The following is a 144,179-nucleotide window of genomic DNA, read 5'->3' as shown; positions in this document are numbered from 1 at the left end:
GCTGACACATGAGAACACACACACACACACACACACACACACACACACACACACAACACTCAGATGACAAGGTACATTCCGAAAATGCCTCTCTCGATTTTGGACATACACTATCCACACAAAAAGCCACAACCTTAAAATAGGTCTTAAAAATGTTTTATGTTTCAATAACTTCTGAATAAAAGGTAGTTTAAAAACATTGAGATTTGCAAAGGAGGAGTCAGATGGGAGAGTGACGGGCTCAATCAGATGGTGACGTAACAGACAAACATTCTGCAGGATCGAGTGCATCCGCACCACATAGAAACTAAGATACTCACCTTAAAATGTAACATGCATTTGCATCCTTCCTGTATCAGTTTCGTGTGTGCATACAAACGCCTTACCTGCACCACCTCCTCCCCCTGCAGAGCTTCGATTTGTTTAGGCCGTCTTTGCCGTTCGGTGTTGCCATGGCCCAGCTTCCCATAATCCCCATCGCCCCAGCTGAACACCTCTCCGGTCTCCGTCAAGGCCAGTGAGTGACCGTCTGAGCCATAGGACGTCACCAGCTGTGTTACCACATACCCTGAAGGAGATCAGATGAAAACATCCCCCATATTAGAATCACCTTTACGCAATAGAACCGCAATATTAGAAGAAACAGAATAAGGATCCAACCAACAGTCTAAATCTTAACAATGCAGTAAAATAACAATTGAATAATTCTAAAACAACGGTTGGCTATTATGCTTTGGTCAAAGCTGTTTCAAAAAGAGCAATGCCCAGCTATCCAGTTGACTACCGTCAAATCTCATTAGTCAGCTGTGTTGGCAGAGTGTATGAAGGGATCCTAACAGATGCCCTTCTGGAGGAGAACATTTCCAAAATTGCCCCACCCAACATGGTTTTATGGCTAATAGATAAACTGTGGGTCCGGGTTGCCCCACATCAGTGGAGGAATCCAATTGACATTGATTGGACCAATTTAGCCCAATGGGCGGCCTTATATAAGGTGTGCCTCACTGTCTTGTGAGGGGAGACACAGATTGAACATGCTGGGAGAAGGCTGCAGCAAGGTACTTGTGTGATTCGTGACCACAGATTTGTACTTGTCAATTTTTGGCTTTAGTTTTGTTCAGTTGGTAAATGTCTGTTTTGGGGTGGATGTCGCATCCCCCCGTGTAAATAAATGGCTGTTATTTAAGAAAGCCACCGTCTCCTGCGCCGTGTGTGTTTCTCATCTGCCACCCCATTCCAACCAAGCACACATCCCACATCATTGGCTGGCCGTCTTCTCAAGCTAAGCGTTCTGGCAGCTGGGATTTGGGAAAGTTCCCATTTTGGAATGTTCCACAGTTAGGTAACGTTAAGTAGGCTAGCTAGCCCACCTGCGCTAATGAGTACAACGTAAGTAAATAATGAAGTGACTTTATTTGTGCGGAGAGCAAGTACATTTTTTATCTTTCACCACAAATGTTGCCATGTTGAGAGACGTCAAACCTACTTCTCAGAGCCCTCAAAGATCTCCCACTTCACTTCCCTATAGTTTGACAAGCGTTCAGGTGTATTCTCCCACTCAGAACTCCAACTATTTCTTGAATAAAGTATACGCTCCGTAAGACGAGGCCAAGGATCCTTTACCTCAGTGCTGCTGAAAGAGCGGCTCTTCCATGTGACGTTCTAAAACAAATAGACCTGACCTTCATTCGTCCAATCATTGAGTATGCCAGCACAGTTTGCTGTGGGCTGCCAGAAGTACTCTCTGAGGAGCTGGAGAGGGTACAAAACCCACGCGGCAGGATCATTGGCATTCCGTCTCCTCCTCTTCATCTCTGAGTGAAAGGCGTGAGGAGGAGGAGGAACACTCTGTGACATACTCAAGGATAGTTCATCCGCCCTGCATGGCTTCCTGCTTGCAGCCTCAACACTCACTTAAGTCACAGGGAATATGTAGTGCCCACCAGCAGAACAAAAAGACATTAAGTCTCTTTTATTCCTTGTGCTCTTAAATGGGTTCCTTAATGACTGATTTATTTTAGGGTTTATGTTCTTTATTTCATGTTTCTGATTATGATGGTGATTACTGTATGACGCATTTCACTGTGAAAAAAACACTGTGATTTTGATGCTGCTGTACCCTGCCTCGTTTAACTTCTAAATGAATCTGAGTCTAATTGTTGGGCCTTTAACAAGGGAATGGAGCTGAGCCTCTGCTGATTTGAGAGGACATGAGGAGCAAGACTGCTGGGCTGGGCTGGATCCTACCTTGCAAGGCTGATATTATGGTGGGGGTGTACAGGTCATCAGAGTTGCCCTGCCCAAGTCTTCCATAGCTGCCTTCGCCAATGGCCAGCACCGTGCCATTAGCCTGCACCAGGAACGTGCAGTTCTGCCCGCACACCACCTGCCAGACACACACACACACACACACACACACACACACACACACACACAATTACATCCATCCATCCAACTTCATCAAGCTGCAGCTTAACAACAACATTGATTATTTGACTGTGCGGAGTAGTTTATTGACTCAGCTGTTGGCATTATGAACTGTTTACAGTAGGAGTATTGAGTAGTGTACCTGCTGGGTCTGGCAGAGGGAGGGTGCCAGGGTCGGCACAGACAGATTGGTGCCAGCATCTGCCAACTGCCCATGGCGACCATTACCCCACAGATATACCTCGCTTTTACCACCCTGTTGCCAGTCCTGAAGAAGTACAAACAAACACAAATACGAGTGCACACACAGACACACACACAGACACACACACAGACACACACACACACAATCAAACACACGTGATTCAAGTATTCTTAGTGTTCACCTTTGAAACTTAAATACAGGTGTTGACAATTAAAAAAAAACATAAAAGATAGACAAACTAACGCACATCGCAGCATTTTTTAGTGCTACAGCAGGCTAATTTCTCAAAACTGTTCAGTACATTTGACAGAAACACCTCTTAGTCTTTCCTATTCCTGCAGGACTATCTACCGCCTGCTTCCCCGAGATTACGGCGCTCTGGAGCCACTCTCCGAGGGTGCAGCGTGGGAGTCATTAATAAAAGTGAACAATGCCAACGATGGCCTTCTAAGTCATGGCATGAGGTTCCCAGAGCCTCAGCTGACAGTGATGCATGATGGGAGATGGAGTGATAGGGCCAGTCTGCGCTTACCTCTGGACGAGTTGTGGCCCACGACATGAGCTGCTCATCCATCATGAAGCTCCACTTGCCGTTGTCCTGCAATAAAGGGCAACATCTTTATTTAACACGGCTGTTCCAATTCAGACAGATTCACAATTCACAACCCTGTATCTGGGTCTCGTCGTGGGGACGGGGCACGGGAGTGGTTTCAGGTGGCCTTCATTTGGTTTCCTCATTGCTGATATGAAACTGGACCATCTCTATCAGCCATCAACCACGTAAAGCGTCCGGATGAACTCACGAGGGCTTTGGAGACCTCAGTGACCGCCGTCTGCTGGAACTCGGGCACACTGAAGGACTCTGGGAAACCGTTGCCACGGGCGAAGGCCTCGGCACTTTTGACGGTGGTGGAGTAGGTGGCGAGCCAGGTCCACTCCAGCGGGCAGCCGTCTGACTCGGTACCGGCGTGGTGGGGGGGCCGGGGCAGCAGGCACAGCAGCTGGTCCAGCACCAGGCCCACCGTCAGTGAAGACAGGCTCTGCAGGAAGGGGCTGTGAACCAGCTGATCGCCCGCCATCACATGAGACTGGGGAGAAACAGACAGAACACACACACACACACACACACACACTCCCAAATTAGATGAATGTGATCGATTACAGAGGCACTGAGTGTTGTGCATGCACAACACATGGCCTGGTAATGAGCTTGTAAGGTGAAGATCTTCGAGCGGCTGGATTAAAAACAGCTTTCGGAGCACTTTGGCTTCTTTCCCAGAACAGCGAAAAAACAGAGCACAAGCAGGAAGGAAAGGAAAAAAAGAAGAAAAAAAAGAAAAGAAAAAACTTCGATAGCTTTTTAGGCCCTGCCTGAAGATCTAGCTTTGGCACTCACCCTCTCATAGTTGAACTGCTCCTGAAGGAGGATGGGCAGACGCTCCAGGAGCACGGCCATGCAGGGAGCGCGGTTCAGACCCAGAATGCCCTGGGCACGCAGCACGGAGCGACACGACGCCAGCACCTGGTTCTGGGAGATCCAGTCAGGCGTGCAGCGGATCAGCAGAACATCCTGAATGGTGGGAAAACAGCAGGTTGTTTTTGGAGACCCTTCATGATAAGACACGAAGACACACGGAAGGAAGATATCATGACATTCTGGATCATCACCAAAGCTAAGCTCACATACCTTTGATCTCCCAGAGCAGGCGGTCACCCCCACATTAGGAATCCAGGTGGTACAGACCACGGAGCCCAGGCCAGTGACAACAGTCTGAAGGACTGAACCATCCTGAACAGAGGTAAGAACAATACATCAGACAAAAGCAAAAGACTGTAGAGAATATCTAGTTAACTTCTAATGCAAATATAACAAAGGTAAGATTTCATAAAAGAGAAAATGTAATGATTTAAGTGCAGGAGAGTCCACCCACTGACCCTAAGGGACCAGATGTTGAGGAGACCACCAATGCCCCCTGACACCAGGGCCATGCCGCTGGGGCAGAAGGACAGCGTCTTCACGGCCGTGATGTGGCCACTCAGCCTAAACACACACTTGGCACTGCCACGCTGAAACACAGAATGGTGAAATTTAGGTTTGTCTACTCACACATTGTTTACACAAAGCACAATCCCTAGCCTTGGCTGGCTGGCTGTCTTATTTACATTCATAAGGGAATTTGGTTTAGTAAGCAGTTCTGGAGTTCTAGAATATGAGCCAAGTAGCTCTTTCCTTGTGCAATTGAATGAATATAGCTTCAAACAGGGTGGAAAAACACATCTTATTTATGGCACAATGAGCAAATGACCTTGACACTTCCGCTCTTCTCCTGGCTGGAGGACGAGCTGAGGAAACTGGGCAGTGATACAATGGCGCCACCCTGTGGCAGAGTCCACACATACAGGAGACCATTTTGGCATCCACTGTAGGAAAAAAAATGGATAAATATAAACCTCACAATGTCTGAGACAGGAAAACAACAGCGCTGCCTCAAATGTCACGTCCTGTCAAACACCATGTTCTGTATAAATAAACACACACACACACACACACTCACTCACAGACAACTACTAATCTCGTATTAATATCCCAGTTGAAAACTAATAATAATTTAAGTCCTTTTAAGGGGCATGGAGAGTCAATCTCCTGAGATCAGAGTAAGCCTATCCTGCTCCCTCTCTTCTCCTGAGCCTGGGCAAGACTGGCTCAGGCTGTCCGGTGAGTGCGGGCACACTTACACTGCCATCATGAGGCGTGGTTCCGGCCCCTTGCCGGGCAATGGGCACCACTCGGCCGCGTTGACGGAGCCGGTGTGGAAGAGGGAGTGCAGCGTGCTCCAGCCTCCGCCCACACGACCCCAGATCTTCACCATCTCGGAGCGGCCCACGGACAGCAGCAGGTGACCCGTGGGGTCCCACTTCAGCATGGTGATGCCCTCCTGGGTGGAGAAGGAAGTGGAGGGAGGAGAGATGAGAGGTGTGTGTGTGTGTGTGTGTGTGTGTGTGTGTGTGTGTGTGTGTGTGTGTGTGTGTGTGTGTGTGTGTGTGTGTGTGTGTGTGTGTGTGTGTGTGTGTGTGTGTGTGTGTGGGACTGGAGGGCAGTAAATGACTCAACAGTCAACAGTGTTTTTCACTCAGTGATGCTGTCCTGCAGGGGTGAAAGACATTCAGAGTCTGAAGTGTGTGTGTGTGTGTGTGTGTGTGTGTGTGTGTGTGTGTGTGTGTGTGTGTGTTTGCCTGTGTTCTGCATGTCAGTGTCCACTTCGCTCAAGGTGAGGTGAAAATGTGCCTCTGGCCACAAAAGGTGAGAAAAAAAAAAGAACAAGTTGTTCTGTTCTACTCGACGTGGGTGTGTTTGCACAGAGTAGAGGGTGGGGTAGAGAGACACACACTGAGTGAAAGAGAGAGTGAGCGAGTGAGTGTGAGAAAAAGGGGGTTTGTGTGTGTGTGTGTGTGTTTGTGTGTGTGTGTGAAAAAGTGTGAGAGGAAAGAGAGAGAGAGAGAGAGAGAGAGAGAGAGAGAGAGAGAGAGAGAGAGAAAAGAGCTCCACACTCACAGGGAAAGCTGTGAGCAGTACAGGCTGTTCCGTCTCATAGCCCTGAGCTGTGGCCAGGAGGATTTTTCCATCAGGGTATCCGACAGCGAAAGGCTTATCTACACTGTGCCAGGCAATACACTGAGGACCTGCAAAAGAGACAGGGAGGCAAAAAAAAGAGAGAGAACGAGAGAGAGAACGAGAGAGAGAGAGAGAGAGAGAGGGAGAGAGAGAGACAAAGATCAGCATGTTCAGGTAACCACACATGAAGACAGTGAGTTGTGGGCCACAGCCGCTGGTCCGTGTGTGTGTGTGTGTGTGTGTGTGTGTGTGTGCAGAACTCACTCTCCTTCCTCTGGCAGCGCGGCAGCTCAGTGCTCTCCACCTGCAGGCCATCGGAGACCTCCAGCCAGCAGAGGGAGCCATCCAGCCGGCCCACCAGCAGAGACTCAGTGGCACTGCAGGGACTGGCACCGCCCTGGCTGGGGAAAGGTGTGGAGGTCTGCACCCAGGTCAGAGCGGTCACCCAGGAGCTCTGGGCCTCCACCACACCAGCCTGGGCTCCTGAGAACAGACACAGACCACAGTCAAACAATAGAAAGAATTCAAGCATCATAGATGCCATTTCTCAGTGGAATACAACAACTGAGGGGAAAAAAAGAATATCTGACAAATAAAAAAAAAATGAATGTCAAATTTCTTTCTAAATCAAAATTTCTGAAACCATCTTGCTATTTGTCATCATAGAAAATCAACATGTAATACTACTGCAACTACACCGGGCCTGCCAATACACAAACCTTAGTGATGTCTATATATCAGTCTGTATGTCTATACATCAGTCTGTGTATGTGGAATGTATGGCTGTGGGACAGAAGGCTGAATGTGTGTAGGATTGAGACCCAGCAGTGCATCACAGTGACAGAGAGGCGTAGGCAGACCCACCGTTGACCGTCCATATGCTGATCTGTTTGCTCTGGAAGGCAGCCAACAGCGTCCCCCCTGCACTCCAGAACACAGGGGAGAGAAGGTGGGCTCCCAGGGACGAATCGGAGCTGTGTGCGTCCTCACTGGGGAAACACACACACACACACACACACACACACCACACACACTTTAAATTCCACTATAATTCCACTAACATGGCAAGTAGATGACATACATCACATCTCACACAGTAGTCCAAGTGGGTTCCACTGAACTATGAATCTGAGTTTGCATTCTTACCCAGGGGTGCAGGTGTGTGTACACTGCAGCTCAGCGGAGTTCTGCGTCACGTCCCAGACGCGCACCGTCCCGTCCTGACCACTGGTGGCTAGAAGGCTCTGAGCATTACTCCAACAGCAGCTTGTCACCTAACAGAAACCAGACATTTCACTGTGATTATCATTCGGTTTGATTTTTTCATATCCATTTGAAGGACAGATTAAAATGATGAAATGAACCACATCTCTCACAGGTTCATACTTCTTTTCTGTCTGTGGTTTTAACTTTGCTTCCACATCCCTGTGTCATTACAATGACTTCCACATCCCTGTGTCATTACAATGACTTCCACATCCCTGTGTCATTACAATGACTTCCACATCCCTGTATCATTACAATGACTTATACATCCCTGTATCATTACAATGACTTCCACATCCCTGTGTCATTACAATGACTTATACATCCCTGTATCATTACAATGACTTCCACATCCCTGTGTCATTACAATGACTTATACATCCCTGTATCATTACAATGACTTCCACATCCCTGTGTCATTACAATGACTTATACATCTCTGTATCATTACAATGACTTCCACTTCCCTGTATCAATACAATGACTACTCATGTGGCTGGTGAGTGAAGTGTGCATGCATGTTTCCTGACCCTGTTCTGATGACCTTCCAGCTTGCGGAGCGGACACTTGCGCAGGTCCCCTGCCATGTCGCTGTAGGTCTGCGGGCGGATGGGGTTGTCCCTCTCGGAGGTGGCCAGGGCCTGGACCAGCTGCTGAGCTGCCCACTGCCGGTGCTTGCTGGTCAGCCGGGCGGAGAGGGCGCAGGCGGCCAGAGCGTTGGCCAGCTCCAGCGGACCCACTCGCATCCCCACCGGAGCCGGAGAGACCGAAGCCGCTGGGCTGGTCACATCTACAGGGAGAAGCACAGAGCTCAGCTCACAAGCGCCGCTACCAAGGAGGTTTTAAACGTGGTTTCACAACAACAGTTTAGTACAGCACGTGTGTGTGTATGTGTGTGTGTCTGTGTGTGTGTGTGTGTGTGTGTGTGGGGATGGATGAGTGTGTAGTGTGGGCTTGGGCACCTTTGGCATCAGCGTCACTGCGCTCAGCGGTGTATCTGTAGCGGATGCCCTTCTCCGTCAGCAAGGACACCAGGCTCTGGGTGACCAGGAAGTTGGGGGGGGTGAGGTCTTTGGGCTCGCGGGGGGCGCCCTTCAGAGCGAGGGTGAGACGGCCCCTCTGCTGCGGGTCGCTGATGGCACTGATGTTCATACCAGTAGCAGCCGCCATCAGATCCTGGTGGAGAGAGAGAGAGAAAGAAAAAGAGAGAGAGAAAGAGAGAGAGAGATTTGATAAAGGACCTCAGCGAGATTACAATACTGCACTTGTAGTCCCCATCCCACACAGATAAGACGATGTTCATACAGATATCTAGGGATAACAGGTCTGGGTATGATGTCCACTGAGTCATATAGACCAGGCAGATTAAGATAAGAGGGAAGATGGGAGCATACATGTACAGAGGAGATAAAAGAGGCAGGCAGGGTTCTGCAGAGATAGATAGCGGAGAGATGGAGCGATAGCAGGATGGATGAAGAGTGGGTACCTGAGTGCAGATGTCCACCAGCTCCCGGTAGGCCACGGCGCTGTGGGACACCAGGCTCCCGATGGCCGAGCTGAGGAAGGACAGGAAGGCGGAGCCGGAGCGATCAGCCACAGGACCCCGCCCCGACCCCTGGGGCCCCGCCCCCATGTGGACACGCCCTGCCGCCGCCAGACACATCAGGCGCACCAAGATCCGAATGTCGGCCAATCCCAGAGCCTCCAGCCCGCAAGACTGACTACTGCAAGCACGAGAGGCGCAGGACAGAGAGAGGACAGAGTGAGCTCACACTAATGACTCTCTAAAAGAATAGAGTGACAAAAGTACTGTAGGTGTTGGTATACTGTGGGTGAGGTATATGTGTTGGTATACTGTGGGTGAGGTATATGTGTTGGTATACTGTGGGTGAGGTATATGTGTTGGTATACTGTGGGTGAGGTATACGTGTTGGTATACTGTGGGTGAGGTATATGTGAAGGTATACTGTGGGTGAGGTATATGTGTTGGTATACTGTGGGTGAGGTATATGTGAAGGTATACTGTGGGTGAGGTATACGTGTTGGTATACTGTGGGTGAGGTATATGTGAAGGTATACTGTGGGTGAGGTATATGTGTTGGTATACTGTGGGTGAGGTATATGTGAAGGTATACTGTGGGTGAGGTATATGTGAAGGTATACTGTGGGTGAGGTATATGTGTTGGTATACTGAGGGTGAGGTATGGTAAGGTGTCTGACCTGGCGGTGCTCTGGGACAGGGTCCTCATGACCATGCTGTAGGCCAGCAGGATCTGTGCAGTGGAGGTGACCCTCCTCAGGGCCTGCAGCCTCTCCTGGGCGTCCCTCAGCGAGGCCGCCTGCTCCCCCAGGCTCAGAGGAGCTGTGGAGCCCTTCTGTTCACTGCTGGCCGCCCCTGCCAAACACACACATACACACACACCATACAGCATGACTGCACGCCCTCAACTTCCCACCCGGCAAAAGATTATTTATTTAAATGAAGACCAACTGAGCACTGCTGGTATGCAACATGTTAGTCATCTGGTAACCCTGTCAATGGATGTAATCTTCCGTCTCTAACCCCCTTGCCCCCATGCCTAACTTTAGTCTACCCTGTTCACATAACTTTAGTCTAACCTGTTCACATAACCTTAGTCTAACCTTAGTCTACCCTGTTCACATAACCTTAGTCTAACCTTAGTCTACCCTGTTGACATAACCTTAGTCTACCCTGTTCACATAACCTTTGGTAAGTAACCTGTTGACATCACTTCCCTGTGGACTGCTCTGAGGGTGGGTCTAGACTCTAGTCTAGAGGACTGTCTGTACCTCTGTACATCAGGGCTGACTCTCCGCTGAGGGCGCTGTTAGTGATGGCCCCCAGTGGGTCGGCCTCAGTGAAGGGGATGGGGTCAGGCACCAGCTTCTTCTCGCTCAGGCCCAGCGGACGCAAGAGCAGACCAAAGTCCTCCTGGCCGGTCAGCCGGTCCGAGTCGGCAGCCTCCTGGTGGCCCAGCTCCCACTCATCTGGACCCACAAACACAACTCTCTGATGAGGAAGGGCACACGGCTAAAGCAATCTACCAAAGGTGACAGACAAGTAGTAGTACATACCATCAGATGTACTATCCAATCGACCAATCAAATCTGACGCCAGCCCTTTCCTGTGCCAAACAATGAAAAAACAGACGACAATTGAACCAAGTAAATCTTTACAGTAAAGTCATTTACTTACATTTTTTACTTTAAAGTTTACTTACTTTAAAGTACATTAAAGTCATTCTACAGTATTCCTTTTCCCTATGATCACATATTTTAAGGTTATTTGCTTAGTGTGTCATCATACCACAGGACACTCACCTGTCCTGTTTGGAGTTGAGATCGCCCAGGTTGGCAGCCAGGTACTTCTCTCGGCAGGAGCTGCACAGCAGGTAGTAAGGGCTACCTGAGCCGCACTCGCCCCCAAACCAGCCGTCCACGTAGGCGCCGTTGCTGCGGTAACCACAGCGACCAGCACTCTGGCCACATCCTGGGTGGTGGCGCTTCATATGGTTGTTGAAATGCAGGGTGAGCGTGCTGCACAGCTCACACTCCACCATCTCATGAGGCTCTGGGTGCTCTTCTCCACCCTGTGCACGCACACACACACACACACACACTTAGTTTCCACTCTGTCTTCATGTAAAATAGCCATTTACCATGTTGTAATGATTATCAGAGGCACATAGCAGGCCTAAAGTAATGGAGATGTATAGACCTGCTGTACCTCCACCATCCACAAGGTGTCCCTCTCGGAGCTGATGAACTCTGGACTCAGCAGCTCCTCGTAGGGCTCCTCCTGGTAGGAGTCGTCCATGTAGCCCAGCTCCGACTCCTCCTCAGCGGCAAATGGGTGTGTCTCTGCACGCTCGGGCCACTCGGCCACGCCCACATCCTGCCTATACAGCGCCGGCAGCGGATTGGGCGATGGGGAATCTGATGGACAGTGAGACAGAATTTATGAGGCACGCAGCTAAGATTGCTACGACATCTCTCATATTGCAAGATGCAAAGTACAAACAAACAAACACATCAATGTCGTCATGAATGTTCTTGACTACCTGCTCTCCTGAAGGAGGTTCTTTGGCCGAGGCTGGACCTCTGGCGTCGGGCCGGTGGGGGCCTGTTGCGGGTTAGGTGCACATCCAAAAAGTTCTCCCTCTCCACCAGGTCAAGGCCAGCCAGAAGACTGCACACACACACACACAATGATGCGAACAGAGTTTTACATTTGTGATCACACAGATTAAGACACAGAATTGTTTAATTCCACTTTTTATGCATGGTGTACATTTGTGTGTGTGTTTGTGCGTGCATGCCAATGAGTTTGTGTGTTGGGAGAGACAGTGTAAATGCGTGAGTGGTCACCTCTCGCTGGGCTCCCTGCTCTCCTGCAGGTTGAGTGGGGCTGAAGACTCGGGACACTGCACCGTCTCCGGTCCCTCGGGGGACGGCGTGTCCACTGCACCCGCGGCAGATGAACTCTCCCCTGCCTGCGGCTCGTCGGCCAGAGGGTGCTCCAGCATCCAGCTCGCCAGGACCTCGATGGTGCGCGAGTCCACTTCGCCCGTCACGCCTGTGGGATACACCAAAGTGGAGTCAAAGTCAGAGATATCACACACAGACAAACACACACACACAGAAACACCCAAAGTGCTCACTGCCACTGTAAATACTGTGAGCATGTACGAGCCTCTCACTCAATGCAGGGATTCTCTCTACTGCTCATGGAGACCCCAAGCATCACACATTTGAGTAGTTTCCACTAAACACTTACAACCAATTCGAACCCAGCAAGGAGATTAGAATTGTCCAATCAGGACTGTCCAGGTTTTGTATACACTTCTGACTAGAAACCCCTTGTACATCTGATGACCTCAGACAGGTCTATGGAAGACAACTGAAATGTGCTTTGCTTAAGGACCCTAAATTAAATGGTATGAAGATATGAAGGGGTCATCTGGCCAGAAAGCAGTGGGAGATGAGCATTGGAAGATTAGTGTGGCTGAATGGCCATTAGAAAGAGCTCTCCCCCAACACAAGCCACCCAACTGACACAGAAGATGTCCGCGTGTGACGGTGTGACAGAGTGACAGGATGAGCTGGAGTGAGAGGAGGGGGACGTGAGGTGGCGTGGCACAAGCGGTGATGGGTGGCAGGCAGGGCAGAGCGAAGACACAACACTCCTCTCCACATCAGTCACAGTGATGGACTACACACAACCATGGCCTCATGACGACTGACTAACAAACTCAGGCTGTTACTCCACTGTTTGGTCTAAGGACATCTGCATGTTTTAAAAGAATGATTTCTCTAATGGACACTCTCTGGGACAGTTCTCCACGCGTGCTGCTTAAGATGGGGTGGGGTGGGGGGGGAGGGGAGACACTAAAAGGAAGCTGGAAACTATCAGGGAGCTGAGTGGACAGAAGAGCGGGAACTGGCTGGAGTACCTGCCGCCTCCATGGCCTTGTAGATATGCCTCATGGAGAAGCCCATTTCTAGCAAGCGAACGGGGACAAACATTTGAGGACGCTCTGGAGTGGCAAGGGAGAACAGACAGATCAATCATTACCAGAACAGAAACAAGTTGATGAAAACAACAGATGAGCGATCTCTACAGATTTAAAAACCTAACTACTGTTCACTGATGATGAATATGGCACTAATGCTAATGACTAATGCTATCTACGCAAGATATTTATGCTATTGCTATGAAATGCTACCGATGCTACTATATACAAAATAGCAATACATTATTCAGGTTACTCCTGAAAGAGCTCCAAAATACTGTGCCAGTCTATTTTCTTGTCAGACATGGTGCACACGGCACAGGTGGAATAAAGGCAAATTAAACAGGACAACAGAAAGGGTTTGCATGGTGCTGTAAAAGAGATGTGAGCGTGAGTGCTAACTGCGACCTCATGCAACTAAAGCAATTCCACCTCAAAACAACCCAAACACAAGACACAAACAACACCGCAGAAACATCAAAAACACATTCCCATCACGACAGCCGATCACAAGGCCTGGGAGATCCATTAAGCATTGCACCCAAAAAGGCAGCCTTTGTTCCCATGCTGAAGCCAGCTACCTCCTTTAGAGGTCAGGACCTTCTCCAGTACAGCTTGTTATGGGGCCTTTTATTTCTCCACTCCTCTCTCCCTCTCCCTCTTTTTCTCTCCTCTCTCTCGTGTGTCTTACCCATGGGCGTGCGGGTCTGTCCGCAGGGCTCTAGGAAGCTGGTCTGCTGCTCGGTGAAGCCCTCGCAGGAAGCAGAGCTGGCCAGGCTGAGGCCGGGGGGCAGCGTGGGGTTATGGACCAGCCCTGCCAGCGTGGGGAAGCGAGCTAGCACCATCCGCCTGCAATAAGCCAATGCACACACATACACACAGTGCTAGGCTCGTGCTCACCAGTGAGAGAGAGAGAGAGAGAGAGAAGGACAGAAACCTTATGAACCTACAGGAGGCCATACTTAACCTGGGCGAATTAAGAACATAAAAACCTAACCTTTTCACAGCATTTAATGTGGGTATGTCTAATGGCGTATGAGAAAGATACACTTTCATCCACTATGAAATGCTCCCCATAAGCTACGGTTATATTTGGTTCACAAATAACAATTTTAGGCTTGAAATAAAAGTCATATATTGTCACAAGCGTTGGACAGTGGCTATACCATACATAACGCCATACTTCCAGGAGTGAATGAAGGAGGCGTTTAAAGAAGGGAAAGAAGAGAGGGGGAGACACTGGAGCCTGTCATCGTGTGTCAGGTGTGGAATGATGCTGTATCTGCGGGTCTGCCCCTTCCCTGATGCCAGCAGGTAGCCAGGCAGGCAGGCAAAACAGCCCAAGCTGTCGCGTTAGTTTCCACGCACACACACAAACATACACACACCTAACTCATTCACTCACCTGGCTTCTCACTCACAGTCTGAGTCTCGGCGGTTTCGCCTACTGATACGGATCTGGAGCAAGAACATCCCGGGGACGTCAGAGATGTATGCATGTATGAATGTGCGTGAGTGAGTGCGTGAGTGAGGGAGTCTGGGTAAGTTGTGGCTGACTGACTACTTATTTGGAAAGGCCCAATATCTAAGACCTAATACTAAATATTGAGAAAATCAAATATGCAATGCAAATGATATAAAAAGAGAGTGCAGAGTGTATGTAAAATGCCAGCACTGCTCACTATGAAGCCTGTAAAGGTTAGATGAACACACAGAACTGAGACGGAGGCTTTTTGGCTGGCACTCACTGCAGCAAGTTGATGGGCAGGAAAGGGTTAAAGTTCTCCAGGCCATCCGCCTGCAATGCGGTCAACAGGGAGTTGGCCAAGTCGTTGGTGGAGGAGGAAGCTGATTGGCCGAAGGCGGCCGTGCCGTCGGAGCCGTTGCTGTAGAGTGACACTGAGCTGGAGGATTTGGACACGGGCTGCGAGGCAGAATGCAGCGCCACATCTAAACAACAGGAAAACATCCCGAGGTCAGGGACACAGACCATTTACATACTTAAGAGCATCCTACTAACTTCAGTCCACTACCCTATTCAATGAAAGGATGCATACTACAGAGAAGATTGTGACCATTAATTATGCACCACTGCCATAAAAAAGAGGTTCAACAACAACAAAAACACAAGGCCACTGGGCAATGCATTACCCCTCCACCTCTCTCCCCCCACCCCATACCTCTATGGTCTTTACTGCTGCCATCCTGATGCAGCCTGTTGAGGACGCCCTTGTAGATCATGACCTGCGCCCTCTCCAGGTCAGCCAGGGCCACTGGGTGCTTGATGGGGCACGGCCGCACGGCCCACTTCACCATGCTCCGCACCACAAACTGGAGGACGGAGCGCAGCTCAGGCCCTTCCTCCGCAGGCCCGGGGCTCTGGGGGGGCTCGGCTCCGGACGAAGGCCCCGCGGATGAAGATGTGTCGGGCCGCGGCGGCACCAGGAGCTGGTCGGCCAGCCTGCCGCTGCCGAGGATGACCGCAAGCGATTTGAGGGCACCCAGGAGGAGGTAGGAGAGGCGCACGGCACGGAGCTCCAAGGTGAAGAGGTCGGGGCGAGCCAGCTGGTGAGACGGGACGGGGACTAGGGCGCTGGATTCCACCTCCGTTCCTGGAGGTTTGGGGGTTTTCGGGGAGGCCTTCGGCTCTGGAGGCTCGTCCTGCGGTTTGGCTCCTTCCTCCCCCGCCGTCTCCTCTCCTTCCCTGGGGGCGGGAGGGGCCGGGTGGGTCTCCTCCTCGTCCTGCATGACGCGGCCAATGTCCTCGTCCAGGCGGCGCTCCAGGTCGCTGCGCTGCACAGCAGGCTCCAGTTCGGCACGGCCCCTGCGCGGGGCCCCGGGCCCCTCGGGCTCCTCCAGCAGGCCGGTGAGCAGCAGCAGGTCCAGCAGCACGGCCGGGCGCAGGCCGCGGAGCAGGGACACGTCCAGCTGCGGCACATCACACGGCTCCAGGGATGAGAGCGGCGTGTCGCTGGGTGACCAAGAATTCAGGGAGCTTTTGGTTAGTGCCATCAGAGAGGTGTGATACATGGAGATAGAGATAAGGGTGGAGGAAAAAAACGAAACGAAAGAATGGAGTTTAAAAAGAAATGGGAGAAAAGAGAACACAAGAACAGAGATGAAAAGAATGATTGAGAAAAGTGAAACAAATGGACAAGACAGAAATTAACAGGGGTAAAGGGACGACAGACATGCAAAAAAGGAAAGGAAGCTTCAGACCAGGTCTAACTATCAGAGATGACAAAGGATTGCACTCATGGAAATTATGACAGACTAGAGTCTGAGCCCTAGAAAGTCACAACACATTACTACAGTGAGTACTGCATGTTAAAACATTTATAATAATAATCTAACATATTAGATGGTTAAATGGTTAAAATCTGTGTGTGTCTGTGTTTGTGTGAGTGTCTGGTACCTGACAGTGAGATCAGCCTCCTCCCATTGGAGCTTGGCCAGGGGGCTGCCCTCCTTGAGCACCCCCAGCAGTGTGGCCCTGCGTCCGCTGGGTTTGTGCAGGCAGACCCCTCCGGCCCTCAGCCCGCTGTCCACCCCGCCGATCAGAGCCAGCACCGGCCACACCTCAGTGCACAGGGCGTTCAGCTGGGCCTCAGTGAGCCCCGCAGGGCCCGTCACCATCTCTACCACCCGGCCCGTGGACCCTCCACTCTCTGGGGCACCCCGCTCTTGGTCGGAACCCTCCTCTGGGCCCTTGGGGCTGTGGCCTGTGCCAGGACAGAGGACAGTCAGAGTTCATTCATTCATTCATTCATTCATTCAATCAATCAACCATTCATTCATTCTACACAATCACCAAACAACTTTACAATGAAATGCATTGTTTAAAAACAGGACTTGGACTAATTGCCATAATGCTCTTCAAAATAGAAAAAATACAACCAGGTGTGAAAATGATTCATTTTGTTTTAACATACCAAAAGCTCCACCACTAGAAAGCTTTGAGCAGCCAATTAAAATACCACTGACATATGGGTCTGTATTCTTTGATTCCCTACCCTCCAGCGACTGGATGAATATAAGATCATATGTTGTATAGTGAGCGTTACTGACCTTGTCTGTGGGAGCCACCATCTCTGAGCAGTGGGGCGATGAGCTCCAGGCGAGCCTGCATGTGCTGGTTGATGTGGGTGGTCCAGCCCTCGCACTGGTGCAGGCGTCTCAGCAGCTGGACGGTGGCCTCCAGGAGCACCGTAGCCCGGGGGCTGCACAGGGGCTCTCCAGCCAGCAGGTCACTGGGCATGCCCCGCATCTGCAGGTCACACAGCGACACCTGGGGGAGCCAACGGGCTGGTCAATAACACTCTGCTGTGTTCTTAGAAGGAATACTGCTGTCAGTGACACAGACTGAAGGCACTGACACAGTCATATGAACATCTATGGAACACGTGGAACATAAAATTATATATAAACTATAAAATAATGACTGCTTTAAAGTGTGATTGTCAGTGGTTGGTCAGAATGACGGACCTTCTCTCCAGGGTTGCTGCTGTAGAACAGGACACAAGGGTAGAGCTCGGTGGCATCCACTCCCTCAAAGGCCAACTTGGGCTCCTGCATGGCAAACAGAAATTCCATTTAAAAACCAAATACTGCAACATTGACAATTGAAAAATGCATGTTTCCCCTATGAGGAGTGAGCGTTAAATCAACCCAAATCACACAGCGTAAGGTGGAAGTAACTATGCCAAGGCCAGGCCGTGGAGTGACCTTGTTGTTCTTGGCAAAGGAGATGGTGCGGGCCTCCATGTCCAGGATGCAGGTGATGGTGTCCCCCTGGGTGAAGGAGGGCAGGGCGCGGCCCAGCTCCCCGCCGTGGTACAGACTGCCACTGTAGGCGCGGTACAGCCACATGTCGGTGGTGGTGCGGTGGTTGTAGTCACGGATGGGCCAGCGGGACACCCCTATGCAGGTGCCCTCGTTGCCCTTGTTCTCTTTGGTGATGTAGAACTGCAGGGGGGAGAAGCAGACGGCACACCTGGGATGGAATACAGTGCTTCACATGGACTACCACAGGAGAAGAATACTGTTCCTGTACTTTTCTTTTTTTGTGCTTCTTAACTGAAAACATTCTCATGGATGAGCAGCATGTTGAGACGCAGACGCCTTGCATAACTTCAGCCGTTTGACATTTGAAAGTCCCTAAGGCACTGAACCTCAATCATGTCATCCCACCCCTCTAGTTATCGGAGACCCAAATGTGTACAAGCTGGGATACAATTGATTTCAAATCTCTCCAGCCGGGCGTGCCCTGTGTGCAGGTACCTTCCAGATGAAGCAGCCGGAGGTGATGGCGGTGGTGGCCAGGCCGTAGCCCTTCCCCCCGGCTCCGTGTGCCAGGACGTTCCCACTCTCCAGGGAGCAGCAAGTCAGCTTGTGCGGGTCAAACGAGAAATCTCCAATAGGAATGCACTCATCCTCACTCATGCTTTCCTACAGGGAAGAAACACACACAAACACCATCATCATCATCATCATCAGTGTTTACTCTTCCACTGAGGCTCCAGCTCAGTCATGAGGAGTGATGGCATGAGGACTGACTGTTACTTACCCTTTTGCAGCCCTCAGGGAGAGATTCTAGAGTCTTCCTTCCTGCCAGAGGCTCTTCCCACATGAAGGTGGACAAAAGTCCAAATAGTTGGTCGACAATCTGAAAGTGGATAGGAGATCTTTGGGATTTCTGCACACTTATGACCGGTTCATCCTCACACTGATAATATTTTTGAAAAATTACAGAGGGAAAAGTTAACGAAACAAATGCAAATGCCCTCATTTCTGCCTGTTTATCCAGATGTAGGCATCACCTGTTTGACATGAACGGGCTCAGAGCAGGCGGGTAACAATGCTTCCAGAATGTGGAAGGCCAGCAGCTTTGTTCGCAGGTTCCGGAAACAGGGATTCCCTGAAAACACACCACACACACACACCATAGAGTTTGCATTTCAATCACATGCATTAAGAGATGACAGTCAGGTGCTCTTCTCTGACATTCTAGCATACAGATACCTTAACAGAACTGGTTTATGAATGGACTGGCATTTAGGCCACAATGAAGCATGCTATGATGATGTTGCCGATAGAAGTTACTGGGTTACCTGCAGTGCACTTGTAAGATATGATTGTCATAAGCGGGTCAATCCACTTGATGAATGTGGAGACTCTTTTGGTAACCCGTAGCGACAGGATGCGTCTCAGGAAGACCAGGAAGTCTGCAAGCTGGGACTCCACCACTCTGCTGCTCCGCACCGCCTCCACCTCTGCAGCACATTAATACATGCACACACAATTGGCATCATGGAAATCACACAAACATCAGACACACACACACACACACACACCAATCAGACACAATCTGAAACACACACACACAAGCATGAAGGAAGCCCAATATGCACACACTTTCACTCACAGAACTTCTACATCAGCTAAAAGTGTAGTTCAACTTCCGATGTCATACTGAAGACCAAACCAGCTCTTCTAATCTAATGCGACTGAAAAGGGCTTTACGCGTGATGCCTCATGCTCTACCACCCGAGGCTAAACCTGCTCTTCAGAAGTGATTTGGGGCTCAGTGTCTTCCTAATAATGGCTTCTGACATCCAGCCAGCGAACGTCTGTCCCCGCAGGCCACACCAGCAGTATCAGAACAGAGGCCTCAAGGAGCTCGTTGTGTGCTTGTATTTCCCGACTTACTTTCTAGTCTGTGCTTGGTGCTGCTGGCGTGGGGCTCAGTGTGCTCCACCACACTGGTCTCTAGCGCCTCCTGCTGCCTGACGCTGAGCAGGAGCCCCTGCAGCTGCTCACACATCACGTCCATCAGGGCCTGGGACACCTCCAGAGGAAGGGCTTCCTCATAGGAACTACATCCAAATGCACACGCCCACAAACACACAAACAGAAGATGTGAAAAGGTTGTTGTTATTTGACAGGCCACATGAAATTTCCACATAATTTCACACTTCCTGGCAACGTTAACACTGCCACATAGTTCCTCTGCGGTCACATTTTCAAACACAACTCCGAACAGAGCAGGACCCCCTAGTCTGCCCTCTGCCAGGCTGTGTGGCTGTGCCCCTCACCTGGCAGCGATGGCGAGTATCTGCAGCAGGCGGGCGCTGGCCAGCTTGACTGCTCCGCTGAGCAGCATGTGGCCGGAGACTGAGGCGGCCAGCCACCGCTGGTTCATGAGCACGCAGGTGCTGTCCGTCAGGCAGGACAGGATCTCTAGCAGCCCGCTGCGGATCATCACCACCAGGTCTACCGGCTGGTAGTGGAAGTTCAGTGCAAACACCGTGGCCAGCAGGAGGTGCTGGTATGCGCCTGAGAAACACCAGAGGTCAAAGCCATCATTTACATTTACATTTACATTTAGTCATTTAGCAGACGCTTTTATCCAAAGCGACTTACAAGTATGTATACACATTTTTCACTGATGGCACACTGCACATCAGGAGCAATTAGGGGTTCAGTGTCTTGCTCAAGGACGCTTCGACAGGGAATTGAACTAACAACCTTCTGATTACTAAACGACTTCTCTACCTCATGTACCACTGTCGCCATCAATCATATGGAACTGAAATGCTCTAGATTACTTTTGTTTTGAGATAGCTAAGGTGATAATGAGTCTACTGCACACTGCTACTAGCAGATGTTAACAGACTGCCTGCATGCTCACCTGTCTGCTCCTTCTCTAGCGCCACCTTCTGGCGAAGGACACGCACCAGCTGCTGGTAGAGGGTGTGAGCAGCAGCTTGCAGCTCCCTCTGAGTGGTCATCTGAGCCGACTGGGTCCCAGACTGCACACACACACACACACACACACACACACACACACACACACACACACACACGTGTGAGGAAGTAAGGTGTGTGTGAACAGACAGCTTACACAGTCACACTCCATACACCAGGGGGCACTGGTTTACATCTTATTTGTTTGAAAGGTATATAGGCCACAGGTGTGAGGGTTAGGTTGGCGGGTAGTTTGGAGCGGTTACAGGGACCTGTGGTGGACAGGTGCCTTCGTTGGATTATTGCGGACCCCAGTTTGGATTTGTGGTTCAGTCCCCTTTTTCCTTGGATTTTCATGATTGATGCATTTGTTAAGCAGTCAACAAACCAAACAGACATATAGACATACATCCAAGAACACAGATAAAGGGGAATCAATGATTGCTAATTCAAACACAGATGGATCAGCATAGTGTTGTTCTTACAGTGTAGTGCTGCAGTTTCTCTGGGGGGCTGGAGAGGCTGCCTGAGGTGGGGGTCCCCAGACCGAAGCAGCCTGACAGGAATTGCAGCTGTACCGACTGCAGGAGGCCAGGGAAGCGTGGGGGCGCTGTGGAGCCACTGCTCTTATCCTCCATCTCGTGTAGGAATGTTGAGATCTGGCAGAGGGCCTCCAGCCTCACCTGTCAAACCATGAGCACAGCATTAGCGTTTGCAATATGTCAGAGCAAAAAGAGAAACCACACGAGCTTCATAAAGCACATATATCTGCATGTCCTCAATACAGATCAAATGGAAATAATAATCAGTCAACTCACAGAGCTCTTGACCTGCCCTAACGTGGAGGAGCGCTGGGTCTTACCTCTGCCCTCTGCTGCTGCTGGGACATGGCCAGGGTGATGGCCTTGGGGTCGGCCTGGAGCCCGGCGTCCCTCTCCACCAGGGCGGAGGTGCGCAGCAGGCTGCCACACAGGAAGTGGAAGACTTGGCCCAGGATGGGCGAGCCCGGGCCGGCCGGGCACATGGTGGTGCTGGGGCTGATGCATTGGCGCAGGCGCTCCCACGCATCTTTCATGATGCCCAAAGAGCACAGGGGCAGCCCTGCAACACAGGGGGTGGCACAGCAGGGCACAGAGGGCACAGTCAGATAACAGCCCAAACACGGCTCGCCCTCTCCACCCATGCCACATCTACGTGTCTGAGTTTGCAGTGCAGTTTTACTCTGATCTATTAAAAAAACCACAACTCCATATCAACCTCCATAAAACGGCCTTTACATAATGCACTTACCCATTTTGTTCTTGAAGGACCTTGTGGACGCTTTTGATTGATCTGTGGTCTAAACCAAGTAATAAAGAAGCATTAGCAATTAGCACGTAACATTAAAGACATTAACCATAAACAAAGCTCTTCTGGAGTACTCTGAGAACACACCTCTCCTTGTCTCTTGGACTCAGAGGAGAACCTGAACTCTGACATCGGGCTGAGGAAGGGTTGGGCTTCCATAGACGAAGACAATCTCCTGCAAGAGCAGGAAAACAAGTCAAAATCATTTCAGCAGTTTGATGAGAATGGAGAACAAATGACCAACAAACCCTGTACAACCACCTTCACTCTCTCTCCCACACACACACACACACACACACACACACACACACACACACACACACACACACACACACACACACACACACACACACACACCTTGATGTTTCGCTCTCAGCCTGAAGGTCGGTGGGCTCGGCCGGCTCCTGCCATGCAGCTCGGACCCCCAGCAGCAAGAAGACGCAGCGGGACACCAGCAGGTGGCAGGCTGCCGGGAAGGACAGGGCGTGGTCGGGAGTGCGTCCACGCTCCCACTGCTTGGCCGGCGGCTCGCGCTCGGGGGTGCCGGGGCTCTCGGTGCTGCTGGGCAGCGTGCTGGTGCCCGACGACTCGTACACCGTCTCATTCTGCTGCAGCTGCATGGCCTCCCGTGTGGCCAGGAAACACTGCAGCACCTCTGCAGGTGGAAGAGGACAGATGATGCACGCTGTTCTTGGACGAGCACAGCGGATAGGGATGGAGTGTGGAAGAGAGGAAAACAAACTGTGTGTGTGTGTTTGTGTGTGTGTGTGTGAGAGAGAGAGAGTTCTTGCATGCATGTTCTTGCATGCACATGCAGTCATCACAGAGACAGCAGAGGTGTCCTGTATTTTGCCTGCATGGTGTGGCCTTCTCTGAGGCATGGCAGAGGAACAGGTGTGCGTTTACCAGGCAGGTACATACTGCTGATGCTGGGCGTCTCCTCCTCGGGCAGCTCCTGGTCCTGGTTGTGCTCGGAGGAGGTCCCCTGCGCCCCGGGCTCACGCTCCCGCCTGCCCTGCTCCCCTGAGGGCCCCGGCTCCTGCCTGTCCTCGCTGGGGCTCTGGGAACTTAGCGAGCTCTGTGGGGTGGGTAGCACATTAGGATGGGAAGGGACGGGATACGGTCCATCCTCAGTACTTACTTACTAACTAGTTCTTAACTCGCACAGTAGTTACATTCCTGCACTTTTTATTTCTTATGTAAAGTAGTATTTATTGTTACACTAGGTCTCTATTGCTTGTAGTTTGATTGTTCTCTTCTTTGTACGTCACTTTGGATAAAAGCGTCTGCTAAATAACTAAATGTAAGTAATGAATAAACTTGGGCTTAAAGCTGAGTTTACTGTGTGTGTGTGTGTAGCACTAGTTCATTTCACTGTGTTTTTCTTTTTAGCAAATCCATTGACCTACAGTCAGTCAGTTATAGCCTGGTGGTGTCCTAAGCTTGATATCCTCGTGCTCCTTTAGAGAGTTCATGTCACTGGGTGCTGACGTGTCCCCTCTCCCCCTCACCTGTTTGTTGGTAGCTGTGGCTGGAGGGTTGCCTGTGTTCGCTATGCTCTCTTTGAGGGACAGCAGGGTGTTGCGGATCTTGTAGACCATCTCATAGATCTCGATGAGCATCTCACATGGCTCATATCTTACACAGGAAAAGAGCAGACATTTGGTTACGATGGCTGGGGGATTCAATTGGAGCTCCTTCTGTTGTTATTCCCCAGCTACATAGACACACACACACACACACACACACACACACACAGGGACACTCATGCGCTCACACACAGGCTAGGGGCTGTTTATTCAGCTCCATAAATCCTATCTCAATATTCAGTGGGCACTAAAGCTCCCAAATGAGTCATTATGAGTGAGTCATCCATCAAACATGCAGAGCATTACTGTTCCAATAGAATCGTCAATCTCGCAGTGTGTGTGGGTTTGTGTGTGTGCGTGTTTGTGCGTGTGTGTGTGTAAGTCTGAGTTAATGAGAGTGTAATACAGGGGAGTGGGGTAAATGATTTGGAATGCTGTCACTCACTTGTCCTGCCAGTAGGCCTCGTCCTGCAGGCCAGTGTGTTTGAGCAGGACAGCCAGACTACAGCGGCAGGCGGTCTCCAGCAGGGAGTCTCCGGGAGTAGCCCCGCAGTCCCAGTCTGCAACAGGGAAAACAAACAGCCGTGTCTTTCCCCGAGGCACCACACACACACACACACACCAGGTCAACCCTCCCCCACCCCCCCGCACCTCATCTCTCATGTGAACACCTGTTCTTCCTCACCTCGACTGATGGCATACTCCTTCATCTTCCTCCAGAGGCTGCTGGCTGGCTCTCGGCTGGAGCCCAGGCCCAGTTCCACCAGCATGGAGCCCTCCTCGCTCAAGCCCAGGTCTGCCAGCCTGGCGTCGGGGCAGCCCAGCAGGACGGACTCAGTCAGCCAGCCGGTGGCAAAATCTAAAACACCATGCAGCAGGTCATCACATTGTCCAGAAACGACCATGCAAAAAGCATTATGCTGACGAATTGGTCTTGTAGCGCTGCTATTCAAAACACTAAACTCTGCAAAGTTCCAAACCATAAGACCCATTTAAAAAGACAGCTCTGTCAAATGTGGAAAAATGCACTCATCTACAGTGCATGTAGTGCAGCATGCAGGGCAGACTTTGAGACAAATATTCACACCCTATAATATTCAGGAGATCAGACCCTCTCAGACAATATGCTTCATAACGTCTTGTGCAGGCCCTGGTTATTTCTGAAATAGACTACTGCAATACAATTGTAACGGGCCTGCCTGCATGTGTGTAGTGAGACCAGTGCAGATGATTCAGAGTGCAGCAGCGCATTTGGTCTGTGATCAGCCAAAGAGGACACACATGTAACTCCTCTGGTCTCTGATCAGCCAAAGAGGACACATGTAACTCCTCTGGTCTCTGATCAGCCAAAGAGGACACATGGAACTCCTCTGCTAGTCACCCTTCACTGGCTCCGTGTAGCAGCCAGAATTCAAATGAAATATCTCACTCTCGCCTACAGGACAGCCACTGGGTGGGCAAACAGCCAAATGCTGTGATTCAGCTCTCTTTCCCCTCTCCACCACCTCGCTCGTCAGTTGAGCCTCTCTTATTTTGACTTTCTCTCAGCAGCAGTCTGTTCCAGCAACAGCGTCGGTTCATTCAAAAAGCGTTTTAAAACTCACCTTTTTTCTTTAATTAGTTAATTTGCTTGAGGCAAACTTTGTAAATATAGTCATAGTTTTTGTAGTTGGTATGATTATTTGTATTATGTTTATTGTTATCATCATCATGCTTAATATCATGCTTAACATCATGCATTTTCCCATTGTTGTTTTGACTACTTTGTACCTAATGTTTTTGTAAATGTCTTTGGACACTCTAACTGGCATCTTGCTAACTGTGGGCTCCACTGTCCAGTGTGAGTGTACACAGGGCCAACTCTACCTAGCTGCTCAAAGTCCATCTCCAGGCCGTTCCTCAGCAGCGGGTTACACAGCCACAGCTCCGCTGTCTTCTCCTGGATGGAGGGGGGCGGGCCCTGCAGCATGCCCCCCAGACACCGACCAATGGCCAGTGCCACCGCCCTCTCCAGGTCCAGCAGCCACATCCAATCCTCTGGCTCAGCCCCTGTGGCTAACTCCGCCCCCTCGGTTACCTCTGAAATCAGGAAAGCACTCATGAGTGTGTGGCTTCAGCGGTGTGACTCATCTAAACACAACTGCTTTCTTAAATACCTTTCCTACATAAACAGCTGCAAAGTTTAGTCTAGGAGAAAACAGTTGCCCTTTTAAAACGGAGACAAGAAAATCAGAAAATCAAACAAAACAGACAATGTTAGAGGTTATGAGATACAGACCCACGTGGTCCCTGTTTTTCCTGTTTGCCTGGCAAATCAGTCTTAACTGACAACAAGTCTGATGCCAAATCCAGGAGGCTGTAACCCACCTTCTAGGTGAAAGGTCGCCCTTTCCAAAACCCCAATGAACCCACACTATTTTTCTAAATAAAACATTAAGCAATCCCTAAACAGACCGACCACTGCCACCTTCTGAGCCTGTGATTAACCTATTCCTACCCCATCTCACAAAAGCAGGGTGGAAAACAGTGCTGCATTTGTGATTCTGTGCATGTTGTGTGTATGTTCTGTGTATGTTGTGTGTACACATATGCATCCTGAGAATACCAAATATACAGGTGTGTATGTGTGGGTTTTCTATGTGTTTTTCTAAGCTCAGAGTGTTTGTATAGGCTTGTTTCCTGTTGTTTTCTTGGCACTGTGTGTGTGTGTGTGTGTGTGTGTGTGTGTGTGTGTGTGTGTGTGTGTGCGTGCGTGCGTGCGTGCGTGCGTGCGTGCGTGCGTGTTGGTGTGTGTGTGTGTGTGTGTTGGTGTGTGTGTGTGTGCACACTCTCACCAGGAGAGGAACCCTCCAGCTCCAGGTCCTCCAGCATGCCCGTGGCGGGCAGGAAGCAGTTGAGCTCGTTGAGATGTTCCAGCAGGGAGAGCAGGTGGGGCAGCAGCGGGCGCACCACCCCCAGCGGGAGCAGCAGCAGCGAGTACATCACCTGACACAGCAAGCTGCCCGCCACCGAGCCACACAGCACCGCTGCACAGGGACACACACAGGGGGAGAGGAAGACACACACAGGAGGAGAGGAAGAGAGGAAGACACAGGAACACACACAGGAGGAGAGGAAGAGAGGAAGACACAGGGACACACACAGGAGGAGAGGAAGACACAGGGACACACACAGGAGGAGAGGCAAGACACAGAGACACACACAGGGACACACACAGGAGGAGAGGAAGACACAGTACAAGTGTGTTAGATACGGCACACAAACACGTGAGCGACCATGATCCTAACACTGAGCCATGTTACTGCTAATGACGTGGCAGGAGACAGTGTGTGTGAGAGTGGTGAACCTACTGTGCAGTTTCTGGATGACGTGTCTATCCAGTGAGCTCTCCTCCAGCAGGATGGTGGACCTCCTGAAGGTCTCAGCTGCGTACGGCAGCAGGAGACACAGATGCTTGTGGAGCAGCGTCACGCTGCTGTCGTCCTGAGGCCAGATGAGAACAGACATGTTAGACAGCACCAGTCTCTCCCCAAAGCCCTGCTGATTGCCTTACGGCCTGTACTTGATACGCTCAGTCCAAACATGAACCGAACGGTCCGTGGAACCAGGGGAGAAATCATGTATTGGGTGGTGGTGGTGGTGGTGAAGGGTTGGAGATGTAGCAGTTGAAAAGTGGTAGTCAGATGTTATATTGTGGTATGCTATAGATTAGTAGGGATATCTGTGGATAATACAGTGTGTGTGTACAGGTTAAGTATGCTATAGATTAGTAATGATATCTGTGGATAATACAGTGTGTGTGTACAGGTTAAGTATGCTATAGATGTAATGATATCTGTGGATAAAACAGTGTGTGTATGTACAGGTTAAGACACAGCTCTGGTACTATGGTAGAGTTGAGAGTTGAGGTTTAGGATTAGAATGTTGTTGGCTCAGTGCCATGCCTCTGTGTAGCTGTAGATGCCACAGAAACAGGCTGGTGTTGAAGCTCAGTGTTTGCTGGTGTAGCTGGCTGCACGAGTGCCAGAGTGGCCAAGTACCTCTGTGTTGGTGTGTAGATAAGGCAGTGGATCAGTCTAGACTAGTAATGTTAATGTTAATGTTAATGTAAGTACCTCTGTGTTGGTGTGTAGATAAGGCAGTGGATCAGTCTAGACTAGTAATGTTAATGTTAATGTAAGTACCTCTGTGTTGGTGTGTAGATAAGGCAGTGGATCAGTCTAGACTAGTAATGTTAATGTAAGTACCTCTGTGTTGGTGTGTATATGAAGCAGTGGGCCAGTCTAGACTAGTAATGTTAATGTTAATGTTAATGTAAGTACCTCTGTGTTGGTGTATATGAAGCAGTGGGCCAGCAGGTGTTTGTGCAGCGCAGACAGGAGGTGGTGGAAGTGAGACGGGGGCTCCGTCTGCCTCTTGGCCTGGCTGGCCCGCTGCTTATCACTGTTCTTCTCCAGCTCCCCAAAGGCACGCTCCTGTGAGACGACGACAACACAGCAAACACACTGAACACCTTTAACAGCTCAACACTTAACCAGCACCAGCTAATGAGGAGAGTCAACTAGACATCACAGAATCGTCAATGAAAAGAATGCCTCTTCCTTTGAACATCCTCCCTATTACAAAGAGTAGGATGGAACACGGAATAGAAAGTAACTTAATGGATGGGGCATTACTGACACATTTTGTTTGATATTCAAATCACGCCTTTGTGCGCTTACTACTATCCATAACAATAAGACGTCCCACGTGCAGTAGGAACACATCCATTGTAGTGTTTCTAATTCTATGGTCCAACCTCATGCATTAGTCACCAACATGCTTTTCACATCAAGGATGAGTTTGTCTTATGGTACTTTACAAAGCCCAAAGAATCATAAATCACCCCTATCAAACATGTGTAATGTTGGCACAAAGAGGACTCTTTCTAAACGGGAAGAACCTTTAAGTCTCAAGAACAATCTGCCAATGACAGGCCAGTGAGAGAAAATAGATAGATAGATGGATAGATAGATGGATACTTTATTAATCCCGAGGGAAATTTAGGAATGAGAAGGCTGAAGCGAGTGACAGGGAACACGGAGGAAGGATGTAAAATGACAACGTAGCTCAATCAAAAACTGTTTCATAGACTTTCTATTCAGCTGACATAAAGCATTAACGCTGACACTAGCAAGAAAACAGATTCTCTCACACACACACACACACACACACACACACACACACACACACTCACCGTGTAGAATCCAATGCTGAGCAGTAGGGTCTTGAGCAAAACCTCCGCCAGGTGCAGCTGGTCTGGGGAGTTGGCACTGGGCGGGAGCTGGTCTGGGGAGAGGGGCGGGGGCAGGCCGGTGTTCAGCTCCCCAGGAGAGCTGTAGCCCAGCAGGGAGGCCACGTGGGACTGCTCCTGCAGGCTGTTCAGCACCATGTCCAGCTGCAGACGCTGCAGACGAGGAGGAGAACACAGAGCGCCTTCAAAGCCTGAACACACACCGTAACAACGTGCGGCTACAGTCAGAAGAATCAATACGAGACATCAGCTTGATCTGCCTTCCTGCTTGTGTGTGAGTCTTCCAGCTATTAGAGTTCTGACAATGGAATGAGACACAGTCTGTGTGTGTGTGTGTGTGTGTGTGTGTGTGTGTGTGTGTGTGTGTGTGTGTGTGTGTGTGTGTGTGTGTGTACAAATGTGTTTATTAGAAAGGTTGGAGAGAGAGAGAGAATGTGTAGGTGTGCTTAGCTTCCATCCATGTGTGTTAGTGTGTGTGTCTAATGTGTGTGTACCTGGCCTTTAGAGAGGCTCTCCCAGCTCTCTGGGCCCTGAGGTAGGAGTGAGTGGAGGAGTTCTGTTCTCTCCCTGAGGGGGGGCAGCAGCAGAGACGCTCCAATGGAGAGTGTGTTCATCACTGCCTGCAGGGGGGAAAGAGGCGGGAAGAGAGAAAGGATTTGAGAGATCAGATTCTTACCAGCCAGGCGAGACGAGATGTCCAAAAAAAAGTAGTGGCTTTAGCTTTTTTTAATGCAAATATAACCCACATCATCGGATTCACAGCTGATTCAACACTATAGAGGCCATTTTAGAATGTTTTTTTTTTCTCTGCTTACCACTTAAATCATTAGACAGATCACTACCACTTAAATCATAAGACAGATCACTACCACTTAATTCTGCAGTGCTCTCTCACACATCTTTTATCCTTTATCAATGCTCCTCATGCCCACCTGTTGTATTGAGTCTGGGACACTAGAATCAATGAGCCTGAAGAGGAGGTTCCTCAGGGGCCTACCCTGGGCCCCCAGCACTGTGGCCCCTGTGCCGCCTGCGTGGGCCAGGGACAGATGGATGGACAGCAGCTTCATGCACAGCAACACAAACTGATGATGCTCCCTAGGAGAGACAAGAGAAGACCATGAAAAGGTGACCGAGAGAGGAGCACAGAGCTGACCTTCACACAAGTCTCCATATGTTCTGTTCTCCACTCCCCTGTGTGTGTGCATGTGTGTGTGTGCGTGTGCGTGTGCGTGTGCATGTGTGTACATGAACACACGAGTGGACTGCTGCCAGCACAGTGAGTGACATCATCGGACTGGGCACTGAGTCAAGGTGAACACTCAGTGTACATGCCATGACAGGATCCCTTTACGTGCCACACTGTCGCTCTGCTGCAGGGACCATGGTGCAGTGTCCTTCCACTGTCTGCCACACCCAATGGGAAAACTAATACTAAACTAATACACAATCTTTCTGAAGACATTAAGCCAATATTGGTCGGCCATATTAGCAAAATTGTCTGCACAGAACGAACCATATTTAAATTCCCCCAGGCTTCACTTTTGACTGAGCAGAAGGTGTCCATTGTTTTTACACTCAGTGGGAACAGCTAACTGGAGCGCATTACAACACTGCGTTGTCCTTGGGATGTTAATACGGACAGCTGTATGTCCTCTCTGTAGCAGCGCATCCAAGGTGGTTGCAGTAACGTGACACACCTGACTGACTGGAGTGTATACGTGCACATCTACCTTTCATAAAGCCTTAAACAGCGCATCTCTTCTGCTGGTGTGGTGTGGTGTGGTGTGGTGTGTCCTGTACCTCTTAGAGGGGAAGGGGGCTGGGGGCGTGTGGTGTGGTGTGGTGTGGTGTGGTGTGGTATGGTGAGTCCTGTACCTCTTAGAGGGGAAGGGGGCTAGTGTGGTGTGGTGTGGTGTGGTGTGGTGAGTCCTGTACCTCTTAGAGGGGAAGGGGGCTGGGGGAGTGTGGTGTGGTGTGGTGTGGTGTGGTGTGTCCTGTACCTCTTAGAGGGGAAGGGGGCTGGGGGAGTGTGGTGTGGTGTGGTGTGGTGTGGTGTGGTGTGGTGTGGTGTGTCCTGTACCTCTTAGAGGGGAAGGGGGCTGGGGGAGTGTGGTGTGGTGTGGTGTGGTGTGGTGAGTCCTGTACCTCTTAGAGGGGAAGGGGGCTGGGGGAGTGTGGTGTGGTGTGGTGTGGTGTGGTGTGGTGTGTCCTGTACCTCTTAGAGGGGAAGGGGGCTGGGGGAGTGTCCCCACCGATGCCATCACAGTAGCGCTCCAGGAAGGTGCGCAGGTAGGTGAACGTGCTCTCTTCAAGATCCACACAGAACGGCCTGTGCCAAGCCACCAACTGCCTGCAAGTGCCAGGGTGCACCCAAGACACACACACACACACACACACACACACACACACACACACACGATGAGTCAGGGCTTTTAGGTTAAAAGTAGCAGCCATAAACAGGACAGAACAAACTGCCATTTCATTAGCGGAGCAAACAAGGAATTTCAAGACTACCTTCTGCATAATAAAAGGTGAACACAAATCCGTTTCTCTTGATCACAAGGGGGACAGTTTAAGGAGAGGCATGGTTTGGGTCTTATATTTAACTATTTCCCAGATTTTATCACAGAGAAAGATTCACTTTTTTTCAACAGCCCTGTTTTAATTTGAGAATTAAAAAATAATATATGAAATTTTGTAAGTTATGATCATGTCTTGACACCATGCAAGACATAACCTGTGAGAAAGCTTAGTATATTGCCCAGCAAGAAGCCTGGCCACTGCAAGACCAAAATGAGGACAGGACAAGCGTCACATCATTGATCATTTTGTCACACCCCCCAATGACCTAGTCTCTAGCCTAAAATAAGAACATGGAAAAATAAAGGTGTGTTGGTCAAATAAAGATTTGGTGAATTTATTTCAAATCCCACGACATTTTGATATAGTACAATTTAAAACATTAATGTTGATTATTACCATTTTTAAGGTTTTTGTAGGTACCCATTTTCCCCTTTAAATTCATGTTGATGGTATATGGTCATGTGAAGGAGAGATAAACACACTTGGTATTTCCACCAGCCACCAGACTATTCACTATTAGGCCCTGCAGTCTGGGTTGGACACCCCATGAAAATACAACAGCAGCTTTTACAGCATGTTGCCAAATATATCGTAGAAATACGTCAATCACCAAGCTAACTATCTTTTATTAGCGCCAGCTGTGCTGTTGGTGTTTGCAAGGCAAGTCTATTGCAAGGCCTTTAGTTAGTTCCCTCACTAGTTTTTGACAAATACTCCATAATGCCTCTTTAAGAAAATCATTGCAATTAACAAGAGTAGGCTTATCTCCAACATACTGTATCTCTACGATCCCCACTGATAAGCTGGGGAATGGGTCACGATAAGATGAGAGAAGGGTAATGATGGCCCATTCTGCTGTGTAACTAGAGAGTAAGGGTAAAGATAGCCCATTCTGCTGTGTAACTAGAGAGTAAGGGTAATGATAGCCCATTCTGCTGTGTAACGAGAGAAGGGTAATGATAGCCCATTCTGCTGTGTAACGAGAGAGTAAGTGTAATGGCTTCCCATCCTTCTGAGGTTCTTACCTGTCGGTAGGAACTGCAGTCCAAGCAAGGCTGTGGGAGGTGCCTGCAGTGATCTGCTGGATGGCCACTCCCTCTAGGCCAATCACTTTCTTCGGTTTGGTGACGGGCGTAGAGGTGTGGCCCTGCCCACACTGCCCCATGGCATTGTTTCCCCAGGCATACACCTCGTTTTCTGGAGAACAACAGAACCCCCGTCACAATCAGACTACAATGACAATAGAGAATAAGACAAGGCAAATCTAGCTAACAAATACTGCCAAGTTAACTGAACGCATCACTACCGCAGAGAGCATAACTGAAGCGGTAATCCTAAGTAATGCAGCTTTACTCCAGCAGACAAGAGCACCATTAAAGCACACAGGGGAACATCACCATACAGCACGGCCAAAGTGGCTCTCTCCACTTCCACAGTCAGAGTGGTGGAGGAGGAGGAGAAGGAGGAGGAGGAGGAGGAGGAGGAGGAGGGCCACACAGAGCTGTGTGTGTGTGTCTCTCACTCACCATGAGACAGGGCCAGACAGTGGCTATCCCCACAGGAGATATCGATGATCTTGGTGATGCTCAGCTCCTCAATCAAGCGTGGCCTAAGTGATGTGGTCTCGGATGAGCCACAGCCAAGACAGGAGCCACAGCCCCAGGCAAACACCTGCCGCACACAAACACAAATTGGACATTTGGACGTGTGTACTCCAATGTTTGCACAATGGGAACCTGAGTAATGTGAGAACATACTACATATTCTAAGAAAGTCAATGCGTGCTGCTCTGCGACTGTAAATCATTGACAGTCAATCATTTCCAACAGTAGACAAGAGGGTTAGTGTGTGTGTGTGTGTGTGTGTGTGTGTGTCCGTATGTACATGTATGTCAGTGTGACAGTGAGAGTGTTTCTGTACCTGGCCAGCGGAGGTCAAAGCGAGAGAGGACTGGCTGCCTGCACACACTTTCCTGATAATATATCCATGCAGAGCCTCAATGACCTTGGGCCGATACACCCGATTAGTATCTCCATGACCTAGTTTACCTAGAAGGGGGAAAAAAAGAAACCTCATACTCACAGAGCAGTCTTGCCCAATTATAAAATGTTTTAGATATGATGTATAGTTACAATATACCCAATATAATATAATAGCTTTCACCCTCAGTAAGTAAGTTAGTCATGTTGGAATCCATTTAGGGTTTGTTTTCACAAATGGAAAACTATCACTGCTAAAGTTACTTAGCTAATGGTGTGGAAATACAGTCTGTTGATTTCATTAAACTGATGAAACATGGCACCTAATCACCACAGCGGACTGGCCACCTGAGTGCCACACAAACTGACAGGGACGCCAGAGGCGACGGATTCTCCTGTGCCAAGTGGAATGTGGTTAAACCGAGCTGAGTGGCGGATTGGAACGGAAATGGAGCGTACCGTTGTCTCCTCCTCCGAAGGACCATACGATGCGTCCGTCCTGAGCCACTGCGATGGTGTGGGAGCTCCCGCACGCCGCCTGCCCCACCCCGCTGATGTCCTTCACCAGAGTGGGCACGTTACGGCTGTGGCTGTCACTGTGACCTACAGACAGGGCACACACCAGCTCAGTTACACCGCACCACACCACCTGTGGAATGCCAGTCTTAAAGGACAGTGCTTCCACTGACAGAAGGGAACTGGAAATCCTTTACATTTCATCAATCCAACCCTCTGTAATTACATTCTCTATCCTTTGTGGCAGTAAAGCACTTGACTGATTGAAAAGCGGAGATCAGTGTATACCTAGTCGGCCAAAGTCTCCTTCTCCCCACGTGTAGAGTTCCCCATCATTGGTCACGGCTGCACTGTGCCTGTACCCCGCAGACACACACACGACAACCTGCCAGCACACACATCACACAAAGCAACAAAGAGCAGTCAATAATAGCATTAGCATTGATAATTATCACTGGTGTTAAGGTAACACTTGTAAGTAGCAAGTTAGTAGTTAAGAACAATGTACCTTATTGTTTGCGCTTATGTGTGTGAAAATATCTAAATATCTAAAATATGGTGCGTTCATAAGCAACTGGGAAGTGGGAAAGTTCCAACCTCCGAGTGGGAGAATAATCCTGAACGCATGTTGAACTAGGGAGGTTTTTGAGAGCTCAGAAAAGTAGATCTGACGTCACTCAACACGGCAACATTTGTGGTGAAAGATAAAAAGGTACTTGCTCCACCCACAAGTCAATCACTACATTGTTAACTTCAGGTCATACTCATTAGCGCAGATGATTGTGATGTTAAAGGATACTCCGCCGTTTACTTTTGTAAATCTGTCTTCATCATGGCTAGTTTTTGTGTTAATAACGTCCTGTTAGCCTTTCTAGCTAGCTAATTACCTTGTTGTCATGTGAACGTTCTCAACAAGGAAGTGGGACATTCCCAAATGGGAACTTTCCCAATTCCCAGCCGCCCGAACGCAAATAGACAAAGAAATGAACACTTCAGTGGTCCCTGGGAGTGAGGGGACAAACAGCTCCATCTGTGAAACACACAGCTGGCAGATGGCTCACCCACCCACCCACCCACCCAACTAACCCTCCGGCAGGCCTGGGGACCCACCTTTCCCTGCAGTGGTCCCTGGATGATTTTGGGGTACTTCTGGGTGGCACTGTTCCCGTGGCCCAGCTTCCCGTAATCTCCGTCGCCCCAGCTGAAGACCTCGCCCTCGCCCGTGACCGCCAACGTGTGCCCGTCTGAGCCCTTGGAGGACGACACCTTGCGCATGCTACGCGGCGGGTCCAGCACCAGCTTCTTGGGCATGGACTGGTTGTTGGAGTCACCGAGGCCCAGGCGGCCATAGCTGCCCTTCCCACAGGCCTTCACTGAGCCGTCAGCCGACACAGAGAAAGTGCAGTACTGCCCCGCCTCGATCTAATCACAGAGCGCACACACACACACACACACACACACACACACGACATGTTTAGCACGGACACAGTGAGACAACAGCACACAGAGGTGCATAAAAAGAACCACACAAAAGTACAGGAAGAAAGCACAGTCCCATTTTCATAAACAGATAGCCACACAAAGTACACAGACATAGAATGAGCTCTCCCACACAGACCATTAGCGGTCCAGTCTCACACAGGAAATGACATTAGACCGAACAGAGCCGATTCGTCTCCATTAGGCCACATGTAATATCATTTATCAATAACATCCCTTATCTGTGCTTTCCTCCTCCATAACTGCATTTCAGAGGCCTAATCAAAGAGCTGCCTCAGGCTCTCAGCCACTGTCTCCAAGAGTACCAGACCAGGGCTAACTGGATTGTTACTTAGAGCATATTGGCAGCCGTGCCGTAAACAGAGGGTTCTGGCCGTGCCGTAAACAGAGGGTCCTGGCCTCACCATTTGGGCGTCGCTGAAGCCTTGTGCCAGCTTAGGCTGCAGGATCTTCTCCAGAGTGCCCTCAGCCAGCTGGTGGCTGCTGTTGCTGCCCCACACGTACACCCTGACAGCGTCGCCCTCCGTGCCCGCGCTGCCCGTGCCCGTGCTGCAGGAGCAGAGGCAGTTGGAGGCCAGGTTGCAGATCTGGTGGACAGAAGGCTCATAAGTCACGGAGGAATCATACAGTTCATACAATCATACAGCCACAGTGAGGAACCAAACCACACCAGTGATTCACACAGAACAACATTAGAATGTATGGACTGCTTTACGGGTCAAAGGTTAAACCCAAACTAATATCGTAACATAATCTAAAAATCATGGGATGTAGTCTGGGACCAGATTTCATTCCAGTCCAGGAGAGAGCTACAGGATGGTGATCATGGGAGCACAGGAAACACAGCCAGAGAGATTAGGATTCAGATTTATGAGCGCCGGATGAAGGCATACAGTCAGAGTATTAGCCCTGTAGGCCTGAAGCTGCCTGCCAATGCTGAGCGCACAAGACTGACACTTCACTGACCGCAGTCTGACAGGCCTCTCTGTGGAGGGCCCCAGTTGGGCTTGGTCACGACACGGTGTCAGTAGAGTAGAGAGAGAGAGTGCCTGTGGGAGCCTTAGTCATGGTTTATCTCACACACACACACACACACACACACACACAAACACAAACCTCTTCAAAGAGGCACAGGGCCACGTGGGAGAGACTGCAGAGGCCGTCCGCATCCTTCTTCAGTACCTGAGTGTTGACCGAGTCGCCTCGGAAACCCTGAGGGGGAGAGCAGAACACAATGGAGCCGTCACACACCTCCGCATGGCAAGGGTTCAGAAACCAGGGGTTACGTCATCAAAGGACAGGTCACCATCCTGTAGTTAACCTCACACCATTAGTGACCCTTGTGCATTTTTCTTGTGTACAGAAGAAGAAACAAATAAAGAGTTCTCCATTAGAGTGTCAGTGACCAGAAGGCTTTAGCCCATTCCCTTTCAGTGCAGAACACAAGCTACTCTGACATTCTGCAGTATAGAAACCTAAAATGGTGCTCTATTGGGAGAAGAAGTTTTAGGGGATCTAAGTGAAAATCAGAAAAACACGACAAACATGATTCTATCTCAAATTAGAGTAATTTAAATAGAGTTAAGCCTTCCCCCTCTAGGTGTGTGTGTATGTATGTATGTATGTATGTATGTGTGTGTATGTATGTATGTATGTGTATAGCATTGTTCTACAATTTAGAGATTTTCATATTCTGAAATAAGCTGTCACTGTATATGAGCAGGCAACACAAAAGCTCTAAGTGCATTTGAGCACAAAGGCGATATATAATGTTGCCTGTTACATTGCGCACAAGAGGTGGCGATCAATAGCGGTGGAGTCCTTCACAGCCTCATCCATAAAAGTATCCTGGTGGAAGGTTTCCCACTGATTAAGAGCAGGATAAATCAGACAGACACACAGTGCCAGCGCAGCGCAGAGTGGCCAGGCAGATGGCCAAGACATCAGTCAGACCAAAGGCAAAATTTGATTTAGTGAAAGGAGAAATGTTTATGCTTGCTGGCTCCTTGCACACACACACCTACACGCTCACACACACACACACACACACACACACACACACACAGGCAGACACAATACACGCACACACAGCAGGCAGACTAACAGACACACACACACACACACACACACACAGACATGCGCACACAGGCAAGCGGACACAGGCACGCGCACACAGACACGCGCACGGTTTTCTGAGGAGTCTGTAATAATCCAAGCACATAGAGTGACTGCTATAAGATGCTGAGAGCTGAGTGCCTTCTTTAATGTGTGGTGGGCAGCTTGGCCGAAGTGCTTTTCCATGCAGTACTATAGCTCTCACATTTCCCGTCATTCAGCGAGACTCAAAAGGTCAGCCTTGTACTGCATCTGCTTCATCCAAAGATGTTCATTCTACAAAACACACTACACCCACATTCTACAAACACACTACACCCTCATTCTACAAACACACTACACCCTCATTCTACAAACACACTACACCCTCATTCTACAAACACACTACACCCTCATTCTACAAACACACTACACCCTCATTCTACAAACATACTACACCCTCATTCTACAAACACACTACACCCTCATTCTACAAACACACTACACCCTCATTCTACAAACACACTACACCCTCATTCTACAAACACACTACACCCTCATTCTACAAACACACTACACCCTCATTCTACAAACACACTACACCCTCATACCACACCCTCATTCTACAAACACACTACACCCTCATTCTACAAACACACTACACCCTCATTCTACAAACACACTACACCCTCATTCTACAAACATACTACACCCTCATTCTACAAACACACTACACCCTCATTCTACAAACACACTACACCCACATTCTACAAACACACTACACCCTCATTCTACAAACACACTACACCCTCATTCTACAAACATACTACACCCTCATTCTACAAACACACTACACCCTCATTCTACAAACATACTACACCCTCATACTACACCCTCATTCTACAAACACACTACACCCTCATTCTACAAACACACTACACCCTCATACTACACCCTCATTCTACAAACACACTACACCCTCATTCTACAAACACACTACACACTCATTCTACAAACACACTACACCCTCATACTACACCCTCATTCTACAAACACACTACACCCTCATTCTACAAACATACTACACCCTCATTCTACAAACACACTACACCCTCATTCTACAAACATACTACACCCTCATACTACACCCTCATTCTACAAACACACTACACCCTCATTCTACAAACACACTACACCCTCATACTACACCCTCATTCTACAAACACACTACACCCTCATTCTACAAACACACTACACCCTCATTCTACAAACACACTACACCCTCATTCTACAAACACACTACACCCTCATTCTACACCCTCATTCTACACCCTCATTCTACAAACATACTACACCCTCATTCTACAAACACACTACACCCTCATTCTACAAACATACTACACCCTCATTCTACACCCTCATTCTACAAACACACTACACCCTCATTCTACAAACATACTACACCCTCATTCTACAAACACACTACAACCTCATTCTACAAACACACTACACCCTCATTCTACAAACACACTACACCCTCATTCTACAAACACACTACACCCACATTCTACAAACATACTACACCCTCATTCTACAAACACACTACACCCTCATTCTACACCCTCATACCACACCCTCATTCTACACCCTCATACTACACCCTCATTCTACAAACACACTACACCCTCATTTTACACCCTCATTCTACACCCTCATTCTACAAACACACTACACCCTCATTCTACAAACATACTACACCCTCATTCTACAAACATACTACACCCTCATTCTACAAACATACTACACCCTCATTCTACAAACACACTACACCCTCATTCTACAAACACACTACACCCTCATTGTACAAACATACTACACCCTCATTCTACAAACATACTACACCCTCATTCTACAAACACACTACAAACATTCTACACCCTCATTCTACACCCTCATTCTACAAACACACTACACCCTCATTCTACAAACATACTACACCCTCATTCTACAAACACACTACACCCTCATTCTACACCCTCATTCTACAAACACACTACACCCTCATTCTACAAACATACTACACCCTCATTCTACACCCTCATTCTACAAACACACTACACCCTCATTCTACAAACATACTACACCCTCATTCTACACCCTCATTCTACAAACACACTACACCCTCATTCCATTCCTGCTGGAGAACTATATGGCACCTTTTCGTATCTGTTCCCCATAGCCCTTAGGCCATCAGGGTAAGACACAGTAGTGAGATACATAACTTATGACTAATAAACAATGATTTCAAAGTTATTATTTATGAAGTTATTATATTGCAGTATCTTTATGGTTACTATATTGTTTACTTCAGTGGCTGCACTGACAGACAAGGGATTTTGTGTGGGCTGTAGTTTGTGTGTGTGAGTCACACGGGGAGAAAGTCATCTAACGCTACTCTACACACCCTTCAAAATCAATGGACAGATGGAGGAAGGACACAACTTACCGAGTACTGCCTCATCTGAAGCAGGGTCTGATGGATAAGATCGTACCCAATGCCCCCTCCCTCGCCGGAGGAAGAGGAGGATGAGGCGGCCAGAGCCACCTCCACCCACTCCAGCAGGAAGCGCAGGGAGCCCCTCTGCAGCGCCAGCCCCAGCAGCAGCTCCAGCGCCAGCCTCTTGCCAACGCGGTCGGCCCCGGAACCGCTCACGGCCGTGCGCTTCAGGAAGTCGCCCACCTGCGCCAGGCAGTGCAGCCCCACGCTGGGGATCTTATTCTCGTTGGCCAGCGAGAGCGGGGGCAGGGAGGCCAGCACAGAGGAGGCGGTGGCCAACACGTCGTTGCAGAGTTCCGCGCCCGAGCTCACACCCGTGCCCGTGCCCGCCCCTGTGACCTCTTGACCCCGCTGCCAGTTCTGCTGCAGCAGCGCGAACAGCAGGCTCAGCCCCGTCCGCACGCCCATCTCGATCAGCACGTCCGTGCCCGACCTGGCCCGGGGCCCCGGCATCCACGGCTCCGCGGCCGGCTCCAGCGCCCCGCTGTCGGCCCCGCTCTGGGCCGGCTGCGGCAGGGGAGCGGGGCGGAAGCGCTCGTGGTACTTGCTGTGGAGGGCGTAGTAGATGCGCTGGAGCACCACCAGCCTGTGGTGCAGCGCCAGGGCGAAGGGCGTGCAGGCGAGCGAGCGGCGAGCAAGGCAGCGCTGCGCCAGCAGCAGGGCGGACAGGTACTCCTCGCGCTCCTCGGCCGCGCTGCTCTCGTGCTGGAAGTCCGGCAGGCGTGGCCCCATCAGGTCCTGCACGGGCTGGGCCAGCGCCACCACCTCCTTACTCTGCAGGAGCTTGGCATAGAGCGCACCCGCCCCGCACCGCGTGGCAGTCTGCACGCTGTCCTCCGCCGCCCAGGCGCTGTTCAGGTGCTCCTGCCACTTCAACATCACATGGGTCTGGCACGGCACCATGACTGTGCATTATCCACGGACACTGTGGCCCACAGCTGCGGGGGCAGAAGGGAAAGTTATTAAGCGCCAGAGTCATCTAACAGGCTCATTCATATCAAGACATATTAAGGCTAATTAATAGCAATAATCAAGCATTTTTTGACTGGAATTAGGCCTAATTTTACATCCAGTCACCCATTGCAAAAAAACAACATGTCTATATTAGAACGCTAAAATGAAGATCAATACAAGTTATATTTGCTTTAAATAAACAAATAACAGGAGCCTATACATTCATTCCTGTAGCCCAGAGTCCATTGTGACTGAATGCGAGACTGGCAGGGAGGAAGCTTTCTCATCTCCAGCCAGTCAAAGCAGTGAAAACAGCATACGGAGCAAGTGGTTGGAGGCCATTCTGCCCAGGGTGTCTCTCATTAATATGAGAAAAGAGCGGCGCATTAGAACCATATTGTCATCGTCCTGGGTGGAGAACAAATTAGGTCACTGGGTTCCACTGATACAGGCACTGTGGCAGGCTAATCAGCAGCGCTAACTCAATCTAATCTTGCACAGTATGTGTCGGAGTGATTAAAGCTGCTGTGTTGAGTGCATAACAAGTTCAAACTCTGACTCTACAAGACCTCCGTGTTGAAGTATTCTCATTAGGTATAGTGTTGAAGTCTCTCATATTAGCATTCTTTCAGATATACCACGCATTCCATAAACCACCAGAGAGCATGACACCGCATGCTGCCTATATCTAACAGTAGGTGTGACTGATCAGTTTATGAAGTCAGTTTATGAACAGGTCTGACTGATCAGTTTATGAAGTCAGTTGATAAACAGGTCTGACTGATGTTATGATATCAGCCAGAGGCTCACCTAACGGACATGTGTTCAAAGGGAATGTGACCTAGCAGTAATCGTGAATACATTCTAGGACAGTGTCACATGTACACCAAACAGCTGGTGCACTGTCCAAATATGTCACTCCTCGTACTACAGCCTCAACCCAGCTGTAATACATGCCCTCCCTCGCATTCCCAAAGTTCTGCTTAAATATAATTAGGTCAATTCTTGCAACTGCTGAGACAGACGGCCCAAATGCAACTGGTTCCAGAACATCATTTGTTCTCGATCAAAGTGTGTAAAATATTCAGTGATTACTTTTAAGGTAAGCATACAGAGGTGCAATTCAAACATACTACACTGACGGGAAAACAAAATGCAGACCAGCCAGTCTACACATTCTTTTTCCTGCACCCAAAAGCAATGCAATGCAAATGTAAACAAGCTCTTAACATGCTGACCTGTACTTGGTGAGGATGGTAATGTTAAGTATGATCTAAACACTATGGATTGTATTTGGGCAGAAAGAGGAATATCCCTACGCAAACAGTGCATCAAACTGTCTACTTTATCACCTGTGTAACTGAGGCCATGGAAAGAGACAGACAGACCCCAAAATCAGAACAAAATGTCACTGTGGTCTTTCCACTGTCCCCCTTGTGCCAACCCCACTGCCACAGTGAGGAGGCAGTGGTGTGGGCATCAGCCATGACCCAGCACAACAGATCTCTCCTCCTGGCTCAAAGGTATGTGAAGCGGTTTCTCAGACCCCTGTGACAGCCAAGAACTCAGCACTGGCCCCAAGCACTTATACAGTTTACTATGTTAAAAAAAGAAAATAACAGGAAGCTTTTTTTAAAGTCTGTGGTAAAACTCTAGGCGATGGGGTACTTTACATTGTAACTGAAAACAACATCTTGTGAAAATGTTTAATGAGAACATCTAGCCAAGACCAGAAAATATAATGACTAATTTAGAGAAGAACAGTGCAGATATAAAGATTATATTCAAGCAGTGTTTACTGTATCAGGCTTGTCGGTTAAGCTTATTATTTACTATGGGAGTGCAAATGTAGGTGAAGCTAAGGTTACATGTTACTAATAATACATCCAAATGCTAAGAAGACCCTATAAAGATGAACAGTAACTTTACACCATGATGTTTTGAAGAACTGATATCACCCTGGCCCTGAATATCAGCCTACATTAGCCTAAACCTAGTTTGATACCAAACAGCAAATTCTACTGTAGCAGTATGGTCACAACCTTCTCTCTGAAACTACAAACAAAAACTTTCAATATAAAACAAATTGGGGCACCAAATCAGTGAAGGGAAGGCACTTAAACAATGACTTGCAGAGTTTTAGCAAGGAGTTCTTAGTTCACATGTTACCATCACTGACTGAGGCATACAACATTTGCTTGGCAAACATTCAGACCACAAGGCCCACTCTGAAGAGACTTGCATGAAGAGGGCTGAAACCTTTGCAACATAATCTTTTCGGTTTGCTTTGCCTTGATACATTGCAGATTGTACATGGATTGTACATTATAGATTGCACAATGATATATATTATACTAAACTCCAAAATACTGCATGTCAGCCTGCACACGAAAGCCAACGCCTCTTGGGTTTAAAGGTCGTGCATCTTCAGCTACCTGATATCATATCCACACCTCCTGCATAAAAATGTGTAACCATCCAGTTACCTGATTAACCAATGTCCCTCGAACCTGAATGAAGCACACCAGAGCACAGTTTAAAAACACGTAGCTAGTAAACGATAGCCTGACAGAGCATTCAACATGTTCTAAATGTAAAGTCGTTCCCAGTTCGTCTAACATCATTGTGTGGGTTTTCTCTATTCGTAAATGATATTGTTATATTCTCTGCACATTTAATGAAAAGCGCAAAAGGTAGTGCATACCTCCATAACGTTACAATGTTGCACTAGAATTCCGTAATAGGTTGATGTTACAGTATTTTAAAGAGTGCTACATCGCTAAGTAGCTAGTGCAAGCTACAATGCTGCTAATGCTTTAGTAGTTAGCTATCTAGCTGGCTAACTGCAAATTTACCTTATGTTAACGACCAAAGGATGAAAAACTGTGTATTAGCATGTATCGGTAAGATACACTCGATGAAGGGTTTGGTTTGTTTACTAGCAGCAACAACCTACCTAGTTAGTTAATTTACCATCAGCCTAGCTGCATAGCTAGCGTAGCAGGCTAACTAGCTGTTTTTGACATTAACACAGTTCGCTGGCTGGCTTCCCTTCTAGTTAGCTAGCTTATCAGAAAACACCCAAGAGTGACAGCACTGAATTTATGATGTTTTGAACATCTGACAGTGTTTACTTAACACGTGAGTTATTCCAGCATCTCCCGGAACAGCCACAGTCACAATCGCTTTAAAAACAATACAAAAGAGAGGGCCAATCTTACCTCTCTTCCCTGCGTCTGTCATTCACACCCAGTCTGACACTGCTTTCTTTAGCTAGCAAGCAGGCTAGCCATAAAGCTATGCTACAGGCTACCAAACCACTGCCCTCTGCAAGTAAGATTTTGGTGCACAAACAGGGGCGAAAGGATTTTTAAACTGTCATTCCTAAGAAACAGGATAACTACGACTGCAATATTTGCAATCAATATTTTTAAACCCAAATCTCCTCTTGTCTTCCCACAAAAAGCCGGTGAAGTGTTGCTAATATCAGAATCGAAATAACTCCGATAGCTAGCTAGCAGTAGGCAACGGGACTGTTGCCATGAAAAACAGATATGGAATCATGGAATGTGCGGAAAGCGCAGCCCATTAGGTAGGCTACTATGCGTTCAGACGCCCGAACAGACGTCACCACGCTTATAGCACCCATTTAACTCTTGCAGAAGAGGTCAATACTTTTGATGTGTTGTTGCAATCATTTGGAAAACTTGATTCTCACATCGTCTGTGATTTAAAATGTAATAATCCGACCCCTTTCATTCAGATTAGTCCAGCTACCTTAAACTGAGCCCTCACTCATTACAGTCTGATGCCTGTTAGGATACTAATTCATAATTCATTATTGGATTGTGTGCTCTAGTTAGATTTGGAAATATATCTCATCATGAACATCATATTTTTAAGCACACAGGAACAGCGTAGGCCTAGCTACAAGACAATATGGAGCCCTTCAATTCCCAAAACATAGGATGGGATTCGATAAGATATGGTGGACTATTAGTAGGCCAATAGTGGTAATATTAGTGGACCCAGATTGTAACAGCACTTAAGACCTCTAAAAGCCCAGGGAAAACCTGGGCCTCAAAAACTTGATTAAGTACTAGTTTGTAAGTTTAATAAAACATCACTGAACCCATATTGCATGTATCCATCTCTGTGATGAAAGAGCTCTTATTTCACCCATCATATTTGTTTCCACGATTGATAGGCTAAACCTCTAAATAATGAAAACATAATAAAGAAAAGAAATATAGTGACAATAATTATCACCATGAAAAAGTCATGTTTATTGTTTTATGTCTTAGTTGTTTTAGTATGTTTTAATTAATTCAAGTAGGGTAATTAACAAAACATTCCACCCAAAATAGTTTGGACCATTACCAAACAACAGCTAACCTGGTAACCTAATAACATTTCAGAAGTGAATGGTTCTTTACAGCTCAGTGCCCCACAGTATGAGCAGACGCAGTGAACATAGGCTTGCTAGGTGATGACATTCTCGCTCTTCTACTAAAGATCCAACCGCTCAAACCATACATCAGTATGAGATTTTCACACAGGCAAACATCACACAGGACAACATCCATCAAAGACCATATCGTCACATTTTTATGAGAAGTCTGTTAGGTGGACTAGACAGCCTTTGAGATAGGCTCCGTTTTAATGCACACAGTGCCCCCTATCGACAAGAACTGCTCAATTGAACACTCCAAAGAAGAGACTTTGCATTAGTGAATCCCTATCACTAAATCAACTACATTAGTGGACAATTTTGTCCGTTTACTTCAGCGCAATGCTGGAGTCCAGCGTAGGCTAAATGTCTGTCCAGGATATAGCCTGATACACACGATACTTACCCTCTCTCAGACCCCTAGTGTTATTGGAAGTGGTAAGAGACGATACGGGTATATTTACAACAACGCAACAAATGTGTCTTGACACAAAGGTCAAGTAAGGAGCCAGGAACCTGGGGTCAAGGGGCCCCGTTGAGATCGTCCACACAAACAACCCTAAACATAACTGATGACATCATTTTGCACGAATTTCAATTCCTGGATGGCAGTTGCGCGCTAATCCCACTTCCATGCCGGATTTCTAAAACAAGGGGGGCAGGCTGGCAAATAGACAACAACACCGGATTGAGGAAATTGACAAGGGCATACCATGTGCAAAACAAACTTGTTTAAAGCTGACAACCATGCGACACGACGTGTTAATTTCGAACATTCAAGTGACCGTCGCCTGCCTCGCGTATAGGTTATACCTCCCTTGTCAGTTTAACCTCCACTGTCATATAACTGCGGTAATATTGCTGTCGGATTAGTCATGCATATGTTCCTCGTTGCTGTCTTTCTTACGGTACAGCTGCAAGAGACTGAATCATGGGGCACCGCAGCCAAATACGCAGTGAATTGCCCAGAGCGCTGCAATGTGGACCTGTGCGGCTCGACGCAGAGGTGCAGACGGACGGTCCTTGATGATTGCGGTTGCTGTCAAGTCTGCACAGCGGGGAGGGGGGAACACTGTTACCGCACCGTGTCTGGGATGCACGGGGTGAAGTGTGGACCCGGGCTCTTCTGTGACTTCTACAAAGACGAAGATGATTATGGTGATGAGTATGGCATTTGCAAAGGTAAGCTCTTTAGGCTATCGAAGCACCTGCACTGCACCAGTCCATTTGTAAATGATGGTGTGACGGAGTTCAGACGTCTCAATTTCAATACATTATCACAACCAACAATCCTACCACTGGTGTTTTGAAATATCATCATGAAAGTTGTTTCTTATTATTATTAGAGATGATTGATCGGTTGCCGAGAGGATATAAATGACCCTCAAAAACCGATTAAAGTGATCACCTGTAGGCTTCCACCCTATAACAGCCTGTAGATCAGGGTGCACAATCAATTTAGTTTCAGATTGAATACTTTAAACGATTTTATGGATTCAAACAGACATTTTTTATTATTATTATATTTTATATATGATTCTATTATTTCTCATGTTCAATCGTTTTCCCATCTTAATTGATACATCAGGTTGTTTTCCCACAAAAGAAGTGGGCTGTAGTTCTGATACTGGCTAATATACTAACATGTTTGAGTTTGCGTAATCTTAAAATGCAATTACAATTAAATGTGTTTTATTGTTTGAAATGTGTTGCTATTTTCTGAATTAGATTACAATGGCGTGTGTCTCTCTTTATATTTTTCTTGAAGCACTGAACAGTTCTCACCTTCTCTTTCTCAGACTGCCTGTATGGCACATATGGAGTTGAGTGCAGACAAACCTGCAACTGTAAGGCTGGAGGAATTTGTGACAGAGAGACTGGAGCTTGTCTCACTTTCATATTCTTTTCAAAGATGACCAACAAGATTAGGGAACATGGGACCACTGGTGAGTGTCTTTTGTCATAAATTGAATTAATTCAGTGACATCAGATTATTTATCTCAACAAAGCTACAAATCAGACATAATTTGTGGTAGACATGAAAATGCTGAAGACAATATTAAAATACTTTACCATACTTGCTAGATGGATATATACATATACATATATATATATATAGTTAGAGACATATTCACCTTAACAATAGGCTTCTTGAGTGTAAGTATACAAATGGACTTTCAGAATTTTTAGTGTCTCCAGATGTAATGTAAATTAAAGGGAAGGTTGTAAGAGAATAACGGTACGGTAATTGCCATTGCATTTATCTTCTTCTTTAGGTGATGAGATGGGTTCTGGAGACAGTGGGGAACATCTCAAAGACAGGTCCACATCCCCCAAATGGAATCCTCGCTGACAGACTTATTCATAGTTTGTTCAGCCGCAATGTAGCATATTAATAACTTAAAGCAACACTATGTAACAATTCTACCTTAAAATAACAGCTTGAAATAATTTGTGCCGCTACAATTACTTTAAATATGGAGAATGGCCTCTCCGCCATTGCCATCGGGGGTCTGTAGGGAAATTACTGCAGTCTGTAAGATTTCTGGAGCCGCCCAGTCCTTTTTGTCTGCGCATGCACGACTAGGATCGGGTACCGATTTCGATTCAGAGCTAGCCATCTTTCTGCTGGATTAGTAAGTAGTTTATTTGCTGTCCTTGATGTTTGACTGTGTTAGCAAAGTTATTGACTCGCTAGTTTGTCATAAGCGACGAAAGCAAATTTCAACAGGTTTCGCCGCTAGGGGGAGCCGCAAGCCAAAAACTACATAGTGCTGCTTTAAATGACCAATTAATGATATATTTTATTATGTCTAAAATGAATAAATCAGAGGTGTGATTATTCAGAGTTTTATACAATATTTTCAAAAGCAATGGTGAAGTGCTGATTTTATACCAAACATGCAATATATTCTCTTTCTCTTACCTCTTTTTGTCTTTCATCCTATCTATGTCTCTTCCTCTCACAATCATACTCTCAAAACACACACACACACACACACACACACACACACACACACACTTACATACAAGGTCTCAAAGGTTTGATTTGCCAGACCAAAAACAATATTCTGAATGTAGCAATGTAACCATACACAATTTGGTGATGGTTGAATTAAATGTTTGAAGTATGGGGGTACAGTTCCATGCTGTTTTGCCTCTACTTGCCACAGAGAAGTTCATGGACATACGGTGCAAATACGGTGTCCCATCTTTGCCCTATAAAGTATTATCTAATCTAATCATTGGTATAGATTAGATGTAGATCTAGATATATAATCATAATGGAATTGTGAGTATTAATCCTTAAATCCAGAATTATTATGTGACCTCAAGAACACTCAAATGTGTGATCTTTAAATGGTCAGAAATACATCCTTCATGTCTTGTATTTGTTATTGTCTGTTGTTGTTGCATTACACATTTCATAACTGGATATTTAAAAAATGTAAACTTAAATTCAAAAGTTGATTAACATCACAGATGTTGAAGAATAAAATACTTCTGTATTATTGAATGTAATAAATGTCTGTTTATTTGGATGTCTGGGTGGTGGTGGTGTTGGTGTGCATGTGTGTGTGTGTGTATGTGTATGTGTGTGAGAGAGAGTTTACGTGTGTGGGTGTTTGGGTTGGTGGGAAATTGGGGAGGTGGGCGTCTAAGCTTTTTCCAGCCCAGTGTCCCTTCCAGTAACCCGTTTGGTCCCAGAACAGGCATACCTTCATTGAGACTCCTCTGAAAATACCCCTCAGTATTAAAAATAGCTGTTTTGGCCCTCACCTCTCTGAGCTGTGTGGACTCGCTTGTTTTCCAGCATCCAGCTTGTTTATTTCCTGTCTTTCCTGACACCTGTGAAAATGGCCTCTCTTCCTGTTGTTGTTGTGTCTGCCCTGGGGACAGGATTCCGAACACGCTGGAATTTGTCAAGTGACACACGTCATCATAGGACCGTCTCGACAGACGCAGACGTCGGAGTTTCCGCCTGCCTTGATCTGAAATTCTTTCCTGACACACGGTTTAAAAAAAACATACACACAAACATGTTTTATTGACATGATAGGCGTAGTGGTTTCTCACATGCATTCCTTTGGTTAGGAGCTGTATTTATTTAAAAACCTGTGACGGACAGTCACTTTAGAATACATGTAAAATTAGGCATTGCTCACTTTTTCTAAATCCTGTTTAGACGTTTTCCTGAAATGAAGGCCTTCATTTTTAGATGACTCATGGTTTGTATGATAGAAATGTCCACAACACACTTTCCTGCTGAATTTATTTCAGCCAACTTTTCCTTTACAGACTAAACAGCTTGACTACACACTTGTTTTAAAAACAGGTCCCATCACAGTCCCATTACACCTTAAAACTCGAGATCGAGCAGAACTCACACGAAATACCTGGTAAAACAGTTTTTTCTCACATTTGTCCATAATTATCTTTATGCATTTCCCGATACCCAGCAGTGACGAATTATTGCAAACTTTTCTACTGGTTAAGAAAGCGTTGCAACACAATGCAAGAACTGCAAGCAGCAGTTATGTGCCTGATAACCTTGACCTGGTCAAGTCAAATATCTACTGCAACCCTACCAAGGGGAGTGTATGTAAGTGGGTGTGGAGGGGGCTCAGTGTGATTTGATGAACTTGCCTGGGGAAGGTGTTGAAATTGCTCTGCTTCTCAGGCACGCAGGTTCTGGCAGTTCCCTTGAGAACCAAAGAGCAGGGACTTCTCCAGCCAGACAAAGGGACCACTGAATAACAGGAAAATACTGGTGAGAAATATTCTTTATCTGACTCCCCCAAGCACGTCAGCATCGCAAGACTAACACAAAGGTGCGGCGCAGTAAATAGCCATTATAGTGCAGGACACCGTTGCCCCTATTTACAGTAAGCAAAGCCTCTACAAGTTGTTTATTAGAGGGAGCTGGCGTGCTAGATGAATATCAACACAACATGACCTTTCTAGGAAACTGAACGATGTCTGAGAGAGTAACCCCCACCCCCACCCCACAACTAAAATAACAATGAGTCGGATATCTAAATGTGGGATTAAAGAACCTGTGAAAGAGAGTGAACTGATTAGGGGTTTGGAATGTTATGGCACTTGAGAGTTGTCTGGAACCATCCAATAACTCTGACAAGCTTGAGAAGCCATAATTACACATTCCTGCATTCAGCGAGCACACAGGGCCAGTGCTGACGGCTTACTAGTGTACTAGTGACAGGTTCATAGACTTCTAGGAACGCACCGCAGACACCAATGAAGAAATGGAAATACTTAGCCCAGGTCTTACCCTTGTGACCTGGAGAACTAGAGCCCACAATTTGATTTTTGTGTAGTGAAAACACAATACAAAGGTAACAGGAGTGTGTCAGCAGAAATAATGAAGTATCTTACACAAGAAATATAATAGTGTAGAAAAGAAATGCATGTTTTTTTTGCATTTTTCTGCCATTGGTTGAGAATATATTGAAATAACTGTACTTTTCCTTCTCGAGTCCTCTAATCTTCATTTAATTGAGCTGATATGAATGTAAATTATATTGTTAGTCCAGAGGATAATGTAGCTACAATGAGCTCTCCATTAATGCACTGATTGCTGTGAGTGTATGAAAACAAATCACCTTTCGTCACTTGTGTTTGATTTATTTAATGTTTCATTTTCTTCAAAGACAAAGCAAGTTTCCACTGTTATTTTTTTAATTTTTCCCCATGGCGTTTCTGGCACCACAGACCTGTATTAAACCCAAATGTTATCCTTACAAACCCCACCCTCCCCTGACACAGATCCTGTTATCTCAGAAAATATGATAGTCATTTCTAGTCTTTTCATGTGCACGTCATATAATGTATGAAACATTTAAATCACCTCAAAAGTTCAGTGCTTTCTGCTGGAGAACATCTCCAAACCACACTAAGGAAAGGTTCCAACACTTCAAATTGACCAGATCTGGAAAACCATCAACATTACACAAATATACCTTGACTTGTTCATTAAATGGGCTACACAAAACAATGTTTTCCTTTTTGAGAGACACTGAGTTACAGTCTCAGTCTGTTTTAGTAACTTTTCTACACACCACAGAAGGCAAAAATATGTTTTGGAAAATGTCTTATAGTTGCACTGTTCATGCTTTGGAAAGAAACAGAGTAAATTGAGAACCCTTTTTAAATACCTTGCATCATAAGTGTGTCTCTTATAGGTTTTGTCAATCTGTCATCAGGCTAGTCTTTTTTGTGATCATTTACAGACTACAAAGAAGTTTGGGGAGAAAAGTGATTCCACAATTCCCTGTGTTCCACATGTCACATGACTCGGATTTGTCAGACCGCACAAAGATGAGTCTGAGAACTTGGTATTCCATGTTTGTGGTTGTTAACCCACAGGAAGCACAACACAAACATGAGTGCATACTTGACGAGGGGAATATAAACTTAGCATGCTAAGACTGAGCATTTTCACTTTTCACTTTAATTGAAAACAACAGTATACAATAATAAACTGTACTGTTTTGTACAAAAGGTAAAAGCAGATATTATGCTCTTCATTGTCAAACCCCTTGAGTAAAACAAACAAGGTGTTTCTTAATTTGCTACATGCTTTCATGAAAATGTGCATGTACATTTAGTGCATTAAGCAATTCAGCATTCAACATTTCTTCCGTCTTAAGTTTATTCAAATCAAATAGAGGAACTGTGATGAGACCTGAATGTAATGCAAATTATTGCATGCAAATGTTCATATTTTGCTTTTGTTAAAGGAGAACATTTTCAAAATTATCTTTTCGCTTTTACTCATGACATATGAATACTGTTTATATGTATTATTTTTATTTGACGACACAATCCAGATTAAATATGATCGGTTCAACTGTGACACTAGCAGTTACATAATTTGTGTTAAAATACTCAGGCGTCCTTGCTGCTTTATCAATACTGTACCACTTGATGGCAGTAGAGTACCCAGAGTTTAATCTTGCAGCAGTAAAGTAAGAACATCTACTGACTTTTCGCACGTGCGAAAATTATGTGAAAAGATCCAAAATGCACAGGTATCATTCTCTTTACATAATTAGTTGTACTAACATCAGCACATTTGAAATTAAATTGAGCCTAATAAGTTATATTCGTTATATTTAGTGCTTATAGCCAACAGGTGTCGTAGAGGTAGGTGTGAAGACAACTAAGGAATATTTTCTTTGAAATGCTCTTGTGGCAATTTGCCTGGGTCACGTGTGGCCTTGGTGATTGTTTCAGTGACGCTCGATACATTTTCAACACAATGCATTCTTTTAATGACAATGTCTGTGGACCTTACAACAGATATCTCCTTAAAGATGCATCATGAAGTTTTGGTCTAAAACTAGCGAGGTACCTACCTAAAAGGCATGCAAAAACATTGCAGAAACCGCCAACAGCAGCCCATTTGGCACTGTTTAAAGCTTGCTAACTAGCTTCTTTTGGTGATATTGTTGGCGATGTCCTACTGTGAAGGCTTTTCTTACTTATGGTCTTGACTGCAAGTGGTAACGACAACTGAGTGTATCCTTCCCACAACCATATCCAGCCTAAAGTAATTTGAAGAAGATACCACAAGTAGCTGCTCTTAAAACACTCCAGGAAGTGGCAAATTGTTGCACAGTGTTGCTTTAAAGTTTAAACGTTTCGTGTAGGCCTAGCTTACAGCTGGGCGTGCTGTTATGGCTGAATTGCAGTGGTGTAGCTGAAGTCATACAAACAACAGGTTCGAGGCCATGCTATGTAATTAGCAGTGCTTACACGACGCATAATCTATTGAGTCAGAGTCTACATAATAGTTTGGAACTAAAATGCAGAGTCATGCTTGCTCACTGCCGTGTTTTGAGGTTGTGTGTAGTAATGAGGGTACAACGATGTCGTTTAAACTCAGACACCCTGCAGGCTAACGTTTGACTTACAGCTTTCATTTGCTCCCCAGCCCAGCGTGCTTCAAAGGCTGCCAGCTCGAATATCATCCGGTTCTCTTCACAACCACCACAAGTAAGCTTCCAGAACCTGCTGCGTAGCCCCTGCCAGAAAGAGCACTGATGTTGTGTACTGTGTTAAAACACAGCAGATTGAGGTTGCACCAAGAGCTGGTGGAGAGCCAGGTGCTCGAGGTAATGGTCTGACCGACGACTTACGGTAACCCGTCTCGAAAGTTATCAGTCTCAAGGTCATAGGCTAAGTTTCAGGGGGTGCGCAGCTTCAATAAATGAAAAAAGGAGATTCTAACTGTTAATATGATATAACCTGCAGTGTGTAAGTGTGTGCAGTACCTCAAAATGCTCTTCTCTCTTTTGTATTCTCTCTTATTCTTATTTGAAAATGTGCATGTTGTGCATATACACACACTTTACATTTTGTACATGCAGTGTTGAAATGTGTTCATATAATGACTGTATGGCTGGAATAGAAATGAGAATAACTGAGGATTGTACATGGTGAACAGGCTATGTACATTATGGACAATCAAATAAATTGACTAATAAGTGATCATCTGAACGTGTGAGGTCATTGACAGTGCCAGACTTTACTGGAAGATCATCAAAGATTGACCTTAAGCATACATCTAATGAATTAATAAAATAGTTAATCATTAGACCACCTATTACCAAAACTCTGTTATTTCACCCAAAACTAATCCATTGGTGTGTTACTTTATTAGCATGTGATCAAATAGAAAATCATACAATCTTACTTGGAATCATCCCAAGTCATATTGCTAATAACTATGATGACATTGAACGTGGCCAAATCTGACAGTGATCGATTGATATCCCTCCACTGCTGAGATCTAGCATGAGTGGTGGCTTACCAAAGAGCAGCTTGTAAACATTGCTGAGGCGTTGACCCTATGACAGCACCTTTCACCAGGACCAGAGAGTGTGCAAACTCCTGCCTCTGGCTACAGTATCCGTGGTGATGTCTGTCATCTGATATAGCTTGGATCTGACTCACACTGTGCTTTCAGAGCAGACCGATGCGTAGCTGTTGGAGAGGGAAAGAGACGTGTCTCAACCGGTCAGGAGCGAGATACGCAGCATACAGCTTGCAGTTCACAGGAGCAGTAGAGGGACATTGGTCGGAAATACATAGGTGAGTCACTGCAGTGCTGAATTGGTGAACCTGTAAATAGCATTTCCTTGAATGTCACAGATGATGTCTAATATGATGGCCAGGGCAAAGCTGAGGGTGCTTAGTCATGCCTAAAAAGGCAGTGTTTTTCACAGATATCAGTTGATGTGCATGCTGTTTATTTGTGAAGTGTCTTGAGAAGGATGTGTTTTGTTTGGGCATCACTGAAAATCATTACATATCAGTTGTAATGTCTCACTGCAAAATTTCTCTCTGTTCTAAATACTGTATTTACATCTATCGAATGTTGTGAAACTTTGAGTTATGCATATCCAACTTGTACATAATTTGGCTTAATTTACAGTTCTCCATTATTCTAAAATTCTTCAGATTTTTTTAAAGGGTAACTTGTGTCTGAACAAGTCATTCCTTGCTTGTTTGCATCCAAACATATGATAGGGCAAAGTCTTAGACTATTTCACATCCGGATCTAAGTCAGCTCAGTGGTATGTGTCAACAGTGGAATCTCACCAAATAAGCAGATTCTTTCTCTCTCCTCCTCACTTTTGTAAACACATCCTCCTGAGGCCCTTTGGATCTCCCTTTTCATCAGTCAGGGACAGCCCACCCTTTGTACTGCACATGGATCTTCAGAGGTCTCCTCGAGCGGACGATTTGTGATTTCTGTACAATACATATGCACTCAACCGACCATCAGAGAGCACTCGTGTGCTCATCTTTAAAGTACTCCAGCCCCATACTGTTGTCATCTGTTATCTGGCATTTATAATCCGCGATGACCCCTGGTGACCGACGTTCTGTGACTCTGGGGTCTCAGCCTGTGGGATATGGATGTCATGGGAACCTAAAGGATGAGACTGTTATGTCCTGGGGTCTCCAGTGAGGGTCCTGCCCCCACACATTCTTGTAGGGGTGGCTGTGGAGTTTATTTGCTCTAGGATGGCTCCCTCTGTTGCCTTAATGACATCATGTGTCACTGAGGTTGCATGTGTTTTGTCCCTGGAATGAATACAGTGAGGTCACGTGGTGGACACCCATGGAAAAATGCATTTCCAGGGCAAACAGTATTTTTTTTTAGTATTTTGAGGAATGATGGATGTCTGTTGAGCTTCGAATATCTGTGAAGAGATGAAATCATGGTACAGGGGACTAATCTACTGGAAATAATGATTATCAGCAGCCAGCCATCAGTGAGTTATGGTCATTATGATATCCTATAGCCAGATGCACCCCCACTGAGAGCATATGGTTATGGATAATACACAGTACAAATCACGCCTGGCCCACCACAGTGACTTATCCATTTGGGATGGATGAACTGAACAGAACTTTCTAGAATCCTCTGCCTTCAAAGCAAGTGCTGGTTCAAACATTTTCAGAGTTTTGAGTCATTGAAGATTGCATTAGGTAGGTAAAGCTAAAGAATGAGTGCTGATTTCTTGCAAACACATGGATTGTGTGTCCTAATTGGAAGGAAGACTGCAGGTGATGGGGAGGAGCTGGGGTTTGAGCAGGCCCTAAGCCCAACACTGTCGTGGCAGAGGAAACCAGAGTTGGAATAGTTTGAGTAAGACTAGATCAGGAGGCGGGTTAAAACTCCCAGACCTTTTACCAAACTTGTACTGAGACCTCAGTTAATTTGTTATCAGATAGTCATTCAGAGGGAAGTATACTAGAAAGATGGAGGGCTTTTGTCACCTCTCAGTGAGGCCCACACTGATCAGTTGTTATTTTCTGTTCGAAGTAAATACCTCTGTTTGTTTTCACACCATTCAGCTGGAGACAGTTTTAGATATAATAGAACCAAGATTTTGTGGATGCACAACCTCTGTCGAAACACCAGCGAAATCTGCAGCTGCGCAGTATTTTGAGTTCCTGTTTGTGTGTCCTTTACGGGAACAGGATGCAGTGTAGCTCCAGCAAAGAGGAGAAACCATTAAAGCCTTCTGCAGAGGGTGGAAAAAGCCTCGGGTGTCCTTGTGGATTGGCGGATCACAAGGGCAGTAATGGGTGCTTTTTGAAAAAGAATAGGAGGGCTTGCCTTCATTCTCAGAGTACAAAACTATATTGGGAAAGGCCAGTGCTTTTATACATCAACTGACTATTATGAATAGAAGCAGCAAACCATATGCTTTATATATATTTAACTGCCGTTCACAAGGATGTTCTTGCAACCTCCTCCTCCTGGACTTGTCAACCCCCTTCTCTCTCTCTCTCTCTCTCTCTCTCTCTCTCCTTTGCAAAAACATTGTTGATGGGTTTAAACCTCAGACTTCCTCATTTTGGTTCAGATATGGGCAGCATGAAGTTTATTTAATGGTGCTTATTGATGCAAGTGTTTTACAAACAAAGAGAATAGAAAGCTAACTGCACAACTGCACACTCTAACAAAGGTCAAGCTAGAAAAAACATTAAAACAATTATACAAATATAACAGCAGAATATAATTATATGCGGTGTGGAATAATAATGCAATTGCAAATTTCCCATAAGACTCATCAGACCATAGTCTTTGTACTCTATTCCTTTGTATTGCATACTCAATCGTAGTAGCTACCTTGCCCTGATCATGGCTTCATCCAGTCAGATGTGTGACCTGAGAGTCTCCTTGAGGACTGTGGGAACCTTGTGGTCAACAGCTGTGGCACGCTGGGTAGCGTGTGCACATCATCAACATGGAGGCCCATTGTAACCATGGTGATTCATTATACCTGAGTGTCTCGGCATCTCTCCTCTGTCTGCCGTTAGCTGGGATGTAATGGAGTGGAAAGCGACCATATGGACACAGTGTGTAATGATGACCTTTGCCAGAAAAATATGTAAATATTTACAAAGCTTCAAATTGTTTTAGTTTCTGCGGATTATATTTCTGAACAATTAGTTTACTTAGAATATTGCAATTAACAATGACGCAGGGAAAATAACATACTAATTATACTCAAACAAAAATAAGGAAAGGTCATTAGTGAATACTGCAAATAGTGCTGGGCTCAGAAAGTTGTCCATCATCCAGCAAGCTAGAAATATCTAGGAGTTACAGCAGTAGGAGATGCAAATCCACCTCTCATGTCTGAGGAGAAGTTTAAACTTTTAATCAACAACTTTAACTGTGGTAGTGTTGGGAAGTTTATCGAGACAATGTTTTTTTGGATAACTACAGGTGTACAGATTTTATAAGCCTACTTTTATCCAAAAGAGGATATTCTTGTGAATGAAGTAAGGTGGCTCATCCTTAACCCTGTGGTATCACCGATGTCATTGATGACCCAATGTAACAGGTAAATAGAACTCTATTGTGTATTATGGTATCCTTGAAAACAAAGACAAACATCATACTGTTGGTTGATTCCCATGACCAACAGCAAGGTAGTCTTGAAAATATTTTGGAGTTATTAGTTTGTGTGAAATTGACTGTATGGATTTGTTTATGTCAGTGCTCATCCTGAGAGTGCTTCACGTGTGACAAGACACCAGCAGTCAGTGCCAAAGACAATATCAGAATCAGAATCAGAATGGGATTTATTGCCAAGTAGGTTTACACCTACTTGGATTTTTTTCTGGTGTGAAGGTGCATACAGTAAAGATAAAAACATACAAACACAATAAGTACTACACATAACATAAAAACACAAATAAGTACTACACATAAGAAAAGTACTACACATAAGAAACATGTCTGCTTTGAAATATGTCATCCTTTATCCACATTTCTACACTTGGTGGTGACACTCTGGTATATCCAATTAAACTGTATTTAAAGTGACTCCATATAGGCTATAAGCTCTCAGACCGACGTGCCACAGTGGCCATGCATTCACAGATTGAATATCACTCCATAGCCATTGGGTATCCAACTTGGCAGATGTACTATAGTTGTGCTATGACAAATCGTATGGGGGTAAGATCATTCTTACCCCAGTGTGTTTTTCTATTGCTGTGTTATTGCGTACTGTGGATATACATCAAGTTCTAGCCAGGAATGTTATCTATGGTTGAGAAGATAATGAGTTTCAGGAATACCAAGGCTCTGGAATGCAGTGGCGTGGCAGATGGTCAACCATACATAGTTGTGACATGTGTGTGCATGTGTGTTTGACACGTACAGGTCTCTCTCCTCACATTTCTGTCCATTTTTAGTTTTGAGTATGAATATAAGTGTGATGTGAGTGTCAGGGGCTTGTGCCCACACAACATAATGTGACCAAATGAATAAATCCATAAATAAATGACATTCATGACGTTTTCATGCACAGGCTTCATCTTGTTCCCTCAGACGGCATCGCGACCCATAAGTTCACACTCTAACTCCACACTAAACACGAGTCTCCCAGTGGCATTGCAGCTGGCCCTGACTTTGGCTAGACACCGTGCAAGTTGTAGCCCAGACATGCAGAGGAGTGGACAGGTAACCATTAAGTGTTCTCTTTGACAGAGAGATTATACAGATCAAGATTATGGATAAGTCGGGTAATAAACGAAATATATGATAAGCACCCATTAGTTGACAGCAAAGTATGCATCTGTCAACGTTCAAAGTAGGCTACGTGTGGATGGGCTATGTAACTACTATATTAGTAACATTGCATTTTATCTCACTAAATAGGTTAGTCTGTATCAGGAATAAGAATTCAATACATTGTTAATAGTAAGCATATGTGATAGCTAGTTAGGTAGCTGGTGTGTGTGTGTGTATTTTATATAAAAAAATGGTGGTCACCCGCCCGAAAAGGTTGCGTGATGTGTGTGTGAGAGAGAGATCCAGCATTCTCCACTTGAGCACTTTGATGCCCCCCTGTAAGTACAGGCTGGCCAGCGCTATAAATCTATGCAGTGGACGCCCCAGTTTCCCCTGTCCCTCATACAGTGTGTGTTCAGCTGGTGCAGTGGCTGGGCGGGGGACACACGGCCCCTCCCCTGTTTGTGCAGGCAGGCTCCCCATCAGTCACCTCTGGACAGACAGACAGACAGAGGGCCCAGGCTGAGATCCAGGACAGCACACTGTCAATCACGTGGAACTCTTTCCCCTCTCTGTTGTGCTGGACGACCATCCCAAAGTCATGGGTTCCATTTCAGGGGGAAAAAAAATATGATTCCACCTCATAAGCCTCTTTGATGCTTTCATCTTACTGACTCTTACCGGTGACTGAATCACTGTGAGGTGTCAGCGTACACGTTTACGCATGGATGACAGTAGAAGTCGGTTGTACGTGTGAGTGAGTGAATTAACTGTAATGAAAGAAAAACAGCTTGTGAAAGCAAGCATGGGCAGGTGAGATGGTGCACAGAAAACATGCGGTGATGATGTGGTATGTGTGTGGAAGAACGCTCTTCCTCATGAGCAATAAGCATCACAGTGGAATGTATGTGTGCATGTCTCTGTGTGTGTGAGTGGGTGTGAACATGCACGTGTGTGTGTGTGTGTGTGTGTGTGTGTGTGTGTGTGTGTGTGTGTGTGTGTGTGTGTGTGTGTGTGTGTGTGTGTGTGTGTGTGTGTGTGTGTGTGTGTGTGTGTGTGTGTGTGTGTGTGTGATTGACAGGTATGTGAGGCCAACAGTAGGGGCCCTGGCAGGACATTGAGAGTGTTACAGGAGAGAGCTTAGCCTCACACCAGTGGCACGGGCTCCCTCAAGGGACGACACAGACAGGGTGGACCTGCTGCTGCACCCAGCACAGAGGCAGACAGACAGGAATAGAGACGGAAGCCCTGGTCTGGGACTAAGTGAATGAGAAATTAATTTAGGAAAAAAGTGTGTGTGTGTGTGTGTTAGTTGGTAGTTGCTGGTAGGAAGGCCAGATTTGTGTTTGAGTGACTTTGCAGAAGCTGATCTGATCTGTGTATTTACATACACACACACACACACCCATCTTCCCTATCTGATTTCTAACTTCCCATACTTGTGTGGGAACATACTGTTGGCTGGTATACGTGTGTGTGTGTGTGGGTGTGGGTGTGAGTGTGTGGGTGTGAGTGTGTGTGCACGTGTGTGTGTGTGTGCGTGTGCGTGTGTGTGGGTGTGTGTGTGCGAGGGCTGCCCCGTGAGCCCCTGGTGGCTTTGCTCGGCTGATTGCGGCTGCCGTCCCTCGAGAGACTCACTGAATGCAGATGGCCTGAGCAGTCAGGGGAAAAGTTTATGACAGCCCTCGTTCTCTCCCTCCTCCCCCTTCTCTCTCTCTCTCTCCCTCTCTCGCTCGCACTCTCCCTTCTCAGTCTCTACACTCAGCCACATGGAGGTGACTACAGCTCTGACGCTCCTTCTCTCCTGCTTGGACAGTGGCGTTCTCCGAGTAGCGTACCAGTGGATTTAATGTGTTTTCTGTTAAAGGGGAGAGAGAGAAAAGGGCAGTGAAACCGTCTCTGGTGAATTGCAGGTTTTCAGAGGTACGTACTTCTTCGAGAGCGGTCTCTGTGCTTTTGTTTACATGCCACTGTAAACTCCTGTACTTGACTTGTGCGTATGAAAGCCTACGGGGTTTGTACATCCAGGAACACCTGTGTTTAGTGTACGGTTCAGCGGCTGTTTTTCTGAAGGAGTATATGTGTTGCTGAAGGAGTTTAAGTTTGTGACACTACATACAGTGAGAGTGGGGAATGTGTCTAAGTGTGTATATGTGGCTGGTGTGTGTATCTAGGGTTGTGTGTGTATCTGTGGTTGTGTGTTAGTGTGTCTCTGTCTGTGTATGTGTGTAATATTTAGAGGTCATACCTCTTCACTGGACAGGTCCTCTCATCCCTGTTCACTCATTATCAGAACTGCAGAGAGGGTCGGAAGCTATCAGTGTGTGTATTTTTGAGTGTGTCTGTGTGTACATGTGTGTATATGTTGTGTGCACTGTGACAGAGATGAGCTGTCTGCTGCTGCTTTCTCTCCTATCACGTCTATGTATAAACCTTCTTCATCAGGATAGCACTGCTGTCTGTGTGTGTGTGTGTGTGTGTGTGTGTGTGTGTGTGTGTGTGGTGATGGGGGTCTAACGGTCAGATTTTCATTCGTCAGATGTTTCTGAGTCAGGGACTATTTATGTGTGTGTGTCATTTCCCCTCCGCACAGCCACCCCATGCCTGCTCAAACCATACGCTGCTTTTGAGCTGGTTTCACTTCTCTGCCTCACCAGTGCCAATTACCAAGCTGGTGCAGCAAGAAGCTAACTATTTTCAGTCAGAAAAACACTGCTGAGGGAATTTTTAGAAATGGGAAGTGGTGAAGAAGTTTCTCTTTAGAGCAGTTTGAGTGGGATTTAGTGTCATCTTGTCTGAGATGTCACCAGCATGAAGTTGCTGACTGCATTTGAAGAAGTTCTGTGACGGACTTTGACTAACGACTCCTATTGGTTGTCTAACTGATGATCAGATAAATGTTTGATGAGACAGAAGGGCATGAGAGAGGGAAGAGAGCAAAGGAGCTAAAAGAAAGGAGAGGTTTTCAACAGTGTGGCTTGTGTTAGACTTCCATTTCAAGGACACCAAAGGGTTTCGTACTTTCAAAGAAGCAAACATAAAAACACAGACACATTGACACACACACACACACACACACACACACACACACACACACACACACACACACACACACACACACACACACTCACACAAAAACTTAAATAGTTTGTGGTCTCGTGCTTGTATGCCATTCACAGATGAGCGGAATTCATCTGGTGCTGAATGCTGGCATATCAGGTGTCTTGGCTGTGTGGAATGTGTGTTGGTGTGTGTGTGTGTGTGTGTGTAACATCAGAGGGAGTAGTGATGTCTCTGTCCCTGTCCCATTGAGCTCTCCTGAACGCATGAAATCTCTCTCCGTCCCTGCAGTAGACACAAAGGGGGGCCAGAGACAGGGTAGGGCACTAAACATTGCCCTGGCATTAAGATGGCCAGAACCACATCAACCATTTGGGTAGTGGGCACTTGGTATGTCTTCACCATAGGAACAGGGAGACTGAAAGAGAAAGACTTGAAATAGGCATAATGAAAGAGAGTAACAAAGAGAGAGATATATATATAGAGAGAGAGAGAGAGAGAGAGAGAGAGAGAAACAAACAAAGAGAGAGAGAGACCCTAGATGGCAGACATTACTGTCTGAGTGAGAGAGCAAGAAAGCTGGGCAGAGGTGTGAGAGAAAGGCGAAGATTGAGAGCTCTGGAGCCAAAGAGGGAGGAAGAAGCGAGGGAATGACAGATAATGAACGTAAATAACTGACTGGGAGAGAAAAGGAGAAAAAGAAAGCGAGGGAGAGGGAGAGTGGAGGGAGGCTGTGGAAGTCTATGTGAAGAATGTCTGCAGAGCCACGGCTCCGCTGCAGTACCCTGAGATCAGGTTGCTGTCAGCTGTCGTGGGCGGCCAGGTCCGGCTTTGTGATATCTGTTCATCCAAAAGAGAGAGAGAGAGAGAGGGAGCGAGGGAGGGTAGAGGAGGAGGGAGAGGTGGGATATATGAATACATACTGTGTGTATGGAGAGCATGGTTGTAATTGTGTTGGTGAGATGTGGCAGCAGTTTTATGGCGTGGTCTGAGTGTGACATAAAAGACTGGAGAGCTCTAAGATGAGGCCGTATGACCAGACAGAGGACAACTTCATCAAGGTTAAAGAATTACATTATGAAACACAAGATTTATTTTTTCAGGGTTTTCCAGATTTATCTGACTTGTTTATACTTGAGTATCTACAGTGAGATGAGAGAGGGAGGTTCACACAAATATTATTTGTGTGTGTGTGTATGTGTGCATTTGTATGTGTGTTAATGTGCAGTCTCTTCGTGGATAGTGTGTTATTGTGTTGTGTGGCACTTCTCCTGAACTCCAGCGAGTCAATGTTCTGTATTGACTTCAGTGCACCCAGTAAAGCAGCCCTGTCAGAAGCAGTTATCTTGAGGATGCTTGGTGTTTTGTCTTGAAGACCAATGGCTCTCATGACTGTGTCTGAGACATATGCAGGCGCCATGTCTTCCAAGGTCTTACAAAAAAGCATGACTGGACAGCAAGTGCTCACGTTGAACAAAACAACCGAGTACTCATTTCCTTAAACAATGTGTCTTCTCGCACGCAGTGACACAATCATGTCTTTGCAGACTGACATAGACAGCTCCTCTTTTTCCTTGTTTCTTTCTGGGATGTCTTAGGAGATGACTGGAGCTCTTCTCTGACTGCTAGTGGCTAATCATTCCATGTCTTTGTCACACATGAGACTAAGACCACGGCCTGCTCGGTCGCCGTGGTTATTTACAAGAATCTAACATGGAGCAGACTAATACGGGGAGACTAAAGTGCATTTAACCTGCAGATCGTTTGCTTGTGTCATGTTTTAATGGACCCATGGAAACTCTGAGAAAAGATTGAAAGGCTGCTTAAGAGAGTAGAAACTGGAAAACTGGAAGGATTCAGTGTGTTTTGGTTGTTGCACTCGTCGAGGAGGAGGGGTTCTCTCATAACTCTCTGCCTTTCAGACAAAATATTGAAGAATCGCTCAGCAGTGTGAAGCCGCAGTGCCATGCCCTGAACCCTTCCCAGGTAGTGACATCATTCTCAGGGATGTGATTACCAGCGTCCACCTCACACTTCTTTGGAACTGGCGTGCTCTCCAGTGCTGGACGTCAGGGTTCGACCTCCTCATGACCCCTCTCCACTCTGTACACACGAGAGCACCTCACACCCCCACGCCACCCAGGCAGAGGCCCACCACCTTCCTTCCACTATCTCCAGACAGGGTTCCACAGTGACTGTGCTATCCCACAGCAGGGCTATATTTGTTTCTTGAGTCTACCATGTGTCCACTAGTGCAGCACCCCCCCCCCCCCCCCCAACCGAATGCACCAGAGTATATTTAAACAATTTACTGCATCACAGGGAAGTGAAAAGCACGATTCACACTGCGTCTTGTCTTTTCCCTGAGAGCTTTTCAGAAGCACTGTCATTTCTTTTTTTGTTTGAAGTTTCAGATCCAATAACTCATTCTCTGAAATGCTTTCTTTCTCTCAGACAGAGACACTATGATGAAGACAGGTAATGTAATATAGGTCTGTAAGATACTTCATTCAGAGTGGCGCTCATCAGTACACAACTCCGTTTCCAAAGGCCCCTCTGGCTCGGGACTGTCAAGGTGATTGATCTTACCTTGCTGCTAACTGCCGTGTTTGAACAGATCAGACCATTCAGAAGGAATTCCACTTTCTTCTTTCCTTTGAGTGTGTGTGTGTGTGTGTGTGTGTGTTTTGTGTCCTCTCCAAACTGTGTCAGGGCTAAGAACACAGTGCTCATGGGTCACCAGAAATGTAGAAATTCACCACAACCAGAAATCCCATTTTTATTGAGCCATGGCAGTTGTCAGACTGAATCCCATCACGTGTCCCCTTGGTCTCCCCGTAGAGGCTCCTGAGCAGTGGGCAGGCCCATGAAATAGAAGGGACACTGTTTCAATGCCATGACTACAGCTCTTACAAACCAAGGGAAAACCATCTGGCCTTCACACTGTCTTATTAGGAGAAACTAATATACTGTTGAAAGCAATTCAAGCTTTTCAATTTTCCCCACCCGTTTATGCCTTTGAAACAGCGTTTTTTGTCAGGTGTTTGTCAGTCTCTCGGGTCATATTGGAGGAATTCTGACAACTCTTGAAACATACTGGAGGCCATGTTTATGAACAGGGTATGTAGTGTTTGTCCTGTTACCTTGTTTGAGGTTTGGGTTTGCCAGTCGAAAATCCAAGACTCTTTTCTTTTTCATCTTTTCATTATTTCAGTGGGTAGATTTGACTCTCTGCTCTCTGCGCAATCATTCTGGTTTCATGCTCTAATATTAGCTGAACTTGAAAAGTGAGACATATGGTTGACTATTAATTAATTGCTCATTAAGACTGGTATGTGACTGCAAGGTGTTCATGTCCTATGGCAGTGAAATATGTTGAAATCATTACCAGTCCACCAGTCCAACAACTCCATTGTTTTGCATAGAGATTTACTATTTCTTTTGTCTCCTCTTGTCATCCCTTTTTCCATGGAGCAAATCATTTTTCCTTTGGAGGCTTGCCCTTTTTCATCTGTTGTGTTAAGTGTGTTATGGATGGCCCAAGCATGCTAACAGACACCAGTAGATCCTAGGATGTGGCTATTGTGTCTTTAGGTTGAACGTTGTCTGAGGAACATATGGTCTTGTCACTGACTGTTGACTGATCTATCTTCCATTTGTTTTGAAATAGGCTTGTTCAAACTCTTAAATGGTTCGAATGCTTTCATTAAGATCATAGCAAATGTGAAATGTTCTTCACACGTTAGAGAACACTGTCTCATGATCAGATAATCAGAGGCGTGGGATTAATGGCTCTGGCTCAAATTGCTTTCATGATGAATTTGAAAGCCGTCATGGTGTGTTTACCTTTATAGTCATGGCAATTAGATGTGATGTATGCTATGGTTAGATGTGGAAAACATTGGCTACTTTCAAACGCTCAGACACATTCAAATTTCTGAGTTAATTGGGGCAATTTTGTCATTGATGTTGTAATATGAAATTCCATAGAACAGTAAAAGTACACAGTGCATATAATGTACATAGTTCTTCACAGTATTGTGCATCTTATGTAGCTTAAATAGCTGATGGAGTTTGTATCTTATGTGTCTGAGACCGCTGGGATGGTGGAACATTAGCTGTTAGCTCAAGGTGCATTTCCTTGGGAAAAGGCAGATGTGCGCCGAGGCAGCAGTCAGCCGTTGCACAGTGTAACCTATGCCATTGCACACAGTAACCTATGCCATTGCACACTGTAACCTATGCCATTGCACACAGTAACCTCACACTGTAACCTATGCCATTGCACAGTCTAACCTATGCCATTGCACAGTCTAACCTATGCCATTGCACACAGTAACTTATGCCGTTGCACAGTCTAACCTATGCCATTGCACAGTCTAACCTATGCCATTGCACACTGTAACCTATGCCATTGCACACTGTAACCTATGCCATTGCACACTGTAACCTATGCCATTGCACACAGTAACCTATGCCGTTGCACACTGTAACCTATGCCATTGCACAGTGTAACCCATGCCATTGCACACAGTAACCTATGCCATTGCACACAGTAACCTCACACTGTAACCTATGCCATTGCACACAGTAACCTATGCCGTTGCACACTGTAACCTATGCAGTTGCGTGGAAGCTAATGCTTCGCCCTATGAAAGAAAGGTTTGACTCTCCTTCCACCTATTGAATGAGCAATAAATATCGTCTCACAAGGCGCAGGGCAGCGATCCTCTAACACAAATGACCCACTGACATTCTTGCACACATAAAGAGACAACACACACTCTGCTATTAAATTATCAATCAGTCAATGTTCAGAATGAGTTGATGGTCTCGATTCATTGTGTTCAATGCACCTTGTCGAGATCTAGGAAAATCTCGACTAATTGCTTCCTCTGAAGTCTTTGCCTTCTCTCCACAGCAAGATATGGCAGTTTACCCTCTTTTCATCAGTGGTTCCTTGGTGGTGGAATGTCTTATCTAGTGCTGTCCGATCAAGTGACAGCCATGGCACATTCAAAGAGTAACACAGAGTGTTTAAAGACTCACCTCTTTAGAACTAATCTGTCATTCTAACGTATTTGTAACAAGCCCTACAACTTTTATATTATTATTATTATTATTATTATTATTGTTGATTTTACTATGATCTGATATACAATATTGTTTGCATAATGCTTTGGTTGCTGTTCATGTTGTTGTTGTTTATTTTGTTGTTGTTTTCCCCCAACTGATATTACTTAAATAATACATGCATTTTAAGAAAGGCTTGAGGGCTATCTGTTGGTGTATTCTTGTAGATTTTTGTTAAACATAAGATATGTGTGTATTCTGTAGATAAATGAAAATGACAGCAATATTATGACAGGGAAACAGTGTGCCAGTTGAATGGAGTTGACATGTGAGCTGATTAACATTACTGTAATGAATAGCTTTCCAAATTCAAAACTTATTTGGACTTAAAACCAGCTCCTTTTGCTCTCTTGAAGTTAATAAATGGACCTCTATACTCTTACACTGCAGTACATCTGTTATATATTGGGCTTCCTGGGTTCCAGTAGGCCCACCTATGGTCATTGTCGCTGGGCTTTGTCGATAGTGATTTAATTCACAGTTCCTCTGATATTGTTATCTGATCGTTACAGCTTCAGTGATGCCATTCAGTGCATGAAACACACGACACATGAAGCATAGTTTACTTGCATAAACTGACCTTTTGAAATGGTGTCATACATGACTGATTAAAAACCAAAATGGTAACAAGAAAAATTGAATCATAGCTTGCTTCGCCTGTCATCGATTACGCTAAATATGGGTAGAATGAGCTGCTTAAAGACATAATCTTAGCCTAGCTTACTTTGAGTGAGCTTAAGTGAAACATCAGCTGAAACATCTACTTATCCTGGATATCTATTGATTAATAGTCACACTGATGTCGTTATCTGATCATTACAGCTGCAAAAAAGACAGAAAACACACACAAAGCATAGTTTTAAAATGGTGTCATGACTGATTACATACCGAAACAACAGCAAGTTGCTAGCAGTAGTTGATTGCCCAATCACATAATAATAATAATAATAACAATAATAATAATAATACAACTTAAGAAGAACAATATTTTTGTTTTGCGCAATCACATAACTAGCTCCTGCTCATAACTAGCTTGTGCAGCCAGCAGCTGTTGGACGGCTCTCCCCAAGACGTAGACGGACAAACAGATGGCCAGGATAATGGCTCTGGCTGCCTGGTTACGAGAACCAAGCAAAAAACTAAAATACTAAAAATAAAGAATTAATGACCACAGTTCACCAGGGATTCATCAAAGGTCTTAAGTGCCCAAGCAGATAATAGATTAAGGAAGTCATTGGCATATTCCTCCCCTTGCAGCCTTCCTTAACACATCGTTAACAAGCAGTGATTTTTACTCTGTTTAATAATCCAGCCATTGGGCCAATCCTGCCCAAAGCTCAATACATATGGATGTGAACTTCCATTTTGGAGAAAAGAGAACATTAACGCAGCAACTATATCCAACTTTGTAGATCACATTGTTTAATTGTCCATATCGCTCCTTTGGACGAGATCCTGAAATGAGTGGGCCCGTGAAACAAGAGCTGTCCCCTTTCCCACATACATGAGACTCTAGACAGGGGTATGTCAAACACAGAGCCAGCCTTTTTGTGTACGGAGGTTCCTGTCACATTCCCCTGCTCCAATGCAAACATACTGAGCAAGCAGAGAAAGCCAATACCCCGCAGCAGTCACTCTCCCCTACCCCAGGCTGTCAATAACCACCTCCCTACACTCTCCCACACCTCAGTGTCAATAACCACCTCCAGACCCTACCTACCGCCTCACTGCCAACAGCAGCCACTCTATACTTCCCAGCCCTATACTGTCAGTTAGAAGATGTGGAAAAAATGAACTCTCTTATGTTCTTTCTGTCTCCTGATGAAGTGTCATAGAAAGCAGAGTAACTTGGTTTGGGTGTTTTATTTTGAGATAGAAATGTCACATTGAAAATGGAGTAATGTATTCTCTTCTCCTAAAAGTTGGACTGGCACCAACTACTCCTATGCTAATGACACCTCTGAGTAAAGAGCTGCTAAAGCCAGTCTGATTCAGCCCCTCTCTCCCCCTGTCAGTCTGATTCAGCCCCTCTCTCTCCCCCTGTCAGTAGGGGGGGATCCTTTCACAGAGAAGCCCATATGGGTCACAGCTACGTGCCCCAACCTTCACACCTCTCTTCAATCACTCCACTGTGGCTCACCTGTTCCTCCACCTCTATATCTGAACCCTGCCAGACCACTCGTCTTTTCCCCTTTCACCCTTCACTTCCTCTTCCTCTGTCTCTTTGCCAATACACTCCATTGCCAATGTACTTATTCAACCCCAACATCCCTCTCTCTTTACCCCTTCAGCACCCCCCCTCCACCCCCACCCCCTTGCTGGGATACCGTCAAGTAGATACTCACTCAACCACAGAACGTTCTACACGTCTACTCACTGGAACACTAGCCTAGTTATTCCATCATGACCCCACTACCCAGGAGGCGATGCTCTGTCTCTGTCTCTGACTCACCATCACTCTTACAAAATAGCCATGGGAAAAAAAGGCCCTGAGCTGAGACCAAGTCTAGGATTTAGTTATTGTGTATGGAAGATTTATATTCTTAATCCAGTTACAGAGCAGGGGCCTGACCTCATCGAAAAGGATAGGACATGCTTATTCTAGATTTATGTTATATAGATGCATGACTTTAAAAACAGTGACATATTTTTGAACATAATCAGTCTCTCTGAAAGGGCTTGAGTTTTCAGTGTTGTTTCCATATGAGAAAACAATCCCTGAGAGCTTTTGAAATGGTAGCTTAAATCTAATTTTGCTCCCTGATCTTCATCCAATTTCATAATGGACAAAGGCTGTCTTTTCGGAATCCAGTGGTATAAAGGGGCAATAAATCAGACATTATAGTCCAAGGCACAGGGATGGTTTACTTTGAGCCTAAAGTGCTGTGGTATCCCGGTTGCCTTCTGTAAAAGTTGGAGCAGATCCATCTCTGCCTGGACTGTTCTCAGGTCATTTCAGTAGGATTGATGAGCCCAAGTCAAGACAAAATGTTTTAGTATTTAAAAGGCAAATGTTTGTGTCTGATCTCTGAGGTTAGTTGGTTTTTTCATCAGTCTCCAAACTGGATTGTACCAATTGCACAAAGTCAAGCTGAAATGACCAAAGGTGAGTTGCATTGTGTACTCAGACATCCTCAGCACCCCACCCCTTTTTACTGAGCACCAGTGGGAGGACATGGGGAGAATTATAATGCTGCACTTCAGAGGACAGAGAGAAGAAAGGACCAAAGAAAAGAGAACAAGAGATACTCTTATACCTTTGCAGTTTCTATAGCACACAATGAATCAAGTGGTCCTTCCAATGAACTAACCCTGAATTCTGGTGGGTGCTGAGTGTGTTTAACATATGGAGACCGGATGAGCAACTATTAGCAGCTGAACACCACTCTGCCATTCGCCCCTCCCTTGTGAGCTCTAGCTGGGTGTGTTTCTCCGCAACTATAAGATATTCTCCTTCCTGTTTACAAATATACGAGCTGAAGCCAGAGAATGTTAGTGATCACAGTTTTGCGGCAGCGTCTCTTCTTCAAGACTGAAGGTCAACTCTTCCTGCGTCCTTTCTTGTCTTTCATGTTGTCCGTGAAATCCTCTCTGTTGCTTGTAATGATGGAAATAGGAATCTCTTTCTCTCTCTCTCTCTCTCTGTCTCTCTCTTTCCCTCTATCATCTCGCTCTCTTGTTCTCTCTCCTCATATATCAGAATGTAGGCGAATTCCATTAAAATGCCAATATTTTCATTTCGATTGTTGTTGTTCATCTTTCTGCGTGAGTCTGGCTTTGGATGAAAAGGCCATTAATAATACAACTTCGACGTCCCCCAGCCAGCCCCCGCTCCCCTCCCAAGCAGCCCTTTGCCAGACTGAGGTGGATATTTTATTCATGAACTTCATCAATAAGCTCTTTTAGGCCAGACAGTGGCACAGTGTTTGGTGGGTTTGAGGGGTACATGAGTGCCCCCGTCACCCTCTGTAAAGGCACACGCCACACAAGGCCAAACACACAGGGGACCCTCCCAATAGACATGCACACACACACACACACATTAGTCCCATCTCATGTCTGGACAAATCATTTCCATGTGTCAGACTCAATTAGCATTGAGAGGCCCTTCAGGGGTGTTTTGGTACACCATCGTTTCCTTCCAGGTCCTTTTGTTTGAAGTGTTTGAGGGAAATAACACGGCTGGATTCTCTCGTCTCTGACACAGGGCTTGCACTCTGATCGGTTGTATGTTAAAACCGGCAACGGCAAACGCTTTTATTGGAGTCCAAGTGAATATATGGCGGACGTGGTCTGCCAAGAGGTGAAGCCAAAGGCATTCGAAGCTCCCTCACCGCCTTGCGCTCTGAATTTACAGCACTGATTGTCCTGATAATGTCCTTGTGCGTGATATATGCAGTCTCCCAGAGGTTCAGCCAGCCTTGGTCCTCAGGAGGTTTGCTCTTTTCTGACAGGCACTGTGCGGGCCACTCTGCTGAGCAATAAGCGCTCCCAGTGGACAAGACTAATAAAACACAGACTAAGAGGGGTGGCATGTTGACAGTGTTGTGGCACAAGACAGGAAACACCCTCACACACCCATGCCCAAATGTAAAGGCACATAAACATAACGTACAGAAGTTTGGCACAGAGTCTTTACACTGATTCATACAGAAACATAGGCTACACAGACCAAAGTCGGAAACAGAGATGTAGCGCACTGAGGAATGTTGGCATGGTAACAAAGCTGTGGCATGAGAGAGGCACCAGTGAGGGAGGGACCCTGGATCCACCCAGGGTGTGTGTGTCTGTGTGTGTTTGTGTGTGTGTGTGTGTGTGTGTGTCTGTGTGTGTCTATGTGTGTGTGTGTGGATCTGTCTGTCTGTCTGTTTTTGGTGTCCAATGTACTGTATGTCTGCATCTGTGAGTGTGTTTATGTTCGCCTACAGCATATGTCCATGTTTGAACTGTGTCTATGAGCTTTCCAGCCAAGAAAAGAACCCCTCTCCTCTCCTCTTTTCCTCTCTTCTCCCATCTTATCTACCTCTTTTGTTCAGGGTCTTCTTTTGTCCACCATGGATTTCCACAAGCAAACTAGCAACAAGCAAACACACTCTTTTGCATCTTCGAGGTTTTCTTTGTATTATGTCAGTGAAAAGCCCACCTTGTTACTGAGAAAGGCTGAGTAATCCCTCAGACAGTCTAATGGAAGCCAGAGAAGTGTGTCAGCAGACTTAGTAGTGTTGCTCTGTGTGTGTCTGTGTCTGTGTCTGTGTCTGTGTGTGTGTGTGTGTGTTGGTGGGTGTATGGGTAAGGGTGGGTGCAGGAGGTTAGGGGGGGTTGGAGGGGTGTGATGGCAGTGGAACAGACAGCAGCCTGCTGGGATTTGGCCATTCCACACCGCACCTCTCCACAGCACAGCACTTGTTGAGCAGTGGCTGCCGCACTGAACCCTTGCAGCACATCTGGAGCTCATCTGGAAGCCAGTCACTGGAGCAGTCGGGGGCGAGGGGGGGGGGGGGCAGGGGCCTGGTGACAGCGTGGCAGAAGCAGTGAGCTGACGACAGTGTCTCCTACACACACACACACACACACTCACCTCACACACTCACTCGTGTCACTCGCTGAGGGACTCGCTCACTGCCATCACTGTTGGCATCACTACACAGAACCCAATGTCATTGTGTTAACACTGATGTCAAATGAGCCATGGAAAACCAGCCTGGCTGAAATCTCTACGAGGGGTCATTGGACCATGTGGGCAAGTGAAAGGGTATGGTATAATCTGTGGGTCATGTAGATGTTGTTGTTGTTGTTGTTGTTTATTTTTGATGTATAGATGCAGCACTGACATCCCTCTTTCATAACCTTTCCAGTCCCCGGAGGCTGAGGCCTTGAGAGCTGAGGCTCTGATATGGGCACCACATGTGCTTAATCACTGAGCATGAAATGTGTCCATTCAAGTGCTGCCATCCTGCTCTCAGAGAATGGTGTCCTCTCCAGTTCATAGATTTATTAAGGGAAACTCTGTCTCATCTGACACCAGATGTTTGCTTTTCATGGTCTGTGTGGAGAAGAGAAAACAAGGCATGTTTGTGACTGCCAGGCCTGGCCTCAGGTGGAAGGACGAGGATTCAAGTACTCTGACAAAATGAGTGGAGGGCACACACACACACACACACACACACACCCACACACACACACACACACACACACACACAGACACACACACACACACACACAGACACACACACAAGTAAATAACATGCACTTATGCTGAGTCCGTTAGCAGCAAATCCCCATTGACAGCTGTGACATGATTCCAATATCTCCGCGGATGGTCGACACTGTGAGTCAGGAGTCTGTTGACACGGCAGCTGAGCCAAACGGTGTTCTCCCCCTGAGTCTCCTGAAGGTTGAGTTAGAGAGCCAAATCAGGACCACATCAGCCAGATCCAGATTTCACACATGCCAGTCTCCTGAAGGTTGAGTTAGAGAGCCAAATCAGGACCACATCACCCAGATCCAGATTTCACACATGCCAGTGTGACTGTCAGGCAGTCGCCAGAATAGTTGTCACTCATCTCACTGCAGCTCCCATGTGAACTCCTATATGTCAAAATATATATCTATTAAGTTTGGTAGTTATTTGCTTTGGTCCAATAACACCTCTCATGTCCTGGCTCAGAGAGTATAGACGGTCTCTTGGCAGTCTTTAATTCGACAAACAGACAGACAGAAACATCAGTGGTTGTGGTTCCTGGCCAAAGCTTCACAGCGGCTTTTTTTATTTGAGCTGGAAGGCGATGCATCCCCCAGTGCTGCTGTGGACTCCCTCTAATGTCTCCAACAGTCTCTCTCTCTCTCTCTCTCTCTCTCTCTCTCTCTCTCTCTCTCTCTCTCTCTCTCTCTCTCTGTGTCTCTGTTATTTTCATACACCTGTGAAATACCATGTTTTATCTCCATAAAAACACCAGCCCTCAAGCTTTTCCCTTTGGCCCGACCTACAAGAGTGGAAAGACTATCAACCTCCAAAAAAGTTGCAGTCTTTCTTTCTGCTGCAGAAGACTCAAGTGAATGTCTGAGTAAATTGTGCCGTGTTAGCATGGGCTAGTAAAATAGACCCAGAGATCAGAGGTTAGAGACAGACGCTGAAAGATATCCACGACTGTGTGCAATCACTGTCTCTAGACTCTCTCCAGTGTCAGTTTCGTTTGTCTCGTCCACCACCTGCCTTACCTCATGACTTATGAAACATTTGCCAATCAGATAATATTCAAATACTGAACTGCCACAGTTTTTTGCAGAAGGGAAATATTTTCTGAGGTTGTGTGTATGTGTGTGTGTGTGCATGAGAGAGGAGAAGATGTCCTTCCTGCCGTGGGCAGATGTGTGGGTATGAACAGAGAGAGTGAACTGTGAGAAGCGTTTATATTCTCATAGAGGCTCTGCACATACTTTGATTAAAGAGAGAAGGTAGAAAAAAAACAAGTGGAGATGTGTCTGAGAGAGGGCAGATGATATGGAGAATAAGAGAGACAGAGAGACAGAGAGATGATATCCTAAGGATGGTGTCTGTCTGTCAAAGTTCTTGGGCCTTGTTTACAGCGTGTGCAGAACTTTTTATTTCTCTAACAATTACTCCTCACTGTAGAGGTTCAGGTGGTGCAGTAATGGCATAATCATTAAGTAAGTGGCTGTGAAGATCAATTCTTGTTCTTCAAGAACTGACAGTCCTGTGTCTTTCAAAAGCAAGCGCATGCATGCACACACACACACACACACACGACTGAGTGGATGGCAACAATGATTTTCCATGACTGTAAACTAAAATGTACAAAAAAAAGTACAAAAATCCAAAGCGACACTATTTTTACAAACTGTACAAATGACTGGAGCCCACCCGTCAATCACCCCAAAAGAGCTGTCCATGATCATCATCCTGCCCTGTGGTTTTGTTGTGTCTGCAGGGAAGCCCAGCGTCCTGCTCATGGAGGAGCTGGAAGGCTTGGGGGGCCGTAGCCAGCCCACCGTGCGCCGGCGTGGGTGGCTGAGGAAGCAGGGCGGCTTTGTGAAGACCTGGCACACGCGCTGGTTCGTGCTCCGTGGGGATCAGCTCCACTACTATAAAGATGAGGACGAGACAAAAGCCCTGGTAAGTCAAAACCTCCCCCTCCCCCCCGCCTCTGCACCCCTCTCCTGCCCTCCCTACCCCTCTCCTGCCCTCCCTATCCCTCTCCTGCCCTCCCTACCCCTCCACCCTCCCCAGCGTGTATGGGAGCATGACCCCTTTACTCCGTTAGCTGCCGTGGCAGTTCAGGAGCTGGTGTCAGATTCACAGCTGCATAGGTGAGGCCAGTGTGATCACCTTGATAAATATCACCTTTCAAAGATGGCTCCCAGAGGATTATCCACCCACTGGGCAGGGTCTCATCACGTGGGCTTTCACACACACACATGCAAACACATGCAAACACAGTGATCAGGGAGAGGGCCAGTGATACCTGTTGGGTCTGTCATATGAAGATTACAGGCTTGCTAATACTCCTGAAAATACTCCTGAAAATGCAGCCTGAAAAACGGTCATGCTGTAGCAAAATTACGATTGTGATATATTTTTATGTATGTACTATCCATATAAATAAATATATATATTTGAACTGAGAGCTGGAAAAGAGCTATATATATATATATATATATATATATATATAAAGCTCATTTCCAGCTTTCAGTTTGCTTTTAAACTGAACCATCAAACAACTTGTGTAGTAGACACCTCTTTTGGAGTATTCAAACTGTTTTAAGGTCATGAAAGTTGTTTGATGTTTTAAGTGGACCAGCACGACTCGTGGCGGTGGTTTGAGCGTGTCTGATAGAAAGGGAAGTGCTCCACTGTAGCCTATAAAGGGGAGTCATTAGCTCTGCCATGTCAGATGGAAATGCACCAGTTCCAGATCATTGCAACAGAGGTGCTTTGCATTGCATGAAAACTGCAGATGCTTGCATTGCATTCTAGTCATGACTTATACAGTAGAGCTGTAGAAATAGTGATAAGGCAGTATTCAAGGACACACAGACTGAAGTCGTGAAGCTTTCGTACCAGTGAAATTGTAAGCTGTGTGTCCATTATTGTAATGTAATCTTGTTTGAGTTCATCCACATGGCACAACTGTCTGTCAGGGAATACACATAGTTCTGTATGGTCACATTTTGAACTCACCTGTGAAGAAGATAACAGCTGAACTTCCTACCTGGGAAACCTATTGTATGTACTGGTGTAGCCTGCAGAGTTATATGAAACTGTCCCACTAAAGTATTGGTGGGATACATACAAGTAGATTGATGTTGGACTACACATGCCCATTTGGCCTCAATGATGGAACATCCAGTAATCCCACATCATTGGATGGAGGATGCAATGCTGGTAACCCAGACTGCTCCAAATACACACATGTATGGGTTCAAACAGGTGGTGCTTACATAAGACACATGTGCGATTATGCAGAACAGAAGCAGCGACAGTCAGAAATGAGAACACATTTGTTTCTGAGCCAATGTCTGAGGTGCTGGAGGAGTGAACTAGAGTAGAGCTGAGGACAGAGAGGATGTTTTTAGAATCCCTGACTCACGCAGTATGAGGAAACTATAGAAAGGCTGAGAGTAATAAAGAAATAGGTATGTACTTAATGTATATTTATTTATACACATTTAATAACTTCTGGTCCATTTAAAGTTCTGGTAAGTACATCAGAGTGGAGACAAATACACTGCCAAGCACATAGTGCACAACCATCCTCTGCATACTCACTTCCCCCCACTGACATCAGGCCAGAGAATATTATGCTGAAAAGAAGTAGAACAGCGTGAGTGCAGAGATTGTTTTGACTGCCTCTCCCTGCCCCGTAACCAAGGCCTGGTGGAAAGATCTGTTCTGGGTTTAACACTCCTTTAATAGGGAACAGACAATGAGTCACACACACACACACACACTCAGAGACACACACACACTTTCTCAAGTTCCGTAACCAGGCAGGCGACCCCAGGCATTCACAGGCAGTGCGTTGGAGTGGGCCTCAGTCTGGATAAAGGCAGGAAGTGGGAACGGTTTGTTTGGAATCACAGCCTCAGCAGTTTGTGCTGTGAATGTGTGTTGAGGTTCTGGGTGGAAATCCCTGCTGCTTGGCCATCATTAGTGAGCCCCACGGTGGGGTGGGGTGGAGTGGGGTGGAGTGGGGTGGAGGCAGTCTTAGCTCTCTAATTTATGAAGGTGCTCTACCTCCATATTACATGGACCGGTGAGCCCGGGATATTTTAATAAGCTCACTTTTGAAGTAATTAGGAGGAGCGAGAGAGAGAGAGAGAGAGAGAGCAGGATTTAGGACTCAAAGTTCACTTTTAAAGTTCACTCTCATCTGTGTCGGGAATGTGGTGTGTGTGTGTGTGTGTGTGTGTGTCTGTGTGTGTGTGTCAGTGTATGTTTGTGTGTATGTGTATGTGTATCTGTATGTGTATGTGTATGTGTGTGTCAGTGTATGTTTGTGTGTGTGTGTGTGTGTGTGTGTGTGTGTGTGTGTGTGTGTATGTGTGTGTGTGTGTGTCAGTGTATGTTTGTGTGTGTGTGTGTGTGTGTGTGTCAGTGTATGTTTGTGTGTGTGTATGTGTGTGTGCAAGTGGCTCAGTTGTATCTGTGCATGAGGGTGATTTTAAACAGAGACAGAAAGAGAGGATTGAAACAGACATGTGTGTTAGGACAAAGGATCCTGATTTTGAGTTTGATTTTAACGCTGGTGCTCTGTGTGTGGTCAGCTCTGTACACTTCACCATTCACTTCCAGACACCACAGACGTCTGTGTTCTCTATTTCATTCTCCCAATGTGTCTTTGCATCATTTCCACCCATTTGATCAGGGCAAGATTCAATAGCAGGCAAGGAAAAGATTTTTTCGTTTTTCCTTTAAAGCAGCAGCTTCAAAGTCAGTTTGAAAACCTCTGAGTCTGAAGCTGTGATCTGAGGCAGTGATTCTTGTTTTTGATCTCCTGTAAATTCAGCAATGTTCAGATCGCCAGTGAGAGGCGTTTATCAAATGCCTCAAGCCCAGCCAAATCTGAAGACGGATCCATCAGGGACGCGTTTTATGAGGAGGGTGTTTTTCCAATGTCGCGTTGTCTTCCTGTCTTTATTTTTTTGTGTGGGGGCGGAGAGGTTTGAATTAGGGGTGGAGTGACAGTGCACCCAAAAACCTGTCCATCTTTCCTCTAGATTTAGTAAACATACAGCAAAAGTATGATTGTGATGCTCGCTGCGGTAAGACTATTGATAGAATGTGGCAAAAAAAGTAAGAATTTGATTGAAAAAGAGCTCTGACAGCTTGGTGCCATTTGTCTGTAGATGAAAATACGTGTGACTGTACTATTTACTCTCTTGGTGAATGGAGTTCCCATTTTCCACTCCGCTGCGGTTGTACTGCCCAAAAAATGCTTCTGTCAGAGGCTGGAGGTTTCCTCTGCCCATGTTCTCTCCTCTGCACCGCTGGCCAAGACCACCTCTACTCTGGCCATGGTCCACGCACAGTCCCACACAAAAGGTCAGCCAGCCAAAGCCTGGAGGTGGGCGGTGGGCCGGGAGGACCTCCACAAGCCCACAATGCAGCTGTTGTTCTCCCCACCTCTGAATGAAAGTCCTTATGTTCTCATCTAAAACATCCTATGTTCGGCCCAAGCCAGGACAATAGTGCACGGTACAACACGAGAGCCGCTCTGGGACGGAGAGGAAAGCTGAGGCTCGCCCTCTCTGCCCGACATGAAATAGGACACCCCGCATCCAGAGTGCTATGGCCGACAGCATGTCATCTGTTCATTTGGCCCTCCGAGTAAAAATGTTTTTGAACTGGGGCTCTCAATGGCGTCCCTTGTGCAGGGGAATGTGGGACTGATGTGATCTATGTGTAAAAAGAAACAGGGGGGTCAGGTGCATGGTTCACTTTCATTTTTTGAAGAGATTGTGTCTGATACCTTCTGGACATTCTAAAAAGACTGGTGGCACCCAGTGAATTGTTTGTTAGTTTTGTGCACATCTGCAAGTTGTAGCCTTGAAGGTAACCTACATGTAACCACCACATTATTCTAAATTTGTCGTCGGTAGAAAGTTCTTGAATGCCCAACCTAAAATAAGTGACAACATCATTAGTTTTTCTACTCTTTTCAGCCATACTTTTTCACACTGGTGCTGTAGGGAGGAAGACTGGGAGGAAACTGGGCCAGGAATGTAGCACAGACTCTTAATTGCTTCGACCCACACAGAAGTGAGTGCATAGGGCTAGCCAGACAGTCCACACAATACTTTCACCATCAGGAACAGAACCAAGCTGCCAACCTTTCCCTCCCATATGACAAAACTCCAACTCCCAGCATCCATCTGCCATTTCCTCTAACTGTTGAGGGTTTTTTTAAGTAATTACTGGCTACCTAAATCTAGAGGCACAGACAACTTGAGAAGGTGATGAAGAGCTGTGGCTGAACTGGATATTAAGGACAGGGACTCATTTGGGTGACCTCTCTATTTGTTACTTAGCTTAGCAGCTTAGCCTGGTTGGCTGTGAACATGACATGAGAGTGATAGTGGACCGTCATGGTGGCCTGGTTGGCTGTGAACATGGCGTGAGAGTGATAGTGGACCCTCATGGTGGCCTGGTTGGCTGTGAACATGACGTGAGGGTGATAGTGGACCCTCATGGTGGCCTGGTTGGCTGTGAACATGGCGTGAGAGTGATAGTGGACCCTCATGGTGGGCTGGTGCGTATGTCTGGGCAGAAGGCTGGGCGCCGTCTCTGTGTGTGGCATGTGGAATGTGCCGAATAGCAACCGAAAGGGTCAATGGTCATAGAGTAGTGCAGACAGGGTTACGTCTGAGCACTAGCCACGAGCGCACATCTTCTGCCACAACACACACGCACACGCACACACGCACACGCACGTCATTCAGCGGCACAAAGGGGATTCTGTGCCTGGCAAGGACTGAAGATTGCATAATTATTCTAATCCAAAGCATTTATCATCTTATTGTGTAATAATGAGGCCTCCTCTATTGAGCCCATACATCCCCTTATATAGAGCCGGCATTGTGCTGTCAGGAGCTCAGACTGACTGGCAAAATCTAATTTCATCATTTAAATCAAAATGACTTTTACTACAGAGAGGGAAACAATGCTTGACACAGTGTAAAATACCGGTGTAATTACAGATTTAATGTTGCTGCTTTTCAATAAATAAACATTTTATGGCACGAAAAAAAAAGTTCACTCTTCAGTGTCGGCAAGACGTCAAGGCTTTCCAGAGCTGCAGTTCAGTGCTGAGACGCCCTTGGTGCTTTAGATGCCTTATTAAAATGGCAATTTGAGCTTTAATTATTCATCTGGCAGCATTGCTCTGTTCTGTGTAGATGAGAGGAATTAGAGAGCACAATCATTAGCATGACCTCCACGCTCCGCCTCTACCCCTGTCAGGAGAAACCCACGTCTCATTCACTTCATACCTCACATCTCCACACACATACACACACACACACATACACACACACACACACACATACACACACACAGAGATTGTTCCATGCAAAACAGTACTTGTCCTCACAGGTTTTGGCCTGGGGCTCAAATAACAGCATATCTCTTTTCACCACTCAGTGTTTATTGCTCCCCTCAAAGTCACCTGTGTGTTCACACCATGACAGTTAGTACAATAAATAAATATGCAGCAGAGGAGTAAAAACAAGGTTTGTTTTCAACACAGAGGTTATCCTGTTAAGAGGGCATGAACAGTCTTGAACCCTAACGGAATGGGTAGACCATCCATGCAGCATGCACTTTGACATCTACTGTCAGGCCACTGCACTTCAGCAGGAGGTTAGCGAGTTGTTTTGAATCCATTAGAGGAATTATTGACAGTAGGAGTGGGGGCCAGTAGCTCAGGGCCTATGACCTTGTCTGTCTCAGTCCACTCACGTCACGCCTGGGGCCAGCCTTGGTAGTGCACACAGCACCATGATGAGGCTCTTTACTGTGAAAGAGCAGCTGGATCCAGAAGGACACCAGGAACACCTACTCAATATGGAGAAGGACGTTAGCTGTGGTTTTAAACAGAAAACCTGTCAGTGTGATGTTCCCAACGAATCTTTCTTACACCACAGCAACAGGAAAGTGGAATATTCTATTCCAGCTCGCCAGTAGGCCTCATGATGTCCTTTCATAGATACGTTTCTATGACCAACTGTTCTCAGTGAGGGACATTGTGTGCCTTTCTCAGCTGAAGACGCCAGGATAGTTTTGCTCATGACCCTGGCAAACAGTAAGGCCTCAACACTCACCAGTATGCCTATCAAAAAGTGAGATCATTACACATGACAGTAAGATATTTACAGAGACGAGGATTTCTCCACTCTTTCACCCACACAGGCTATGGTGATTTTTGCCCTCTGCTTGGCTCTGTGTGGGTGTCGTAATTCCTCCGTGACAGATGAAGCAAGGCGTGCCTGGGCCCTGAGATTTACCGTGCGCCATTTACAGGCCAGCCAATCTCCATTCATCCATCCATTACACCCAAGCTGATTATCTCCCACGAGGAGAGGGGCAGGGGCCTGGGGCGAGGAGCAGGAATCAAAGGCAGACCAAGGTGAAGGGTGCTGGGAGACATTCACTGTGGGTTTTAGGCTCGAGGATTTTTGGAGTTCACAGCCAAACTTAATGGCATTGACTGTTCTCAACAATACTGTCCTTTAAAACACGTAAAGACCAGATTATGTGCTACAATACAGGCTAGAGCATCAGGAAAGAAATGTCACCAACTATTTTCCCATCAAAGTCCTGCTTGTCTTCATATTTGACAAATACTGGGTGTCATTGCATTGTAATTAAGACTGGGGGCATATATAAATCATTGGCTTTATGCTACCGTCGGAAGTACAAAGAAGGCTTCAGTAAATGCTGTTTCTGTGATGGAGGCTTCACTATTAAGAGGTTTATCCTATCCCTGCGGATTCCCCCTGCTAGAGACCTGACATGTTCCAATCTTTCAGTTTTAATTAAAACCGTGTCGGGGTAGGGATCATGTGATCTACTCCTTTCAAGGATGTATGGTAATAGCTTACACATTGCCGTTCTGTACTCATCCAACCTTGCCCTCCTCTCCCCAGCAGAGTTCAGAGCCTCTCACTTTGGTAAGGTTAACGAGAGAGAGAGAGAGAGAGAGAGAGAGAGAGAGAGAGAGAGAGAGAGAGAGAGAGAGAGAGAGAGAGAGAGAGAGAGAGAGAGAGAGAGAGTGTGTGTGTGTGTGATGGGGGTGGAAAGTTCAAATAAAATGGTTTAGATGGATTGAAATTCTGGATATTGAACAACAGAATGTTTCTATCCTCATCTCTCCTCTTGTTAATTGTTTGTCGAGTCACCTCTCCTTATCCAACCTTCCTATGTCAATGTGCCATAGAGACATATTTCCCAGCGTCTGCTGTTCAGTGAAGTATGTGAATGTTAGCTTCAGCAGACTTGCTCTTGGGTGTACCCGTTTGCTCTATATAGATCTAGTGCGCTCTGGAAGACCCTCTTTTCAGCGCATATTTTAAACTCGTGCTTCTAGCAAGGGTCTTGACAAATGAACCCTCTCTCCATGGCATCCCCATGGGATCCCCATGTGTTACCTCTTTCCAGCTAATTACTTTTGGAGATGTCAGGGTTGCTGTTATTTGTAGTGACAAGACAAACTGCCCTGTGAGCTGTGCTGGGGCATGGCTAGTGGTGTTAGCTAGGTAGTGCTCCATTTGCTCTCTGACACCAGAGAGAGGGGGAAATATGATGAAAGAATAGAATGGAACTATGAGAAGCACCTCACCTAGGAGGATAGGAGAATGGGCAGCAAACTGAACAACGAGACGGAGAAAGAGTGTGTGCCAAAGAGGGAAAGTCAAAGAAGGGAAAATATTTCTTCATTCATGTTAATGAGTGACCCCTTTTTCTGCCCCTTGCTTTCAGAGACATTCAGAGTAATAATTATTAACTAAGTTACAAGTGGTTTGTATTGATGCCCTTAACCCTGCTTTGTGGCCTGGCCTGGAAATGCTTATAGCACTAGCTGAACTTCTTTTTTTGTCTTCTCATCTTTACTCATCACATAGTAATGTTGGAGGCTATCAGGAGCGTGTTAACTTGTAAGCTACTCCCATAAATACAATTAAACCTCTTGCATTAATTATCTAATCTCATCTACATGCATTCTATCATTGAATTGCTTTGCTAATTACCACTAATAATGCCCTTATCTAGCTCTCATTTGGAAAGGCAATCATACAACATCTAATCAACAAGCAGTTCATTAAATCTGTATTTATTGCCACCATGAGTAAAGGCAATGTCTACCTCCTGTTGGGTATGCCTAATGATCTTGTAATGATCAGACGTGTTGAGGATATCAGACGTGGATTCTTTACCGATCTTTAAGTATTAAATATAATAAATGTAATAAATAAATAAGCATGAGCTCTCAGAAAGAATAGGTGAATAGTCAGTGAATAGTCAACTTATATCATCTTCTTCCCATTATGAGATTTCTTGCTTCCTCCCAGCACTGTGTGTTTTCAGTAAAATGGCCAAATTGACTTTTAAAAGAGCTTTACAGAGTTGGCTCTATGGCTCCATGCTTGCCAGAGGCTCGTATTAAGATTCAAGGAAAAAAAGTGACTGAGTCTCAGAGTGATCTAGAGCAGCTGTAGTTTTGATGCTAGTGAATACGGTCGCTACTGCCAAGATGTGAAGGAAAAAAGGACAGATCTCCCAGCCTAAGCCTCTTGCTTCCCTAGATCTCCCTGCTTTGGGAAGATGCTTCTGGCAGCGTTAGCTGGGATGATAAGGGAATTACATATTCATCCCGTCGGGCGCCATTGCCAGTCTCCTCAGGGACAACCTCAAGCCTTTTAGTTTCTGTCAAGTCACCTGATCTATGATCTCCTTCTCCTCCACCTGTCCTCTGTACTGTATATGCAGTGCTTTCAAGTCGCAAGATGCTGACTAAAAAGTAACCTCAGTACATGAAGGGAAGGGCAACGGAACAAGGACAAGAATATAAACCTCCATTTGTGCCAGATGGATGTGGTGCTGGGCTGTTCCCATACAACTCCTCTGAAGACACTGGGGCTGCCTGTAGCATTCTGCCATTTCCATCTCTCAGTGAGTCTCAGTTTGTGTTGGATAAAACGTTTTTCTTTTTCTTATTTCTTGTATTAAGCTCTGGCTCCATAGCGGGATGTGAATCTAAAATGATCCCCTGTGCCCCCTGGTTGCTCATATATTATTAGCGCTCGGTCATTGGTATGCTGCGTTAGCCAGTGGCTGCTTTAAGCAGATGCAGCAAGTTTCTTGATGCTCCAATAAAGTTTTGAAATATGATTGGAAATTCTCAAGCAGCCCCGGACTCATGAAGCTGTTAATCCACAATGGAGAAGAGAGAGAACAGCAGACTCATCTGCAGGGCGAGCGCATCCATGCCCTGGCCAACAGGCTGCCATTCATAATGCATGCCATCCACCCAAGGCTGACAGAGTATATTTGATCACCCCAAATGATGTTAGAATGTACTTTTGTCTAGGGCTGCAACTAACGATTATTTTGGTAATCGATTAATCTATCGACTAATTTTTCGATTAATCGACTAATCTAATGATTATTTCCCATAGCAAATTAAAATAACGACTCAAAATGTTGGAATTTGAATTTCAAATGTATTTGAGTAACAAATGTAATCATAATACATAAATTAAATAGTAATACAAATTAAAGTGCAAATATGCTTTTAAAAGTAAAGAGAAAGTGCAAATAAAGTTTTTAAAGTAACTCAAATTAGCAATCAAGCCTCTGCAAGTGCAAAATAACGCAAGAATAACTGGGCTGCTTTTTTTATATATTTTATGACGCGTCGACAATAAAAATCATCATCGACAATTTTTCATAATCGACATCGTCGATTACGTCGACTAATCGTTGCAGCTCTACTTTTGTCTTGTATGTAAGCATGCTGGTTTCACAGTGAGAGAGCAGTCAAAGAGAATATTTTCAGTGAGGATCTCCAGATAGGGACTCCTCTGATGACCCTCAAGATGGCTGACATCGTAGACTGGGCTTCAGCCCACTGAGGTTTAGTCCTGTTCAGGGTCATGGGTGAGTGCACACAGTGCAAGACTGAGATAAGAGGTGAGACAGAGTTTAGTTTAGTCACCAATCAGGGGGGTATTCCACGTACGTGGTTTAGTGACAAACCTGGATAAGTTAACTCAGAGTAAGTGGTAAACCTCCTAATAAAAGAACCCCCATTGGTTCATTCTCCTAGCAAAACAACGTCGGAGGGCTCTTCTATTAGGAGGTTTACCACTTACTCTGAGTTAACCTATCCAGGTTTGTCACTAAACCACGTACATGGAATACCCCCCAGGACTACTAATGTTCTGGTGACGACTCAAATGACCAGTGTCGAACCAAGACTGTGTCCAAACACCAGGTCGGTGTTTAAAACTGATAATCTAGTGTGGTAACTCATGCAGCGACAGGTGGGGTGACGTGTGTCAGCCTCGCTGTGGACTGGGGCTAGGAAATGAAAACCTGGCAGAATGGAGCTGATGGAAAGTCGAGGTTAATGACATTTTTGAGCCTTCCCAATCTGGCCCAGCACAGAATCCTTGCTTCAGGTGTCACTGTTGTGTTGCCTGTGCCAAAACGAATTCCACTCCTTAAACTCAGCATGCAGCTTTTACAAGATTACTCCGCCTAATTGGGTTGGGTTTGCGGCGTGATTGGGCCAATTGGATGTTTCAGTCCAAATGAGAACAGATTTGGCTTTCAGCTTGGTTGGAACAACTGGAAGTAGATGGCTCCATCCATTTTCAAATGAATTATGATTTAGACAATGAAATCTCTGTTTATTTTTATATTAGACTGCACTCACGTAATTGATGTCCAGTGCACAAGCATGTTACACCAACACTGTACTTTTTAATCACAAAATAATTTAAGCAGAAAAGAGATGTGAGCTGCTATGCTGCTATGCTGCAAAGGTTTTTAAAGGTTCGTAGAAATCTTCCCCTCCTCTCAGGGTTGAGTCCATTACAGCAAGATGTCCCCAGTGGTAGCAGAACTACAGCTTAGGACAGCCATTTTCTCCCTGCTACAATTGAGATGCTGTAACACATCATCAGTCAGGTGAAAGGAACCTACCCAATGATACAGAACCTATCTAGACAGAGAACCTAAGAGAGAGGGAGAGAGAAGGGGGCATTATTACATGAGTTCAGATCTCCAAGTGACTCACACACAGCTTCAGAAGCTATGTAAGAGAAGTCCAGTAGCTGGCAAAGGCCTCTAATGACCAGAGGTCTGTAACAGTCAAGGTTAAGTGCTCTTTTTATGGCTCCATGGCTGTCCACTAATTGAGTCCTCAAAGGCAATTGAGGCCCAGCCATTTGGAATGCATTGGCTCATTTTAGCACATCAGTCTTCTCTTTAGCGTCTTCACTGGGCTGCCTTGCCTAGTTGAACTCATGCTTAACCACATTCTTATGTATGGGGGATTCCCTGAAGTCAAACAACTCAGCCTTTTCCAGCAGCTCAGGTTCTTCTGTTTCGAATGTATTTTTGCTGAAGACCAGTGTTCATTACAGGGAAATGCCAGTGACATAATTATGCTTGTTTTTCTCAAGCTCATCAGCTACCCTGTCATCTTGAAAAGAAGTTTGCTTGACGACACTAAAGTAACCTCTGCCTCTAGAAATCCCCTTGCCCTCATGGTAAACAACTCGGCAGTGAAAACACCAGCCATCCTCCCTGCAAACCCATTGTGGTTTCCTGTGTGTTGCAAACCCATAGTGGTTTCCTGCCAAAATTTCCTTCAGCTGTTTCTTTCCCTCCACCTTTCAACTGAGGGGGTTCACTCCAACCAGGGTGTAACAAGCGCAGTAAAACAGCCAGAACTGCAGGGGGCAGCGTGGTGCGACACCCCTGCTGGGAGATGAATAGCTGCTCCTCAGCAATAGCCACATCAGGGACAATGTGATGGATGATCTCGTCAACCTCAGTCTAGTGGTGGGAACTCTCTTGGTTGATGTGCAGCCCCGAAACATTCTGTATGTGGTTATGAAAAACCATGCTAGTTCCATTTATTGGTCAAGGGAAGTGGGCTAAAAATACTGTAAGTATGTTTATATTTAACCAAAGACTCAGTGGCTTGTTGGACCAGTGGCTCTGTGTTTTACTATCTGCAAAATAGCCCCTGGACCGATTCCATCTACTGTCAATCTGTCACTGTGTGTAAGACTGAAGCCCATGGTTTTACAGTGGAGTTCGCTGAGTTAGCCCAAGCCAGTCTAACCTTTCATGCCTCAGTGATCTTCAGTATGTAGTCTTTATGATGCATTTTGAATGGTGTTTTCAGTCCTGTATTGTTGTTGCTAGTGCTACTGTATTCTGTAGCCTGGAGGCAAAAGAAAGAAGCCGATATGAACTGTCACTTAATATATGGCTCCTTTTCAACTTTTCCTGCCGTGATCCCCAAATTCCCCGGGGGCCACGGCAGTTTTTTTTTTACACCTGAAGTACTCCTTGTTATGTGAGACTTTGACTACTGGCCCCTTCTGGCCCTGAAGGTGACACTGGACAGAAACCACAGACTGCATCAAATGCATCCCCCCTGCTGTTCCATTATCAGGCGAGTGGAGGGCGTTTTACGAGACCCTATTAATGGAGTTCAGATGGGCTAAAGGTTGGGTTTCCGCCTTTTCAGATGTTGCAGTCATACTTCATTAAAGGCTTTTTCACGGCAGGAAGAGGCCTTCAGATCTACTGAGCACTTAAGAGGCTTAAACACCCACAAAAGCCACAGTGACACATCGTGTAATTGTTAGAACATTTCAGATCATAATTCTTCCGTAATGCCGGGCAGATGTTGTTTGGGTTTTTGTTTGTTTTAACTTGGATTATGTATAAAATTATTATAATAATATATTATATTATGTTAATTAATATTGTATTATTATCAAGTAAAATAATTTTGCATTCATAACCCTTTATGAGATTAAACAGCAGATGAAATGTGAAAATGTTTAAATAGGTTTCCCACCTGCACACATGAACTATGTACACTATGCTGAATAGGGCTGTGTTTTGGCATGGATGTGGTTATATATGTATAATAAAACAGGGGTTACGATACAATACTTTGCAATATATTATGATATTGTTAGCAAGGCAATATATTTTTAGGGAAACTGTCATAGTAAAGAAAACACACCACCATACGCATAAAATCTGAGTCAATTTTTTTAATGCAATCAGAACAGTGGGATCTGTCAAATGGCTGAAGATAGATTACAACTGAACTATCTGCCATCTTTGCATGTAAACTATTAATTAAAAATCGTGATTAAAAAACAGCGTTTTTGAGAATCAATACAGTATCACCAAACATAATGATACTCAAGTGAATGGATGTTTTCTTACACCCGTAATGCAGAAAGGATTAAAAGGGCTGAAATGGAGTCCTCAGTGTTAACGCTTTAAAGCCAGCTGTGGTCAGTCGGTGATGAAGGCATGCGTCAGTCCATGCAGTGTGACTGGTCGACGCTGGGCCCCTCGGCTCAGCTGTTGTGCCCACTGATAACACCATCTATCTAAGGCATCTCAGAGTGGACCTTAATTATGGCTCATACCTCATCTTAGGCAAACTAATCTCTTGAGAATGTCACCAATGGACCTGCTGTTGCAGTTCTTTTCAGACTTCACATGCCGTGTCAAATTTAGGACATTGTAGATGAGAATCTTGCGGGGGAAATGGTGGCCCTGTGTTTCAGGAAGCTTAGTCTGAATAAGGGCATTGAGGACTGAGCCCTCGGTAATAAAAACATCCCAGTCCCCCATTGATTTGAGCTATTGAATTCCCTGTGCCAAGGCCGCAGATTCATGCTATTGGTAACGTTTGTCCTTGAGTCATATTTTCTGTTAAGGTTGCGCTTGTGTTAATAAGGAGAAGGAGAAGGTTGTTACAAAAACAGTGTTTCTGAAGCAAATATCCAAATGTCCAAACGTTTTTTTTTGCTTACATACCTTGTAAATACCCGATCAATATCTGGAGCCACACTTCCTGTGGTTTGTCATAGTTTATATCCTATGGCTATTACACACACACACACACACACATACAGTACGTTCTCTCTTTCTCTCGCTCTCACTCACACACACACACACATACACAAAAAGAAACACCCACGCAGATGAAAACACTCAAATGAGGCTGCAAAGTGTCTAGTCAAAGCCACATGAGAAGAAAGACGAGGATGCCAGAGTGGAGATCAGACCTGAGCTAACGAGCACAGAGAGAGTGTCTTATATGTGTGCCAAACTTGCTGTGTGCCATATAGCCTGCTATTAATACTTGGCAAGGTGGAGCGATGAGAATGTGCTGATGTTGTGACTATTTAAAGCAGTAGCTTGCATGGTGAGGGAGACTGATCTGTTAGTTTAACACAACATGACCTGGGCAGTGTGAGGCACACACACACACACACACACACACACACACACACACACACACACACACACACACACACACACACACACACACACACACACACAACATGACCTGGGCAGCCGGCGAGCCACACTCTCCTCAACGGCACTTTGTCACATTTAATGACAACACAGCTCCCTTAACTCTGTGCCACTTCAACACGCACACACACACACGCACACACACACACACACACACACACACACACACACACACACACACACACACACACACACACACATTCACACACACACCACTATCAACATTACTGCATGGTTCACACTCACCCACGCAGTGGCAGGTCATGTCAAGGATATGGAAATCTGCTCTCTTCACGACAGAAAGGGAGATCCCCATCTTTAAAAAAAGAATATCTTTTATATATATATTAAGATATATTTTTGTTGAGAGCCACAACACAAGCATACTCATGTACATCATCAGACAGCAGCAGATCTGATCTCTTAGGGGACACTTCAAATGAAATCATTGAATGTGGACCTAGACGGTTCCTGACCTATTTGCATACAGACAGGTTCATGATGGAAAGCAGTGGGTTAAGAGAAGATTATTTTATAGCATTGACCAATCTTATCTTATGATTTCCAGTTTGTTGTTTTTAAAATAAAAAAAATCCTGTGTGTTCATAGGGGTGTTTCACCCATGACATCACTCGATGAGTTACGTATGCGCTTGTTTTCTTGTGTGTTTCTCACCTCTCCTCTGTTTTTCTCTAGGGGGCCATTTGTCTCCCTGGCAACAGAGTCACCGAACATCCAAGCAATGGGGATGAGGCTGGCAAGTTCCTGTTTGAGGTCATTCCAGGTAAGCACTGCTTTCTGGGGGCTTACTGATGAAGGGAGGGCAGTTACATCAGACGTGAATGCTTGTGCAGTCGTAGCACAAACAACTGTTCAAATAAAGTGATGTTTTCCACTTGACATTGCCCCAAAAAATGCCTTCTACCACTACAACCCTGCATCCTCTGTGGAACTCTCACTTAAACTCCTAGACAGACTTTGACATGGCGTGCTTCACTTTCTCGTGAGAAGCGGTAGACATCGTGCCTCACACATCTGCTGTGCACGTCTCTCTGTCTGAGCTCCATGGACCGCATTTCCTCTCAGGTGGAGGTCACTGGGGCCCAGCTGGTGATGGCTTCTCTGTGCTGACTCCTGCAGGTTCCCAGAGATATCCCCTAGAGTATCCATGCACCACCTCCTTTGCCCTGAGAGAGAAAGAAAGAGACAGAGAGAGAGAGACAGAGAGAGAGAAAGAGAAAGAGAGAGAGAGAGAGACAGAGACAGACAGAGACAGAGAGAGAGAGAGAGACAGAGAGAGAGAGAGACCGAGAGAGAGAGAGCTACAGGCTACGGGTTTATCTTTGTGAGCCCTGGACACGGTCGCGTGGCCAGTGGGCTGGTGGTACTTGCGGAGCGTCCGGCTGGCCTGTGCCGAGCAGGCAGTGGTGCGTGCCACAGACCTGGGAGCCCTCGGAGGCAGGAAATTGGATGCTGCTGCTGCTGCTGGAGAGTCTCAGTGCAGATGTCCCTCTCGTGTCTCGCTCTAATGGCAGATGATGAATCGCACTGAGCAGGCATTTATGTGCCGTCTGAGGGAGCAGCCTGCAGCCACAGCAGCTCTGGAGAATGATGAGGTCTGTTAGCCCTTAGCATAGGCACTTTTCTGCAGGCTGTGGGGAACCTGTCTCCTTATCGCTCTGTCAGTGTAGTCATATTAGGTCAAATTCAGCAACATACAGACGTTGATGTGCTGTTAGTGTGGCTTCAAATGGACCATAGGTGTGTGATTGTCTTCTGCACTTATTGACCCTCAGGGGTTAGAGACATGATGTTGACACCAGTGACTTTGCCTTGGGCTCAGGGGAATGTTCAAGGCCGCCTGGCCTGGTCCAAAGGGCAGGGAGTGAAGGTGACATGAAGGTGAGGCGAGTTGTTTTTCCCAGAGCCAGATATGCGAGGAATGTGAGTCTCAGGAGGATTTGTCCTCTAAACAGGCCAACAGCTGTGCTACTGGAACACTCAGACAGCCTGGTCCAGGATGTACAGATGTCACACAAACTCCTTAAATATCCCGTCTGTGGAGATGTACTTCTCCTCTGAGATGTACTCCTGACCTCCTCTGAGATGTACTCCTCTGAGATGTACTCCTGACCTCCTGTGAGATGTACTCCTCCTCCCTCTGCTTCTTCTCATGCTGTATCTCTGACAACTGACAGGAAGCACTGGGATTGTGCTCTAAACAAAGAACATTCATCTTCAAAACACTTGTGAACAAATAATCCGACTTCTTATTTTGTGTGCCATTCAACAAAAATATCAACCCTTCCCCCTTTTAAGCCATCATGATCAAAAGGGGAAATCATCGTTTGTTGGGAGTTCTTTCCTCTACTATTCACAGACAGGTTGTGGGGTGGACTTCTGTTTGCTGCTTAAGTCAGGAATTCAAGGGTCTGTTGAAGTTGCTCAAAGTACCTGCCGATGCTATCAACTGTACCACCAGTGGTTATTCTTAAATCTACATATAGTACTACGTATATGATAAAAGAATGTTTACACACACAATACGTAAGGTCTGGCTGGCAGGTTCATCCTGAGAAAATCTGTCCGTGCTGTAACATTGTCGGCAACCATTTCACGATCTTGCAACATATCTCATGATTAGTTCAAAGCCTGTGGTAAATTTGCCACATCCAAGGTGATTTCATGGCCCTTGAAGTCGTGAAACTTGTTTTCTTTTTTCACCCCTCTGCACTTCTCCTAACATAAATAAACCCCTTTCACTGGACTTTAATAGGGTCCCCATAACATATTTTGTTTACTCTTCTCCTGCTATTGATTTATTGACTCTGCTGGCCTGTAAATAACAACAGCTCTTTGTTACTGACCAAATCATATTTCTTCAGACGATTCATCAATAGGACGTTCTATTACGGCACCTGTGATGAGTTGATATCCTCCTGATGCTTTTACCTCACTTCTTTTCTTCTGAGCAGCGTTGATGGCTTTGAAAGGCCAGTTGGTATTCGTCTGATGTCCAGATCTATCTCAGCCTTTTGAAGGGGTGAGGAACCGAGAGAGCGAGGACAGAGGGAGAGAAAGGATGGCTGTGAGCACAGATGAACAGGGGCCATAATATCTGTGTGACACCTGTGTGAAATACTGCTCTTTGTGCTCCTCTCTATGAAAGCTCTCAGCCAGGAGAGTGCAGTGACGGCTCTAATGCAGTCAGCCTGTTGTGCCTAGAACATTCCGTCTTTATATTGACTCCTGGACGGAGGAAAGAACCCGTGAAAGAACTCTCTGTGCCAGAGATGCAGGGAAAACAATATATAAAACATATTGTCTGGCATTCAAATAGGAGAGAGAACCCAGAACAATGTCCTGCTGGCTTCTTGTGGATGATTAGAGTCATTGTTCAGTTTGGCAGCACTAGACAGATGGAGCATGAGGCCAGATTGACACACTTCTCCATGTGTCTCAGCATTGGTAGTGGTGCACTGCATAGAGACTGAATGCAAAGCATGTTACCCCCTGCAAGGACATAGGAAAAACAAAGAGAAAAATGACGTAGTGACTTAGCTAGAGATTTACTTTAAGAAAAGTCTAACTGCCATGAAACATGTGAGTTGCTTAGCAACAGGAGAGGCCGCCAGGAAATGTATTAGTTTATTAGCTGTTTGTCTCAAACTTTTATTCTCTGAAGTCCACTTTCCCACTTCACTCGTTAAAGAGGCTCCATCTGTTATTGTGATTTTGACAGAGACTGACTCAGAACGTTCCATCACCAACAGATCTGCTGATCAGATGAAATGGAACAGCCATTTGTCATCTTTCTAGAAGCCTTGTTTCACAGTGACATAACCAGTCTGATCCTGCAGTACAGGACTCTCCAATGAAATACAATGTGCAGCAAAGGTTTGATAAGAAACTTTGGGGCCTTATGCACTTTTGTTATTGTTCATGCATCGGTGCTTTCTCAGAGGCACACCAAATACCAAAGAACAGCTGCTGTGTTTGAAATGCAAATCCTGAGCCCAAGAATAGCTGTGTGGTGTTTTTTACCCTGGGAACCATGGCTGCAGCAGCTCCACCACCTCAGCTCTGCGTCTGTAGCTGTGGCTGGAAGTGATACTTGGGTGACAGTGGGGGGTCAGCTGGAACGCAAGAAAAGGGAAGTGAAATGATGGGGGTTTTAGAGTGGTCGTGTACCTGCTGAGAGCCTGACGTCAACCCTCTCTGCCCTCTGCCTGCCCTTCAGAGCTGCATGGACCGCGCTAGCTGGGGTAACTACTGTTTAATGGGCTGGTTCTCCTCGCCTGGTGCCCCGGTGCTGTCCTTTTACACCTTTATTAGTTGTGGTTTAATTAGCGTGCTGCCGTGGGAGCGGCCATTATCTCCCGGACCGAGGCACTAATGATGTGCAGACCCCGGCACAGCATGTTCACCGAGGAGGTCATGCGCATGACGATTTACGACACGCCGGATTTGATTCAGGAGGTTAATGCCCTGCATGTCACTGAGGGGAAGAGAGAGAGAGAGAGGGAAAGAGAAAAAGAGAGAGAGAGAGGGAGAGGGAGAATGTCAGACAGATGTGATGGGTGAAGTGGCAGTATCTTACTGCTGCTGTGCTTGGAGGAGCCCACAGGTGGAGCTTCACTGGTGATCTCTTTGACATGATGCTAAGCAGTGTGGGGAAATGGTCCTCACAGTCAACTACATTGATTCAGAATTGATTGAAATGTGCACCATAAACATGACAAATCCCCAGCGAATGCCTGGTACTAGAATTGATCACAATGACTACAATATAGTAGCACACTGGAAGTGTTACAGGATTGGAGGGTGGGGCCGGGCTGGGCTGGGCTGGGCTTGGCAGCAGCTCTCTAAAATGAGATTAAGGTCAATAACTTTTTAGAATCTCTAATTGGATGTTTTGGTAAATCGCCTGACTAGAGGGGCTCTTTCATGCGCCTGCTAATGAAGAAAGAGAGGGAGAGAGAGGGAGAGAGAGAGAGAGAGAGAGAGAGAGAGAGATAGATAGATAGATAGATAGAGAGAGAAAGCAAGAAAGATAGAGAGCGAGAGAGAGAGAGCCCTTGGTGAACTCATGCAGGGGGCGTGGGGGCTGTGCAGCGGTGCTCACAGGGCAGTGGGCTGTTGTGATGCAGCCCTTCTTGCTGCAGTCTGCCCCGAGGCTCCCAGCCCAGCAGGGAAGGAGGCTGAGCGGAGCGGAGCAGAGCGGAGCAGAGCGGAGCATCACTCATTACCCGCCAGGCCACCGCTGTATTACACACTTTGCTGTAATTTACTTCAAACTGCAAAGCAATTTATTTTACATTTGCACTCCACTGGGAAGGGTCTGCTGCCAGAGCAACAACACAGAACACAGCTCATCCAATCAGATGAGGCTCCAGAGCAACAACACAGCTCATCCAATCAGATGAGGCTCCAGAGCAACAACACAGAACACAGCTCATCCAATCAGATGAGGCTCCAGAGCAACAACACAGCTCATCCAATCAGATGAGGCTCCAGAGCAACAACACAGCTCATCCAATCAGATGAGGCTCCAGAGCAACAACACAGCTCATCCAATCAGATGAGGCTGATTTAAAGTCTCCTCAGTCACTCTTCAATTAAAGCTCCTGTAAGTGATACTGTATGGAAAACTTCAACTACCTGGCTTTACATTCAGATAAGTGTCCTGTAAATGGATGCTCTGAGAAAAACATACTCCTCTGTATTAACCTATGGGGACACCAGAGGAGAAAGGCATCCATGCATGCCAGTTATCTTCCTTGAACACTTTGAAAGGACTGTGGTGTACTCCTCCAATATACTGTAAGTCTGTCAGAAATTAGCAAAAAAAAGGTCTACTTTCAACAGTGCTGAGAGATGCATGTGGATTCTCACTTGAGTGTATTTCTTTTTGAACCCAACATCATCTTCTATTTATTCATGGTTTTGGCTGCAGGGGATGCCTGGTATTAGTTTGAGAGTGGTATATTTCTGATATATTGGATGCTGCAAGATAAGAGTATTGTCTAAATCTTGCTGAACCATAACATAATACAATTTTATACAGAATCTGATCTGAGTGTTCATTGTGTTCAGGTTGTTCCTTCTTGTAAAACATACACACACACACACACACACACACACACACACACGCACACATATTCTGTGTACTCATACAAATCCCCAGAGATTACATAGTCTTTGACAGAGGCAGGTGGGAGAGGCGGGGGCCGTTGTGGCCGTGATGCAGGTTTTAAGAGAAGCAGAAGGAGACACACACGGGTAGCCAATGACATATTAGTCCGCAGCAAATCTCCGTGACCAGTTGACCTCCCCCCGCATGTCCATAAAGCCGCTGAGAAACCCGATACTGCTCAGCCTCAGAGGCGGGCTGTAAATACATGACTGATCCATGATGTGTCAGCCGTGCACGCGGGCTGGAGAGACACAGAGACATTGGACATTGTGGGCAGCTTCCTTCCCCCAAGAGAGGACGTGGTGCCATTAAGGCCACTGCTGTGGTTCAGGGGAGAGAACTAAAGCAGAAGTCTAATCTATATCTCAGAACATCCTGACCTTTCTGCTGGGAGATGCTCGATGTGCTGAACTTGAAACCAGGGGAAGATTACAAAAGAAAAAAAGACAGTTATGCAGTGGACAGTTATATACCATAGATGTGTGCAGGACTAGACAATGTTTTCAAGCTTATAGCTAATTAAGTGGGTATAATATGAAATGACACATTACGTTGCCAAAAATCCACGTGACTGATGGGCATTTAAACCCAGGGCATGTTCTAACATCTAGTGCCTTGATTTGAATTTCGTAAAGGTCAGTGAATTATTCTAAAGGATTTCTGGCATTTTTCAAAACATGATAATGCAGAACATTTGCCTTTTTTGTCTACTAAGGATGAACAGTGGTCAAACCACACACAGCTGTTTGCAGTGTTGTGTGACCTGTTGAATGTCACTTATTTGGAAGTCTTTTCTCCCCTTCAGACTAAAGTCTGAAACCCTTTGGGATTCCTCTTTCATTGTGACAAGTGACAATGTGTTTCATGTGACACTGATCACTTGTACTTCCCTTTTCACTTTAGTTTTTTTTATTTCATTACTGCTGTACACATGCACCGAACCAACTGTCTGCATCCATAGAACAGATCCATACATAATATGCACTGTTCAGGCAGGTCATCTGTCACGGCTGGCAATTGAAGACTTCTGTGGGTGTTGAATCTGAAGTTAATTCCACATAGCTTCTCTAGTGAGTCAAATGTCATTGTATTGCCAAGATATACTCAGACAATATTGCTTTTCCTTGCCTGTTATTATGAAGCCTACACCCAGTGGTGCCATGGTAACATTGTTTCGATATCAAGCCATTTTTTACTGTCATACTGCATGTACCTGCTATCCTGACCTGTGTGGTTCTGATCTCCCTGAGACGTACACTAGATGAGATCCAAATCCCACAGGGTATATAGTTCCTGAAACCTCCCGCACCATCCCTGACTTTAATATCACCAGTATGTCACAGATACTATGCCCAGGACATCTCAGACCTTAAGTGAATCTGAAATTATAAGTAACCTTTACGGAACAGCCCTGCAGACACACTCTATGCCTGGATTTAAGTATGTGTCATACACTCTCTCTCCCCCCCCCCCCCCCCCCCCCCCCCCCACACACACACACACACACACACACACACAGATACACACACACACACACATACACAGATGGAGTCTGTATCCAGTGGTAGGCTGCTAACTTTGGGGTATTCTGGACACTGTGCAGTGTGTCTGTCTGCCTGCCTGCCTGCACTGTGCTGCTTTATGAACTCACTTAAACATATGAACAGGAGTTTCACTTCCATACACTGGAAACACACACACAGGCACTAAACAATGAGGCATTAAACCAATGTGTGTATCTGTTCATCCACAGACAATCCAAAGTTGTGGCATGCTGAAATCAAAACAAACACACAGAGTGCCAGGTAGAAAATATTTATGGAAGCATTAAATGAATCCAGACGCAGACATACACAAACAAGTGAATTATAACTGAGAGAAGACGAACTCATACAGACAGACATACACAAGCACGTACACACCCATCTGCACACACACACACACACACACACACACACACACACACACACAGACCAATTAAGTGTTTAGAAAACAGATCCCCAGAGGCTGGGTCTTCAGGTCATCCCTCTCTCATGCTCCTCTCAGCCACCCATCCTTCCTCTCCTCCTCTCCTCCTCTCCTCCTCTCTCTCTTCCTCCATTCCTTTCTGTCCAGCCCAACCAGCATTCCTCTCCCTTCCCTCTCCACTATGTCCCTTCTCTCCTTCGGATGCCCTTCGTCTGCGGCAGGTTATTTCTGTGAAAAGGGCTGAGATGGCGTTGCTCTTAAAGCACAGTCTTTTGCACCCCTATGTGTGTCCTGTGACTTGACCACAGGGTGTGTAGCCACTCGCAGTCGACTCTGGCCAGGTAGACATGATCACACGCAATCTCTCTTCAAGGTTAGTGAGAGCCATAATTACACAATGTTAATACCTGATGGCTTTCTTGGCAGTCAGCATTGAAGTCCTTCTGCAGCGGTGTGAAACTTTGACCAGAACTCCATACACTGTGTGTTTCTGAGCCCTCATATCTATTTTATGAGTTTCACAAGGTCATGAAATGATTTTCATTCTCCTCTGTCTTTGGATTGCGTTGTGCAACTTACACTAATCATTAGTACAAAGAACTGTTTTGTGCAACTTTTCGGGTGCTGTCATGGTGAAGTCGGGGTCTGTTTACATCTGATGAGAAGGAAAAATGTCCAAATGTCCCTTGCTGAACAATGAGAACATTTTGATCAAGTTTCCCAGATGGATGTACCGTAACCATGCCTGATTTTCCATGGTAACCACCACGTTCTGTCCACATTCCAGGCAGATGGAGGACAAAGAGTTTTCAAATTGACCAGAAATATAAAGACCTCCAAAGAGCAGAACGGGAGAAGAGAAAAAGAGCACAAGAGAAGGAAAGAGGAAAATATGCACCAAACAAATTCCACATATCTAAATGTAGCCTTGGAGCAGAATGGACACAGTGCAGCGTGGCCGGAATGGTAGCGCCATCTGGGCTCTTTTGGCCTCCGCCTGAATGGGAGAGGCAGAGAGGCAGAGAGAAAGAGAGAAAGAGCGGAGAGACAGAAGTGAGAAGAAGCGAGCGGAGGAGAGCACACAGTCCCCCATTGTCTTGGCCCTTTGCAGACAGAGGCTGGACAGCAGCCAGGTATCTCTTTCATTGCCAGGGAGCTGGGGAAGGAGCTGGGCTGTGGTCTATACAGGCTCAGAGCAACCAGGACACACACACACACACACACACACACACACACACACACACTGGCAGTCTTCTCCACCTTATCTCCCCAAGAGGGACATTTGTTGACATTTTTTGTGTGGAAATAGAGATAAATTCATGGCAATGAATCACAGGGTTTAAGTGCAGCTGTGTGCGGCCCTCTGCTATGAATAGCTCTTTGCTTTAGATTTCTGTGCGCTGAGAAACCCTCTGGTTGACCTCATGATGACCCGTGAATGTGAAGGGTTCTGGACAGTGGAGGCCCTTATGAGTCATGGTGGGCCGTTTGCGATGATCAATTCGGCCCCCTCGGTTCACTGCTTGGGTGTGACGCAGGCTCTGGTTCTCGTTGCTTTTGAAGACCACAGCCTCAGCATGCAGGTAGATAAGGAGCTGTTCTGTGGTCAGTGGGGGTAGCGCCGAGGCAGACTCAGGTAGATAAGGAGCTGTTCTGTGGTCAGTGGGGGTAGCGCCGAGGCAGACTCAGGTAGATAAGGAGCTGTTCTGTGGTCAGTGGGTGTAGTGCCGAGGCAGACTCAGTGCGTCACTAGCAGTGTTTAGACTGCAGATGCACTGTTTAGATGGATGCCATGCTGTGTCTGTGCCTGTTGGCTCCTGCATTCAGATTCACGCCTGGACGGAATCGTCCTAATTATCTGGGCTCAATAGAACAGGCTGAGGGAGACGGTGACGGCGCTGTGCGGTGTGTTGTGGTGAGTCAGCGGGAGAGAGAGCGGCACGCAGGAGGAATACAGATTGAGAAAGTCCTGGTCCATGCAGAAACAGCTGCTGGAATATAGAGAAAGGCATGGTCCATGCAGAAACAGCTGCTGGAATAGGGAGAAACATGACGCTCCCCCGGATACAGCTTTTGTCATTCCTAAGCAGAATGAAAATGAGATGCAAAGAGCCTCCTGATGTTCTTCCCTCTCGTGGGGTGATGTCATGCGCAGGAGCTGCTTTACATACGAGTGATAGCCAGACGCTAGTTTGCATAGGTCATCACTTCTGCTCCATATGTGGACAGTGTCGACTCAGCATCCGACTTGTGTCCTGTGGAGATGAAGGCTCACTGCAGAGTACACAGAGCTTCCTGAGGCTGAGAGGTTGGATATGCCATAAACCATCCACCAAAGCTGCGCTGGTTTCTGTCTTACGTGTTTTTATATCACGTGTCTTGTTTTTTTTATGTTTTTGGCTTTTAAATGATTGGGGTTCAGATAATGAGGGCTGCTGCCACGTAGCGTGAGTGAAACGCAGATCAAACAAGCAACTCAAGGTTTTATGGCAGTTAATCATCTCCTTCCTCTGTTGGGTCAGTGCTTGGTGGGGGTAGTGCCCTGCTGCTTGTGTAAAGGGGGGAGGACCGGCCCTCTCTCTCCCCAACGTCTAATAAAGCTGAAATATCTGGCTGGGCCCCGGGCCCTTACTCGGCTCAGCATGGGGGCTCTCCGCTGCCGCAGGCTGAAGTTCTGCCAAAGTTTGAGTGTTTCCTCTGAACCGTCTGACCTAAGCTGAGCTACTGAAGGAGTCCAATGCTGAGGTAACAAGCTCCTTCACAGAACGTCACAAAAGATTCTGATGCTGCTGAACGAGCTCCTTCACAGAACAGAACGTCACAAAAGATTCTGATGCTGCTGAACGAGCTCCTTCACAGAACAGAACGTCACAAAAGATTCTGATGCTGCTGAAGGAGTCCAATGCTGAGGTAACGAGCTCCTTCACAGAACAGAACGTCACAAAAGATTCTGATGCTGCCTGAGAACCACTTTGATTCAGAGAGACACAGCCTCAATCTCAACACATTTAGAGCCAACTTCGTTTGAATGTGTTAGTTGAGTACATGATTCTGAGCTTCTGACAGAAATTACTTTTGTTTTGGCTTTTCCACCGGTTTTGTGAAAGAATTCAAATTAGATGTGTATGTTGCATGATTGGATCCCATGATTGGCTGAGCATGCGGTAGCATTTAGTGTGTCATGTTAAACCTGACTCAATGGCGTGGCGCTCATAAACTTGACATTGTGTTGGCCATGGACGATGGAACTCGTTCCCTTTTGAAAAGCTAGTTGTACTGCCCTCATGTGGCCCTGCAGATACATGCATCTTTAAAATAAATAGGATATCTTCCCTAATATTTGGCTGCTTATAGATTTAGATTAATGAATCAATGTGTTGTATGTGTATGTCGTGATATTCCGTATTGAATTCAAAAACATTGAATATGTAGGAAAAGTAACTCTTTTGATGAAGACATAATAATACACTTTAATCCTTTGTATGAGTGTAGGCACTATTTTCACTACATTTCAAGATTCTTTCCCTCCAAATTCTCTGTCCTCTAGAGAGATGCTGGAAGGAAGAGTGTTATGATCCGACTTGGGGAGACCAACAGCGGAGTTTACAAACATACGTTTTTTAGGGAGGGGCGTAACGGAGAGAGAAAGAGAGTTTTATTACCATTTATCAGCCTTCACTGATCCAGTGCATTGTGCAGCCAGGGTGGTAATTACTGAATGAAGTTGTCTGCCAGACTTATCAATGAACAGCAGAGGAGTCTGCAGAAAGCCTGTCTGAGAGTGTCTGTGTTGTGATGGCATTGCCACTGGGTTACTGGCCAGCCATATGTCTGGGGAGGGGGGGGGGTGTGTTTCATTCCTAGATGTGATGTTGCTTTATAAAGAACATTATGTAGGAAGAAACATGGAAGTCATCCATCTGAAACATGAGTTCTGAATGAAAATCATGTCCATACTGCACCCCTGGAATCCACTGCAGTCTTTGGTCATTCTTAAGTCGGTTAATATGTATTTATTTGGCACATAATCAGTATAACCTGGCTGCTTTAAGCACTGGGTTGGAGATGGTGGCTGAATGATTTGATGTATTTTGTGCACCAGCAACATCTAATTACAAGAGTATGTTTAACCTTCAGAGGGTCCTCTATCATCAGCAGGCATTATCTGTGGCGTTTGTATGACAAGCTAGTTAAGTGCTTTGGCACAGGCCTGCTATTAGTCCGGGTGGGAAGTCTGTTTGCCATCAAGATGTGTGAGTCTGCATGTGGGAGTGTAGAGAGAGTTGTGATTCGAACAACGAACCCAGACGATCTGAGCAGCCCAAGTGTTTCCAGCATTTCCTCCTCTGTTTTCTGCTGTGATTGGTGGTGAGAGTAGGTCAAGTCCCAGAGTTAGTCCTCTCTCATGTCGTTCCAACATAAAAAATAATTTGGGTGTTTTGTCAAAGGGTGAACAAATCCACAAATGTCTCTTTTCTGAAGTAATTACCATTAATGCACTTAAAGCCACATTGAATGGTGATGGTAAAAGCCAACATTTTTCTTAACTGGGTGGCTGAGTATTAAGCAAATGAGGTTTTGCTCCATGCTTGTCGCGGGTCACCATGAAGGAAAAAGCACAAGTCATAGGTTTATCGTCCCTCATGATGGGCATGACTCTGGCCCCTGGGTTAGTTCTTCTCTCTACTGCCCCCATGTGGTGTGGACATGTATGGCACCTCTGTGTCATGTAAACACTTCTGTGTGGTCATAAATCAATTGTATTCAGTCTTGAGTTCTTATCCGTACTTTTTTGCGTTTCTGAATGCAACCTAATTATTCTACACAGTGCCCTTGGTATTGATCTGCTCCCAATTAAGACAGATTTAACTGTTGTTGTTTTTTTCCAGAGTGATATTTGGGTCAATCACAGAGGATTGTAGGATCACTGAGGCATGCCTGATCACTTCACAGAATCAGGTTTAATTCCCGTCCCAGGCAATTAATGTTGTTATTGTTTTCAAAAAACTCTCTGGATGAACTGAAAACTTCCTCTGCAGTGCAAGTGATTGACTTCCTGTCTCTGATGTCAGAGAGTCAGCACACCTCACAGGCATTAATGATCTGCAAACGTGAGCCAACAATGAGATGTTATAGCACCTTCTTTAAATCTAGGGGAAAGGGAAAGGCTTAAAGACAGCTCTCTCTCTCTCGCTCTCTCTCTCTCTCTGTGTCCTGTGGTATTGGGAAGAGAAGCTTGGAGTTAACGTGTTTCTCCCTGCAGTTCTCATTGCCTGGCCCGCATTGCAGTGGCAGATGTATGTCATAACATGTAAATAACATAATGGTGTTTATGGGATGCCTAAGAGACCTGCTGTTATTCAATCTCACAAAAGGCACCTCACGTTCTCCCCGCAATGAATCACTCTTTGATGTGCCATGCAAATCCGTCCGCCTGCCTATTGAGCACCACTTGCCCGGGCAATACGATCTATCCAGGCATAATAAATAAGGGGTTGGAGGGGATATAAAAATGAGTTCTGGGACTTTATAGTTCATACTTTCACTGCCGTTATTTATATCATATCATGTGTGGTGCATGATGGTGCTGCTGCCTCTTCCTTATTCTGTTATCCCTCACGATGTACGCACTCTGCCTGCCTCTTCTGATTGATAGGCCTGTTTTGTGGCTTATTTATTAATACTGGTCCATATTTTATAACATATCAAGTACACAGCATATTTGTCTAATAGGGCTAGAGATTGTTTGTTTATTTCATTAGCATTGACTTGGGAGGGGGTTGATCTGGCTGTTTTGTCCACCAGTGCTATAAACATGCTTGTAAATAAGTGATCGAAATGGTCATGTAATTATGTCCAATGTTTGAGAAGTGATACTGAGCAAAGCCATAAAAGTAATACTTCACCCTTTACCACTTTTACAACTATATCATATATCTAACATTATATTTATGTACAGTATGTAAACATCAGCCTGAAAATGGATATGAAGATTTTCACCAACAAATGTCAATTTTGAACCTGCAAATTAGGCGCCCCAACATAGAAAGAACATGGATACCCTGAGCACAATTTGATGAGAGTATGTGCCTTTGTGCAGAAACTCAATATGTGCCAGTAGCTACATGGCTAAATACAGCTAAATAAATCTCCTCATGGTATAGTGATGAATCTGAAATATTTATATGCACCAATAAGGATTTAACATTAAATTATGTATACCTTAAACATATTTCAATGGTTGGTAAGTGACATATCGGTCCAAGATCTTTTCTTTTATGTATATTTTGTATCTATTTTTATTGTATTGAGATCAAGAGCATTTGAAAGGTTTGTGTAATGATGTGCGTGCTATCTGCGCTTCTGTGAAATGTATTCACCTCAGAGTGAAATGATTACTTCAGGACAAAGATAACAATGGACATTCATCAAAGAAAATAGAAAAGGTAAAGTTCCTTGATTTTCATATGAATGGAATCTTCCCCTGGACCTTCTCTCAGCTCTTCACATTTCTATCTGTATCTATCTGATGTTTATTGAGGGAGGTGTCAGTCAACCACTGCATGCTTCCATTTCTATGTGGATGTGACATTTCCAAAAGGTTGATAAAAATGAGACTTTTGACTTTAACCTTTTGAGTGTTTGTGTATGAGAGAGTGTGTGTGTGTGTGTGTGTGTGTGTGTGTGTGTGTGTGTGTGTGTGTGTGTGTGTGTGTGTGTGTGTGTGTGTGTGTGTGTGTGTGTGTGTTTTAGGTGTTATCTCAGGACTCCTGAGTTGTGAATCAGTATATTTATTCAGTAACAATTGCAATGGGCTTCACTCACAACACAAGGATGAAAGCGTGAGAACTTAAATGTGTGTCTACATATTCTTGGGTAAAAACGTATAAAATGTTGTCTTGTATGAGTGTGTGTGTGTGTGTGTGTGTGTGTGTGTGTGTGTGTGTGTACACGCACGCATATGTGTGTATGTGCGTGTGCTTGTGTGGTAGTAAAGTGGGCTTGAACATGTTTGTGCCATTTAATGTGTTTGCTCCGTGTTCCTCATGCATGGTAGATGTGCTGCTGCTTTGAATCCGATTGGTATGGGATGGCCAGTAGCAGTGGCAGCCTGGCTTCAGTTCCTTATGTTAAAGCAGCTTTAATAGGCTAAAGGTCTGCCCTCAGTGATGTTGACTCTCTGTTGGTCATTTTACACCCTGTCCTGTCTTTAGGTAATGGATTCTTTGGCTGTGGTGATATGACGATTAAACACAACAGCGTGATATTGGATTCTTCTGTCATACTTACTTCCTCTCGTACATCCTATTGTGCATGTTTTTCTGTCAAGGATGTGGCGTTTCATCACTTTGTAGGTTTATCTCTCTCTGTTTCTCTCTCTCTCTCTCTCTCTCTCTCTCTCTCTCCTTGCGCTGACTACACTTAAATTTGTTGTAGCGAATACAGTCTTCAGCAGTGACACAAGCCTCTAGATGGATGAATTTCCAATGCCATCCATCAGCCCGCCTCGAGAACCTGCCTTGATGAAATGTCATAAGAGATTAAAATAATTGCTTTTCCGGCACTCTCCTGACGGAATGAATAGTAATTTTCAAGGCTGTCATTGCCTGTGCTGGGGGAGATATTGCTTTCATATTTGTCTCTAGAGAGAGCCTGTGTCATCCACCTCCCACTTGATGCTTCGCCTTCTCCCCACGCACAGGTCTACGGAGCAGCAATGGGCCGTCTGTGTCGGGGTTCTGAAGCAGACATGTTGGATTGTTTGGGTCTCTGGGGCCAAGGCTGATGGGAGCGGAGATTAGAGATGTTTATCTGAGACATGCCAAGCTCACTGGTGCAGCGGAAGGGGTGTATGAAAAGAGAGAGGGAAAGTCAGCAATTATGTCTCTTCAGAGTGGAACCTGACCTCCCTGTAGAACTTTCCCATGGCTTCACTTTGTGGAAGCATGTGTGTGTGTTTGTGAACATGTGTAGGTTCTATGTGTAAATACACTCATTGACCTAAGGGGAAACTCTCAAGTCACGCTTCATTTTCTGATCTAACTCACACACATACACACACACCCTTGTTCAAACATACATTCATATCCACACACACACACACACACACACACACACACACACACACACACACACACACACACACACACACACACACACACACACACTCCCTTGTTCAAACATACACTCATATCCACCCCTAGTCTTCTGCTGTTGGTTGTTGTCCCTGTAGCCTGAGTGGCGCGGTGCTGAGTCTTAGCCCTGCAGCTGGTGGAGTGCTGATAGGGGAGATGGAGGATGAGGAGTATGAGGAGGTGAAGAGGACGGGTGTCAGAGCTCTGAGCAGAGAATTCATAAGAACAGAGAGGGGGCACTACCAGGAGCCCAGCGCTGAGCTTTCTAACAGACCCTGACTCAACAGTCAGTTACAAATGTTAAGGTTTCCACACACACACACACACACACACACACACACACACACGAGTGAGCAATGCCCTGGATTTTCCCTTCTATGGATTGTGATATATGGCACACTGTGAGTTCATGGCCTCTCCCGACCTCACTCTCTGCCAAAACACCCACTCCTCTCATCCAAGCTCTCATGCTTTCCATATGTAGAGCCAGCTCAGCTTAATCAGCTGGGAGGAACTGAATATGCCCGTATTACTGCAGGGCCTCTTATCAGCCGGGCCAGGCTTAGCACTGCACACACCAAGAGTCCGTCCTGTAGCAGGCCAATTTGGGCAATTCCCCCTATACCACAGAAAATAAACACAAGTTGTGTCGGTTATTAAACTATAATTAATAAAAAGTACTATGAATATTCATAAGAGCGTTCCCATTAGTTGATCAGTCCCCATTGTAGTAACTGCAGACGTAAAGAATAGCCGACTTCCCCCGGAGGTCAGTGGCTGGTGCTCGCACATTAATTGGCAAGCAAGACTAAATTATTTTCCTAAAAGTTCGTGTTTAACATCAATAATTGAACCCCCCCTCCCCTCTCTCCCTTTCCCTCTCTGCCCGACGCAGCTCGCTACTCGGTAAGCAAAGTGAAAAATGTCTGGTTGTGAAATTGAGGCCACAGTCAGTGAACAGAAATACCATTAGGAGGAGCCGTGGTAATCTCCCAACCATTTCCAAGGTGCACAGACCCGTTCTATTGCTCTGCAGACTCCAGCCCTCGGGTGGAAAGAACGAGGTGGTAGATTGTGTAAATTGTTTGCCTTTTTATCGAGTGCATTATGGTGTTTAATTATTAATTGCGTCACCACCAACCTATTATTGTTGGCCTGAGGTAGGTTACAGCTTCGGCTTGATCGGTTTGCGTCAAACAAAAGAAAAAGAAAGAGTGAAATGTCACGGGCCTTGGATGAGGAAAATCAATGACTCTTTCTCTTTCCTGCCCTCAGTGGCTCAACCTCTTTGCTGCCCTCAATTAGTTTGCTACATCACTCTAGATTGGAGCCATAGAGGACCAGTCTTTTCAAATCTATTTTTTCTTTGTTCTTGTGAAGTTCTTTTGAACAGGAAGTTGAGCTGGCTTGAAGGAGCAGTTTGATTAAAGTTTTTCGAAATTGAGAATGCCCTATAGAGCAACACACACACTCACGCTCACAAACCACACACACACACACACACACAAACCATACACACACACACACACACACACACACAGACACACACACACACACACACACACACACACACACATACCATGCTAAAACAGAAGCATTTACTCTGCAGTATAGAGTGATGGGATAGCAGAGGCACCTCCTCATGCATGGGGGTGTGGAGGAGAAGAAGAGAACAGAGGCACCTCCTCATGCATGGAGCCCAGGAGAGGAGAAGAGAACAGAGGCACCTCCTCATGCATGGAGCCCAGGAGAGGAGAAGAGGACAGAGGCACCTCCTCATGCATGGAGCCCAGGAGGAGAGAAGAGGACAGAGGCACCTCCTCATGCATGGAGCCCAGGAGGAGAGAAGAGGAGAAAGGCACCTAGGGATCAGAATCCCATTAGAGCTCTGACAAAGAGCCTCACCTTGGTAAGGGCACAGAGCCTCCAGGGCACTACCATGAAAAGAAGAGTCACGACTGATGTGTCAGCTGCCTTTAAAAGCTGACTGCACTTATGTTGGCATGGGGCTCTGCACTTCTGAGGGAGCAGAAATCCTGGCTGGGGCGGCTAATGTTTCTGTGTGACTGCTACCCATTATTGAAGATATTACTCGCAAATACCACTGGAATTAACACTGCAGTGAAGCAGATTGTTTTTCTACCTTCTGTGGGAAGGTGTAGAAAGGCCTGGTGCCTTCGCCACCTTTAAGATTCGATATGCTATTGATGCCAAACAGCATGATGCCTGGACCACTGTCGGGCTTCTCCTCCTCAGTCTGTGATGAGACCCATTTGTCAGGCAACATGATGGATTTCATCCCAAATAGAAATGGAACGGCTACCATAACAACAACTGCAGCATAGCCGTGGAGCGACCCACACAGGACACACTACTCATGTCTGGTGCATACTCTGGAACACTAAAATGAGATTGTATTTCTGTCTGACTTCCTCCAAACTTGAGACTGATGTGGCTATAGCTTTACAATTCCAAACAAAGTGCTTCACAGTCGGCCCAAGTCACCATTTTCACAAAAAAAAGAACAAATCGGCTGTATTTTACCAACTCAAGTGTTTCTATGTAAACCCAGAAACCAAGCGTCTAAAATTCAAAGTTTTAGAGAGCATTACCCTCCCGCTCCTCCTCCCCAGACTCAAAAGGATGAGCTAAAGAAAGGAGAAGGAGAAAGAGAGTGCAGATCCTAGTGGTACAAGAGAATGAGACATGAGAAATGTTGAAAATCGGTCAGTTTCATGGATAAAATGAGACTTTACACGTATGGTCCTGGTCCAAGACACAAATTACAGAGAGAAAGAGCCAGAAGAAAGAACTACAGAGAGAGGAGAGTGTCTAACGCTGGTGAAATTTGACCATATCAATTGGATTTGACCACATCTATTGGATCTGACCACATCCAAAATGTAATAAACTCTTCTAGAACAGGAAGGCCTATATGGTTTCTATTTGATAAGATAGATGAGCTAGCTAGTAGCTCGGGATAGGCATGAGCAACGTTTCTATGTTTGGACCTCAGTATTCATACAACGTATAGAGTGATCACATTCATAAATTATGCCAATTTAGACTCAAACCTTTAGTTTCTGTCGTAGGCTATATTTCTGTCACGCTGGTTGTTGGTGAGGTAGGAAACAGACGCTCCTCCATTAGCGCGTGTTCGCATGACAGCGTTAGCCAGCTCTACTTGGCATAACTTCACCGGCTGTGTGTCTCAAATACTCACTGCCTTGATAACTCAGCTGCACACATACCACAGAGTATGAATGCAAGGACTGGAATGTTGAAATGACTTCAAATGCCCATCCCTACTAGTAACTGTGATAAATGACTTAAGGTTAGCTAACCTTAGCTGAAGGTTTAGGCTTACCTGTTCAGGAGAAAATGCATCTATTGACATCTGTCTTAAAATCCTTCTGGGCTCTTAGCTGTCTCCATCTTTCAAATGCATCTCCAATATTTACCTGCATTTTACTACCTCTTTGGTCATGCAGCTTTTAAGAAGGACGCAGAGGCTTTTTTGGTCGAGTAGAATCAAACATTATCTCTATTGGTCCAGGGCCAGAGACAGTATTTCAGTTTAGCATGTTTCCTTAATCCATGATGACATATTATGGTCATTTTAAGATTTAATACAGTACATTTATTACATATTGGTCCTTTAAACTTCATGTTATTCAACAGTAAGTAATGGTAATTCACTAACCCTGCATAATGGAGTGTGTCCTACCTATCCAGCTACTTCAGTAATGAAGTATGTCACTGAAATCTGCATTACAAGTTCTCATGGTAGCATTGTATATCCAGGGCATGTTATGTTTCTGCACGCCACTGCTCCCCTATTTGAGGGCACAGTGTAGGATTCCTAAGGTTGACCCCCTCCCTGGCTTCTCCTGAATGGTAGGGTCTGGAGCAGCGTGATCACTGGTGAGTGCAGTCAGCACTATGCTGGAGGTTCAGCTCCTACTGCACTGCCTCGCCGGGGTCCAGTTCCAGTGTGTGCACATTTGGCAGACTTGCGTCTTCACACTGTCTGTCCAACACAGTGCAGCAACAGCCCTGATTACATAAGAAGAGAGAGATTTAAAACAGACTCAGGAAAAGAGAGTATCTTGAGGCGGGCTAGAGGGAAAGACATATAGTAAGTGTGTGCGTGTGTGTGTGGTGCGTGCGTGTGTGTTCTCTAACTGGGCATAGGTGTGTATGTGCCAGACAGAGATGGATTGAGTGTTTATGAATGTGTGGTCCTGTGGAGTAAAGAGAAACAGTGGAGAATCTGGAGGAGTCGGGGGGGGAGAAGAGAGCCAGAGACAAGAGAGGAAACGCAGACACTTATATAACCAAAGCACTGATGGTCCAGAGGAGCTCTGGCTGACATGGCCAACTCCTCATCATCCTCCCCCACACATAGCCCAGAGCACTCCTCCCCAGGCCCCAGGACGCATGTGCACACACACACACACACACACATACACACATACACGCATATATACACACACACACACACACACACGCACACACACACATACACACATACACGCATATATACACACACACACACACACACACGCACACACACGCACACACACACACACACACACACACACACACACACACACGCACACACATATATACACACACACACACACACGCACACACATATATACACACACACACACACACACACACATATATACACACACACACACACACACACACACACACACACACATATATATATATACACACACACACACACACACACGCACACACATATATACACACACACACACACACACACACATATATACACACACACACACACACACACACACACACACATATATATATATACACACACACACACACACACACACACACATATATACACACATACACACATACAGGCACACATGTGCACGCACACACACACACACGCGCATACACACACACACACACACACACACACACACACACACACACACACACACACACACGGTCTGGACACGGATCAAATTAGCACCCTGCTTTCCTGAAGCATATTTAGACTCCGTGTGGCCTATACAAGGCAAAGGTGAAGTACAGCCCCGACTTGTATCTGTGTCCGCAGGGTAGTGTTGTGAGTTTGTGGAACAGGACTAGAAGTTTTAATTTCAAGTTCTTTTTCTTCAAAAAAATTAAAATCACCGACCATAGGACAGCAGCTCCATGTTAAATTCAGAACGGCGGCTTCCATTTAGCCTGTAGATTTTCAATACCTCTTAATGGCTGCTAATGATGTTTGGCTTGCCTATTCACTCAAAAGGGATTAAGAAGTGGAGTGGGAGAGCTATTAAACACCCATATGCTGGATGGAATGGCTTTACTGCGGGCAGGAAAACAGGGTGGCTCTCAGCGCGCTGCTGGTAGCTGCTCTGTATTTATAGAGCTCGGCAGGGGGGAGTCATTTGGCAAAGTGCCTGCTCTTCGATCGCCAGATTTACAGGTCCCCTCCGAGACCCACGGGGGGCTGAAGAAGGGGGATTTACGGCCTGTTCCCCAGCACTTCCTCCAGACAGCAGAGCACCCTCTCTGGCCCCCATCTGCGTCTCTCACGCTTACCACTGCAGCCTGCTCTTTTTTCTTTTTTTTTCCTCTCTATCTCTCATTCCCTCAGTCACCCCCCTCCTCTCGTTCTCTCCCTCTCCCTCCCTCTCTCTCTCTCTCTCTTTCTCTCTCTCACGCTCTCTGTTCAACCTCTCGCTTCGCCTCTCTTGCTGGGTCAGACACACAGACAGCGGACTGCAGCCCCAGCCCTGACCTTGTCGTGTGGCGCTGCCATCACACTGACAGCGTCTACCTGCCAGTTCTGCCACGTTGTGCGAAAAGAGAACGCGTGCCGAAGAGAGAGAGAGGAGGGGAGAGGCGGGGGAGGAAGAGCTGGTGGAGTGGAGGAGGAGGAGGAGGAGAGGGAGGTGGAGGGAGAAGAAGAAGAAGCAGAAGAAGAAGAAGAAGAAGAAGAAGAAGCAGGCATTGGGAAGGAACACAAGAGCGAGAGGACTGGGAGAGATAAGGAGTAGTTGTAGATAGGTAGGCACAGATGAGTTGCTCGGTGTGGGGCAGTCCACACTCTGCCTCTCTTCCTCTCTCACGTGGCGGAAGACTGGACTCTCTTCGGCAAACCCTCAATGGACCTGAACTCCAACCTAGGTGGGTGGCATGTATATTCATCGCACTCAGCTTCAGTTCTCCTGTCGGGACCGAACAGGTGTGAGGTGTGCATACTGTATGTGTCCATGTGGATGGAGGGGGGAGCAGTCAGGGAACCTTATTGGGAGACTTCTGAGGGAACTGTCTCCCAAACTTTGACTCCCATTCTAAAGTTTGTATTTGCCATTGCTATTTCTTGTGCCTTCAGAGGCTTTCTGACACGAAGGGATTTTGTTTGTGCTTATCCTGGTCTGGGATTTATCATGTGCTCGCTCCGAACCTGTAAATATACAGTATGTGTGATATTAGATTGCTTCAAGTGAGAAACAGTTCTTAAGCTGTGTGGCTTACTCTCGCTCCTCCGTATTCCTCTGTGTTAAGTAGCCTTCTGAGCATAAACACTCAGGCTGGGATTTTATGTTTCTTCACATATATCAGCAGGAGTAAAAACCATAAAGAACGGCTCATATTGCTTTAACAGTCAAATACACATCTGGATATGTTTGCGTACACAGACCGCACTCGTGACGCCGTCCAACACTAACGGGACAGATGGTGGAGAGAGAACACTGAGTTCTTCTCTTTTTTTTCTCGATTAAGTTATTTGACAGACTTTTATTAAAGGGGAAAAAAAACACAAACATGTCCATCTTTCCCACGGCTAGCACTGGCCCTTTGTGGGCCGAACCAGAGGACAAGGAGTTGGCGCTGGACCGAGAGACCACCACCACGGGCTTTCCAGGCTAGAATTGATCAGATTAGCAGATGACATGAATATCATCTCTCCGAAATGCCGCTCATAACCTCGAAAGGCTTGGACCCCTGCTGTAGTCCAACTGTTGGCTCAAGTGCAGCTGAGACAGGAAGTAAGCCATCCTTTAATGTTTACTTCTTCTCAGACCACCAAACCGGAACAGCTGATTGGATCGCTCACAATGGTGCAGTCATTTTCCTGTCAGCGGGAGGTCTGTGTGAAAATCCGATGGCAGTTATTCAATGTGTCATCGCGAAATTGTGTGCAAAGACAGATGTGGCTTACAATGTTTATTGAGGTTTTCTTTATTGTTGTGGGATGAAAATATTTTATCATTGACAAATCGGAATTAATATGCTATTCATCACCACATATATTAATCTCCAACTTTCACTTAAATATTCACTGCAATATTTTTTTTTTTCTTCATTTGTGAACTAAACCTAATTTTGACAGCATTCCTGTTCATTCTGATTATGTGTCTTAGGCCTTTAATTACATTTGTTTACATTTCTCTGACCAGAATTCATAGAATGCACAGACATATTGGGAAATATAATTGTGTCCCCCTCTGAACTGTAACTTTATTGGCAGATTCAGAAACAGTTTCAGATTACGCAGGAAGACCACACATTGCACATAATGAGTAATACATTGATTTGATTTGGCCCACATTCTGGCCCACGTTCTGTTGAATCAGCCTGAGCCTGCTCAGATGCTGGCCTGCTCCATCATCACTAGCAGGAACTTCTTCTCCTCACTGAGAAACATGTAAACATCTCCCATCAGCACTTCTTCTCCTCACTGAGCAACATGTAAACATCTCCCATCAGCCTTCCTCCAACACTGCTTCTCCTCCAGCCTTTTAAACTCCCAACCTAGGTAGAAGAAAATGTTGACCTGAAAGTCTATATATATTTGCATTTGCGTCTATCTTCCTTGAGTGTCATGTGTGTACTTTAACAAAGCTAAACATTGAATACAGTACAGTTAATGACATTGATAACACAAAAAGAGACCGTTTGTGTAAATGTTGGAAACAGCCCACATTTACTATCCATGCTATAGATAAGGAAAAGAAGAAGTATGTCGTGTTTATAGCTCTTGCTCTTACATCCGAGGAGCCTTCTTATCTTTGTTTTAGAACACATTTTAACAGATCCCCATCAAAAAGAATTTTTAAATATCAGTTTTCAGATGGTATGTAAATGTTCAAATACATTTACATTTTCCTCCTCTCTGGCAAATCTCTGGCATAAGTTGTTTTGATGATGTGCAGCGTCTGCGTTTGTGTACCCTGAACATTTTCTAATTAGCATAACATTTCATTTAACTTTTCTTGAAAAACAAACCTCTGGTGCAGGTGACGGAATGCTTCATGATACTGCCAGCATAATGTCCCCATGTCTAATTTTACTCTCCGGGGGTCTGGTAGGCTACTCACAAGCAATGACGGTGGGACTCACAGCCCCTAACCAGCCCCGTGGCTGCCCCATATGGGTGACCTGTTACTGGGCAGGAGTAGGTGCGAGGGGTGCTAGTGCTGGCTGTGAGGTAGATGGAGAGGACTGGGGCTCCACTGCCCAGACACTCCCTCTCTCCATTCCCACACTTGAAACGTCCCACCTTCCAGCCTAATGACTCACCAACAGGCCAAGGGGTCAGGAAGGCCTTGAACACTGTGGAAGATCATATCGCTTCACCATGGCAACCAGTCATCTGGCTAATGCGCTGCCACGGTGACGCAATGCTTTTCTGTAAATTGCAGGAGATGCATCTTACTGAGTGGTTCCACCTCAGGTCTGAACTAAGAGTGGTGCCTCGGAATTTACATTTACTGCGTGAATTATTTAGTGCTTTTTGATTTGATGGGGAAAATCCGTATGATACCCAGGACCATCCGTCTCTAGTACATGGATGTGTATGATGTATGAGTGGATGCCTCATGCACCTCTGTTTGTGTATTTGAGTTGATTAGAAGTGTTTGTTTGTGGGTGCATATTGACTGTGAAATACATACACATGGCCCTTGCAAAAGACTGTGGTTGCCTGAGAGGGGGTGAGATAAGGGGAAATGGTTCTGTGAAGCATATCGAAAGAAATAAAGGATGACGTCATGGGGTGTGTTTTGGCTGGCCTAGTCTCGGGTTGGCCAAGTTCCTCTCCGTCAGCACTTTTGCAGCACTCCAATTCGATTCTCTCACAGTTGCTGTTTTTTCTTATCTTCTCTCTCTTTCTCTTTCTCTTTCTCTTTCTCTTTCTCTGTCTCTGTCTCTGTTCCTCTCTCTCTCTCTCTCTCTCTCTCTGTCGTGCTGGAGCAGGCTTTAGGCAGGGTTGCTGTGTCTCTCTCTCTCTGTCGTGCTGGAGCAGGCTTTAGGCAGGGTTGCTGCGCTCTGCAGCTTTTTGTCGGAGCACACAAGGCAGCTGGAGGCTGGCAAGGTGGACAGGGGCTCCCGGGCGTGCAGCACAAACATGCTTATCAGACCCATCTGACGGCCGGCGTTGGACACGGCCACGGGGCTGTCACAACAAGCAGGGGCTTCCGCAGGCAGGCAGGCAGGCAGGCAGGCAGGCAGGCAGTGGGGGGTTATTAGGCCCCAGGGCTCCCACACAAACACATGGGTTTCCCAGACACACATGGAGCAATGGGACGTGTTGCAGTAAAAGATGCATGGTGTTTTCATTTCAATTAGACTTGTGTTACTAAGTTAGAGCAATTTGCAGCACATTTGGTTATTGTATTTTGCAAAGGTGTCATTTACCTCCAAAGTAGATAAATGTTTTTATTTGTGTTGTGATAATTGTCTTGATGCCAATTATTAAACATCTGTTTCAATATGTATTTGTGGGGATGGTAAAAGCATACATGTCAAATCAGATCAATGTCAAGCTATAGTATTTTTTATATTACTCAAGGCGAACTGTTCAATAATATGTGTTGGCACAGCTAAAATGGCCAGTATTTAGTTGTTTATTTCACATGTGACCACAGCATAGTGATTTTATAGGGGCTGTGACTTTATATTGATGAATGCATTTGAGCTGTTTGGCCCGTATCTCCATCTCCTCTCCCTTATTGCCAGCCAGTACTCGAGAGCTGTGTTCATGATTGATGGTTCACCCTGACAGCTTCTATCTTTGGGGGACATGCTGTGTATTATGGGATTTTGAGATTGTAAATACAAACCTCAAAAAATTGAGACTAGTAGTGAAATGAAATGTTTGTGTCAGTACCACTGACAGTCTTTACATTGGTGTGAATCTCTCTCTCTCCCTCTCTCTCTCTCTCCCTCTCTCTCTATCTCTCTCTCTCTCTCTCTCTCTTCCTCTCTCTGATCTCTCTCTCTCTCTCTCTCTGATCTCTCTCTCTCTCCCTCTCTCTCTCTCTCTGAGTGTGTATCCTAGCATATGTTTCCCTTTCTGCCACTGTTTGTGTCTCCTATATATAGCTGGACAGAAACCTTATATCAGTGTATAACAGTTTACACCCAGGGAATGTGACAGCGTCTTGTTTGGGTATGTTTTTTTCCGTGGCTCACATACCCCTGTTCTCACATTTCAAATATGTTTTCACAAGTGACACATTTCATATCTGACTTGGTCATTATGATGTGTTTTGATTAGAAACAGTCCTTTGAGTCATAATTGTCCACTTCAAATCCCCTTACTTCTCTCTTAATGCAAGGTAGGTGATTTGTGATAGATTGTTGGAGATATTTGGCTGTGTCCAATCAGGTTGTGTATATTCTCTGGGTTGTGTAAATCCTTAGCAATAATTATGAGCAGAAACAACTTGAGAATGTGCTTCAGAGGTTCCAGTTGAGTGACGTTCCATGGCTTAGAACAGGTGTATGGTTGGCTTCTCCCATGTGAGCGTGACAGGGGTTTCCGGTCCAGTTCTTCACAGGGAAGCTGGGGTTTACATTTACATTTACATTTACATTTAGCAGACGCTTTTATCCAAAGCGACTTACACATGTATACACATTTTACATTTACACTGATGGCACACTGCACATCAGGAGCAATTAAGGGTTCAGTGTCTTGCTCAAGGACGCTTCGACAGGGAATCGAACTAGCAACCTTCTGATTACTAAACTAGTTCTTTACCTCCTGTACCACTGTCGCTCAGTGTTCCACAGAAGAGTCTGAAACTCTGAAATTGCCACCTCGAGTGTGATGCTTGATACACATATAGAAAAGCTGAAAATCATTCAAACTGTATTTCTTTGTCTTCCGTCTGGACTGAAACAAGTGGAAATCTCCATATGTCTCCAGAGAGTAATGGAATGTCTCTTGGGCTGTGACATCTCCTGATGTTTCCAAACACATGGGGCCGGTTGCCTAGGCAAAGATTAAGGCTCCATCCTTTGTCTGATTTGCTTTTGGCAAAGGACGACCCATTTTTGAAATACAGCTTTGGTCAGACACTAGTCTTTACTCTGTGTCTGGGAAAACTCCTCCCTAGTAGCACCGAGGAGCAACCTGTTTCTGTTCAGTGGGAAAGGCACAAATCTGGCATTAAAGATATGTTAAATATGTTTTGATGAATTCACTGCCAGGGGACTTAAAGCAGTCCATGGGTCTCAGTCTGAAGTAACCACAGCATCACTCTTACCTTTCCAAATAGCGGATTCCCTCAGGAAAACCATGGCACCCTAAATATGTAGATATGCTTGGCTTTGCATGTTTGAAAGGAGGAACCTGTCCTCCATCTTGGGTTCTAAATGTTTGGTCTAAGTACTATTAAAGCTGCTGGGGGCTACGCTGAGAAGATGGCTTCAGCTGAATATGCTGGATGGCTTTATGCAACAAGTTGACATGTGAGCCTGAAAGCGCATTTCTGTGGAATTTAATATCTCATTGGGAGAGGAGCCAAACGGCGCCAGATTTATTATTTGGTTTATAGATTGTGTTCAATTACTTGTGCGCTGTCAAGCTGGAGATTTACTGGAGGCCGTGAGTGCTCGTCTGGTGATATGTAACAATGGCTGGGATACTTGCTTGCCTCTAACCCCCAGAAAGCTGCTGCCAGACTAGTATGCTTGCAGAACGTATGTCTGCAGTTGTTGTAGAGATATTCAGATATGGCTCTAACATACCACGAGTCGACCTGCTCTATATTATACAATTGTATTTAACTGCGTGTTTTTATTAAACTGTTTGATTTGAATGTAAATCCATATTTCGTAGTCATTGAGATGTAAAATGTTGGTTTAAAAGTTGTTCAATATGTTAATGAAGTGTTAAAAGCAAGGCAACCTAAGGAGGTCCATTCTTGCACTTTGTTTGCTTCAGGAAATGTGTACCATCAATTAGTTCCATAAGCTGCTGTTGCTTTAGCGGCCATGTCCATGTCCTTCTGTCTGCCGCGCTCCACTCAGCATTGAGCTAAGAGACAACAGCTGCGTGTCTTTAACACTTATGGTAGGGTACATGTATGACTCTTTAAACCTCTTGCAGTCACTTATTGAGCTGTCAGCTGACATTAAAGGTCATATTATGACTTTGTGGCTTCTATAGGGATATTGCCTGTCCACAAGCGGACCTCACTATATGGATGAGTGATCAGTGGGAGCAGGAGTACCTGCAGCATAAACACACATGTCAAGCTCTGTCTAAACACTGGCATTTAACATTTATATATATATATATTATATATATATATATATATATATATAGTATAGGATATTCAGAACAATTCTATGACATGGGCCCTATGTAAACTCACTGCCTCTGTATGGACCAATGTGTTTTGCTGTGCAAACTTAGAATGATAGTGGTTATAAAATAATGAATTTTATAATAATGAATCTGTGAAATAATACTCTGCAATAGGACATGCACTATCAAATGCCTCTAATTGTGGGCACTGCGTGATAAAGTAACACCGTCAGCCCTGACACCTAATTGATTACCCTTGCTCAAGTTCACATTGGCAGAGTCCTGGCAGAACTGAGAGACTATTTTAAGGCCTACAAGATCACAGTGAACTCGCATGTTGTCACGACAAACTCTCACCCTGTGTCATCGCCACAGAGAGGCATCCTGGATCATGGTGGAATAATATGGGTTGAGTCCATTTTCCTTTTCTTAACAACCACGCCAGATAAACTGGTCAGTGTCGGTGATCTCATGGCGCATGAAGCTTTAATCAGTGTTGAGGGGTGTGCTGTGCTTCAGGGAGACCACCAGGTTTCAGTAATCCGATCTGATGAAGCTAGCTCTGCCAGAACAGTGGAGGATTGTGACTAAATTAAATTGATCTCTCTGTTGCTGACAGACTGCCATGCACTGGTGGCTCAACATTATGATGTCAACAGCAAGCTGAAGTATGTATGTGTGCTTGTCTGAAAGAGTATATTATATCCTCTCTTTCGTTCTGTCTTTATTTTGAAAATGGGGTGGGGTGGGGGGGGGGGGGACAGTCACACTGCTGACATTGTTTTGTTGTTTGTTGACTGTTGGCTGGAAGAAGTGCATCTTACATTTGCTACTTAGTTACAGTCATGAACTCAGCGACCGCGTAACTGTACCCTTGGTAGCCAGACACCATGCGCTCTCTGTCACAGAAACGCACAGTCGCTGGCTAAGTGGTGTCATATTTTGTCCCGAAGAGTTTGTTATTGTTCACGTTTTGGTGCAGTGATTCTTCCATTTTGGGTCCTTTGGCCCAGGTGGGACGGTCCAAGTAAAACAGTCCATGTCACCTCTCACCTCTCACCCCTGACCTGACCTCCTTGCTTTTCTCTCCGCTTCAGTGGGTATCCAATGGGCTCTGTGGCTCCTTCTGTTACAGGGCTGTGGAGCTGCGGCACAATGGGTGCTTGGAGCCGCTGGAGATACGGTCTCCTGGAGTCTCCATGTTAGCCATGTGTGTTGACATGAACCTGTGTATGTGTGTTTGTCTGGCTGATAAACCTGATCCGCCCCCTGGCCCGGTCCTCTGAGGCGGGTGATCAAGTGTAAGTGATCGTCCTAGACACACAGGCCACAGGATTAACCATTCATGAAGTCAAGCTGAGAGACAAAAAACCTGGAAGTTTATCTACATCTGATACAGCAGGAATGTCAGCCATCTTGTCAGCGCATTCACTGGAGTACTCCTCAAATATTAGCTGTCAGAGTAGAAGGACAGTGCTGGCAGATTATGGAGACTTTGTGATTGTTCTTACCTTTTACACAAATAGAAACTAGTGGATTCATGACTTCCAGTTAAAAGACTATTGAAAGGGGTTTCAGCATGGTAACAAATGTATTTGTAAGAGTTCAGGGGTTTATAGACTTGATAGTCTTTTGAGGTTCTCAACATTTTAATGAAAAAACAGCAGCTTCCTCTCCTTTTTGCCAGTCTTTGGGGCTCAGCAGTGTTCGCTCAGAAATGTAAACTTTGGAAGTGTTTAATCCCTGCCCTTATGCAAGCATGGCCTTGTAAGGGGGAGCATTCCATGTTGCTGTGCATTGGTTTATGTTGGAAGCGGCCTGGATCCTGTAAGACAAACAGCGCAAGCCTCTGTTTTGTTGGGAGCCGTCCCAGCAGAAGAGCCATGAGGCAGAAGTAACAGCTGAACAATCATCTCCCATTCACCAGAAGCCTGTTTCACCTCCGTCAGCGCAACCTCCGCTCTCCTTCCCTTCTGTTTATGACCACAGGGTGTCCAGTCCCCCTCTCCCCCATCATTCTCCATGACTATTAGATGTGTTAGTTGCAATGCTGTTCGTGTGTGGGAGCCCTTTGCACCTAAGCATGAGCCATTTCCTGTACATTACACCGTGTAGATGTGGTTTTGGGTCTTGGCTCATTGACCTGGCCAGTGATTTACTGCCGAGTGATTTATTGTGTTGTGTAACGTGTAGAGGGGAGTCAGGATCAGAGTTGATGTGTACCAACAGAGGGACAGTTGAGCTGTGTTTAATCTCCCCTCTTTAGAGAGGCCTGTGGACTCTGGGTGAGATCTCCCTATTGTTCCCTTAACAAGGCTATTCAGAGGAGTGGGAGTAGCTCTCATTTCTCCCTCCCTCCCTCCCTCTTTCCCTCCGTCCCTCCCTCCCTCTCGCTCCCTCACTCCCTCCTCTGAGCTCAGTTACTCAAGGCCATGCGATCAGAAGCGCAGGCTTGAGGCCCATAGTCCTCAGGAGCAGCCAGCACTCACACACCCTTGTGCCTATCCTGAGGCCTCTTTAGCTGGAGGAGGTGGTGGAGTGAGAGCCTTTGGACATGGAAGTAGTAGTGCAGCAGCCTATTCATTCACTACCACAGTATGGACTAGTATCAGACATCCCAACCTCTACTCCAGGTAAGGACAGGACGTTTCTGTACTTAGACCTTGAAGGCTGTGTATGGATTGTTACTTGCATATATGCCTATTCCGCTTCCCTAAAACTGGATAGTCACTTATCATATTTGTTGAATGGTTGAATCGTCCATTGAATGGTCGCATTGGAAATGTTTGGGTAGAAATATATAGTTCAGTCTATTGGTACCTTCAATTGTATATTGTTATAGTCTTTTTTCAGTTTTGCTGAAAAGACATAAATGGAATAGCAGTGTAGCTAGATGTAAGTTTGTGAACTGACAAGGCACTGGTAGTATGATGCATGGAGCAAGGCACTGGTAGTATGATGCATGGAGCAAGGCCCTGGTAGTGTGATGCATGGAGCAGAGTTGGCAGGTATGAGGAGGTTTGTTGGGGTAGAATCAGGACGGCTCCCCCCCAGGCCTCCCTGTGCTAAGGACAGGTATTTATGACTCCACTTCTGAGAACATTCCCAGACCCCCATTAGCCTTGATGCTGAAACACAGCTTGTCACTGCATGTGCTACTGCCAGGTGACATACACACAAACACACACACACACATGCACACACACACACACACACACACACACACAAACACAAACACAAACACACATGCACACACACAAACACACTTACTTGGATAGAGACAAACAGACTCACACACACATGCTCATTCACTCTCTCATTATCTACATTAAGAGTTTTTGTGTGCGTCTCAGAGTGTGTGAGTGCATGTATGGCTGCATGTGGACTCATGTGTTGATGGAGATATAATTATCACTACTGCATGAGCTCACACATAGGGCTTTGTGTATGCAGTAGTCTGCTGTCCCATTCATGTGGTTGCACCGGAGATACCACACTAGTGATCAGAAGGGGTGTGTATGTGTCTTTGTGTGTGTACGTTGTATACAATATGACTGTTTCTGCCTGAGAACACACACATGTCCTTAGCAGGGGGGGACCTAGACTGTGTCCTAGGAAGTGTAACATGTGTTTTGTCTATTTAGGCCAAACAATGCTAAGCAGTGAGTAATTGTCCGTTTTCCTGCCAGAAACCGCTGCTTCCTCTCTAAGTGGCAAATATTTGAATTAAGGTCCTGTTACATGTGGAAGAGCACAATAGCTACCTCATATATATATATGCCGTAGATTACAGAATGCATTTTGAATATTTGAACATCTGTTGGGGGAGTAGATAAAGCTGGATAGTGGTGCATGTTGACAGATATTCAGAGACCTTGAGGAGGCCATGAATGTGAGGGCAAAGTGGACCCTAAAAAGAAGGGCTGGGTATTAGCTTGAGTTTACAGCACAGGGCCGCTCTTTGTTGTGTTCCACCTGGATGGACGTCTAATAGAGAGCTGGCCACTTATTAAGCACAGTGGAACACATCTGATCTGTGACAGGCACACACACACACACACACACACACACACAAACTCACACACACGAATGGAACAAGCCTCAGGCCATGGTTTTAGAGAGCTGTTGAGTTGCATCTGTGCAATAGTCACTCCCTTGTTTTGCAGACACAGTTCTCAGTGATTGAGCTGCCACATCTGCATAGTTTCTCAAGCATTGTCACTGTGGTTGATTTTCTAGTCAAGAATGCACAAGAGAATGAAACACTGTTTCATTAAATTGCTGTCTCTAGTGGAGATGGTCTTAGCATGAGACCTTTTCAGGCTTCAATTCAGTGCACTCATGTGGAGGCTAAGTGGCTAGCTCTAAGGTGTGCTAAGTGGTGAGAGTACTCAATGTCTGTTGGTTTTGGCGTCTCTGCTCCCACTGCAGTCATGATGGCCATTTTTACAGAATGCCTTCGAGAAAGTTCCACAGGTCTCCATGGAAACTGAGCATTCTTAGGCTGAAAGGGGGGCAAAGCAGTATGGGAGATTCCAGCACAGGTTCAGATTGCTTCCTGACTGTGCTAAATCCCCTGCAGAAAGGACACCATGGGCAGCCCAGGACAGCTTCCACTGGATATGTAATCCCAGTCCTTTCGAGAGGATCTGTGCCCTGGCCTGAACCTCATGTTTTCACTCCTTCTCTCTCCTCTGAACTCCACATGGTCTCACCTTGCACTCGGCCTTTTCCACTCCGGAATTCTCTCCGCATTTCATTGCATTGCATGGATACATTACTGCCCCAGTGTTCCACCTCTAATTGGCAGTTTGCTCTGACAGGATTAGTGCTCATAGACAATGGTGTCTTATCACTGTGTCACAGTGGGTGGGATGAAGACGCTCAGAACTACCATCCCCCAGCTGTGCCACCAGGGTCATGCTCTGCTTGTCCTGCTTCTGATGTGCTCTTTAATGACCAATCTGTTCCTTTATGACTCAGCTTGATTGAGGGGAATGGATGTGCTGATGGCTCTCACCTTTGGTACGGGGCCGCAGTTTATTGCCACATTTATTTCTGTTCTTTTAAAAGGCCTTCATTTCACTCACAACACGGACTCTGATTCTGCCGGCTGACGTCTTGCCATTACAGGTTTTAATGTCTTTTTACGGGACCTCCAAACATATGGACCTAATATTACAACACCGCTCCATTAGCCGGCTGTAGTACACAGACAGAACATCCATCATTTCCAGGTCATTTCAGAATTTATTTATTTTAATGCCCCTGCTATAATTCATCACATTATTCAGTGTGGACAGGAAGTGGTCCAGTGGTGGTACTGCAAACTTGGCTAACTACAGCACGGATCCCTGGGTTATCCATCCAGTTTAGAATGCATTCAACCGTATTCCTGTCTTCCATCAATTCAAGAAACTGTCCGTGGCCATCAGATGGCACATTCATCAGCACACTGGTGTTTTGTCTTTCTCTCTCTACCCAGAACACACCACTGTTTATATATGCACTGTTTAACATGCCCTGACACAGGAGGTGTTGAGTGTGAAGGTACCTGTGTATGGTGTAATGAAGGCATCCGCTCGGGTTCGAGTGTAGTTTTACAAGGGACATGGTCTGCTTTGTGGCTTTGTCAGTATATTGTATGTCAGACTTATTTGCATCTGAGCACAAGAAAGGCCTGTATTGTATTTTATCCCCTGAACACTCCACTGCTTCCTGTTTTGAATCATACCCAACTCATGTAATTTCATTCATACCCCATGCTCTTTGTATTGGATATCCCTGTACTTTCCTCTACGTCTTTCCCCTTTTGGTTTGACACCTTACAGCTTTCAACTCTATGTAGGTCTGTCTCCTAGGGTGACACGTCTCATACTTCTTTCTCTTCTTCTTTCTTACAGAAACTGACTTTTAGCGCCCCGCTGGCCTCTTTGTTGTCAAACGCTACGTGTGCTTAGCTTGTGTCTGAGGAGGGAACAGCTGGGGGAATCTGCAGCTTCTGCTATGAAGCCATCAGTCATTCAAGGCACATTAGTTTTCATAGTTTGTTTGTTTGTTTTGTTTTGTTTGCTGCTCGCACATCCCATAGGCTTAGCCCACTATTGTCAAGCCAGTGTGCATTTCCATGGCAACAGCAGCACAGCTCAGGAGGCCATGCCATCAGGATGCTCTGGCCAAGGCTCTGCTCCAGGACTACCTGAGACCCAAGGCCCCAGGTTGGTTGGACTGCAGAAGAGAGGCTGTCCAGTGTTGCTGTTATGCACCTTCTCATAAGGGCTTCAGCACAACCGTTTCCCATGCACTGATTCACATCAACAGTCAACAGCTCTTGAAAATGACGGCCTCGGGCTAGCTTGCTCTGCTTATACCAGCTTGTTTCGCTTATACTGTGAGAGTGTGTGCATGTGTTTGTACGTGAGGACAGATGGAGGGGTTGAGAGATGAAAAAGACTTAGCGACCGACGGAGAGACACAGAGAGAACGGGAGGATAAGGGGGAGAGTTCCCCTACAGGCGGTTTGATTTTAATAAAGACAAAGCACTGAGGAGGCCGTGCGCTGGACTCACAGGATGTTTGCATGACAATTCATCTAAACAATGTGCGCCGAGGACCCTCTGAGAAACACTTGTGGAGCTAATGTGCCCTAGCATTCTCATTAGCATTTTGATTGGATGAGTCTGTTTGCTATTCCAGGCCGTTTAGTTCACCATACCAACAAGAGGGCATTACTCCCCAAACCCACAGCTCTGTTCTGGGTGTAATGGGGTGTGATTGGATGCCATTGGGAGTGTTTATGAGTGTTGTCTCCTTGACGCCCTGTCTGTGTGACATACCGATCTTCTGAACACTTGAGTGATATCTGTGGACACGTGCAGGAGTCTGGTGAGAGAAAGTCTGTTTGAGCGGAGTGCTTCAGCGGGGTCTTGGTGAAGGAGGGCCAGAGTTAAGAGGCCAGTTGTTCAGGACATCCTGGGGAAGGGGGTGTGAGGAGCGACGTGCAGACAACAGGACGTGGATGGAATGCTGCATGCATGAGTGGACAGGGAGTCAGGAGGCCGCGTCACCCCTTGTGATTCAGAGGGGGGCAGAGCCGTGTGTGTGTGTGGGGGAGAGAGAGAGAGAGAGAGAGAGAGAGAGAGAGAGAGAGAGAGAGAGAGAGAGAGAGAGAGAGAGAGAGAGAGAGAGAGAGAGAGAGAGAGAGAGAGAGAGAGAGAGAGAGAGAGAGAGAGAGAGAGAGAGAGAGAGAGAGAGAGAGAGAGAGAGAGTGTGTGTTTGAGTGACTGTCAGCAAGCTAGGTCAAGACCACTATAGGCAGAACACAATAGGCCTTTTCATGATCTGAGACACCAAAACTGAATCACTCAATTTATGCAACACCGGCTGCCAGAAATATTCTTTTTTTAATTCGTGAATTCTGCTTGTGTTCCTCCTCCAGGCGATGGCTCAACATACTGCTTTGTTCATCTGTATTGTCACTATAGTCCCAATTTTGGTGATGTATATGCAACTCCTATGACATACCAAGTTACAACTTCAAGTGATTTGACGTGCATTAAAAAGCTACATTCGGCCAAAGTTAGCCTAGTTGTAAAATGTACATTCTAAAGAGCATATCCCATCGACGTCAGTGCGCACTGCCAAAAACTAAACAGCGCTCGCCTTGATCTCGCGAACAGTGTTAAAGCTCACAGCTCCGAAGGGGCGGGGCAGAGAGGAGCGGTAATTCCATTGTCTGGCAGCCGGTCCGCGTAACCGCTTCAGCCGGGAGAGGGAACGGGTTGTTGAGGGTGCATTTGGGCAAGAGTGTGAGTGTTGTAGCGGGATAGCATACCGTTTTCCGCAGCCCAGACCATCTGTATCTCATGTGACAGTATCTTAGCAGTAAGTTAAGGTGAGTACAGCCCACGGCGTATTAATTTACTTCTGAGTTTAGTTTTATGTTTGCCTGGAAAGACGAAAGGTTGTTGCACACCTAAATGTTAAGACAGTTTGCATTCTTCTAGGGATGTAGGATTGTGCGGGACATACTCAAAGCTAACTTAAACGAAACAACTCAAGCACTGAAAGATTACAGTTACATTACATTTTTGTATCGCGTTAGAATGATCTTATAGCCTACGTATGTTATGAATGCGGAGTTTGTTGTCTTCTATCAGATTTTATTAAAATGAGTAACGAATCCCGATATTAAGAGTAAATGTTTACCGTATACAATAAACTGTTCATGTATTATCATCATATGATCTCTCTTAAGGTATTGTCATTAATTCGATCAAAACTCAATGAATGAATCAGTCGATATCAAATCGAATCAAGACCATCGGTATGTGTGTTGATAAACACTTTGCAGTCAGAGAAATGTGTAAGCCGCACTGTTGTTGATCCAGCGCATACTGTTTACACCCTCATTTCATGTTCTATACATTTTCCTGCTCAAACTGTTTGGACCTGTCAGAAAAACACACCGAACGCTGCCATTACATCATTCTAAATGTCTGTGAATAGATGTGCCATACACAGAGTATTGGGTCACCTGCAAAGTCTTCTGGAAGGTGTATGATGTAAATCATGTTTTCTGGTACGTAAACAGTGCCTAGTTTTGTTGAATACAACAATTCAGAATAATTTTTCGACTTGCAGGGTACAGGCAGTGGCATGTGTCATGTTGGTTCTTATGTATTATGTATCCCTTGCTTATCCCAGTTGTTTCTCTTTAAAATAACAAAATGAATAACAGTAATGTATTTTTAGAAAAGTAAAAATAAGCAGTTGCCTCCTGAGCCCAAAGTTTCCCTGTCAATCAATAGTGCAGGCTTGGTTAGAAATGTAATGTATGGTTGGCTGTTGAGAGGTAGTCAATGGGAGCTTGGAAGTGGGCGGTGAGGGTGGCCACAACATGATGTCAAAGGAGACTAATGATTTCTGGAGGAGATGGATGAGGCTTCTGAGAGCTCCAGGTGTGTGACCAAAGAGATCAAGGGCAGGGCAGTCCAGTCAAGGGCCTCCCCCTCTCCATACCCCTTGGGCCTAACATATGACAGGAGGGGGACTCAGGTAGTTGATAGGTAGAGATCTATCTGTGAGATTTGCCAGGCTGTAAGGGGATTTAAAAAAACAGACCGCATGCCATTTCTCTAGGGATGAAGCTAATTCGTCACCTTGTTGATGCCGTTGCTGTAAAGCCTATCAGGTGCTCAGGACTCTCCAAAGCTCCTAAGCCTATAGATGCACCCTGGCCCTTTGCATGTTGTTGAAGTCTTTTGAGCACATACAGATTACCCATGGTTAATCTGATAACTAAAACATTAGAGTTTGATTGGCTTAGAGGGAACACACAGTAGGAGTTCAGAGGGGTCTAAGGAGCAATCATGCTAGTCGTCTTGAGTTAACGAGAGGCAGCATTATATGGGGGGGGGGGGGGGGGGCTGATTGTACCAGTGCCTGTAATGGTTAGGAAAGAGGGAGCTGGAGAGTGCAGCCAGAACAGTGTTTTAGACCTCCCATGGGATGACTCTTCTGTGCAGACACCAGAACAGTGTTTTAGAACTCTAATCCCATGGGATGACTCTCCCTTTCATCAGAGGAGCCAGCTCTGTGCTGCCCCCAGGCTCTGTCCCCCTCCAGGTCCTCCACACAGATCATCTGATGAGCACACTGAGCCTAATAACCAGCTGTTGATAGCTTTCCTCAATCCTGTCATTGTTAAACAACATGGCCTCCATCTGGAGTGGACTCTGTGATTTAACAAACAGCACCTCCTCAGGAATGACAGGCAGTCTTTGCTAAATGGAGGGGAAACTCTTCATTTTGCAGGAGTCTTAGTTGTAAGATGCCAACCAGGTTAAAAACCAGAATTTTTGTTCGGTAGAGAAATACCAAAGCAGTGGGATAATGCTACAGTTTGGACAAGGGTAAGCCTTTGCACTGAGACACAGAGTAGAGGCATTGTCACTTTGTAAATATTTTGGTCAAAAGACACAAGTGATTTTAGGGCTAAGATTTAGGGGCTAAAAAGGAATTCAAACTTCAATATTTTGATGTTGCCTGCCTCCTAAAGTAAAAAATAAGCTCTCAATGTTATTAGCATAATTATGAAATTTGACATAACATGTTATATTACCATTTCAGGTAATAACTTTAGATGTCATAGCAGCCCATGTCACACGCCAGCGAGTCATAGAAATGAAAGCTAATGAATGCTCCATCGAGCTAACACCTAGAAACTAGGGGGCATACAAAAGGGTTGTTGTTTAGTGTCATGCTGGCATGAAAATTCAGCAACATGATAAATAATTTGATTTTTGTGCCTCTTGGAATAATGACGCCTGTGTAGTCAGAGCACACGCACACGAGAAGTGCGTATTTTCCTGTCCAAATAACAACAGCTGCTCGTCCGTGCGGTATTGTCCTCCCCTGTTCCTCCTCATCCAAACTGATAAATCACCTTGCTTTAGCAGCTCTCACAGTCTGTTTACACAGAGTCCTCGCTCCGTCTGCCTCAGCCTCCTTCTGATGCCGCTGCTGTCTCGTTAGCCGTCAGAGCAGTGGCTCTCGAGGGAGAGGTGGACAGAGGAGACATGTGGATCCATTTGGAGGGCCTCGTTAGTTCTGCTCACCAATAAATACATTCTGATAGGGCCGGAGGAACTCGCACACAACCCAGCATGCATCTGTGATTTGTTTTGTTATGCCCGATCTTCTGTAACTGATGGTGTGTGTGTGTGTGTGTGTGTGTGTGTGTGTGTGTGTGTGTGTGTGTGTGTGTGTGTGTCTGTGTCTGGGGAGTCATTTGTGTGAATGTCTGTGTCTGAGAAATGAAGAGGTTCAAAAACAGGAGAACCTGGTCTTTAATTCACTCAGTTCTATAGTGTGAAATAAGATTCACCTACATCACTGGGGGGGGGGTGTATTCCAACTGTGTGATTTAGTGACTAACCCAGATAAATTAACTCAGAGTAAGTGGTAAACCTCCTAATAGAAGAGCCCTATGGCTTCAAAACAATTAGGAGGTTTACCACTTACCCTTACTTATCCGGGTTAGTCACTAAACCACATACATGGAAACTCCCCCTTGTGTCCTCCCCTAACCATGAAGCTCTGTGGATTTGAACTCTTGTGAGATGTCTCCTCTCTGCACCAAGGCTCAAACGTCCTCGGCATCGTTATTCATTTCTTTGCTTATCATCTGCATCCTTCTACATCTATCTGCACCGTCTGTCTCATTTTGTAGGATCAGTTCCCTTACCCGTAACCATGCCGTATTTACCCAAATGGTATTCTGTATTTGTGATGACGCATCTTAGGACACTTCAGTTGGATTGGCAGGTTCTGACCTCACAGTGGTCAACAGTCAATAACTGGCAGAGTCAATAACAAATGAAACTTTAATGAACCTCATATTTCAGTTGCTGTTCTCTTTGCTTATCACTATGTTCACGGTTTTTCTTTTTTTTCAACCACCAAAGTTCATAAACCAGTGCCTCATCTGTAGTTGTTCTACTGAATGCCTACCAGCTGCTCGGTCTCATAGCAGTCTGTAAATACATCTTTAATGGCTTCCACGCTGATCTCAGAGCAGACTAAATCAATGAAGAGGATGGAGAACACTCTCTGGAAAGCGTGGCAGAGATGTCGAGCTGATAGTCATGAATAATTGAACTTGTGCATGTAATCATTTAGTCATTGCCTATGAACCCAGCCTTTCCTATGCAGTCGGATCTCTCCGGAAGGCCACTGACACTCAGTGGACTACCTGTGTAGATGAAAACATCCTCTAGTCATACCAGCCCCACACATCCAGTCTGTTTATGAAGACAGTCACCTTTTTTGGGCTCTATTTTCTACTGTTAGTTCTGCCCTTTTCACCCATGCACACTCAGACAGTTTGTGTTTGTGTGTGTGTGTGTGTGTGTGTGTGTGTGTGTTTGTATGTGTATGTGTGTGTGTGATCTCACAATGGCACGTTGATCTACTGAAACTGAACTCAGTCCCCTTGTGTTGAGCCTCCTGCTGTCTGAGCAGTGCCTGTTGAGCTGCTGAGAGATGAGCCCTGAGGAGGTGGAGGGGGAGGCGGCGCTGGCGCTGGCGGGGGAGGGGGATGTCTCAGCACCTGAAGCCCTGGCAGCAGACTAATTGGCTGATGTGATCATCTCACAGATACCCAGCACTGCTGGAGGCTCAACACCATAAATCTGTTTTGTCTGCAGGCTTGAGCTCTGCCTCTCTCGCTTTCTCTCTCTCTCCCTCTCTCTCTCTCTCCCTCTCTTTCTCTCTCTCCCTCTCTTTCTCTCTCTCTCTTTCTCTCTCTCTCTCTCTCTCCCTCTCTCTCTCTCCCTCACTCCACACCTCCACCCAGGTCAGGGTGTAAATGACCACCCTGAGATGTGTAGTAATCACAGGTTGTGAGGCCCACCCTGGGCTTTTATGGCACACAAGCATTTACTACTCCTGACCTTGTTATTACAGCCAGTCCGATGTGCTGATGACACAGGGATCTATAGAAAGCTCAGTGCTTTGGTGTGCAAATGAATGGACAGAGAGGGACTTTGGTTGTGTGTTAGAAGACCCTCTGGCTGTTTGAAGTAGACCATTGCTGTAATATCATGAAATTCACTCTTTTTTTGCAGGGGGCGACAGGGAGCGGATGACAGCCAACCATGAGACATATCTCCTTATGGCCAGCACCCAGAATGACATGGAGGATTGGGTGAAGTCTATCCGCAGGGTTATCTGGGCACCCTTTGGGGGAGGTGAGTACACGGCTTTAACCAAAGCTCTCCATTAACAGACAAAACAAGAGGCAAGATAGAACACGGACATGTTTCTTTTTGTCTCACTCTTTCTTCTGCTATTTGAACAAACTAAGCTTATGGTGGAAATCAACCTTTTTTCTTAACACATGATAACATATGGTCATGGACAATGTTAATGTATTACGTACAAGTTATTTTTGTAAAGTTGTTTGAGGAATGTTTGAAGAAAGTAAATGTGTGCGTCTATGCTGACCTGCGTGACTGGTTGCCTGTGGTACAACTCTGTAGGGTGTAGTTCTTTATCAGTGACCCTGACCACTCATCAGTGGCCACTGTCTCACAGGCAGGGGAGGGCATGTGGTCTGAACACAGTCGAGTGAGTGAGCACGCTGGCCCCACTGTTTGTGGAGAGGCAGGTTTGACGTATATTGCAGCTGATTGCTCCTCAAAAGACACCATAGTTTGACAGAGAGGCTGGCTCCCCACTAAGCTGCCCTGGCTGGGCTGGATTGGCCTCATTTTCTGGGTGCAGGGCGCAGGCTGACATATCGGATGACGGGTGTCATGTACAGGGACTCTGCTGAACAATCAGTGCCCTGGAGCCTTATTAAAATTAGGAGTGAGTTAGGAGTGAGGCTCTGCTGAGATGGAGGAGAAACGGAGAAATGGAGAGACCCTATCTCCCAGACCCCCGTTTCTGACCAAGAAGAACCATGTGGTGTTTCAAGGCTATTAAAAAAGAAGCACTCCAGTCCTGTGGTGCTTTTTCCCCTGACCCAGTAACCATAGCCACAGCTCCCTCTCTCCATCACAGACAAGGCTTCAGGCTCTCAGAGAGCTTTAAAGCAGACATTTCAGAGAGGTAAAGGCTGAATTTGAGGAGGGGAAAAAGACTGCATGAAATTAGAACCATTTACCACACAGCCTTTATCACCAACATTCCAGACACTCACTATACACAGTGCCTCCATGGATTGTGTGTGTGTGTGTGTGTGTGTGTGTGTGTGTGTGGTGGTTGGGGGACTTTCTCACACGGTCTCAGTAGGGTGCATTTTTAAGGCAACAAGTGCCTGGAGGGTTCTTTTTGGCCCTGAAAGTGAAGTTCCGCTGACCTATTCTCCGGTCAAAGGCCACCTTTGAGTCAGCAGTGGACAATACCCCAGGTCTCCAGTTTCTATTGTGCTGAAGGGCCACCCAGCCTCAGCACACCTGTGGCCCTCAATCCTCTCCATTTGTCCTCCAAATCACAGCCTGCAGCCTGCAGCCACGTCCCCATCACCTACTCAGCCACACAATGCTCCACTGATTACCACATGGCAGAATCTCTCCACTGGATAATTACATGTATTTATTCATTAGCACTTAATGGGGAGTTAACTGACCGTGGCCGTCAAGTGCCAGTAGCTATCTCCAGAATTATGCCATCGTCTACAACCACATTGAGTAGCCAGAATATGTCAAGTGGTGAGGTTGCTTTAGATAGATGTTTATAAATTGTATTTAGTGAGTGATAAAACATGTGAAAGGTCCTCTTTAGAGTCTAGAGTGTTGTCTGTACTGGGCTACTGTAGAAACACGGTGGCCTCAGTAGTGGAAAATGACCTGCCCCCATGTAGATATGAAGGGCTCATAGCTAACAAGCTAACAAAAACACAACGATTTGTAGTTGCCAGTGATTATAAACTAATAAGTATGAATATATAAATATGAATCAATTTCTGCTAATAGGTACCCCTGAATCCTAAACATTGCACCTTTAATAATTTTCTTGTCTTTTTCCTGATTTCTTTTCTTTTCCTGTGTACTGCGCTGACCTTTAGAAAACAGACTTCCTCATAGTTAATTGAGTATTGACTTGGAAGTTTCTGAAGTGGCCTCAGTCGATACCCCTGACTGAAGGCAGTGTTGCCTCCACAGCAAACAATGGAATGTTAATAGTCTCCAAATATCCACAGGCCCCTCCGCTCACTTCACCTTGACCAGTACAAGAGTCTGCTGCTTCCTGCCCACAGCATACAGCCCCCGTGTAATGCTTGCAAGCATCATTATCCTGCCTTATATTTGCTGCTGTTGACATTTTTAATCTTTTCAAGGAAGCTGAAAACAGGACACAGTGTTCACAACTCAAAACATCCAAGGGATGAATAACAGGCTTGGTTGGCAACCTTCATTTATTGTTATCCGTTTTTTATTTTGGGGTGGTGACAATGTTATTGGAGTTATGAAGTAAATATGATCTGCGTCTTATTACAGAGAATGTGCCCCTGTCTCATTGTTCACTATGTGCAATATGTTAGTGGGTGTGTCTGTGTTAAAAAAAAAATGGGAAGGGTATTTTGAGTCCTGAGTGGGAAATGGTTGAAGACTTGACTCTGGATATTCATAAGGGAGTACTGTGCCCTGGATTTACTGTTCACACAGAATGGCTGCACTATGAGTTGAGGAGGAGTTATGGCCGACTTGAGAGTAGCCTCATCAAATGCTAACTCTAAAGGCTTAAGGGCTTTGCCAGCATCCGCCTGGAGTAGTAGGGGGCTTGGCTTAGCCATAACCTTTACACAATACCACAGGGTCAAATCATTCTGCCGAGTGCTGGCCTGCCAGACCAACAGTTCTCCTCCTCCTCCTCCTCCTCCACCTCCTCTTCCTCCGCCTTCTGCCTCCTCTGGATAAAACACGCCTGCCAGAGTTTTTTTTTTTTCTCTTTCACCCCCTCAGTCTAGACTTGCTTTCATAGATTAAAAGGGTGAGAGTCATGCGAGTATGTATGTGTCCTCATTCTGGGAGGAATGTTTTGCCTGCGCGCCGCTCACACAGAGAGGAGCAGAAGATCGGAGACGACGGTTCCCTACGACAGATGAGGACTGAAGACTAAAGGCTGATGGTCATCAAAGTCCACATCCAGTACCATCTTGTCCTTTGCTTGGACCGTCTGTAGGACAGCACGACTTAGAGGAAGCAGCACGCCACGTCTGACTTTCAGGAAAAACGACTCATCGTCAGACCAGAACTGTAGGATGCTGAATCTAGACTCATCGTCAGACCAGAACCATAGGATGCTGAATCTAGACTCATCGTCAGACCAGAACCTTAGGATGCTGAATCTTGTCTGACCAGGACTGAGGATGTTTTTTTTTTCAAGTTGGGGTTTCTTTCACATTTTTTTGGAAGGCTGGGAAATGTTTGCGTTCATCTGGTCTATTTAGCATATTTATTTGAAACACTGATAGTCACGGGTATAGGGAATAGATACTTGCAGCTCAACAAAATAGGAAAAGGCTTTATGTTTCCACATCCCTGTCTCAGATTGCCAAAGGAATGTTAACCTTTAAGTGCTAACCAAGATCTGTTTAAACGAGCTCTGAAACATGAAAGTGCAGTGAGTCCCCTGGACGCAGTGAGACACAGAGAGCAGAAGACGTTCCCAGGGTTAGATCGCTCTCCAGAGTGTCAGCAATGTTGCCGCTGTCATTCAGTCTGCGAAAGCGATGACACAAGCTTTGGCTAAGTGACTGTGGTGAATGTGTTTGTCACCGTTTCCTGCCGGTTCCACCAGCCAGGGCCACATCCTGAGAGATCTGGAGCATCACTCAGGAGACTGAAGATGTTAGAACACAGAGACTTTAAGACGAGCGTCTCTGGCACTCTGGCATATCAGAACTTTATCAATCGAAGGATCTATCGGAAAATCAGAAGTTGTGTGGGCTGCAGAAGGGGTGAGTACGTTTCATCAGGGTCGTGGTGAAATCATTGCTGAAAATCCACCTTTACAGATCAATGGGAGCAAGATGGCACTATTCTCTTTAGCGTCTTCTGGTTCTATGTAAGTTATGCAGGTAGTGCACAAGAGGAATACACAGTGAAATAACAAACAACATCGAAGCCTGTTGGTGTGAGACACATTTGGAATCACCCCATCCCTGAGGCTTATTTGGATTTGTACCATATCGTACCACATGTGCAGCGTTTGTCTGTGTCCGAGAACCGGAAAGTTATGCAGATCCAAAGCTTGCAGGAAGGCTGCCTTAATCCCCTCTTGTATGCCAGCCACATGAGTCCCCCCAAAATGTGAATCATACTTTTTTTTCTCCTCTGGGGCCTGTTTGAACGGAGTTGCACAGACAAAAGGCCAGAGGGGGTGAAACAGGGGGTTAAAGCAGGAAGTCAGATTTTAATCGGTCCGACTGTGGGCATACAGATCCTCCCGCTCACTGCCCCGAATCATGGCAGGCAGGCGCAGAGGGAAACGTCAAACGGCCGTTATATTTAGATCCGTAAGTCAGACCCCCTTATCCTCACTCTGTTCGCTTTCATGTTCCTTGGAACGGATTGGTTTTTTTCCTCAAGTCCCAGTTTTTTTTCTGTCTGCACGGCAGTTACAAGGAAGAGTCTTTTTCTCCCCATTGGCCTTTCTGCGTGATTTCACACTAATCCAAAAGCTGGAGGAGAGCTCTGGAGTGGCCAGTGCTACAGTACATTAGCTTACGATTCATTGTGTAGCGGATGCTTTTATCCTAAACAGCAGTCAGTGCACTGAATGAGTTTCATATGAATGAGCTTTGGCCATTACCAGCTTTACAGCTTCAGACGACGTGTTGAAGGACTTTGGCAGAATCAATAATGGCACATTAGAAAATGACCCTGACAAATGTGTGAATATTATTGACTTCCTGTGTAATGCTAATTAGAATGGAATATATTCAGTAATCCTCTTCTGTTGCCAAGGATTCATAATTCTATGTAGACATTTTACTCAGAACTTAAAGTTGGGTGTTGATGTTGTGATCTTTAGTCCACTCAAGAAATCTGCCAAAATTAAAAAAAAAAAAAAAAAATTTATTCATTTTCCCCCCAGAAGCTACGATCTATTTCACACATCTCTCACACTCTCCTTGTCGACCTGGTTTGTGTGTGTGTGTGTGTGTGTGTGTGTGTGTGTGTGTGTGTGTGTGTGTGTGTGTGTGTGTGTGTGTGTGTGTGTGTGTGTGTGTGTGTGTGTGTGTGTGTGTGTGTGTGTGTGTGTGTGTGTGTGTGTGTTCATCATGTTTTCATGTTATCACTAGCCCTGCAAGTGTAAACAGGCTAATCATATTGGCTTATTTGAGGAATCATTTATATTTGATGGCATATGAGGATTCATGGAAATGTGGTAATTCTGATGGATATAAGAGTGATGATGCACAACATGTTTGCCACTTGTTTAACATGTAACAGTATGTTTACCCTTGAAAATCTGTCAAACGTGCTCTCTCTGCTCCTACGACCCTGTCATGGTGAACTTGCTGATGCAGCTGTCATCTTGTCAAATCATCCAGTTTTTCCTACAGATTTGTACAGATCAGATTGTACTCATGGCTCTGTCGGTACGAGAGAAGCAATCCGAGTGAACGTGTCTACGTGATAATGAATGCTGGAATGATTGTGTGTGTTTCAGGGATCTTTGGTCAGAAGCTTGAGGAGACGGTGAAGTATGAGAAGCGTTACGGGAACAAGATGGCCCCCATGCTGGTTGAACAGTGTGTGGACTTCATCCGGCAGTGGGGCCTTCAGGAGGAGGGCCTCTTCCGTCTGCCAGGCCAGGCCAACCTGGTGAAGGAGCTCCAGGATGCATTTGACTGCGGAGAGAAGCCCTCGTTTGATTGGTGAGCCCTCTCCCTCAGTCACACACTGTGAGCTCCGGTGCTCTTAACTCCTAACCTAATTCCTCTTTCTCCCCAATCAAATTCCACATATCAATCCTATTGGCTAAGTAGGTAATCGCTAATCCCAGTCTGAGAGAGACTGTCACCTGTGGTGAGCAGGGGAAATCACAGAGAGAGATAAGAGAGCCATACTTACTCTCATAAGAAAAGGCTGAGTGGCTTGGCTGGAATCTTAACCCACTGGTGAAACTTGTATCCCAGGACATCACTGATTTGGGATCTAACGCCTGGGAGAACAAGTGTGTGCTTGTGTGGACTTTTCTAATGCCTAGTAAGCGTGACGTGTTTTGGAATAGTTTTGTTGATCGTTCTGAAACCCACTTCTTACTTTCTGATTGGAGTATCACGTCATGGATTATTAAAACATTATCTTCCAGACCTGAATCATCTACAACTTTTGAATTTTGAGTGATCACTAAACAAAGAATAGACCGAATCTACAGGGGGGGGGGGGGACTGTTGCATGAAAGTGAATGAATAGATTTCTTGAGACTGTGCAGACAGACCTCTCACAGGAGCCAATTTAGTGTTTCAAGCCTGCATATTCTAAAAAGACAAAACTAATTGATGCTTGCATCAGATTCCACAGATCTGTGAACACTCTCTGTGCTCTGCGTGGGAGGGGACGCGTGGGACACATTTAACTCGCTGCATAGAATACGTTAATGTAGTATAAAGTATAAAGAAAAGCTTTACCACAGATCTCACTGGCCTGAAACCAAGGCTGTATTTAAAGGTGGTTTCATTCAAGTGAATATTTTTCATGGTCTGGTCAAATAAATAGTGAAAACCATTCTGATCCAAGGACATGAGCTGACATAAGAACCTGAATGTGAGAGAGTGAGAGATGGAGGGAGCTGAAGTGAAAAGAGGCAGTCATGGCTGGGGGGGGGGGGAGAAGAGAGAGAGAGAGAGAGAGAGAAAGAGAAAGAGTGAAAGGAGATTGGCGTATGCCAGTCAGCTCTGTGCTGCTGCACCATCCCCCGTCCCTTCCTGATGACACGGTGCCTGGTGAAGAATGGGCTCCCCGCCCTCTGGCTCTCACCCGGAGAGATAGGTGCTCATAAATCCTGCCTGTGAGGAGGTGTGAGGAGCACGGCTCGTCCATCACCGCCCCGCTCCCCGGCCCAGCCACATGTGATCACATTTAGCCCAAGCATGATTTAGGGTTGGGTTACGGGCAACGCTTTCCCTTATGGCTACTGATATTCACACCGCTGACCGCCCCCAACGCCCCCTTCACTCAGCTCAGGTGCTTCATCTCCCCCCCGACACCCTCCTCTTCCTCACTCCATCCACTCGCATCAACTCGCTTCATAGTCACTCTCTCTGTCTTTTATTTTCACTCACAACGATTTTCTCTTTCTTTTCCGCCCTCCCTCTCTCTCTCTCTCTCTCTCTCTCTCTCTGTCTCTGTCTCTCTCACCTGCAGTAATACAGATGTGCACACCGTGGCCTCTCTGCTGAAGCTTTATCTCAGGGAGCTCCCTGAGCCAGTAATCCCTTTCGCCAAGTATGAGGAGTTCCTGGCCTGCACCAAGCTCCACAGCAAGGACCAGGACACCGTGAGTGGCTTTCACATATACTGTGCTCTCCTACTGTGCAGTACAGCAGTCCTTCACTCATTACACTGAATTCTCTCCATGTTTGTGTTTCAGCAACTCAAAGCTCCATTAATTTAATTCCCCGCAGTGAACACACACACACACACACACACACATACAGATGATTGACACAACACTGATCAAACAACACAAATACGCACATGTGCACACACAAGTGAAATAGACGTTATTAGGAGAGCAAACTTTAACTTCTTTTTTTTTTACTCCAGTAGTCTTAATCACATACAATTGGCCTCCAAGCATCAAGCTGTTTCACAGTAAATAGACCACAGAACACACAGAAGCAGCATATTGGTTTTAACGCAGCAGCCCACTGCACTAGGCTTCTTCTTGTCATTGGGCCCCTTAAGCCAATCTCTGTATCAGCCAGAGATTCACTGTGCCGTCTAATTGGCCTGAAGCCAGGGGTTTAGACAATCAATTCATTCCTTGAAAAATGGCCTTTCCTCTGTATCTGTCTGAGGTCATTGTGCACACAGTGAAACTGGGAGCACCACAGGGGAAGTGCCCATAGACTCAAATCAAACCTTAAAAAAAACGATTTTAAGAGAGAGCTGATTAAACTCGGTTTAGAATCGATCGTAGTCACACATGAAATTGACCTTCACTAAAATGATAAACGACATAGATGCAGATAGTCAAATCAATTGAATATACAATAAATGTTTAAAAGCCCATTAGTAATATTTGCAATTAGTATTAGTCATTTGTGTAATGCATTTCATTGATTTTGATAAAGCTTGTAAGCCTTTGATAAACATTTTTTCTTTAAAATGAGCTAATGGAAAATGGACTCCTGGGTCATCCTCTCTGGCTGGGACAGGATCTTCTGCATGATTGAAAAGGTCTTTTGCGTTTGTGCCATTGTGTCTGCAGGGAATGAAGGAACTAAAAACACAAGTTGAAAGTCTACCTCCTGTGAATTACAACCTGCTGAAGTACATATGCAGGTACGCACCCCTCAGCATTTCATCAGAGACACAACACTTTTGAAACAACTTCAAGCTGTGTGACTATAAATGAGCTTTCTATAGCGAGAGTTTTGCCATTTATGTGCTATTTTGTAAAAATGTGTTGGTTGCCTCTTGTTAATTGAGCTTATTGGTGTGGTGTGTTGACAGGTTTCTAGATGAAGTGCAGTCCTACTCTGGAGTGAATAAAATGAGTGTACAAAACCTGGCAACTGTCTTCGGGCCAAATATTTTACGGCCAAAGATTGAGGACCCTGTGGCAATAATGGAAGGTAAGGTGCTCCATCAAAACACCTAAGTATTTACGACTGTATCAACATCAGCATTCCAGAAGTCCAGAGTCCTGTAAACGACCATTCAAAAGTGCATTTTCCTTATAATACACCAGATTGATGATTGATGATGTTTCATCTTGAATGACAAACAGTAGACATATTTCCATATTTACTTGACGTACTTGGCACTGGAAAAGAGCTCTAGTCAAGGCAGCTGTTCAGCTGTGATGTTTACTACTCGCTAGCGAAGCAGAGGCAGTCATTAAAGCAGCATTAGCACAAACATGAATCAGCTTTATGTCTCAGTAGTGCAGCTGAAGTAGTGCACCTTCATAAAATTCCTGAACTAGACTGTACCTGCCTCTGTTGTAGAGCATCTGTGGTGTGTGTGTGTGTGTGTCCGAGGCACTATGCAAAGCTGGTGTGTGTGTGTGTGTGTGTGTTTCGAGGCGCTATGCTCATCTGGTGTGTGTGTGTGTGTGTGTGTCCGAGGCGCTATGCAAAGCTGGTGTGTGTGTGTGTGTGTGTGTGTGTGTGTGTCCGAGGCGCTATGCTCATCTGGTGTGTGTGTGTGTGTGTGTGTGTTCCGAAGCGCTATGCTCATCTGGTGTGTGTGTGTGTGTGTGTGTGTGTGTGTGTGTGTGTGTGTGTGTGTGTGTGTGTGTGTGTGTGTGTGTGTGTGTGTGTGTGTGTGTGTGTGTGTTTCGAGGCGCTATGCTCATCTGGTGTGTGTGTGTGTGTATGTTCCGAGGCGCTATGCTCATCTGGTGTGTGTGTGTGTGTGTGTGTGTGTGTGTGTGTGTGTGTGTGTGTGTTTCGAGGCGCTATGCTCATCTGGTGTGTGTGTGTGTGTATGTTCCGAGGCGCTATGCTCATCTGGTGTGTGTGTGTGTGTGTGTGTGTGTGTGTGTGTGTGTCTGTGTGTGTGTGTCTGTGTGTGTGTTCCGAGGCGCTATGCTCATCTGGTGTGTGTGTATGTTCCGAAGCGCTATGCTCATCTGGTGTGTGTGTGTGTATGTTCCGAAGCGCTATGCTCATCTGGTGTGTGTGTGTGTGTGTGTGCAGGTACTGTTCTGGTGCAGCAGCTGATGGCGGTGTTGATCGGGGGGTATGACGTGCTGTTCCCCCAAGAGGAGGGCGGTCCCACGGCGCTGGAGCTCTGCAACAACAACAACAACGATCTGCGCAGGCCCACGGCCGGCCAGCTGCTCAACAAGGAGAACAACAACAGCCCTCCCGGCAACAGCGCTCCCATCAGGCAGTGCGCCTGGGAGACGCCGGACTCCCCCCAGCGCTCGCCAATGGACAACGGCTCCCCTCGCTCCGCCAGTCCCCGCAACGGCCTCGCCTCCACCGGCCGCTTCGACCTGACCCGCAGCCCCCCGCACACCCTCAAGAAGAACCCGGCCTTCAGCAAGGGCAGCGGCATCGTCACCAACGGCTCCTTCAGCTCCTCCTCCACCTCCTCGGCGGAGACGGCGCAGGACAAGAGCCAGGCGCTGCTGCCCAGCTGTAGCTCCGGTCTGCAGCCGCGACGCAGCGGCGCCCTCAAGACCACCGGCACCAAGATGGGCACCAGCGGGGGCGGGGGCGGCGGCGTGCGCATGGGCGTGTCCAGCAGCGAGGTAGTGAACGGCATGCTGAACGGGCGAGGGGGGCTGTGGCTGCCCAACGTGACGCTGCGGGAGGGCAAGGCGCGCGACGGCGAGCAGAACAGCCAGAACCGACTGTCCACCTACGACAACGTGCAGCTGCTGCAGACGCACGCGCACACGCAGTCGTCCTGCCTGAGCAGCAGCTGCGAGGACAAGCAGAGCGTGGACAGCGCCACCTGGTCCACGTCCTCCTGCGAGATCTCGCTGCCGGACAACTCCACCTCCTGCCGCTCGTCCACCACCACCTGCCCCGAGCAGGACTTCTACGGGGCCCACTTTGAAGACGCCATGCTGGACGGGCCCGAGCAGGAGGAGGGCGGCGGCGGCGGGCTGGCGCTGGTGGGCGAGCGGGTCAACAGCAGCGTGGGCAGCGGGAACGGCCGGGGCAGCCGCGGCACCAGCAGCAGCGACAACAGCGAGACGTTCGCCCCCAGCAGCAGCATCAACGGGCCCAGCAACCACAGCGCCCTGCACAGCCTGGTGGCCAGCCTCAAGCAGGAGATGCTCAAGCAGAAGACAGAGTACGAGGCACGGATAAAGAGGTATACATACACTCCATATTACAGACATGCAAATCAGAACAAAATGTAGACTTCAATGTTTAAAACGCTGAAATATTTTGAATTCTACATTTGTTACATTGTTACATCATGGGAAGTCTTAATCAGGTGGTATATGTGCAGTGGTAGATCTTTAGTTCATCTCTAACGGTCTGACGTTTCTTTGTGGCAGTCTTGAACAGCGTAACCTGGAGCTGGAGACTGAGATGGTGAACCTTCATGAGGAGCTGGACCAGGAGAGGAAGAAGTACACCATGGTGGAGATCAAACTGCGCAACGCTGAGCGGGCCAAAGAGGACGCCGAGAAGAGGAACGAGATGCTTCAGAAAGAGATGGAGCAGTTCTTCTCCACGTTCGGTGACCTCACCGCTGACCCCCGCCGGCCTGACCGGGCCAACACCATCTGGATCCAGTAGAAGTGTGGAGACAATTGGACAGTACCATCTGAACCCAATATTAGAGTGGTTCAATCCTTTTTTTAAAGAAGGCGGCAGAAGGACAATGCCACATTTGCTCACCTTGGACAGAAGAGCGCGTTGTGACTGTTGCACTGTGGGATACGCGTGGTCAGGTGGCTGGTTACCTGCCTGGCAGACTCTGAGCCTTATGCTATAGAGAGACTCCAAAGGAACTTTTCTGCGCATATTTCTTTGTGATCCAATCAAAACATGTACGCCACATCCTGTTACTGTCAAGTGTTGTCCTGTATCTGCCTGTGTATATAGAGCAAAGCAATGTTTCCGAATGTCAAGAAGAAATATGTATGTAAAAATCATTAAACTAAAGTAATATTTTAATGTATGTCTGGTATTTAAACTGAGAATTTATGTTGCAGTACAATTTTATATCAAGGCTTTTCCTTGCACTTATGTTTTTTCATTGTGGTACTGACAAGAACTTGGTGCTGGTTCTGTTTTTTCCTCTTGGTGTATTGATGGAGATCAGTAACCCAAGGCTGTACTCTGTGTGCCCCTGAGCCCACCTTATGACCAAAAACAGGAGAGAGAAAGCCTGTAAATATTTTATAAATCATGGCACGTATTTGGCCTTCATTTGTTGTCTATGCTGACAGGTGTTCAGTCGCTCCAAGCGATATTTTGCTTAATATTTGTTTTTGTTTTTGACGGTAAAGGTTTGGCTCAAATGCAGAAACGTGTGTGAGGAATGACAGTTTTACTGGAACATCATGAGCTGTTGTTATCAGTGTCAAAGAAGCAAGTCCATGTATGTGGGGAACCATGTGCTTTCTAGGGATGTTTTGAATTCCTCAACCCAACAGTTGAAGTCTGCTGTAGTGAAATGCATTCACCTGCAATGAAAATTAAATTCTGTGAACAATCCATTTACAAACTCAGTCGTATCTATGATTTTGTTCTGCATATACTCAGCATGTGTGTCGAGTGTATGTGTGTAAGAGTGTGTGTGTGTGTGTGGGTCTGTGTGAGAGAGACTGGATAGAGATAGGGATAGAGAAATCTTTAAGAGGGAGATGGATAACCTCAGAAGCCTTTTGTTGATGAGCAACATCTGTAGACCCCATTTTATGCTTAACATTAATATATATTTGTGAAGACTAGTTTACGTGTTTAGCTGTGATTGTTCACTCGTAGTCTGGGTGTGTCTAGAGTGTGAGGAAACCTTCCAATGAAAACGGCTACGTCCAATGGCACGAGGCAGCGGTTACTATGGAGCCCACTGTGAG

General features: G+C 46.1%; 3 protein-coding genes across 20 annotated transcripts in view; 2 read left to right on the top strand and 1 right to left on the bottom strand.

Annotated features, from left to right (window-relative positions):
* LOC105911480 (probable E3 ubiquitin-protein ligase HERC1) overlaps positions 1-44,799 on the bottom strand; it is a 52,180-nt gene extending 7,381 nt beyond the window's left edge. Inside the window, exons 1-67 of one of the 9 annotated variants that reach the window (XM_031577889.2) lie at positions 44,428-44,799; positions 40,202-41,190; positions 36,718-36,813; positions 36,006-36,188; positions 35,212-35,523; positions 34,390-34,486; positions 34,045-34,188; positions 33,527-33,654; positions 33,133-33,277; positions 32,632-32,803; positions 31,239-31,373; positions 29,953-30,118; positions 29,515-29,640; positions 28,964-29,173; positions 28,050-28,202; positions 27,078-27,210; positions 26,562-26,753; positions 25,594-25,806; positions 24,413-24,586; positions 24,173-24,287; positions 23,650-23,776; positions 23,045-23,216; positions 22,496-22,793; positions 22,226-22,313; positions 22,082-22,130; positions 21,654-21,892; positions 21,277-21,474; positions 20,736-20,856; positions 20,140-20,380; positions 19,754-19,920; positions 19,156-19,317; positions 18,865-18,962; positions 18,612-18,710; positions 18,326-18,493; positions 17,771-18,010; positions 17,531-17,614; positions 17,114-17,333; positions 16,461-16,767; positions 15,226-16,040; positions 14,794-14,995; positions 14,451-14,503; positions 12,986-13,069; positions 11,901-12,108; positions 11,594-11,721; positions 11,251-11,468; positions 10,854-11,122; positions 10,608-10,657; positions 10,323-10,520; positions 9,732-9,906; positions 8,998-9,235; positions 8,474-8,687; positions 8,042-8,301; positions 7,392-7,519; positions 7,110-7,234; positions 6,510-6,728; positions 6,186-6,313; positions 5,369-5,568; positions 4,939-5,053; positions 4,568-4,699; positions 4,320-4,421; positions 4,029-4,202; positions 3,436-3,720; positions 3,165-3,230; positions 2,570-2,695; positions 2,248-2,386; positions 387-568; position 1 (exon numbers count right to left, since the gene is read on the bottom strand). The exon at position 1 is cut by the window's left edge and continues 155 nt beyond it. In XM_031577889.2, coding sequence (XP_031433749.1) covers position 1; positions 387-568; positions 2,248-2,386; positions 2,570-2,695; positions 3,165-3,230; positions 3,436-3,720; positions 4,029-4,202; positions 4,320-4,421; positions 4,568-4,699; positions 4,939-5,053; positions 5,369-5,568; positions 6,186-6,313; positions 6,510-6,728; positions 7,110-7,234; positions 7,392-7,519; positions 8,042-8,301; positions 8,474-8,687; positions 8,998-9,235; positions 9,732-9,906; positions 10,323-10,520; positions 10,608-10,657; positions 10,854-11,122; positions 11,251-11,468; positions 11,594-11,721; positions 11,901-12,108; positions 12,986-13,069; positions 14,451-14,503; positions 14,794-14,995; positions 15,226-16,040; positions 16,461-16,767; positions 17,114-17,333; positions 17,531-17,614; positions 17,771-18,010; positions 18,326-18,493; positions 18,612-18,710; positions 18,865-18,962; positions 19,156-19,317; positions 19,754-19,920; positions 20,140-20,380; positions 20,736-20,856; positions 21,277-21,474; positions 21,654-21,892; positions 22,082-22,130; positions 22,226-22,313; positions 22,496-22,793; positions 23,045-23,216; positions 23,650-23,776; positions 24,173-24,287; positions 24,413-24,586; positions 25,594-25,806; positions 26,562-26,753; positions 27,078-27,210; positions 28,050-28,202; positions 28,964-29,173; positions 29,515-29,640; positions 29,953-30,118; positions 31,239-31,373; positions 32,632-32,803; positions 33,133-33,277; positions 33,527-33,654; positions 34,045-34,188; positions 34,390-34,486; positions 35,212-35,523; positions 36,006-36,188; positions 36,718-36,813; positions 40,202-41,155 — 12,160 coding nt within the window. In that variant the 5' untranslated portion in view covers positions 41,156-41,190; positions 44,428-44,799. The other 8 variants (XM_031577882.2, XM_031577887.2, XM_031577884.2 and 5 more) reach the window with 8 other exon arrangements.
* A 1,164-nt stretch (positions 44,800-45,963) lies between these two features.
* On the top strand, positions 45,964-49,173 carry esm1 (endothelial cell-specific molecule 1). The gene is made up of 3 exons (XM_012840294.3): positions 45,964-46,838; positions 47,456-47,602; positions 47,933-49,173. Exons 1-3 carry the CDS (start codon positions 46,532-46,534, stop codon positions 48,007-48,009), a joined length of 531 nt encoding a protein of 176 aa, XP_012695748.1. The 5' UTR covers positions 45,964-46,531; the 3' UTR covers positions 48,010-49,173.
* Positions 49,174-52,653: 3,480 nt separating this feature from the next.
* On the top strand, positions 52,654-143,827 carry arhgap24 (Rho GTPase activating protein 24). Of its 10 annotated transcripts, none has more exons than XM_031578379.2 (12): positions 52,694-52,708; positions 53,614-53,675; positions 54,649-54,773; positions 75,372-75,556; positions 90,728-90,815; positions 131,564-131,686; positions 137,124-137,331; positions 138,824-138,956; positions 139,893-139,966; positions 140,138-140,259; positions 141,328-142,459; positions 142,650-143,827. In XM_031578379.2, exons 4-12 carry the CDS (start codon positions 75,392-75,394, stop codon positions 142,891-142,893), a joined length of 2,289 nt encoding a protein of 762 aa, XP_031434239.1. In that variant the 5' UTR covers positions 52,694-52,708; positions 53,614-53,675; positions 54,649-54,773; positions 75,372-75,391; the 3' UTR covers positions 142,894-143,827. The 10 variants fall into 10 exon arrangements, with proteins under 10 accessions (XP_031434237.1, XP_031434239.1, XP_031434238.1 ...); XM_031578378.2 differs by lacking the exon at positions 52,694-52,708 and adding an exon at positions 52,922-53,027; XM_031578381.1 differs by lacking the exon at positions 52,694-52,708 and adding an exon at positions 53,384-53,400.
* The last annotated feature ends 352 nt before the right edge of the window (positions 143,828-144,179 follow it).

The sequence above is a fragment of the Clupea harengus genome, chromosome 12 (genome assembly GCF_900700415.2).
Source record: "Clupea harengus chromosome 12, Ch_v2.0.2, whole genome shotgun sequence".
NCBI classification, from domain to species: domain Eukaryota; kingdom Metazoa; phylum Chordata; class Actinopteri; order Clupeiformes; family Clupeidae; genus Clupea; species Clupea harengus.
This window is presented reverse-complemented; position numbering and strand designations above follow the sequence as displayed.

What these genes read in the sequence shown, in the direction of transcription:
- esm1 (XM_012840294.3), top strand. Translation starts at nt 46,532, where the DNA reads ATGCATATGTTCCTCGTTGCTGTCTTTCTTACGGTACAGCTGCAAGAG. An exon ending in TGAGTATGGCATTTGCAAAG is followed by an intron (nt 46,839 to 47,455) that starts GTAAGCTCTTTA and finishes TCTCTTTCTCAG; the next exon opens with ACTGCCTGTATGGCACATAT. An exon ending in TAGGGAACATGGGACCACTG is followed by an intron (nt 47,603 to 47,932) that starts GTGAGTGTCTTT and finishes CTTCTTCTTTAG; the next exon opens with GTGATGAGATGGGTTCTGGA.
- arhgap24 (XM_031578377.2), top strand. An exon ending in TCTCTTCACAACCACCACAA is followed by an intron (nt 53,676 to 75,371) that starts GTAAGCTTCCAG and finishes TTGTGTCTGCAG; the next exon opens with GGAAGCCCAGCGTCCTGCTC. An exon ending in GAGAAGCCCTCGTTTGATTG is followed by an intron (nt 137,332 to 138,823) that starts GTGAGCCCTCTC and finishes TCTCACCTGCAG; the next exon opens with TAATACAGATGTGCACACCG.